This window comes from Sorex araneus, chromosome X (genome assembly GCF_027595985.1).
Source record: "Sorex araneus isolate mSorAra2 chromosome X, mSorAra2.pri, whole genome shotgun sequence".
In the NCBI taxonomy this organism is placed as follows: domain Eukaryota; kingdom Metazoa; phylum Chordata; class Mammalia; order Eulipotyphla; family Soricidae; genus Sorex; species Sorex araneus.
The window spans coordinates 5,804,947-5,949,125 of NC_073313.1; positions in this window are offsets into that span (position 1 = coordinate 5,804,947).

Consider the following 144,179-nt stretch of genomic DNA (forward strand, 5'->3'; position numbering starts at 1 on the left):
GTGATTATGTGTGTCTTTGCATATGCATACATGTGTACCTGTGTATTCACTGGGTGTCTGAGTATATTTGTGTGTCTATGTGCATATCCGTGTCTCTGTATGTCTGTGTATCTGTATACGTTTGTGTCACTATATCTGTGCATATATATATATGTTTCTACTGTGTATATATGTCTTTGTGTGCCTTTTTGTCTATCAGAGTGCGTGCATGTGTGTATGGGTGTCTATGTGTATATGTCTATTTTTATCTGTGTGTGTGCATGTTGTGAATCCATGGAAAAATCTGTTTTAATGTGTGGCATGTGTCTGTGTGAGTCTGTTTATCTGTGTGTGATTATGTGTGTTTCTTGGCATATGTCTGTTGTACCTCTGTGTGCATGTGTCGGCACATATGTGTGTGTCTGTGTTCATGTCTGTCTGTGCTCATGTTGTGGGTCTGTATATAAGACCATGTGTGATTGTGTTATATGTGGGTGTGAGTCTATGTATGTGTCTGTGTGATACTATGTGTATATATCTGTCAATGCATGATGATGTGTGTATTGGTATTATGGTTACATATCTGTGTATACAACGGGTGTGCCTGTGTGTATATATTAGTATGTCTATATATGTGTCTATGTCTGTGTATATTTTGTGTATATATCTGTGCGTATCCATGTCATTGTGTCTTTGAACCTATGTATATATGTGTGTCTGTGTCTATGTGTATGTGTCCATCTTTGACTTTGTATCGGTGTTAATGTGCACATGTGTTTCTATGCATCTGTATGTGCACATATGTCGGTATGTACATATGTCGGTGTGCATGTGTATGTGGCAGTCCATGTCTGTGTGTGACTGTGTATATATCTGTGTTTGTGAGCACGCCTGTTGTGAATCTGTGCACAAGTGCATGTTGTAACTGTGTGCCATGGGAGTGTATCTGTGTCCTTGTCTTTGTGTTTCTGTGTTGGTGTATGCTTGTATGTTTCTGTGCATGTCTGTGTGTGCATGCATGTCTGTATATATATATATATGTGTGTGTGTGTGTGCACATGTGTTGGTGTGCATATGTATGTGGCTATGTCTGTGTGTCTGTGTATATGTTTTTGTGTTTGTGTGTGTTCCTGTTGTGAGTCTGTGCATAAGTCCATGTTGTGACTGAGTGGTATTTGAGTATGTCTGTGTATATGTCTGTCTGAGTCTCCCTGTGTATCTGTGTGTGATTATGTCCCTTAGTATGCCTGTTTTTCTTTGTGTGCATTAGGTATATCTGTGTGTGTCAGTGAATATTTCTGTGCATGCCTTCCTGTGTCTATGTGTCTGTGTCAGTGTGTGTGCATGTAAATCTTTGTGCCTCTGTGTGTGCATGTGTTTCTGTGAATACACCTGTGTGCATATAAATATGTCTGCGTGCGTGTGTGTCTGTGTATATGTCTGACTGAGCATGTGTATATGTGTGTTTGTATATGTATGTACATATGTGTGTCAGTGTGTGTGTGCATGTGGATGTCTGGATATCTGTTTTTCTCTCTGTTACTGTGAGTATATATATGTATATGTATATACATACATATGCATATATACATATATATGTGTCTGAGCATGTTTGTCTATATATATGTTTGGTATGTCTGTGTATGCATGTGTATTGATCTGTAGGTGCCATCTATGTATATGTCTGTATACATGTCTGTGTGCATTTCTGTGTATCTATCCATATATCTCTGTGTCTATATGCATATTTGCGTCTGGATATTCATGTCTGTGTGTATGTATCTCTGTGTCTGTGTGTACATGTTTTGTCAGTGTATATGTCTGTGTGTGCATGTATATGTATATCTGTGTATGTCTCTATGTATCTCTGTGTCTGTGTGGGAATATGTCTGTGTGCCTATGTCTGCATGTGTGTTTATATCTGGGTATATTTCTGTGTTTTTGTGTGTATCTGTCAATGTATATCTCACAGAGACCCTGTGATGGGTCTCTGTGAGTGCATTTGTATTTGTGTCTGTGTATAGTTCTTTCTCTGTGTATTTATGTCTTTGTATCATGTATGTGTGTTTATGTCTTTGTATCATGTCTATATGTCTGTATGCATGTATGGTGTCTATGTTCGTCTGTGTATGTGTGTGTTTGTGTTTCCGTGTGTGCATTTATGTGTCTGTGTGGGCCTGTGTTTTCCTGTGCAAATGTTTGTGTATCTGTGTGTTCATGTGTCCATTTATGTGTCTCTGCGTGTGTATATGTGCTCCTATATATATCTGTGCCTGTATATGCATGTTTCATTGTGCATGTCTCTCTGTGTGCATGTGTATGGCTGTGTATGTGTTTGTGTGTTTGTGTCTGTGTGTGCATCTGTGTTTGTCCTGTGTATGAAGGTGTATGTGCCTCTGTATATATCTGTGTGTCTGTGTGTATGCTGTGCCTGTGCTTTATGTCTGTATATCTGTGCATGCATGTGTATGTTTCTGTGTACATGTCTCTGTATGTGTCTGTGTGGTTTCTGTGTTCTTTCTATGTCTTGATGTATGTCTGTGGCTGTGTGTGGGAAGAGGGTGGCAAGTCTGTACAATCTCGGCAGAAGAGTCCCCAGAGCAGGGCAGAGAGGTGGGTGTGGTGAGTATGCTCCAGTCAGAGATGCAAATGGACAGAGGATGGGGACACTGTCCCCAGCTTACCTGCAGCACAGACATGGTGCCAGGGCTGGGTTCCACCACACATGTACATGTCTCTGCAAGTGTGCGTGTGGGTTATGTCTCTGTATGCCCGGGAGTTTGTTTATGTCTGTGTCTGTGTCTGCATGTGTCTGAATTATGTCTACATACATGTGTGCATTTGTGTATGTCTGTGTCTCTGTCTATATGTCTCTATCTGAATCTGTGTGTCTGTACATATTTCTTCTTGGTCTGTATGCATGCATGTGTCTGTGTATATGTCTTTGCATGACTGTGTGTGCACCTGTGTTTGTATGTATATATATATATGTGTGTGTGTGTGTGTGTGTGTTTATCTCTAACACTGTCTGTCTGTGTGTCTACATCTGCATGTGTCTGTTGGTACATGCATATATCAGTGTGAATCTGTGTACATGTGGGTGTGTGTATATATGCCTGTGTTTGTCTTTATGCATATACCTGTATTCATTTATCTTTGTGCATGTTGTATCTATGTGAATCCCGCTTGCACAGAAGAATCTGGCAAACTACCTGTGGCATATTCAATATGCGAAAAATAGTAGCAACAAGTCTCACCATGGAAACATTACTGGTGCCCGCTCGAGCAAATCTATGAGCAACGTATGACAGTGATGACAGTGATGTCTGTGTCTGTATTAGTGTGCTTGTGTCTGTGTCTCTGTATTTCCATGTGTCCATCTCTTGAGGAAAAAAGAGACGTTTCTACCTACCTCTTGAGTCAAGGCAGGAGAAAGATTCCTTCAGGAGACCCAAAGGCCCAGGCTCCCGTGACAGAGAAACGGCTGCCTCTTTTCCCAACACTCTGGCATGAGTGAGCGTGCAGTCACAGAAGAATGCACGGAGACTCTGGCACACAGACCCCACTGCGAGGAAGGGACAAAGCACACAGCTTATAGAGCAGCTCAGAAGACACAGTCAAGTGTATAGATCGGACCAGGGCCAAGCCACAGGACAATTGGGAAGGTGTCTCTCTGCTCCACGTGCAATGGACCCAGGTTCGATCCCCGACATCCCCCCGCTCCCCCGCCTCTCCCGGAGTGACTCCTGAGCACAGCAATAACCACCACCACGTGTGCGCAAAAAAACCCTAAAATATTAATAATATTAAAATGTGCAAATTAGTTTTTAAAATCAATGTCCAAGATTGTAAAATGGAGCTTAAATTCAGACTAGTCTCTCTTGTTTATATGTCTGTGTTTGTCTATGTGTTTCTCTGTGTGTATGTCTGTTCATCTATGTGTGCTTGTGTATATGTCTGTTGTGTTTCTGTGTATATACCTTATGTGTATATATATGCATGTGTTTGTGTATATGTCTACATGTTTGTATTGTGTGTATTCATGTGTCTGCATATACCTGGGTTTCTTTGTGTATGTAAATCAATGTCTCCATGTGCATTTGTGTATGCCTGTGTGTCTATAAATCTGTGTATGTTCGTGTGAGCATGTGTGTTTGTGCATGTGCATGTCTGTGTGCATGTTGGTGTCTCTGCTTATGTCTGTGTTCACATACAAGTGTGTTTGTGTGTATGTTGAGTCTGTGTAACTTATATGTATATGTTAATATATCTATTTGTGTATATGTTTGTCTCTGTATAAGTCTGTTTGTATCTGTCTTTCTGCATATATCTGTGTCTGTGTGTATATTTTTGTGTATGTGTATATGTCTTTTTGCACATGTCTGTGTACACATGTGTCTACGTGTCTGTGTGTGCATGGGTGTCCCTATTTACAAGTGTGTGTAACTGTTATCTGTGTATATTTGTGTATTTGTATGTCTGTGTCTTTGTTAATCTATATGTCTTACGTGTGTATGTGTGTTTCTGTACACAAGTCTATATGTTTGTCTCAGTGTGTGCATGTAGGCATGTGTCCATGTATATGTCTGTGTGTGAGTAAATGAGTTTGTCTGTGAATGTCTGCTTGTGTCTTTATGTCCGTGTGTGCAAATGTGTGCTCTCTGTGTATATGTGTGTGCCTGTGTGTATACCTGTGTGGATGTTTATACGTCTGTGGATGTCTGTGTCTCAATGCCTGCTTGTGTGCATTGTGTCAGTGTATGACTGTACACATCTGTGTCTGTGTAGATGCCTGTGCATGTCTCGATGTTATATGTCTCTGAGTGCCTGTGTATGAGTGTGTGTATCTGTTTGGGTCTGTGTATATCTGTGTATGTCTCTGTGTGTGCATGTGTCTGTGTCTATGTATGTATATTTGTGTTTATTTGTGCTTGTGTGTGGACTGCATCTGTGTCTCTCTGTGTATGTCTGTGTATACCAGTGTGTATGTCTGTGTTTGTGTCAAGATGTCCATGTATGTATCTTTGTGTATGTTCATGTGTCTGTGTGTCTATGTGTGTATGTGCTTCTGTGGGTCAGTATATAACTGTCTCTGTGTGTGTGCACATCTGTTCATCTGTGCTTATGTCTCTGGGTTTGTATATCTGTGTGTCTCTGTGTGTTTTTCTTTATGTCTGTGTTCCAGTATGTTTGTGTGTGCATGTGTCTATGTAAATGGTTTATGTGTCTAAGTATATGTCTGTGTATATCTGTTTGCACATTTGTGTCTGTGTACATGTCTATCAATGTGTGCATACTTGTATCTGTGTGTATGTGTCCTCGTATGCACTGTGTCTAAATACATCTGTGTGCATGTCTGTCTGTGCATAAGTCTGTGTATGTGTACATATGTGTGCCTGTGTATATATCTCTGTGTGCATGCAGCTGTAGTGTACATATGTCTGTATCTATATGTATGTATGTCCATTTGTGTGCATGTGTTTGTGTTTTTGTATATGTCTGTATGTCAGTGTGTGCACAAAGGTATGTCTGTATATGTTTACGTCTCTGGGTATGTTTCTGCACATCTGTTTAATGCATGTGTGTGTATCTGTATTTATATCTGCATGTGAGTATATGTCTGTGTTTCTGTGTGTTCATGTGTCTATGTGCATGTGTGTGCTGTGTGTCCTAGTATATATGTGTGTCTCTGACAGTGGTTTGTACACATGTGTGTTGTGTATATGTCTGTGTATTTATTCTGTATGTATGTCTGTTACGTGTGCAGTTTTATGCATCTGCGTGTTTATATATCTGTGTGTATATATCTCTGTGTCTGTGTTTCTAAGTACATGTCTGTATAGAAACTGTGCTCTTGATGTCTCTGTGGGAGTTCATGTGGTTGACTCTGCATATGCCATGTGTGTCTGTGTGTGATAGAATTATACATGGATGCATACTTACGCACAAAAAGACATACAGACATACAGACTTATGCACAAAAAGACATACAAATATGTCTGTGTATGCCTGTGAATATGTCCTTGTTGTCTGTCTGTGTGCATGTGTGTATTTCTAAGTGTCCATGTGTCTAAGTATAGAGTGTCTCTGGTTGTCTGGCAATATGTCTGTCTGTGTCTGTGTTTCTGTACATCTCTCTGTGTGTGTCTGGGTGTCTCTGTCACTGTGTGCACATGCGTGTGTATCTGCATATATGTCTGTGTGTATCTGATTCTGTGTGTATTTTTCTGCTCTGTGTATCTGCATATGTCTCTGTATATGTGTATATATATCTGTGTGTGGCTATGTGTGTCTCTGCATACGTCTGTTGTATCTGTGTGCATGGTTGTGTATCTGTGTGTGTCTGTGTATATCTGTGTTTATCAGTATGTCTTTTTGTGCATGAATGTATGCATCTGTATATAATTCTGTGTGTCTGTGTATATGTCTATATGTGTGTATCTGTGTCTAAGTGTGTCCACATGTGTCTATACACGTCTTGCATATCTGTGTGTGGCTGTCCATATGTCTCTGTGCATGTCAATTTTGTATCTCTGTGTACATGTTTTAAGCCTGCGTATAGTTTCATGTTCTGAGTGTGCTGAATGTGGGAGTAATCTGTGTATGTCTGTGTGAGTCTGAATATCTCTTTGCACTTCTGTCTTTATTTAAGTCTCTGTCTATCTGTGCATGCACTGGGTGTGTCCAGGTATAGGTCTAGTGTGTGTCTATGTGTCTATGTTTGTATGTCTAGGTGTGTGCTTGTGTGTGAGCTGTGTCTCTGTATGTGCATGCGGGTCTCTGTGTATAGGTGTCTGTTTGTATGCCTTTGTATATGTCTCTGTGTCTGTCTCCTTTTGTATATGTCTCTGTTTGTCTCTGTCTATATGTTTGCATGTCTGTGTATATATCTGTATGTCTGTTCATCATCTATGTCTATGCAAATATCTGTGTGTCTCTGTATATGACTGTATTTGTGTCTGTGGATATGCCTGTGTATGCCTGCATATGCATTTGGGTGTGTGTCTTGTATACAGGTCTCTGTGTGCATAAATGTGTGCATAAGTGTGCATGCGTGTTTTTATCTGTTTATGTCCCTGTGTTTGTATGTCTGTGTATGTGTGCTTTTGTGTAAATGTATGTATCAGTATGTTTGTGTGTATGTGAATGTCTGTGTGGCTATGTATGTCTGTGTCTATGTGTATGCATGCATGCATATCTGTGTATATGTCTATGTGTCTATGTGTGTCAGTGCATATGTCTGTGTGTATCTGTGTGCATGTGTCTTTATATGTCTCTGTCTCTGTATGCCTATTGTCATATATGCATCTGTCAGTCAGTGTATGTCTGTGTTTGCTCTTGTGGTACATTTTCTGTAAATATGTCTGTGTCTGTATGTGTGAGCATTTGTGTGTATGTAAGTCTGTCCCTCTTCTCTGTGTTTTTGTGCACATGTGTCTGTGTCTCTGTGTGTATATGTGTGGTGTGTGTATATTTCTGTGTGCCTCTATCTGCATGTGTCTGTGAGCATGTATGTGTCTCTCTATGTGTCTGAGTGTACACAAGGGCGTGACTGTATATGTGAGTCTCTGGTTCTATGTCTGTAAATCTGTGTAGTATTTATGTATCTGTGTATATATCTGCATGTGAGTGTTTTGTGTACTATTCATGTGTCTGTGCATGTGTGTTATGTGTCTACGTATATATGTTGTCTGTCTGTGTCTATGTATATGTTTGCATGCTTTTGTGTTTGTGTGTGCCTCCCTGTGTTAGTGGGTGCACATGTGTATGTGTTGTGTATATGTTTGGGTATGTCTAATTATGCATGAATATGTCTGCTGTATATGTGCATGTTTGATTCTGTATCTGTGTATATATGTGTATCTGTGTATGTGCCTACAGGTGTGTCTCTGAATGTCTATCTGTGCCTGAGTGTTTGCCTGTGTATGTCTTTACTGTCTGTACACGTACTTATGTGTCTCTGTATGTATTTACACACAGACACACACAAACCAGTGTAGTGTGTGTCTGTGTATGTCTGTTTGTCTTTGTCAGTGTATGTGTGCATGCATGTGTGTCTAGATATGTCTGTGTGTCTGATTCTGTCTGTATCTGTCTGTTCTGTGTGACTGCATGTGTGTGTCTCTGTGTATGTCTGTGGTGTCTGTGTGCATGTTTGTGTCTGTTTATATATCTGTGTGTCTGTATGTCTTTTTCTATGTAAGCGTAACCATTTGTGTATAATTCTGTGTATTTGTGTCTGTATATAAGTCGTGTGTCTTTGTGTGTATCTGTATGTGCATTATAAGTGTGCCTCTATATATGTCTGTGTATATGTGTTTGCATGCATGTGTGTATGGCTGTCTACAGTTCTATGTATATCTCTGAATATGTCAATTTTTATGTGTGAATGTTGTGAGTGTGTGTAAGTACAAGTCGTGACAGTGCTACCTGAGGGTGCCTGTGAGTCTGTATCTATGTCTACATGTGTGTGCCATTATATATATATATATCTGTTGTATCTGTACATACTCTGGTTGTGTTTGTGTATATGTCTATCTGTTTGTGCTTGTGTGTGTGCGCATGTCTGTGTATATGTCTATATCTGAATGTGAGCATGTCGTGAGTCTGTGTATAAATTGGTTTTATGACTGCTGCTTGTGCATGTTGTCTGTGTATATGCCTGTGTGAGTCTGTGTGTTTCTTTGCATATGCCTGTGTATCTGTGTTTGCATTGGGTGTTTCAGTGTGTATATATCTTTGTATCTGTCTCTATATATCTATGTATATGGGTGTGTGCTTGTGTGTCTGTGTTTGTATATACGCTTATGTGTCTTTGTACACAGATTTGTGTCTCTGGGTTTGTGCCTGTCACTGTGTGGACGTTTGTGTGTCTCTGTATATGTTTGTGTGCCGGCGTATGCACGTGTCTATGTATATGTCTCTGCATGTTCGCACATGTGTTTGTGTTTGTATGGCTATGTATATTTTCATATGTCTGTTTCTGTTTGAATGTGCACACATTGTGAGTCTGTGTATAAGACCCTGTTGTGACTTGTTGCATGTGCGTATGACTCCATGTATATATCTGAGTCTGTGTGTATCTCTGTTTATGCATATGTTTGTCTTTGCATATACTTGTGAGATTCTGTGTGTGCACTGCGTGTGTCTGTATTAATTTAATGTGTGTCTGTGGGTTCACAAAAGAGGGAGAAAGGACAAACCAATGTTATCCTACATGTGTCTATATGTCTGTGTGTCTGTATATGGATGTGTGGGCTTGCGGCCTCATGTGTGTGCCTGTGCATGTTTGTGTCTTGTATCTGTGTCTATATAAATATATATGTGTGTGTATCTGTGTCTGTGTCTCTGTGTCAGAATGTGAATATCTGTCTATGAATTTCTGTGTATGTCTGTGTGCGCATGTGAGTAACAGTATCTATGTGGGTGTGTCTGTATATGTCTGTGTCTGTGTGTGCGCATGTTATCTGTGCATCAGACCGAGTTGTGTGTTGTATGTGTGCCCGTGTATATGAGACTTGTGTGATTATGCGTGTGGCTTCGCATAAGCCTCTCTGTATATCTGTGTGTACTGTGTATATCTGTGTATATATATATTTGTGTCAATGTCTGTGTCTGTGTGTATACTTGTGTGTCTGTGTATGGTCTGTGAATATGCCTGTGCCTCTGCATATATCATGATGTCTCTATGTATATATGTGTGTGAATTTGTGTCTCTCAGTATTTGTGCATGTATGTCTGTTTACATCTGTGTGTACAAATGTGTGGCTTGTATATTTCTTTGTACACCTATATATAAGTCTGTCTATGCATGCTGTGAGTCTGTGTATAAGTCCGTGTTGTTACTGTTGTAATGGGTGTATGTCTGTGTATGTCTTCACATATGACTGTGTGTATTTGTGTGTGCATTGGGGCTTTCTGTGTAAATATTTGCATGTCTGTGTGATACTATGTCTATGTCTGTGTCTACCTGTGTATATATCTGTGTGTGCTTGTGTGTTTGCGTATGTGTGTCTATGTATATGACTGTATATGTTAGTGTCATTGTGGTTGTGAGTGTATATGTGTAGTGTAAGTATGTCTGCGTCTTGGGAATCTATGAGACTGTCAGTGTATGTGTATGTGTCTGTATACATGTGTTTCTGTGTGTATTTAGTCACTATATGCCTGTGTCTGCACATGTGTCTGTAAACATGTATGTGACTGTATATGTCTCGTGTGCATGTTGTGATTGTGGTAAAAGTTCGTGTTGTGACAGTGTTGCATATGAATGTGTGTGTATATTATCTGTGTCAGCCTATATTTCTATGTGTGATTATGTGTATGTCTTGGTATAGGCCTGTGTAGATGTCTGTGTTTGCATTAGGTGTATTTATGGATATGTTTTATGTCTAGGTCTGTGTGTGTGTCGGTGTATGTCTGTGTCCTTGTGTGTGTACACATGTGTGTGTCTGCGTATAGCCTGTGTTTCCATATATATATCACTGTCTGTAAATGTCTCTGGGTGTCAGTGTTGTGCAGATGTGTCTGTGTACACATCTGTGTGCAAACATTTCTGTGCACATACGTGCAGCTGTTTATATGTCTGTGTGTCTATGTATATGTCTCTGTGTGTGTCCATGTTGTGATTCTGTGTATAAGTCTGTGCTGTGACTGTGTTGTAGGAGAGTGTGTCTGTGTATATGTCTGGGAGTATGTGTGAATCTTTGGGAATGAGTATATGTGTCCTGGTATATGCCTGTGTATCTGTGTGTGCACTGCATGTGTCTGTTTATATATATTTGGGTGTGTGTCTGTGTATATGTCAGTGTTTCAGTGTATATGTCTATGTGGGTCTGTGTAAATGTATCTATATATGTGTGATTTTGCATCTTTGTATATATCTGGGTGAATTTGTGTGCCGTTGTGTTGTGTGAGCATATACATATCTGTATAATGTGTATGTATATGTATATGCATTTATCTGTGAGCATGTGTACAGCTCTGTAATGTCTGTATGTGTGTACCTCTGCATGTGTCTGTGTCTGAGTGCAAGCACGTGTTTGTGTCTTTGTATATGCCTGTGTATCTGTATGTTTACAGGGTGCATCTGTGTATCTATATGTGTGTGTGCATCATTCTATATGTCTAACTCTATGTATTTCTGTGTCATTGTTTCTGTGTGTTTATGTATGCATGTGCGTGCCTTTGTTTCTATGTGTGTATCTGCATATACCTTTGTGTTTGTATGTGTTTCTGCGTGAGTCTGTACCATGTATGTGTTGTATATGTTTGTGTGTATCTGTATATGTCTGTATGTAAATATGTCTATGCACATGGGTCTGTGTCTATGAATATGTCTATAAGTGTCTGTGTGAAATTATGTATGTGTCTTGGTATATGTCTGTGTGTATATCTGTGTGCACTGGGTGTGTCTTTGTATATATGTTGTATGACTATTTGTGTTTGTCTATATGTCTTTGTATATATGTGTATATGTCATGTGTGCCATGTGTGCACATGTATCATCTCTGTGAGTCTGTGTATGTCTGTGTATGTATGTCTTATGCCTGTGTGTCTATATGTGTGTCTTTGTGTCTGTGTGTCTCTGTGTACACGTGTGTCTATGTATATGCCTGTGTGTGCATATGTCTCTGCGCATGTGTATCTGTTTATATGTATCTGAGTCTCTGTGTGTGATTATGTGCCTTCGCATATGTGTGTACCTGTGTATGCACTGGGTGTCTGAGTATATTTGTGTGTCTATGTGTGTGTCCATGTCTTTGTATGTCTCTGTATATGTATACGTCTGTGTCGCTATATCTGCACACATATTTAAATATATGTTTCTACTGTGTATATGTGTCTTTGTGTGCCGTTGTGTCTGTCAGAGTGCATGCATGTGTGTATGGATGTCTATGTCTGTGTATATGTCTATTTTTGTCTGTGTGTGTGCATGTTGTGAATCCATGCAAAAATCTGTTTTAATGTGTGGCATGTGTCTGTGTGAGTCTGTTTATCTGTGTGTGATTATGTGTGTTTCTTGGCATATGTCTGTGTGTACCTCGCTGCTTGCATGTGTCGGCGCATATGTGTCTGTGTTCATGTCTGTCTGTGTATATGTCTATTTTTGTCTGTGTGTGTGCATGTTGAGAATCCATGCAAAAATCTGTTTTAATGTGTGGCATGTGTCTGTATGAGTCTGTATATCTGTGTGTTTCTTGGCATATGTCTGTGTGTACCTCTCTGTGTGCATTTGTCGGCGCATATGTGTCTGTGTTCATGTCTGTCTGTGCTCATGTTGTGGGTCTGTATATAAGACCATGTTGTGATTGTGTTGCATGTGGGTGTGTGTCTATGTATGTGTCTGTGTGATACTATGTATATATATCTGTCAATGCGTGATGATATGTGTATTGGTATTAGGGTTACATATCTGTGTATACAATGGGTGTGCCTTGTGTATATATTAGTGTGTCTATTTATGTGTCTGTATGTCTGAGTATATTTTGTATATATATCTGTGCGTATCCGTGTCATTGTGTATTTGAACCTATGTATATGTGTGTCTGTGACTATGTATATGTGTCCATCTTTGACTTTGTATCGGTGTTAATGTGCGTATGTGTTTTTATGCATCTGTGTGTGCACATATGTTGATGTGTACATATGTTGGTGTGCATGTGTATGTGGCAGTCCATGTCTGTGTGTGACTGTGTATATATCTATTTGTGTCTGTGTGCACGCATGTTGTGAGTCTGTGCACAAGTCCGTGTTGTAACTGTGTGCCATGGGAGTGTGTGTATATATCTGTGTCTTTGTCTTTATGTCTCAGTGTTGGTATATGTGTATGCATGTGTCTGTGTATATGTCTGTGTGTGCACATGTGTTGTTGCGCATGTGTATGTGGCTATGTCTCTGTGTGCCTGTGTATATGTTTTTCTGTTTGTGTGTGTTCATGTTGTGAGTCTGTGCATAAGTCCATGTTGTGACTGTGTGGCATGAGAGTGTGTCTGTGTATATGTCTGTCTGAGTCTCCGTGTCTATCTGTATGTGATTATGTCTCTTAGTATGCCTGTTTCACTTTTTGTGCATAAGGTGTGTCTGTGAATATGTTTTGTGTGCCTATATGGACTTGTCTATGTGTGGTTCTGTGTATATGTCATTGTGTCTGGGACTCAATGTGGATATGTATGTCTTTTTGTCTGTGTATGTCCATGTGTGTCTTTATGTGTCCTGGTCTCCGTGTGTCTGTTTCTGATAGTGTGTCTGTATATGTGCCTGCATGTGCAATTCTGTTTTTCTGTATATATAACTGTGTATGCATATGTGTCTGTACATGTGTCTGTGCATATGTTTATTTGTGTCTGTACGCATGTTGAGAGTATATATCTCTACTTATGTGTATGTGGATGTGTCTGTGTGTGTCACTGAATACTTCTGTGTATGTCTTCCTGTTCTACGTGTCTGTGTCAGTGTGTGTGCACGTATGTCTTTGTGTCTGTGTGTGCATGTGTTTCTGTAAATGCACCTGTGTGCATACACATCTGTCTGTGTGCATGTGTGTCTGTGTATAAGTCTGTGTGTCTGTGTATATGTCTGTGCCTGTGTGTGCATCTGTGTCTGTGTATATGTGTATTTATATATGTATGTATGTACATGTGTGTGTCTGTGTGTGCATGTGGATGTGTGATTGTGGATATCTGTGTTTCTCTCTGTTATTGTGAGTGTATATGTGTGTGAGAGCATGTATATTTGTCTATATATATGTTTGGTGTGTCTGTGTGTGCATGTGTATTGATCTCTATGGGCCGTCTATATATATGTCTGTGTGCATTTCTGTGTATCTATCCATATTTCTGTGTTAATTTGCATATTTGCATCTGGGTATTCATGTCTGTGTGTATGTATCTGTGTCTGTGTGTACATGTTTTATCACCGTATATGTCTGTCAGTGTGTGTGTGTGCAAGTATATGTATGTCTGTGTATGTCTCAGTGTGTATCTCTGTCTGTGGGAATATGTCTGTGTGCCTATGTCTGCATGTGTGTTTATATCTGGGTATATTTCTGTGCTTTTGTGTGTATCTGTCTATGTGTATCTGTTGTGGGCATCTGAATTTGTGTCTGTGTAAAGTTTTTTCTCTGTGTGTATCTACTTGTGTGTTTATTTCTTTATATTATGTCTATATGCCTGTATGCATGTATGGTGTCTATGTATGTCTGTGTGTGTTTGCATTTCTGTGTGTGCATTTCTGTGTCTGTGTGTGCATGTGTTTTTCTGTGCAACTGTCTGTGTATATCTGTGTGTTCATGTGTCTGTTTATGTGCGTCTGTGCATTTATATGTGCTTCTAAATATATCTGTGACTGTATATGCATGTTTCATTGTGCATGTCTCTCTGTGTGCATAAGTGTCATTGTGTATGTCTGTGTGTATGCATGTGTGTGGCTGTGTATGTGTTTGTGTGTTTGTGTCTGTGTGTGCATGTGTGTACATCTGTGTGTTTGTCCCGTGTATGAAGGTGTATGTGCCTCTGTATATATCTGTGTGTCTATGTGTATGCTATGTCTGTGCTTTCTGACTGTGTATCTGTGTATGCATGTGTTTGTTTCTGTGTATATGTCTCTGTGTGTGTCTGTGTGGTTTCTGTGTTCTGTCTATGTCATGATGTATGTCTGTGGCTTTGAGTGTGGGAAGAGGGAGGCAAGTCTGTACAATCTCTGCAGAACAGTCCTCAGAGCGGGGCAGAGAGGTGGTGTGGTCAGTGTGCTCCAGTCAGAGCTGCAAATGGACGGAGGGTGGGGACACTGTCCCCCAGCTTACCAGCAGCACAGACACTCTGCCAAGGCTGGGTTCCACCACATACATGTGTTCCAGGGCCGCTGTGTTGGTCCTTTGGACGATGATGACACGACCTTCATCTCTGCTGCTCAGGAAACACCAGCGCCTGCATGCAAAGGGCAAGGCCTCAGGGGCTGCACTCCTTCCACCCTATATGGGACACAGTGAGTCTGTGTATATATCTGTACTTTGTCTTTGTGTGTGCATCTGAGTATGTGTTTGAGTATGTCTCTGTGTGTACAGTGTGTGTGTTTATGTCTCTGTGTGAGTATCTGTGTGTCTGTGTATGTGCATGTTTGTGTGTGTTCATGCAGTGTCATTGTATATCTGTGTCTATGTATATGTGTATGTCTGCGTGATCATGTCTTTGTGTCTATGTACGTATCTGCATGTCTGTGTGTCTCTGTATGTCTATGTCTCTGTGCATATGTGTGTTATTTTGTGAATATGTCTGTTAATATGTGAATGTGTCTGTTATTTTGTATGTGTCTATCTATATGTCCGTGCATGTGTGTGTTGTCTATGCGGGCAGTTTCCGTCTCTGTATGAATGTATATCTGTGTATAAATGTCTGTGTGTATGTGCATGTGTCTGTGTATCCAAGTAAATATATGTGTCTTTTGTTCATTCATGTATATCTCTACATTTTTGTGAGTGTGCCTGTGTTTCTATGGTTAGCTGTGTCAGTGAATGTCTGTGTGTGTCTGTGTATCTTTTTGTGTCAGAGTCTGTGTATATGTCTGCTGTTTTCACATATGTGTGCATGAAGGTGTGCTGTGTATGTTTGTGTGTAAATGTGTCTGTGAATATGTTTGTGTCTGTATATATCTATGTCTTGTATTTACACTATGTCTGTCTGCATATATATCTGTGTGCCTCTGTATATGTGCATGCATGTCTGAGTCTGTGTATTTGTTGTATATGAATGTCTATATCTGTAAATGTATAATTCTATGTTTACATTTGTGTGCCTGTGCATGTGGGTGTTTGTGCATGTTTTGTGTGTCATTGTATATGTGTGTATCCATGGATAAATCTGTGTGCCTGTGCGTGCATTTGTGTGCCTCTGTATAAGTTTGTGTGAATACCTGTGTCTGTATATTTCTGTGTGTACATTTATGTTTCTGTGAATTTTTCTGTGTGTGTCTCTATGTATTCCTATCTCTGTGTACATGTGTTAGTCTGTGTACATGTCACTGTGTCTATATGTGTCCGTGTGCATGTCTCTATATATCTTTGTGATTGTGTATGTGCAAGTCGGTATGTGCATGTCTGCCTCTTTGTGTGCATGTGTTTGTGTACATACGTGTCTATAAGTCTATTTCTGTATATGTGTGCTCACAAGTGTGTCTGTGAGCATGTATATATCTGTGCCATTGTCTTTGTTGTCTGTGTATCTGTATATTTCTGTGTCTCATTCTCTCATACTGTGTGTTGGGTGAGTGCACATGTACACCTGTGTATATGTCTCTGAGTTTCTGTGTACAGACCTGTGTGTAAATGTGTGTACATGTGTTTCTCTGTATACATTTGTGTGTTGTGTGTCCACGAACTTATCTGTGTGTCTCTGTGTGGGCATTTGTATGTGTCTCTGTACACGACTGCTGTCTCTGTGTGTGCATGACTTTAATTGTACAGGTCTGTGTTCTCTGTGGGTACATATGTTTGGTGTATGTCTTTGTACGTCTATGTGTGTTTTCTAAGTGTATGCACGTTTTTCTCTGTGTATGTTTGTGTGCCGTTGTATGTGCATGTATCTGTGTATATGTACATGTGACTGTGTATATATCTGTGTCTGAGTGTACATGTGTGTGCTCTTCTCTGTGTGTCTGGGTGGTGTGATTGTCTGTGTGTACATACTGTCTGTGAGTCTGCATGTCTGTGTTGCACATAGGTGTATGTGTATGTCTATTTATATGTGTGTTTGTCTCTGGGTGTATACAATATGTCTCTGTGTTCACTGTGTGTATTTGTATAAATGTCTGTATGTGCACGTGTCTGTGTTTATGAATCTGAGCATTGCGTTTGTTGATATATATATCTGTCCCTATACGATGCCCATTGTGTGTTTTAGTCTGTCCCCGTGTGTATCTTGTGTAGTAAATGTGTGTGCATGTGAATCTGTATATAAATCCATTCTGTGATTGTGTGCATGTGGGTGTGTGTCTGTTTATGTATTTGTGTGTCTACGGTGGCTATATGTTCATCTGTCTGTGCGTATGTGCCTAGGTATATATCTGTGTCTCTGTGCATATGTCTGTCTTTGTGTCTCTCTGTTAGTGTAGCACATGTATGTGTATGTCTGTGTGTGTCTTTGTGTGCAAACGAGTGTGTCTGTGTATAAACCGTGTGTGCCTAGGTGTGTGCATGGCGAAAGTTCTTGTATATATTTGTATGCGTCTGTATGTCTGTGTGTGCCCATGGGTGTGTGTCTATTTATGTCTCTGTGTATATTTCTGTGTATGTTGTATGCGTTTCTGGGTGTGTGTCTATATGTGTATGTTTGTGTGTGTATCTGTGTATATATCTGTACGTGCATATCTGTGTAGCTATGTATATGTCTGTGTATTCAAGTATCTATGCCCACAATTACCGATGCATATATCTTATGTGTCTCTGTGGGTCTGGGTATATATCTGTGCATCTTTGTGTTTCTGTGTGTCATTCTTTTTTGCTTTACTTCTGTTTCTGTATGTCTGTGTATATGTCTGTGTCTGTGTCATTGTGTCTATGTATACATGTGTTTCTGTGTGTCCATGTACATGTCTGTGTGTGCATACGTGTGAGTCTTTTCATATGTCTGTGCTATGACTGTGTGTATTTGTGAATGTGTACCTGTGTATATATGTCTGTGTGAGTCTCTGAATGGATATGTCTATGTGTATGCATCTGCATACATGTCTCTCTGAGTTTGTGTATATTACTGTGTCTGTGTTCATACGTGTGTGTTAGAGTATATATCTGTGTGTTCCTGATTCTGTGTGTATATGTCTGTTCTGTGTGATTTTGTATACGTGTGTGATTTTGTATTTGCCTCTGTCTCTGCGTCTCTATGTGTGTCTGTGTGTGCATGTGTGTCTCTGTGAATATATACGTATGTGTGTGTCTGTCTGTGTATGTCATTATGTCTGTTTGTATTTTTGGTGTGTCTATGTATATATCTGTGTTAAATCTGTGTGTTCACATGTGTGTATATCTCTATACATATGAGTGTGCCTATGTGTGCATCTGTATTTCTTTGGCTCCACAAGTGTTGCATCTATGTCTGTGTATGTATATATGTTCTCTGTATGTGCATATGTCTGTGTGTGCACGTGTATATGTGTGTGCATCTGTATGCTGGTATCTGCGTGTGTATCTACGTATATGTCTATGTTTCATGCGCCTGTGTTGTGTGTCTGTTTATGTCTGTGTGTCTGTGTATATGTCTATATATCCTGTGTGTCTGTGTATATGCTTGTGTCTCTGTGCATATATGTCTGTATCTGTGTGTGCAAATGTCTATGTGTGCCTCTGTGCATGAATGTGTGTGCGCATGTCTATGTCTGTGCGTCTGCATGTGGGTGTGGTTCTGTATATATGGCTATGTCTGCACATTTGTGAGTTTGTGTATATATCTTTCTCTGCTTATGACTGTGTTTATATATTTGCTTGTCTCTGTCTTGGTATATGTCTGTGTTGTATCTATGTGTGTGCACGTGGGTCTGTGGCTGTGTCTATGTCTGAGTTCTGTGTGTACATGCATGTCTGTGTGTGCATGTTTTTCTGTGTATATGTATGTGTTTCTCTGTATGCATCAGGTGTGTGACTGTGTGTATGTCTGATTATCCCTCTATGTATCTTGGTATATATGTGTGGGTGCATGTATGTGTCCATGTATGTCTGGGTATCTCTGTATATGTGACTAGTGTGTGGATGCTGTGTATACGTGTGTGCATCGCATATGTCTCTATATGTATCCATGTTTCTATAAATAATTGTGTCTCTGTGCACATTTCTATTCTGTCTGTACATGTGCATTTCTGTGTATATGCCTCTGTGTGTCCGTGTGTGCAGGTTTGTTTCTGTGTATATATATATATGTGTGTATGTCTGTCTCTGTATGTGCCACTGTTTCTCTGTGTCTATATCTCTGTGTGTCTGCTGGTACATGCATGTACCTGTGTATGTCAGTGTTTATCGCTTTGTCTGTATGTGAGTGTGTGTCTGTGTGTACATGTATATGTTGTTTCTATATGACTTTGTGTGTATAGTTTTATATCTGTGTTCATTTATCTTTGAGCGTGTTGTGCCCCTGTGAATGTGCACATGTATACACGTGTCTGTGGTTTTGCATCTTTGTGTATACATGTGTATATCTATGTGTGTCTGTGTGTATCTGTCTTTATATATGTCTGTGTGCACTTTTCTCTGTCTATATGTATATGTCTGTGTCTGTATCAGTCTATGCGTCTTTATGTCTGTACATGTATGTGTCTGTATATATCATTGTGTTTGTATTTCTCTGTATATATCTCTGTGCATCTGTATAAGTATGTAGGCATAAGTGTCTGTGTCTATGCTTGTTTGCATGTCTGTATATACCTAAGTGATGATGTGTATGCACATCTGTGCATCTGTAGATGTCTGTATGTCCATCTGAAAGTATCTTAGTGTACTATTTATGTCTGTGTGTCATGTGTTTGGATGCATGTGTGTGTATATGTCTGTTTTTCAATGTACATGTCTGTGTGTGCATGTGCGCATGTGTCTGTATATGTCTATTATGAGTACCGTGTGTGATTGTATGTGTCTTTGTGTTCATGTATCTGTATCTACATGTCTGAATATTTCTGTGTGCATATGTCTCTGTTGCATATGTCTGTGTGCATGTGTTTGTGTATATGTCTGTGTAAGTCTGTGCATATTGATCTGTGTCTATGTGTGGATATGCATACCTTTGTATGTTTCTGTGTTTATCTGTGTGCACGGGTGTACCTGTGTATATGTATTTGTGTGCTTTGTCGGTCTTTGTATATGTCTGTGTGTGTCAACATGTGTGTGTCTGCATCTGTATCAGCATGTATATATCTGCATGTCTGCGTATATATATGTACATCTCTGGGTATGTGTCTGTATGGCTGTGTGTCTGCATGTGCATTTGCATATGTCTTTACGCGCGTCTATCTGTGTATATAGCTGTGGCCCTGTGTCTGTGCACATGTGTTTCCTTATAGGCATATGTGTGTATCTCTGTATCTATCTGTGTGAGTCTTGGTGTGTCTGTGTGGCTCTGTTTCAGTGCCTGTGCATGTGTCTGTTTGTATCTGTGTTTCTATGTGTGTGTGGCTGTGTGTAGAAATAGTTTTGTAGGGTCTGGAGCGATAGCACAGCAGGTAGGGCATTTGCCTTGCATATGGCCGACCCTGGTTCGATTCCCAGCATCCCATATGGTACCTGAACACTGCCAGGAGTAATTCCTGAGTGCACAGCCCAGAGAAACCCCTGTGCATCGCCGGGTGTGACCCAAAAAGCTAAAAAAAAGATAGGTTTCTATGTTTCTGTGTGTCTGTCTATATGTATGCTTTATGTGCCAATTATGTCTGTGTTCATGTGTGTGTAGATGTGTGTTTACAAATATGTTTCTTTGTGCATGTATGTGTGTCTGTGTACATCTGTGTGTCTCTCTGTAAGTATGGCTGAGTGACTGTGCACATGTGTATCTACATGCCTGTGTATACATCTGTCAGTGTCTACCTGTGTACATGCCTACGTGTTTGAATGTGTATGTACCTCTGTGTGTCTGTGTATATGTCTGTGCATATATTTAATATGCAGGTGTATTTATATATTTCTGTCTGTATAATCTGTTATGTGAACACGTATGTTTGTGTATTTTTGTGAGCATATATGTGCATTTCTGTGCACGTGTTTGTTTTTATATGTCTTTGTGAACATGTGGGTGCATCTGCGTATGTCTGTGTGTGATTGTGTAAGCATATGTGAGTCAATCAATGGGTTGTTGTGTCTATAGGTCTGTGTGTGCACATGTGTATGTGCATGTGGGTGTGCATCTATTTGTGTGTATCTGTGTATGCATGTCTGTGTCTATTTACATATCTGTGTGTCTGCGTGCATACTTATGTCTGTGTATTCATCTCTATGTGCGTCTGAGTATGTGTCTGTATAAATATATATATATGTGTGTGTACATGTTTGTTTCTGTATATATCTGCCTGAGCATGCGTCTGCACGTCTGTTTGTCTCTGTGTGCATTGTTGTGTGTGCCCCTCTGTGTGTATATCTGTGTTTCTCTGTGTCTGTTTGGGCACACGTATATTGTGTGTACATGTCTGTCTGTGTGTACATTTGACGTGTGTGTCTGTATATACCTTCTGTTTATGTGTATACTGGGTGTGTCTTGGTATATCTGTGTGTCCTTGTGTGAACATGTGTGTGGTCTGTATATAAGTCTGTATGTGTGTCTGTATGTATGTCTCTGTGTATGACTATATGTCAGTGTACATGTCTGTGAATCTGTGTGTTCATGTGAATATGTCTGTATATTTGTCTGTGTTTGTGTATCTCAGTTTATATGTGTGTATATCTGTGTACATCTGTGTCTATAACTGTGTGTCTTTGTACATGTATTTGTATATTTATCTCTATGATCATGTGTGTCTAATTAGACGAGTTTTTGTGTCTGTATATGCTTATGAGTGTCTTTTTGTGCGCATGTGTGTGATGTCTGTGTATATGACTGTGTATGTGTGTCTTGCACGTGTGTCTGTATGTCTGTGTCTGATTTTTATATGATTGTGTGTCCGTGTGTGTCTGTGTATATGTTTGCATGTATCTGTGTGTGCATATGGGTATGTATCGGGGTACTTATCTGTGTCCGTCTATATGTGTTTGTCAGTCAGTGTGTTTATGTGTCTGTACGCATAAGTGTCTATGTATATTTCCGTGAGTATCTGGTCGCATGTGAAAATGTACATCTTTGTGTGTAAGTGTGTATATATGTCTTTGTGTGTGCACATGTCTTTTAACTGTATATGCATATATATGTCATTATATGTATGCATATGTCTGTTCTATGCCCTATGTTTTATCTTATGATTATGTCTCTGTATGTATATCTGTGTATCTCTATGTGTCTTTGTATATGTCTCTACGTGTGCATGTTTCAGTGTGCGCATGTCTTGTGTGCATCTGAGTATAAGTCTGCGTGTGTCACTGTATATCTCAGTCTACATGTCTCTGTCTCTGTATGTGTGCATGTGTCTGTGTGTGTCTATTTGATTGTGTCTGTGTTTTTACATATATCTATATCTCTGTATATGTCTGTTTGCATAAGTGTCTGTGTCTATGTGTATGTATAAATCTGAGTATATATGTGTACGCACATGTGTATTTGAATGTGTAGATGTGCATCTGTGTGCATCTGAATACACTGTTTATGTCTGTGTTACGTCTGGGGGCATGTGTGTATATGTGTATATGTCTGTGTGCTTCTTAGTGTGCACATGTGTGAGTCTCTATGTGCACATGTGTGAGTTGCTATGTGCATATGTGTGTAACTCTGTGTATATGTATATGTCTGTGTTGCATATGAATTGATGTCTATGTATAAATCTGTGAGTTTTTGCACATGTCTATATCTGTGTATATTAGGTGTGTTTCCTGACTACACTGGGTATATGTCATTGTGTGTATATGTTTGTCTCTCTGTCCATGTGTATGGGTCTGTATATAGGTCTCTGTGTTTATCTGGGTATATGTATGTGTGTTATGTTTCTGTGTGATTTCTGTGTGGAAACATGTCTACTTGTCTGTATAGATGTCTCTGTGTGATAGTGTATATGTCTGAATATGTGCGTGTGTACCTATGTATGTCTGGATGTCAATGTGTGTTTCTGTGTCTCTGTGTCTCTATGTACATTTCTGTGTATGTGTTCACTTGCTTGTGCACATATGTGCATGTCTGTGTGTGCAGGTGGGTGTATATATATGCACTATATACAGACTGTGTCTGTGTATATGTTTGTGTTCATGTGCTTGTGCAAATACGTGTGCATATGTCTGTTATTTGTGTGATTATATGTATATCTGTTTGAGTATATGTTTGTGTGTATGTGAGTATACATCTATGCATATATGTGTGCTGTTTGTGTATTTGTCTGCTCTGTGTGCATGTCTCTGTGTGTGCATGCTTGTATCTGTGTATATAACTATGTCTGTGTTTATGAGTTAGTGTGTGCACAAATCTGTTGTCTGTATGTGCATGCATGTCTGTGTGAGTGCACAGTTTTGTGTCTTTGTGCCTGTGTCAGTGTATGGGCATGTGTATATCTGTATATATGTTCATGTCTGCATATGCATGTGTGTACATGTTTCTGTGTGTCTGCACATATGTGTGCCTATGTGAGCCTATGAATATATGTGTGTCTGTGTATATGTCTGTGTATAGATATATATGGGCTCGTGTGTGCACATGTATATGTCTGATTACAATTCTGTGAATGTCTGTGTCTAGTGTCTGTGTCTAATAATATATATGTATGTGTCTGTGTCTGTGTCTCTGTCAGTATGTGCACATTTGTGTGTCTGCAAATGTCTGTGTATATCTGTGTGTGCACATGTGTGTGACGTATATATGTCTATGTACATGTCTGTGCCTGTGTGCGCGCATGTTGTCTGTGTGTAAAACCATGTTGTGTGTTGCATGTGGGTGTGTCTGTGTACAGGTCTATGTGACTCTTTTTTGTCCATATGTCTGTCAGCGTGTGCATGTATGTCTGTTTGCAAGTCTATGTATGCACATCTGTGGCTGTATATTTCTTTATGTGTCTATGAATATGTTTGTGTGCATGTTGTGATTCTGTATAAATCAGTGTTGTGTATTATTGCATCTGGGTGCTTGCCTTTGTATATGTCTATGTGAGTCTCTGTGTGTATCTCCGTTCTGTGTGTCTTTGTGTCTTGGTATATGCCTCTGTTTGTGTGTGTGCTCTGGATGTGTCTAAATATACTTGTCTATGTGTCTGTTTCTTTTGTCTATGTGTCAATGTATATATGTTTTTTGTATCTGTGCATATGTGTGTTTCTGTATATATGTTACTATGTATCAGTGTGTGCACATGTGTATATGTCTACGTGTGCACACGTGTCTGGTGTCTGCAAATGCACATGTGTCTGTGTGCATGTTTGTATCTATATGTGTCTCTGTATGTCTACGTGTGTTCATGTTGTGTGTCTATATATAAGTCCATGTTGTATGTGTCTCCCTGTGCACATGTGTCTGTGTGCATGTCTGTATCTATATGTGTCTCTGTATGTCTACGTGTTCATGTTGTATCTGTATATAAGTTCCTGTTACTGTGTTGCACTGGGTGTGCATCTGTGCATGTTTGAGTCTCTGTATGTCTTCTCATGACTATGCATGCATCTGTGTGCATTGGGGTTTGCTGTGTGTATATATGTGCATATCTGTGTGTCTATATATGTCTATATATCCGTGTATATGTCTGTGTTTCTAAGTATGTCAGTGTGTGCATGTGTCTATGTATATCTATATGTATATGTGTGTATATGTCTGTGTTCATATATTTGTGCGCACGTGTCTGAACATTTCTGTGTATATGTCTCTGTTACATTTCTGTGTATTTGTGTTTGTGTATGAATATATATATGTTCATCTTTGTGTCTATGCATATATCTGTGTCTTTGTATATATGTTACTGTGTATCAGTATGTGCACATGTGTATATCTGTCTACGTGTGCACATGTGTCTGGTGTCTGCATGTACATGTGTCTGTGTGCATGTCTGTATCTATATGTGTCTCTGTATGTCTGTCTGTTCATGCTGTGTGTCTGCATATAAGTCCATGTTGTTACTGTGTTGCATTGCGTGTGCATCTGTGCATATGTTTGAGTCTCTTTGTGTCTTTACATATGACTGTGCATGCATCTCTGTGCATTGGGGTCCTCTGAGTATATATATTAGCATGTCTGTGTGTGTCTATATATGTCTCTATATATCCGTGTATATGTCTGTGTGCTTCTATGTATGTCGGTGTGTGCATGTGCGTGTGTCTACGTATATCTATATGTGCATGTGTGTGTTTGTATATGTCTGTGTTCATGTATTTGTGTGCACATGTCTGAACATTTCTGTGTCTGTGTATATGTCTCTTTTGCATGTCTGTGTATTTGTTTCTGTGAGTCTGTACGTGTTTATCTGTGTCTGAGTGTGGATATGTTTCTCTGTACATCTCTGTATGTGTATCTGTGTGTCCACTGGATATGTCTGTGTATATTTGTGTGCATTGTCCGTCTGTGTATATGTCTGTATATGTGTCTGCATGTCTGTGTGTATGTATGTGTATCTCTAGGTATGTGTCTGTTTTGTTTTATGTGTATTTGTATGTCTTTATATAGCCGTGTATGTCTGTGTCTGTTTCTGTATATATCTGCGTGAGCATGCATCTGCATGTCTGTGTATATCTCTATGTATACTGTTGTATGTGTGCCTCTGTGTGTATATACCTGTGTCTGTATTTGTCTGGGGATATATCCATAGTGCATCTGAGTCTGAGTGTGCATTTATACTGTCTGTACATGTGATATGTGTGTCTGTATATGTCTTGTGTTTGTGTATGCACTGAGTGTGTATCTTTATATATATCTGTCTTTCTGTGCATATATATGTGGTGTCTGTAATTATGTCTGTGTGTTATGTGCATGTATATGTCTATGTGTATGTCACTGTGTCTATGGATGCGTGAATGTGTATGTCTATGTATATGTGTGAGTATCTGTAACCATGTGCATGTGTGTCTGTGTACTTGTCTGTGTTTGTGTATGTTGGTGTATGTGTTTATCTCTGTGAACATCTGTGTCTAGATGCCTATGTGCTTTTGCATATGTATTTGTTGTTTATATGATCATGTGTATCTATGTATACATATGTATCTTTCTGTGTGTCTGTGTACATGTCTGTGTGTCTGTGTATGTCTGTGTGTCTTTTGCATGAGTGTCTGTATATATGTCTCTCTGTGTCTATTTTTTATATGTCTCTGTGTGTCCATGTGTTTTTCTGTGCATATGTTTGCATCTCTATGTGTGTATATGGTGTGTGTCTAGGTATTTGTCAGTATTTGTGTCTGACTATATGTGTTTGTGTATATGTTAGTGTGTTCATATGTTTGTGTGCATAAGTGTTTAAGTCCGTGTCTGTGTGCATGTGTGTGTCTGTGTATCCTTGTATGTCTCTATGTGCGTATATTTCTACATGTGTGATCTGTGTGCTGCTTTTGTATCTGAGTATGCATATGTGTTTCTGTGTACATCTGTGTGTATCTGGGTGCATATGCATATCTCTGCGCCTATATATTATTATGTTTCTCTGTGTCTGTGACTGTGTGTCCATGCGTATATTTATGAGTCTGTGCCTACTGCATTCTGTGTGCACATTTGTGGCTTTTTGTGTATGTGTGTACTGTGTCTCTGTGTACATGTGGGTATTTGTTTATGTAAATGTCTGTGTGAATCTATGTGTTTCTGTGCGTGCATATAGTTGTGTCTATATAGGTCTTTGTGTGTACCTCTGTGTGCGTGTCTGTGTATATGTCTGTGTGGCTTGTGTGTTTATGTGTGTTTACAAGCTTCTATCTGTTTATATGGATCCATTTACATGTGTGTTCGTATATCCGTGTATGCATGTTTGTCTATGTGTTTGCATATGTGTTTGCATATATCTGTGCACATGTTTGTGTCTGTATATATGTATGTATCCAATGTATACTGGGTGTCTCTCTGTATGTATGTATCTGTACGTGTGTTCACGTCATTGTGTGTACATGTTTGTGTATACATCTGTGTGCATGTCTGTGTATATGTCTGTGTGGCTTATGTGTTTATGTGTGTCTACAAGCTTGTATCTGTTTATATGCATCCATTTACATGTGTGTTTGCATATCTGTGTATGCATGTTTCTCTATTTGTTTGCATATGTGTTTGCAAATATCTGTGCATATGTTTGTGTCTGTATATATGTATATATCCTATGTATACTGGGTGTCTCTCTGTGTGTATGTATCTGTACGTGTGTTCACGTCATTGTGTGTACATTTTTGTGTCTATGTGTCCATGTGTGGGTCTATGTATATGTTTGTGTCTTTTTTTAGATATATGTACTGTGTGTGCATGTGTGTGTGCATTGTATTCATGTGTTTGAGCATGTCTATGTGTCTTTATATATGTCTGAGGGATATATCTGAGCATGTGCATGTCTCTGTGTATATGTCTGTGCATGTACGTTTTTGTATCTGTTTCTGTGTCTCTGTGTTTCTGTGTGTGTTTATTTGCTGCTTGTACACATATTTGTATGTGTATATGTTTGTGTATTCATGGGTTTATGCAAATGTAGGTACGTACATATATATATGTTGTTCATGTGTGATTATGTATATCTGTGTTTGAGTATATGTTTCTGTGTGCATGTATTTGTCTATGCGTATATATGTCTTGTGTCTATATATACATATCTGTGTGTGCCCTTTATGTATCTATGTCTACGTTTTTTGTGTATGAGAATGTCGGATATCTGTATAAATCATGTGGGTATGTGTGTGTCTCTCTGTGTGTGCACGTTTGTCTGTGTATATCTATGTGTCTGTATATGCCTGTGTGGTTTTGAGTGTGAATGTGACTGCATATATGTATGTGTGAGTCTGTGTGTATGTATGTCTGTGTCTATTTTTGCATGAATCTGTCTTTCTGTACATATGTGGGTGCCTGTGCATCTGTGTATCTTTGTATATATATGTATGTCACTTTGGTATGCATGTGTTTCTATGTATGTGTGCATTTGATTGTGTGTATATCGGTGTATACGTGCATATGTCTGTGTGAGCATATAGGTGTGTGTTTATGTATATGAGTGTTGCTCTCTATATGCATTGTCTATGAATATGTCTGTTTGTATATATATTGTGTCTGTGTTAGTGTGCATGTCTGTGTGCATGTGTTTGAATATGCCTGTGCACATATCTATTTGTTTCTATATTTCTTTGTATATGTCTGTATTAGTGTATGTCTGTGTGTGCATGTGTCTACATGTATATGTGTTGTCTATGTGTGTACATGTGTATCGGTGTGTACGTATCTATGTCTGTGTATGAGTTAGTGTAAGTAAAATTAGCATGAGTATCTGTATATGTCTGTGTCTGTGTATTTGTATGATTGTGTCTATGCATATCTACGTATCTGTGTGTCTGTGCACATAAGTTTGTATATATGTACATGTTATAGTTGTGTGTGCATGTGTGCATATGTCTATGTGAGTCTGTGTATTTTTGTGTTTCTGTTTATATATTTGTGCGTGTATGCATGTATTTCTATGAATATATCTGTGTGTTTTTGTTGATATATGTCTGTCTGTCTATATGTGCTTGTGTGAGTGCACGTATGTCTGTGTCTATGTCTATGCGTATATGTGTGCCTGTATGTACATGCTAAGTGTGTCTGTATATATATATATGTGTGTGTGTCTTTGTATATATTTTTATATGTTTGTGTATATGTCTGTGTGTCTGAGTCTATGTGTGTACAAATCGGTGTATGTGTGTGCGTCTGTATCTGTATATGTCTATTTGTGTGTGTGATTTTACATATGTGTATATTTCTGTTTGGGTCCCTGTGTGCATGTGTGTCTGTGTATAAATGTATATGTCCTTGTGTTTCTATGTGTGACCATTTATATCTGTGTGTCTCTGTGTCTATGTCTATGTTTATGTGTCCATGTCTATGAATATGTCTGTGTCTCAGTGTGTGTCTGTGTATACGCCTGTGTGTCTATCATTGTGTTTACGTTTCTATATGTTAGTCTCTGTTTCTTTCTATATGTCTGATTATGTGCGTGTGAGTGTCTGTCTATAGGTGCTTGTGCATGCGTGTCAGTCTGGATTTGTGTCTATTTTTGAATTTTGTCTGTCATATGTGTGTGCAAGCTTGTCTCTGTATGAGTCCATGTGTCTCTGTATGCACGTCAGTGTGAATCTGTGTATGTGTCTGTCTTTGTGTATGTGGTTTGTGCTGGTATATATTGTATATGAGTGTATATATATGTGTGTGCATGTGTGTGATTATGTGGGTGCCTGTGAGCTCTCATGTGTGTCTGTGTACACATGTGTCTCTATATCTGCATATGTCTGTGTGTGCATGTGGTACATGTCTGTGTGTATGTCTGTGTATCTATTTTCTGTGTATGTTCATGATCTGGGTATGTGTGTCCTTGTATGTGTGTGTCGGAATATTCACCTATGTATCTGTGCATGGCTCTGTATATGTGTGTGCAACTGTGAACATGTCTGTTCATTGGTGTCTGCATGTCTGTGTTCATTTTCTGTATCCATGTTTGTGTATTTGTCTGCGTGTGCACTTGTGTGAGTCTGTGTATGTGCGTGTTTTGTCTGTGTGCATGTAGGTGTTTATGTCTGAGTCTCTGTGTTTGTGTGTGCATATGCTTGTGTTTGTGTATATTTATATTTGTGTCAGCATATAATTCTGTATCTCTATATTGTAGGAAGCCATAGTTCAATCCTGGCTCTTATCTTCAAGTAAGACAGAGCCTGGCACTTCTCAAACAGGGGCCTAATTAAAACTTCTCTAACAAGGTCGCCGTTACTGACCTTACTGACCTTACCATTCCACTAGCCGATACCCGTGCCTGACATGATAGATGAACATGTCACAATCTGTGATTGACTACTGTTTGTTCGGGATCCGGGCATGCATACCACTACCTGCCTCCCAGCAGGCAAGTATAAAATGCTGTAGCTGCCAGTGAATAGAGCCTTCTCTCTTTTTCTCCTCCTTCCTTCTGTCTCTGCGTCTGTTCATTCGGCTGCGTCCCCTCCTCAGCCCCACAAAGGGTCCTACCTGCTGGACAGGGCGGGGCCCTCACACTATATGTCTGATATATGTCTATGTATATACCCGTGTGAGTGTGTGCACTCTGTGTTTCTGTAGATATGACTATAAATGTGCCTGCACATGTGTTATATCTATGTCTGTGTATATATGTCTCTATGTGTGTATATGTCTGTGTGTGTGCATGTGTATCTGTGTGTGCATCTTATGCTGATGTATGCCTGTGTATATCTGTGCATATGTCTGTATGATTCTGTGTGCCTGTGTTATGTGTATCTATATGTCTGCGTGACTATGTATATCTGTACATTCTGTTTATGTCTGGGTATGTTTATGTCTGCGTGTATATAATGTCTGTGTGTGCACACATCCATATATATATATGTCTCAGTGTGTTTGTATGAATGTGTGTGCGCATGTGTGTGTCTGTGTCTGCATCTGGATGTAGGGTTGTATATATGTCTGTGTATGTGCATCTGTGTATGTCTGTGTCTACGGATATGACTATGTCTATATATGTGTGTATCTCTGTCTCTGTTGTTTTTAGTGTGCATGTGGGTCTGTGTCTGTGTATATGTCTGTGTGAGTCTCTGTGTGTTAAGCGCATGTCTGTGTGTTCATATGTCTTTCTGTGTATATGTATGTGTATTTCTGTATGATTTGGGTGTGCAACTGTGTGTGTTTGGGTATCCCTCTATGTGTGTCTTTCTATAAGTCTGTGTGTGCATGTGTGACTCTGTGTACAGATATGTGTGTCTCTATCATTGTGCGTTTTTGTGTGAGTCTGTATATCTCTGATATCTGTGGGTCAACATGTTGGTATGTTTCTGTGTCTGTGTAATGTGTGTCTATGTGCGCACATGTGCATTTGTGTAAGCTTATAGGTCTGTGTCTGTGTACACATCTGTGGGTATCTATGTGTGTTTCTGAATATGTCTGTGTGTATTTGTATATCTCTGGATACATACATGTGTCTGTGTATGTGTGTATGTGTGTGGAATATGTCTGTCTCTATTTGTAAATGTATATGCTTACATGTGTGTATTGTCTACAGATGTCTGTTATACATGTGATTATATTTTTATCTGTGTGTACGTCAGTGTTGACTGTGCATGTCTGTGTATTTGCATGCATGTGTGTGTCTTGCATATATCTGTGTCTCTGAGTGTCTCTGTATATGTCTGAGTGTGTCTGTGTTCACATGTGTTTCTGTGTATGTCTGTGAGATCTGTATCTATATTTCTTTTGTGTCTTTGTGAGCATGTTTGCATGTCTGTGCTTCTGTGTGTACGTGTTTGTCTATGTTGGAGTATATATGTAGCTCTGTGTATATATTTGTGTGTCCCTGTAAATTAATATGTGTATGTCTATGTGTATGCATATGTGTATGTCTGTGTGTGTACATGTGTCTATGTCTGTGAGTGTTCATATGTGTTTACCTGTGCATCCTGCATATGTCTGTGTCATAGTATACCTCTGTGACTATCTGCATATATGTGTCTGTGCATGTGTGTCTCCCAATGTATGTTAGTATATATATTTCATGTGCATATGTGTGTAACTGAGTTTATGTATATATCTATGTGTGCATTGGTATCTATATATGCAAATATCTGTGCATCTATATATGACTGCGTTTGCATGTGTGTTGGTCTGTGTATACATATACGTCTATGATGTGTATGTGTATATCTGTTTTGTGTTTCTGGATGTTGGTAAATACATCTGTAGGTCTGTGAATACATCTTTTGGGTCAATCTGTGTGCACATGTGTGTGTCTGTGAGTGACTACATATGTCTGTATGTGACTGTATATGTCTGTGTGTGTGCATGTGTGTGTTCTGTTTTTATATGTCTGAGTATGTGTCTGTCTGTGAGAGCATGTGCTTGTGTCTGTGTGCGCACACCTGTGTTTCTGTCTGTATATATCTCCATTTGTGCGAGTAGATGTGTCTTATGTCTATCTGTGTGTGTACTTATTGTGTACTTGTGTGACTTTGTGTTTGTCGTGTGTATGCATATGTGTCTATGCAAATGTGTGTATATATTTCTACGTGTTCTGTGTCTGTATATATATATGTCTATGTGTGCATGTGTTTGTACCTGTGTTTCTGTCTATATGTCTGTTTGTAGTAGTGTGCATGTGTCTGTGTCTATGTATTTCCATGTGTCCATCTCTTGAGGAAAAAAGAGACATTTCTACCTACCTCTTGAGTCAAGGCAGAAGGAGAAAGATTCCTTCAAGGGACCCAACGGACCGGGGCTCCCGTGACAGGGAAACAGCTGCCTCTTCTCTAAAGACTCTGGCACGAGTGAGCCTGCAGTCGCAGGAGAATGCACAGAGACTCTGGTGCACAGACCCCACTGCAAGGAAGGGACACAGCACAAAACTTACAGAGCAGCTCAGAAGACACAGTCAAGTGTACAGATCGGACGAGGGCTGAGCCGCAGGACAGTGGGAAGGTGTCTGTCTGCCCTACATGCAACGGACCCAGGTTCAATCCCCGACATCCCCCAGGCCCCCCGCCTCTCCCGGAGTGACTCCTGAGCAGAGCCAACAGTAAGCCCTGACCACAACCACGTGTGCGCAAAAAACCTGAAATATTAGTAATATTAAAATGTGCAAATTATTCTTTAAAATCAATGTGCAAGACTGCAAAACGGAGCCTAAACTTAGACTAGTCTCTCTTGTTTATGTGTATATATTTGTATCTGTATGGGACTATATTTGTCTGTGTGTGCGTGTGTGTTCTATGTTTGTGTATATACCTTAGTATGTGTTTGCATATGTTTGTGTTTGTATGTCTGTGTGTACGTGTGTGCCTGTGTGAGTCTCTGTGTTTATGTCTGTGTGTTCACGTATGTGTCTGTGTATATGTCTGTTTTGTCTGTGTATGTCAGTGTGTCTGTTTGCGTCAGACTGTATATATCTGGTGTCTGTATTTTTGTGTGTCTGTATGTATATGTGTACATGTGTATGTTTCTATATGTGTGTTTCTTTGTGCATGTGTCTATATGTGTTTGTGTGTTTGCAGTACTTGTCTGTGTATGTCTGCATATATGTGCACGTCTGTGTATATCTGTGTTTGTGTATGCATTTATGACTATTGTGCCGCGTGCGTAAAATTATCTATGTATATGTCCATATATTTCTGTTTATGTCTGTATGTCTGTATACATATGTATTTGTGTCTGTTTGCAATGTGCCTGTGCATGTCTGTATGTTTGTGCATGTCTGTGTGCCTGTGTGTGTGACTATGTGCAGCGCATGTGTGTATCTGTATCCATGTCTATGTCCATGTGTCTGTGTATATGTCTCTGTGTTTATTTGTAAATGTGTGTTTCTGTTCTTACATTTGTGTATCTGTGTGTTCGTGCGGGTGTTTGTGCATGTGTCTTATGTGTCTGTGTATATGTTTGTGTGTGTGTTTGCCTTTTGTGCATGGAGGTGTTTAGTATATCTGTGTGTCTGTGTGTGCATGCGCACGTGTCTGTGCTTCTGTGTGTACATCTTTGTATCGGTCTGTGTGTTGTATGTGGGTATGGGGGGTCATGTCTGTATATATTTCTGTGTATGTATCTGTGACATGTCTCTGTGTGTCTGTGTGTGTTATGTCTGAGAATCTGTGTATGTGCACGTATGCGTATCTGTGTCTAAGTGTGTGTATGTCTCTGTTTATAAGTCTTGGATGTCTATGTGTCTGTCTGCTTGTGTGCATTGTGTGTCGGTTTATGACAATATATAACTGTGTGTCTGTGTACATGCCTGTGCATGTCTCTGTGTGTTTGGATATGCCTCTGAGTGCCTGTGTATGTCTCTGTGAGTGCATGTGTCTGTGTGTCTGTGCATATATCTGTGTGTGTTTCTCTTTTGGTGTGTGACTCTGTTTGAGCACTGTGTCTGTGTATGTCTATGTGTGCCTGTGTATATATCTGTCTATAGGTCTGTGTCTGTGTATATATCTGTGTGCCTGTGTGTTCATGTGTCTGTGTTTGCATATATCTGTGTCTCTGTGTATATGATTCTATCTCTATGTAAATGTGTCTATGTGTGAGTCCGTGTATTTGTATTTGTATCTCTGTGTATGCATATGTGTGACCCTGTGTGTGTATGTCTATATATTGTGCTTATGTATGTCTTTGTATACATGTGTATCTGTATATGTCTGTGTGCATGTCTGCGTCTGTCTATATATGTGTGCATCTCTCTTTGTTTCTGTATGTGTCTGTGTATGACTGTGTGTCTGTGTGTGTCTGTATGACTGTGTGTCTGAGTGTGAGAGTGTTCATGCACCTCTGTGTATATATCTGTGTCTCTGTGACTGTGCATGTGTATATGTCTGTGTTGTGTGCATGTGTGTTTGTGTGTCAGTATGCCTGTCTATATATCTGTCTCTTTGTGTACATCTGTGTGCACATCTGTGTGTGCATGTGTCTGTGTATATGTCTGTGTGTGCATGTGTCACTGTTTACACATTTAAGTGTATAACTGTTGTCTGTGTGTTTGTGTGTCTCCGTGAATCTGTTTGTCTTATATGTGCATGTATCTGTCAGTATATATGTCTATGTGTCACAGTATGTGCAAGTAGTTGTGTGTCTATGTCTATATCTGTGTTTGCGCAAGTGTGTGTGAATGTCTGTGTGTTTCTTCATGTCTGTGCATATGTGCCATATGTCTGTGTCTGTTTCCATGTGTGCATGTGTGTTGTTGTGTGCTTGTGCATGTATCTGTGTGTTGTCTATGTATGTGTATGTGTATCTGTGTCTCTGGTTTGTGTATGCCTAATTGTGTATGCATGTGTCTGTATCAATACATATACCTGTGTGTCTGTTTGTGTATATTTCTATGTTTATTTGTGCTTATGTGTGCAGTATGTATATGTCTATGTCTCTCTGTGTAATATGCCTGTTTGTGTGTGCCTATGTATGTCTGTGTTTATGTCTATGTGTTCACATATGCATTTCTGTGTGTCTGTGAGTTCACGTGTCTGTTTATGCATAAATCTCTGTATATCTGTTTGGGTCTGTATCTGACTGTGTGTCTCTTTGTCTCTGTGCGCATGTGTGTATGCACATGTGTTCTTCTGTGTTTATGTCCGAGTGTCTGTGTTTTTGTGTATGTCTGTCAGTATGTTTGGTGTCCATGTGTGTCTATTTATATGGTGTGTGTGCATCTGTCTATAAATATGTCTGTGTGTGCATAACTAAGCCTCTATGTATCATTCTATATATGTATGTCTCTATATGTCTGTGTGTATCTCTCTTTGTATATGTCTGTGTGTACGTATTTTGTGTATCTGTGTGTGGCTATCTACATATCTGTATATATGTGTTTTTGTAAATTTTTGGCAATTTTTGTCTCTATGTGTGCATGTTGTGAGACTGTATATAATTTCATGTTGTGATTGTGCTGCATGTGGGAATATCTGTATGTCTGTGTGAGTATATACCTGTGTCTGTGTGAGTCTGTCTGTACCTGTGTCTATGTGGGCATGTGTGTGTCTGTGCAGCGCCACAAGAACAACCTTCCCTACACTGAGACCCGCTTCCCTCCCCGCACAGCGCTGCTGAGAGTGCCTTGGTGTCCGCTCCAGCCGCAAGGCGCGGGCCCGGGCAGGGCAGGTGCATCCTACATTTCTGACATCCCGAAAATCCCAAGCCTTTTCTGATCAATTGGGAGTTAGCCAAGGTCCATCCAAATATTCTGACCCAGAGCTAGGGCTCCAGGGAGGCTGAGATAATGGGAGAGACCTAGGGCAAACATCCTGACAGGGACCTGCCAAGAACACAATTTCCATCTCAAAGGGTCTGAAGGAAACCCCCCTTATCTCTAAAGTCTGCACCAGTTTCCCTATGAAAACCCCACAACATAAACTACATTCCTTCCCACCTGGGGAGTTTCTCTCCTTTTTATCTTCTACTTTTTTTTCCTTTGGTACTTAGGCTTTTACTTTGAAATTTTTTCATTGAAATTCTGTGGTTTCCCACACTAGGAGTCCTGTTTACACAGGGACATAATTCCAACACTACACAACTCATCACCAGAGTAGTTCCTCCCTCTCCCTTTGTTTTCTCTTCCTCCTTTCTAATAAAGGAGCCCATTAGCTAATAGGCTAATAAACTGAGGCTCTCTACTTTCCAACTGAGTATGAGGGTCCTCAGGACTCCCAACTTCCATTCCTGAAAATACTGGAGAGCTGGGACATGCCAACCAACAGAGACCCTCCGTCCTGCCTCATCTGCCTCACTGACCCCCAGGCACGTGAGAAATGGGGTTCCCTCCGGGTGATTCCCACCAAACCTTTAAGGACTGGCAGACGGTAAGGATCAGAACATGCTCAGAGCCAGTAGAATGAGGACCGTATCACGTTTTGCCCTGCATCCATCAGAAAATCAACCCTACTGGGTGGAATAAAGTAGATTCACACGTCCCTCCTCGTTTCCATCTCGAATAAAACAGAATCGGACGCCCCGTCTCGTTTCCATCTACGTCTTTTCACCTCGAGACTCCGAAGTGCGCTGCGTTTACGGCTCTGCTTGGTACCCGCGTGGGCTAGCTAGCACCTGGGGCTGGGATGCTGGGGTGCAGGGGTGCAGGGATGCACGGATGCGGGGATGCAAGGATGCTGCTGGGCGGCCTCCTTAGTGCATCCCGCCCCGCCCCCGCCCGCCTCCCGGGCTCCGACGTCACTGGCGCAGGGCAGTACCTGGGCCCAGGGCCAGCCAGCAGCCTGCGGGCGGGGCGCGCTCACCCTCCAGCAGGGGGCGCAGCCGCTCAGTGTGTGCTCTGGCTGCCAGGGGCAACAGGGAAACCGGCGCAGGGAACCACTTCCGGGGTCGCCGGCCAACGGAGGCAACCACTTCCGGGGCGCGGCCGAGCCAGTGGCGATGACGTCACAAACGAGACCCGGGCCCCGCTCCTACCTTCCTGGGCGGGGCCGCGCAGCGTGATGTCGTCACAAAGTCTCGTGGGGCGGCGTCTCCTGGCCACGTCCCCGCCCCCACACCTGTTCCCTCTGGACCTTCCCAGGAGGCGCGCTGCGCGGAGAGGCGGGGCCTCGCGGAGAGGCCGGGCCCCGTCTTCCGGTTCCGGGCACGGAGGCGGACCGCAAAGGGGCGGGAGGTATAGAAGCGAGCCGCGCTGCTATTGGTCGAGCGGAGTGAGAGGCGGGTCGTGCGGGGCCCGGGCGCTCCGATAGGCGGGGCGCGCTTGAGTGGCGGCCCGGCGGCCCGGAGCCCGAAGCAAGGGGTGTTCGGCTAGGAAAGGGAGTTGGGTCCCAGGTGGGCCGGGTGGGCTCCGGGCGGTAGCGGGGAGGCGGGCCCGTCACCAGGCCTCGGTGCCGCGTCTGGCCGGGGGATTAGGGCGCACGCCCCGGACCCCAGGGCTCCGCAGACGGGCCGGCGGCCCCTGCACCCCGGGGAGCTCCAGGCACCTGCTCTGGGCGCGCGGCTGCAGCGACACACTGGCACCGGGGCGTGTGTGTTTCTGTGTGTGTGTGTGTACACAATTACACAATGGAAAGAGTTCAGGATTGCTGCCAGATGTGTGTGTGTGTATATGTGTGTGTGTGTACACATATGCACAATGAAAAGAGTTCAGGTTAGTTATAGGATGGCAGTTTGCAGGGTTGCATGGTGCACCACCCCACGACAGTTGTGTGTGTGTGTTTGTGTGTGTATGTATAAACAATGGAAAGAGTTCAGGATTGGCTGTGTGCGTGTGTGTGTGTCTATGCACAATGGAAGCAATTCAGGATTGTTGCAAGATGGCGGTTTGCAGGATTGCATGGTACAGCACCCCAGGGAGGGGTGGTGTGTGTGTGTGTGTGTGTACGCACAATGGAAAGAATTCACGTTTGGGGTGTTTGTGTTTGTGTGTGTACAATACAATGGAAAGAGTTCGGGATTGTTGCAGGATGGCAGTTTGCAGTATTGCATGGTGAAGCACCTCGGAGAGGGGTGTGTGTGTGTGTGTGTGTGTGTGTGTGCACATATGCACAATGGAAAGAGTTCAGGATTGCTGCAGGATGGCAGTTTGCAGGATTGCATGGTGCAGCACCCAGGGAAGGGGGTTCTATCGATTATATAGATGCATCCTCGCTCCGGCCAGGCCTGGGGGCCAGGGGCCGCAGTTTCAAACCTGCTAAAGCATCAACATTTCTATTGGCCCCCTTCGACCCCGGTGCTCTTGGCAAACAGGGATGCGTTCCAGTGGGACTCTCAGGAATTCAGATCTCTGCAGATATTACTTTTCTCTACCCTCTCTCAACCCCCCAAAGTTCCATAAAAATCTAGGGAAAATAATAAGCTAAGAACAGTGAGGGGAGGGGCAAATACTTTGGGCGTTCTCGGTGTTTAGGTCACACAGGGGCCCACCCTGCCCGCAACCACCCTGTCCTGGAAGTACCGGGGGGCTGACATCTACTGGTGCAGCAGAGCCGGAACGGGGAGACAGAGCTGCCTCAGGGGCCACTCCTACAGCCCCCAGAGGTGAACCCTGTAAGGAGGGGCTGGGTGCGAGCCGGCCTGAGCCCCCGCCTTTCTCTCTTCAGCCTTCGCATGGCTGATCATTCGTAGAGGCGATTCAACCTCAAGGCCTGGCACCCAGCTCTGCTGAGGGTTCAGAACCCGCGCTGCTGGGCAGCAGAGATTCTCAGCCCGAGTCTCTGCATCTCTGTCTGCCCTGTCGGTGTGGGCGCCTGTGGACATTTGCCTGTGGATGGAGTCCTCTGTCTCTGTGGGTCATCAGCTTGGTCTACATCTGTCCCTGACCGAAGCTGCGACTGTCACCATCCACAGGTCTATGTCATCCGTCCATCCTGTCTCCGTGGTTAAGGCACATCTTGACGTTTTCATCCTCTGTGTCACCACCTCTATGTCCTGTCAGTCACTGTTTATCCCAAGTCACCATTTGTGTTATATCATGTATATGTCAGATCGATGTGTTTATGTGTTTGTGACCGACCATTTATATCTGTGTCCTATTGATCACTGTCTGCATTGATGTTGACACCCTGTCACCATCCATGTGTCCTATCACTGCAATTATGTCACACCTCCATGCCTGTGTTACGTTTGCCACCATCTGTATCTGCGTCATATCTGCCACCGTCTCATCGATGCTTATGCCATGTCACCATCTCTGTGTCATGCCATCTATTTCAGCTATATACTATGTCATATATGTTTATGTCATCTGTCAACATTTATGACTATCATATCAGCCTCTGCGTTCATATGGGCGTCATGCTTGTCACCACCTTTACGCCAGGCAACTGTCTGTCATCATCAGTACATCAGTCCTGTCTGTCACCATCTAGATCTAGTCCCCTCCCCATCTCCATGTTCATGTCAAAATATGTTACCGCTGAATGTTTACGTCATCTCTGTCAGCATGCGTGTCTCTGACATGCCCGTCACCATGCAGAGGTCATATCTGCCACTCTGTGGTGTCTGTCACCACCCATATGTGTATCTGTGACCTCTCACGTCACACGCTTGTGCATGTTTCTGTCACCATCTCCAGGCTAGTGTCATCTCTCTGCCGTATCTAATGTTTCTGTCATATCATATATCATGCCTGTCGCCATTTTCTCTATATCTCTATTCCATCACCGTCTACATGTATATTTAGGTTTCTGTTCATACCCATCACCGTCTCTATGTTTGTCATTTGTATATTGTATCGCTCTGTATCTGTTTTTTTATCTGCATGTTGTGTCATCCATATGTCTATCTCTGTTGATGTCATCCATATGTCATGTGTTTATAGCACCTGTATCTGCTTATCTCATCTGCATGCCATATGTCTCTGTTTATGTCATCTGTATGCCGTATCTCTATGTTTATGTCATCTGTATGTCGCATCTCTATGTTTATGTCACCTGTATATATCTGTATTTTTATGGCATCTGTATGTTGTATCTTTATGGCATCTGTATGTTGCATGTCTGTGTTTATGACACCTTATGTTGTATCCCTGTTTATGTCATCTGTATGTTGTATCTCTTTATGGTATCTGTATGTCATATCTCTATGTCATCTGTATGTATCTGTATGTTTATGGCATCTCTATGTATCTGCATGCTATGTGATCTGTATGTCACATCTACCTGTTTATGTCATCATGTTGTATCTCTCTGTTTATGTCATCTGTATGTACTGTACTGACCTGCATTGCTCACACCATTAGAGCCTTTCCTCACACCATCACACACATTACCCACAGTCATTACACTGTTTCTCAGCCAGGACATCATTACTTACACTGTCACTCACCCCAGAACTCAACCTGTTACTCACAATGGTACCCTCACATGTTACTCACACTGTTACCCTGGTACTGACGCATGAATTCATGAATTCATGAATTTATGAATACATGTCCCATGAATTCGAAAATTGACTTCACCAGTTTTACTTGTCTTTATCAAAAGGGGTTCCAATTGTTCCTGGGTCTTTACCAAAATATAAATTAGATTGTTTTTGACGCAGGGCAATTAAAGCAATAACCATCCCATAGTAAGGAGTTCAAACCTCCCATGGAGGTGCTTGTAAATGAATCCATAAAAAGGGCTTATCCTGATATAGTACTGCTGAAGGAATATGGGAAGTGAATATAATATATAAAGGCTACGGATGAGTATAATTACAATATCCAATGGATGGAGGCATAATGGCTTGTTCAAGCAATTTCAGTGCTCTCAGCCTTGAGGGCTTAATGTCCAAGAAGAACTGGGATCCTGGGATCCGAATCTCCTTTAAATATATCAAACAGTGGATTAAGCATGCTAAACACAAGGAAGGCCTAATCCAGTTAATTTCCCCAAGAAGTTTTTGGTAGTCAGAGTACATAAACTGTCTTTTCTAAGGCTTAAGTTTTGCATTTTAACCTTATCTGTAAATAACTGATAACGCAAACCAGAATAAGGCTCCTCCTTGCATTGTACTTTCTCAGACAAAATAAAAAGCCCAGCTTGAGTTAAAGCAATTGTCAAGTTTTTAAAAGTAGTTAATAATTGATCTTCATCGGTATGGACAATTAATATATCATCCATATAGTGAATAATATAACTAGCTGGATATTGCTTTCTGGTTGTATAGCCTGTGCTACAAACTTTTGGCATAAGGTGGATCTATTGGCCGTTCCCTGAGGCAAAACTCTCCATTGATATCTCTTCATAGGTTCTTTAAAATTTGTTTTAGGAACAGTAAGAGCAAAACAAGGACAATCTGCCAGAAAGGAAGGGATCGTATAGAAACGATCTTTTATTTATTTATATTTAAATATTTTTATTGGAGAATCACTGTGATGTACAGTTACTAACTTATGAAGTTTTGTGTTTGCATTTGACTCATAGAGTGATCATTTACCCATCCCTCCACTAGTGCCCATTCACCTCCACCAATGATCCCAGTATCCCTCTCATCACCCCCACCCCAACCCCCACCACCCGACCCTGCCTCTGTGACAGGGCATCCCCTTTGTTCTCTCTCCTTTGGGGTGTTGTAGTAGAAACAATCTTTTAGATCAAAAATAATTGTACAAGTATTGGCTGACATGGCAGAGCACATAGGTAAGCCAGACTGGAAAGCTTGCAGGTGTTCCCTTAGATTAATTAACTTCTTCAAAGTCTTGTAACAGCCTCCACTTCCTTGATTTTTTTCTAAATAACAAATATAGGGGAATTCCATGGTAAATCAGAAGGTTCAATATGTCCCAACTCCAGCTGATCCTGCACTAGCCGTTGGGCAGCAATACTTTTTTCTTGTGAGAGGGGCCAAGATCAACCCACAAAGATATCAGATTTCCACTTAATAGCATCAGCATGGACTGCAGGGCAGTCAAAGCCCCCTCCTAAAAAGGCCAGGCAGTTCTCTAGCTTCGGGACTATATAAGAACCAGTTCAGACTTGGCGGTACCCTGCCATCTCCAAGGCCTCCTTCGGGTGCCGCAGAGCTGGGTGGGGGAGGCACAGGGCTGAGCTGCCGCACCCTTTTCCTCCCAGCAATACCCTCCCCCTCACCAGGGCCCCAGAGCAGAGCCCGCTGAAGGTGCAGACTTGGTGCTCCCAGCCCAGTCCAGCTGCTCAGCAGTAGGAGAGGCCGGCACAGACCTCCACACCACAAGCCTGCTGGGAACCGCTCTGGCCCTGCTCACAGAGGAACATCAGCAAATCAGCCATGCCACACGGAGCCAGGTCCCCACTCCCACCCTGCCATGCCCCCCAACCTGCCCTCAGGCACACACCTGCTTAGACCTGCAATGGCTCCCGGGAGGAACTGGCTGCTCCCCACTTTCAAACGGCAGTAAAACCACCTCTGTGGCCAAGAAGATGCATGCTGGTTGGTTTGGGGGTGCCTGCAATGTCTCCTACTAAGCCAAGTGGGAGGTGGATAAAGGCATTTCCATGTGGCTGGCCACAGATGAGTCCCTGTGTCTCACACATGCATGCACAGATGAACACACAGGCACACACGCATGCACACATATGCAGACACAGGCATATACATATGCATACACATGCACACACAGGCATAGACACATGCACACACATGCACACACAGCCATACATACATGCACACACAGGCATACACACATACAAACACAGGAACACACAAACACACACCAGCACATACAGGCACATGAACACACAGGCACATACACAGGAACACACAGTCACATACATAGGAACACATAGACACACAGTCAAACACACGCACACACATGGGCACACACACAGACACACACAGGAACAACACAGCCACACACACATGCACACACATGTGCATACACATCAGCACCACCAACAGTCCTTGTAGAAGTGACCCACGATCCTCTCCCCGGTGTTTCTTGTCAGTGCAGATCCGCATCACTGAAGGCAGGCTGAGAGTCCCCTTGGTACACATCCACACAAACACGGCACACGGGATCAGGGGCGGGGAGGAAGACTGGCCTCTGCACCCCGGCCAGCCCCGGGGGAAACTGGCTGCTCCTTCTCTACCACAAGAAAGGACAAATGAACTCATCCTCTCTCCGCTGTGAAAGGGCACACTGGAGATTGGCCTCTCTTCATTGTGTTACTTCCAGACTATTCTTTGACCTCTGCTCTTTGTGACTGAAAATCTGTGATGCAGGGGCCACACCCCTGTGGCTGTGTGGGTTCTGTGTCCACCTCTGGCCGCCCCCCCTCTACTCCTTCCCTTGTTTCCCATCGGGACAAGGGTCAGCTACATTGGAAGCACCACACATCCCTTTGCCCACTCTGTGGCCACAGCTTCCTGGAGCAGGGGTCAGTGTGGCTCCTTCCAACCATGCGGGGGCAGTGACCTCACTGGCCTGGGCTCCTGCACCACGCACCGCTGTTTCCTCTCAGAGTGGCAGGAAACAGTGAACAAAACAGACGTGGCCACTGGCAGCCACAGTGCTCTTCCTTAATGATTGTACTTATCTCCCCCCCATCTTTTTTCTTTTTTTAACATACATGTCTCTGTCTGGGGGCTTTGGCACTTACAAGAACCTGGAGACAGAAAACAAGCTTGTTCTCAGATGTCTGACAAAAATAAATAAATAAATCAGAACCCTTGCTAAAGACAGCCTGGTGACCTGACATGCTGTTCTCTCTTTTATTCCTTGTGATGTTCCAGTAATGGGGACCCAGGGATCCCCTTTCAGCCATACTCCCTGGTTATGCGGTGATTTGCCCTGGCAATATAATGCTGCTTAAGGTTGCAGATACCTCCCCCCACACACACACGGGGAGCATTTATTCTTGCAGTCTTTATGGCCACTTCTAAGTCCAGGAGACCTTCGTTTCCGATACCCATAGAGTCCATAGAAGCTCTCCAACATATTTAACTCCCAAGGACAGTAGAGACAAGGGCCAGGAGGATCACATCACAGCTTGGAATCTGGCCTCACATGCTGGGGGAAAATGCAGCTGGACAGAGAAAGGACCACTAAGTAAATGATGGTTGGACAGATCACTTGGGATGGGAGATGCGTGCTGAAAGTAGACTAAGGACAAAACATAACCTCTTAGTACCTGTAGTGCAAACCATAACCCACAAAGGGAGAGAGAGAGTAGGAGGGGATGTACCTGCCACAGAGGCAGAGGGTGGGAAGAGGTAGGGGTGCCGGGAGGGATACTGGGAACATTGGTGGTGGAGAATGGGCACTGGTGGAGGGGTGGGTACTCCATCGTTGTATAACTGAAGTATAATCATGAAAGTTTGTAAGTCTGTACATATATGTCACGGTGATTTAGTTAAAAAAAGAAGAAGCTTTCCAACACAGAAGAGAATAACAACTGTAACAAAACATAGAAATGAATCAGAAAAAAAAGGCAAAACACTGTGTACAGTGCAACTGTGCACCCAGATTCGGTGAGGGGGGGAGGGAGAGAGAGAGGGAGAGAGAAAGAGAAAGAGAGAGACAGGAAGTGCCTGCCGTAGAGGCAGGCTAGGAGGTGGCAGGAGGGAAACTGGGAACACTGAAATGTGTACTGGTGGAGGGACGGGGGTTAGAACACTGTATGACTGAAACCCAATCATGAACAGCTTTGTGAGGGTCAATCCTACAGTGATTCAATTAAGAAAAAAAATTTTAAATTATGTTGTTAAGGGTTGGAATGAAATTCCAAGGGGTAAGAGCTGTCCTGGATGTGCCCTCTTCAATTCTGAATTTTGTACCCCCAACAATGCCAGGAGAGATGCCTGAGCAGTGCCAAGCAGAAGCCCTTGGTACAGCCGGCTGTGGCCCTCAACTCCTGTCATAAAAGTAGGTGACATGAACGGCCTAAATGCACCCATAAAGAGACACAGAGTGGCAAAATGGATCCAGAAATTAAACCCATCATTCTGCTGCCTGGAAGAAACACACCTGAACAAACAGAGTAAACATAGACTCAAAGTCAAAGGATGGAAAACAATCCTGCAAGCAAACAACCCCCGTACAAAAGCTGGAGTGGCCATCCTAATATCCGACAACATAGATTTCAGGTTGAAAAAGATTAAAAGGGACAGCGAAGGTCATTTTCTGTTTATCAAGGGATATGTACAACAGGAAGAAATCACACTCTTAAACGTATATGCACCTAATCAGCGACCAGCTAAATATTTAAAACAACTCCTAGCAGACTTCAAAGAGGACATCACTAACAGCACAATAGTAGTCGGAGACTTCAATATGGCCTTATCGCCTCTAGATAGATCGACAAGAACAAAACTCAACAAGGAAACACTGACTCTGAAAGAAGAAATTGAAGAGAGAGGCCTAATAGACCTATACAGGGTCTTACACCCCCAAAAGAAAGAATACACATTCTTTTCCAGTGCACACGGAACATTTTCTAAAATAGATCATGTACTGGGCCCCAGAACATACCTCAATAGAATCGGAAAAATAGAAATTGTATCAACCATCTTTTCAGACCACGATGCGCTGAAGATAGATGCTAACCACTCACTGACACGGAGAATGAAGTCAAACACTTGGAAATTAAACAATTCAGTGTTGAACAATGAGTGGGTCAGGAAGGAAATCAAGGAAGACATCAAAAAATACTTAGAAACAAATGAGAATGAAGACACGAGCTGCCAAAACCTATGGGTCGCAGCTAAAGCCGTGTTAAGGGGAAAATTTATAGCTCTCCAAGCATTCCTCAGGAAGGAAGAAAGGGCCCACATAGACAGCCTGACTTCACGACTCAAGACCTTAGAAAAGGACCAGAAAAAGGAACCCAAACCATATCGAAAGAAAGAAATAATAAAAATTAGAGCAGATATTAATGACATGGAAACCAAAAGGACAATCCGAAAGATCAATGAAACAAAGAGCTGGTTCTTCGAGAAAATAAACAAGATTGATAAACCGCTAGCAAGACTCACAAAGAAAGAAAGAGAAAGAACCCTAATAAATCGAATCAGAAATGAAAAGGGGGACATCATAACAGAAACCAGTGAGATTCAAAAGATCATTAGAGACTACTTCGAAAGTCTATATGCCACAAAACAGGAGAACCTAAAAGAAATGGATGGATTCCTCGATTCCTACAATCTCCCAAGACTGAACAAAGAAGACTTGGAATACCTGAATAGACCCATCAATGTTAAGGAAATTGAAACTGTGATCAAAATCCTCCCCAAAAACAAAAGCCCAGGCCCAGATGGTTTCACTGGCGAATTCTTCCAAACATTGAAAGAAGACCTGCTGCCTGTTTTCCTCAAACTTTTCCAGGAAATTGAAAAAACAGGAAATCTCCCAAACAGTTTCTATGAAGCACACATCTCCCTAATACCAAAATCTAACAAAGACACCACTAAGAAAGAAAATTACAAACCAATATCCCTGATGAACACCGATGCGAAGATCCTCAACAAAATACTGGCAAATAGGATCCAACAACTCATCAAAAAGATCATACATCACGACCAAGTGGGATTCATCCCGGGGATGCAAGGATGGTTTAACATTCGGAAATCAATCAACATAATCCGCCATATCAATAAAAGCAAAGATAAAAACCATATGATCATATCAATAGATGCAGAGAAAGCATTTGACAAGATCCAACATCCTTTCATGATGAAAACCCTCGCCAAAATGGGGTTTGGAGGAACTTTCCTCAAGATAGTCGAAGCCATCTATCACAAGCCTACGGCAAGCATTATCCTCAACGGGGAAAAACTAAGGGCCTTTCCTCTGAGATCAGGCACAAGACAAGGATGCCCACTCTCACCACTCCTCTTCAATATAGTACTGGAAGTACTTGCGATAGCTATTAGACAAGAAAAAGAGATTAAGGGCATCCAGATAGGAAAGGAAGAAATCAAACTCTCACTATTTGCAGACGATATGATACTATATCTAGAGAAGCCTAAAACCTCTACTAAGAAACTCTTAGAAACAATAGACTTATACAGTATAGTTGCAGGCTACAAAATCAATACCCAAAAAATCCATGGCCTTCATATATGCAAACAATGAGTCAGAGGAAAGGGACATAAAAAAAGCAACCCCATTCACAACCGTGCCCCAGAAAATCAAGTAACTCGGAATCAGCTTAACCAAGGAAGTAAAAGACCTCTACAAAGAAAACTACAAAACACTACTCCATGAAATCAAAGAGGACATGAGGAAATGGAAACATATACCCTGCTCGTGGATAGGGAGAATCAATGTTGTCAAAATGGCAATACTCCCCAAAGCATTATACAGATTCAACGCGATCCCTATAAGTATACCCATGACATTCTTCAAAGAAATGGATCAAGCAATCTTAAAATTCATATGGAACAACAAACGTCCAAGGTTAGCTAAAACAATTCATGGGAAAAAGACGATGGGAGGCATCACCCTCCCCAACCTCAATCTTTACTCAAAGCAGTAACAATTAAAACAGCATGGTACTGGAACAAAGGCAGAGCCGTAGACCAATGGAACAGGGTGGAATACCCTTACACACAACCCCAAATGTATGATCATCTAATCTTTGATAAGGGAGCAAGAGATGTGAAGTGGAGCAAGGAAAGCCTCTTTAACAAATGGTGCTGGCACAACTGGACAACCACATGCAAAAAAATGGGCATAGACCTTGACCTGACACCATGCACAAAAGTCAGATCAAAATGGATTAAAGACCTCAACATCAGACCACAAACCGTAAGGTACATTGAAGACAAGGTCGGCAAAACCCTCCACGATATTGAAGATAAAGGTATCTTCAAAGGTGACACAGAACTAAGCAATCTAGTAAAAACAGAGATCAACAAATGGGACTACATTAAACTAAAAAGTTTCTGCACCGCAAAAGATACAGTGACCAGAATCCAAAGACTATCCACAGAATGGGAAAGGATATTTACACAATACCCATCAGATAAGGGGTTGATATCAATGGTATACAAAGCACTGGTTGAAATCTACAAGAAGAAAACATCCAACCCCATCAAAAAATGGGGCGAAGAAATGAACAGAAACTTTACCAAAGAAGAAATACGAATGGCCAAAAGGCACATGTAAAAGTGCTCTACATCACTAATCATCAGAGAGATGCAGATCAAAACAACCACAAGATACCACCTCACACCACAGAGACTAGCGCACATCCAAAAGAACAAAAGCAACCGCTGTTGGAGAGGATGTGGCGAGAAAGGGACCCTTCTACACTGCTGGTGGGAATGCCGACTGGTTCAGCCCTTCTGGAAAACAATATGGACGATTCTCAAAAAATTAGAAATTGAGCTCCCATTTGACCCAGCAATACCACTGCTGAGAATATATCCCAGAGAGGCAAACAAGTATAATCGAAATGGCATATGCACATGTATGTTCATCGCAGCACTGTTTACAATAGCCAGAATCTGGAAAAAACCCGAATGCCCTAGAACGGATGACTGGTTGAGGAAACTTTGGTACATCTATACAATGGAATACTATGCAGCTGTTAGAAAAAAGGAGGTCACAAATTTTTTATTTAAGTGGATCGGCATGAAAAGTTTCATGCTAAGTGAAATGAGTCAGAAAGAGAGAGACAGACATAGAAAGATTGCACTCATCTATGACATATAGAATAACAGAGTGGGAGACTAACACCCAAGAATTGTAGAAACAACTACCAGGAGGTTGACTCCATGGCTAGGAGGCTGGCCTCACATTCTGGGGAAAGGGCAACTCAGAGAAGGGATCACCAACTATAATGTAGTCGAAGGCCATGTGGGAGAAGGGAGTTGCGGGCTGAATGAGGGCTAGAGACTGAGCACAGTGGCCACTCAACAGCTTTATTGCAAACCACAATAGCTAATTAGAGGGAGAGAACAGAAGGGAATGCCCTGCCACAGTGACAGGGTGGGGTGGGGGGAGATGGGATTGGGGAGGATGGGAGGGATGCTGGGTTTACTGGTGGTGGAGTATGGGCACTGGTGAAGGGATGGGTTCCCGAACTTTGTATGGGGGAAGCATAAGCACAGATGTGTATAAATCCGTAACTGTACCCTCATGGTGATTCATTAATTAAAAATAAATAAATTTATTTTAAAAAGTTTAAAAAAATAGGTTCTTCTGCTGCATAGATGCCAGATAAATACCAATTATAATTTTTCTTGAACCTCTTAGAAAACTGACATTATTGGTCAGTGAGATTTATGGAAAAATCTGGCACTCGGAAAAGAAATAGTTTCCGTGACCTTTCCCCCTTGGTCAGGGCACAGGAGGAAGATGAACCATGTCTGGAATAAACACTTAAATGTTAAGGATAAGCTAGCACAGTTGTGCATCCCTGGAGATCCATGATTCATCAGTACTTCTCACAGTGTTCATTTCCATGTGTTGTTTGCTATGCAGAAGGACTTAAAAGAAATATTTGAGGTTCAGTGGACATTAGCAAAATGAGCTCAGAGACAAATGCAAGAAACCTCCTTCCACTTGAAGCTAACCTCTAAGTCACTAATAAAAGAAGAGGGAAAAATGAAAAGCCCTGACTCCTGGCATAAAGCACTCAATGAATTTAAAATGGGTATAAAAGCAAAAATTGCCTGGTGGTGGTGGTGTTGGGGCAGGGGGAAGGAAACCAGCTTGAGTTCAGGACTTTGGATGAATATCACGCATACATCTTATTCTCACACAGGGAAAGCCAGTGAACTGACTCCTGCCTAAACCCATCCCATCATACAAGCTGAAATTAATTGAAGAGGCAGGCTGGCAATGCCAAGGGCACTGGTTTATATGCTCAGTAGCTGCCTGAAATTCAAGCTGCAGAAGAGAGAAGAATCTCTGTTCCGATCACAACCTTTGATCTAAGAACTATTGTGTAACACCAGGAGGGAACATGGAGATAAATCTCATAGGGACGAAATGTTGGGTCACTGAAAATTGAAGGTGGAGCAGGAACATTGTTAGGGCAAATGGGTCATGCAAGGCTTCAAGCAAGCTCAAGATAACAGCAGCTTAAAGGGGGTTGTCATTTGTAGTGTATGAGAGAAAATGACTGATGATGGGAGTCTTCAGTCACTACTGGTAGGAATGTAAACTGAGTCAACCCCTATGAAACCCAGTAGACATATCTCAAAACTCAAAACCAGACTGACCATATGATCCAGCATTTCAATTCCTCAGTCCCTATCCCCAAAACACAAAACACTAATTCCTGAAGATGTATGTGCTCCTGTGTTCATTGCAGTGCAATTTACAATGGCCAAGATCTAGAAACAATCTGAGGGAGTTGGGTAGATAAAATATTAAATATAATTTAAATGTGAAAAAAGTCCAGCATTTTTCTACAAGGGTGGAACTAGAGGGAGTTGAGCTAAAGTAAATCCAAAAGAGAAAGACAAATACCAGACCACCTCAGCCATATGTGGAATGGAAAGAAACAAAGCAATGAAATAGACCATGACTAAAGCAAACAACACTAAGGAATACAGGTGGGCAGGAAGGAATGGATGGTTCTATGGACAGTGTCAGAGGACTGTTAGCGTTTTGATGTGGTATGGTAATGTGTAGTAAAATAAGCACGTGCGTATTTGAGCTCTATGTTTAAATTGATAGAAAAATTATGTTTAAACATAGGGTGGTATGTGGTATGCTAACATTGCACTTCTAAAATATAAAATTTGCATTCACATAACCATTAATAGTTCAAACACAAAATGACAAATGAATCTTCACCTTGAGAGATTACCAAGTGGCTACTGACCAAACCTCACTCCACTTTCACAGGGAAGACTCAAAAAAGAAACATGGCCAAATATTAGTCAGAACTTCCTCTTCTGATATACACAATATTTAATATTCCTCTTTTGATATACACAATATATAATACTATATTAAAATGCATGCAGCTTACAACAAAGGACAGAAATAATCTACTATCAAAATTTAAAAAAATACAGTACGTATATCCAGACCAAAAGCAACATAGATGTTGGATTTATCAAACAGGGTATTCACCATAATTAAGACACTCTGGTTCACACCTGTGTCTTAGAGTAATGATAACATATCCTTTCACGCTCAGCAGTCCTGGTTTTGGATAAAAATGAACATCCTACTTGTAAAGACTTCAGGTATCTTATCTCCTTTAAAGTCCAAGTATTATGGTCAAGAAATTATCTTTCTTTCCCCAGATGATAAAACCAGCCTTCAGATTTGCTATTAACATATAGAACATTTGACTTAAAGTCTAAACTTTACTCATTTTCAGCATCACGGAGTCATATAATTCTTAGATCATGTATTGTTCTATCAATTTAAACATAGAACTCAACTAAACAAGTGTTTTTTTAAACATAATTTGTGTAATTTCCTGAAAATCTTCTTGGCAATGGTTTTCTTCACAAAAATACTCAGTTGGTAGAGAATAGGTTTTTCTGCCATACCTCCTATATAAATCAAGCCTTTGTTCAAGATTTTCTTATCAATCTTTCGTAATATTTTTTACTTTAGTTTCATATGTAAAAATTCTCCTTTTCACCTACTGGATGGGAATCACCATCAAAGCATAAATAATTTTGGCTTCTAAATTAAAAATAATTTCAAACTAAAGTTATAAACTTAATTAGAAAGCAACAGAAAATAAAATATCTTATTTGGAGGCATATATATATAAATATTAAGAGTTAATAAGTGAAAGCAACCAACCCAGAAGAAATAAAAGAAAATTTATTTATTTTTTTTCTTTTTAGTCACAGGAGTGAATATTTTTTTGCTTTTATTTATATCTATGCAAGTGACATGTTCAGTTTGCACTAAAAATTATTAGGATTTGTCATAATGTAATCAATACTCAGAAATTAGAAAGAAAAACGTTGTTTAAAAATCACCAGCAGATGTGTTTTTGAAGAAGCAGTCAATTTTCTGCAATTATGGCAGTGACTTTTCTGAACAGCAAGATGAAATTCATCAAATGTTTTCTGCTTTTTACCCTGTGTTAAATTCGTATAGGAGTCATTAGAGTGAGTAGGTTGAACAGGAAATAAACTCTAAGTAGCTTTCTAGAAGCATTCTAATTTCTATTGTCAGTGTAATTTTTTAACTTATAAAGTAACAGGAAATAAAATGCAAGCATATTATGTGATTTCTCCATATAGCTGATGTTAATTACTAGTGATTATAAGCAAGCAAAAATTTTCCCTTTTGTTTCTCCATACAGCCATTTTATTAAACATCATATTGAATTTAGCTATGCTTTTTTAAATAAAATTTGCTGTGTTGTTAAAAAAAAAAGTAGGTGACATGTTTTTCACAATGCCTTACTGTTCTCACAATGCTCCACCAGGAACCAGCCTACCATTTGAATGTCTGGTGTGTGTAAATGGGACCGGGACAAGCCAACCATGCAAACAGTTGGGTCATGACTAACCGTTATGTAAGACATCCATGTTTGTCCAAATGATATCCACACTATCCTCCTTTCATACTCGGGACAATAACCGGGTGGGCTGAATCTAGTCGTCAATAAATACAAATAGGGTCAACTCGTATTATTCAACAGGAGGGACCCCAACACAGGTGTAAACAAAACTCCCAGCCACGTGCGGTGAGCCCTTCAGCAGCATCTCAGGCCTGGAGTCCCTGCCTGGCCCCCAGCTCCCCAGATGCGCCCCGAGGCTTCATTGCCCCACGTTCCCGTCGGGCCTCACCCACACCCCGACCACCCCGGGGAGGCTCCGATTCTGCGGGACCCCGTGCCCGGGCGCTCCGTGGACGCGCCCAAGCCTTGGCGCCCTCCACTCCATGCGCCCGACGGTCCCATGTGTGCATGTGGTGGGGGGGGCGCGGGTGGTTCGAGCGTGCGGGATCCCGAGCCCCGTGTTCTGAGGTCACGGGCCACGTCACTAAGGGTATCCCGGAAGGAACGCTGGTTCCTAGGGACGCGCCGCACCGGCACACTCCCGCTCGCCGCTAGTCGACAGTTCAGGAGTGAATTCCTGCGACAGAGGAGGCCCGGTTTGCTGGCCAGCGCCTGGCGCTGCCCACTGGCTGTTCCGCCGCAGACCCGCACCCGCCCACACCTTGATCACCCCTTTCCGACCGCTCCAGCCCACGGTGAGTGTCCGCGAGAGGGACAGACACCCGGTGCGCGGGGATGTGGACCTCAGGATACAGAGAGGGGGGACCAGGGGTCAGGGAAACAGGGTAAGCTGGAGGGAGGGAGGCCTAAGGGGGCGTGGCAGCCCCAGGGGAGGGGACATGGTAACCCCAGGACAGAACGAGGTGGACCCAAAGCATATCAGAACCCAAAGAGATCCCAGAGAGTGTCCCATACATTTCCTTCTATGCTTTGGTTCCCTGAGTATCTCCGGGGACAGTGGCGGGTACCGCCCAAACCCGCCCCAAATCCTAAGAGGGATTCCAAGGGACCCTGCTTCAAGGACTCGTGTCTTACACAAGCGCATCCCATGGGCGCACCCCACATTGCTCGGAGGATGCCAACCGTGCACAGAGGAGGCCGCAGAGCGCGAGGGTACAAAGTTACGAGTGGGGCGGGGGCGGGGAGGCGAAGGCTCGGCACGTGCAGGACTAACTGGTCGAAGCCTGACCCGGTACCAGGCTAGTGAGGCTCCCGGGGAGGCTCTGATTCTGCGGGAACCCGCGCCAGACGCTCCATGGAGGCGCCCAAGCCTTTGCGCCTTTGGCTCCGTGCACCTGACGGTCCCATGTGCGCACATGGGGGGGTGCGCGGGGAGGTTCCAGCGTGTAGGACCCCCGAGGCCCAAGTTTTGACGTCACGTGTCATGTCGCTGAGGGTATCCCAGAAGGAACGCTGGGTCCTAGGGAGGCGCCGGTCCGGCACACTCCCGATCGGACGCTAGTCGCCAACAGGGGACCTCAATTCCTGTGACAGACGAGGGCTAGGTCGCTGCCCAGCGCCTGGCGCTGCCCGCTGCTGTTTCGCCAAGGACCTGCACCAGCCCACAGCTTGGTCATCCCTTTCCGACCCCTCCAGCCCACAGTGAGTGCACGTGGCGGGGGCACGGGGGCAGAGACCTGGGGCAGAGATGGGGGACCAAGGGTCAGGGAAACGGGGCCAGCCAGAGCTAGGACGGTCTCAGGGGAGGGGGCGTGGCAGCCCAGGACAAAAGGCGGGAGACCCTCAGGGAGGAGGGTGGGGAGCCACAATTGAGGAGGGTGGGGAGCCCCGAGGAAAATGATGGGACTCCCCAGGGAGGAGAAGGGGAACATCTAGGGAGAGTGGAGAGACTCTAGGCAGGAGGTTGGGAAACAGCTACCAAGGAGGGTGGGAGTCCAGAGGGAGGAGTCCAGGGAGCCTCTAGGGAGCAGGGTGGGAATCCCCAGATAGGAGGTGTCTTCTGGGCTGACAGCACTTGCCTTGCATGATCCAGACTCACCCCCGGGCTCCGGAGATGGGCCCCCAGACCCACCAGGAAGGACCCCTGAGGCCGACCTGGAGTCAGTCCTGGGCACCATGGTGTGGCCCCGAACCCGACCAAACAAGAAAATATTTTTGTGTGACCACGGGGACCCCAAAGGTGGAGGAAGGGACCCCACTGCATGGAGGGGCTGTGCGTCTCTGGGCTGCCAGGGTCTGAGTGTGGCCTGTGATCTACAGAGCCCTGACCTGGGATGACACGGAGACCCTCCGACGTGCGATTCCACCAGGACCTGGGGACGCTGCGACCATCCCAGGCGTCATGCACATGGGGCTACCGTGGGCCCAGCTACCCGGGGCAGCCACAGCCCCACGCCCATTATCCCTACAACCCAGGGCCGTATCTCCACGGCCTGCCAACTTACTACCAACAGCCGGGGCCCAGTGTCCAGCCCACGGGGTCCTATGGGCAGGGGGCTGGCTCCTATAGCCAGCCAGGCCCCCACTCTGCCCAGGGCTACTATGGCCAGCGGGCTCGCCCCCAAGGCCCACTGTTAGTCCCCTCTGACGATGAGGGATGGCCCATTCGCCCCCCTAACGACTGGTGCGAGGCCGTGGTCTACTGTCCACGGAAAGCCCCGTGCTTCCAGGGGGGCACGCCTCACTGGCAGGCCTTGATAGGCCAGAAAACACCTCTTGGCCAGGCGGTGGCCACCGCCCCAGCCCAACACGGGGCCGCAGAGACCCAGATGGAGGCCACAGCGCCTCAGAAGGAGGCCCCAGCACCTAAGAAGGAGGCCCCAGCACCCAAGAAGGAGGCCCCAGCACTCCAGAAGGAGGCCCCAGAGCCCCAGGAGGCCCCAGCACCTCAGAAGGAGGCCCCAGCACCCAAGAAGGAGGCCCCTCCGCCTCCGCCCCCGGCAGCAGTGCCCGCCCCAGCTGCACCTGCTGCCGCAGGGGGCCCTACAGCCCCTGACCATGGTCACGCTGTGTCCACCAAGGACACGCAGGCCCCTGATAGTGACGTAGAGTCCATGGAAACAGAGTCCTGTGGGAGTAGTGTTCAGTCTATGGACACCGAATCCCAAGGGGAACCATTGAGTGATATGGAAGTAGATCCGCCCAGTGTCCCCGTGACCCAGCCACGCGCCACGCTGTCTGCACCCCAGGGCCAGACCACCCACGTCCAGGCCCCAGGGACATCCAATCAGTCCAAAAAGAGGAAATGGAATGGCCTTACAAAGCTGCAAGGCCCTCAAGGCAAGAGGCACCAGCCGGGCGCTGGACCTGGGCCAAGTGGCACCCAGGGCACCCATGTGCCAGTGCCAGCGTTTCAGTTTGTGCTGCCGCGGCAGCTCGGGCCTCCCAACATGCGGGGGCTAAGTGGCACCCAGGGTGGGGCTCTGTCCGTGCCAGCCTTCCAGTTTGCACCCCCAAGGCAGCTTGTGCCTCCCAAAGTGCCGGGGCCACGTGGTACCCAGGGTGCACCTGTGCCTGCACCAGCCACCCAGATCCCACAGGTGCCGCACCCTGTGCCGCCCTTTGTGCCCGCACCACAGCAGGGCTTGAAAAGTGGTGCCACCCAGCGGGGGTGGCACCAGCGGCCACTTGTGGCTCCTGCAACTCTGAGGCTGCCTGTGCCAGCACCCCAGCAGGGCTCAACCAGTGGTGCCCCCCAGAAAGGGTGGTACAAACAGCCACTTGTGGCTCCTCCCAACCAGGTCCTACCTGTGTGGCACCGTAGGTTCCCCTATGTGCCCGCACCCCAGCAGGGCCTGGCCAGTGCCACGGGGCGAGTGTGGGGCCAGAGTGCACATGTCAGTCGTGCCAACCAGGTCCCAGGTGCGTGGCACCGTATGCCCTCATATGTGACCGCACCCCAGCAGGGCAGAAGAAGCAAGGCCACCCAGCGGGCAGGGCACCAGCATTCACTGGTCAATCGTGCCAACCAGGTCCCACCTGCATGGCAGCGTGTGCCCGCACATTTGCCCGCACCCCAGCAGGGCTCGAGCAGTGGTGCCACCCGGCGGGCATGGCGCCGACGGTCAGTTGTTGCCCCCTATGGACAGCAGGGTCAGGGCGCCCCAGCCCGGAAATTGAAGCGCTAGGGGGCGCTGGGCACAGGGGCTGCTGCCCCATGGGGCCCTCTGACCTGAGGCCTCAAGGTCAGACACCCCCCTCAGACACCCTGGGGACCCCCAATCTAACAGGGCTCTCAGCACTCCCATTACCATACAGAATGTTCCAGAATGGTCTCCCCATGACCATCTGGTACCCGTCCCTTCTGCCCACCATGGACATGTGCTTTGCCCGACACCATCCGGGCCCCCACCCAGCCCTCCCGACCCTTCTCACTGCTATCCCATAGTTTTCTCCCCGAATCACATGGATTTAACCTTGGTTCGACACTGTCCTCAGAAGAGTACCGGGACTATGTCATCACCATTAAGAACAATAGCTGACGACACTCAGTCACCTTTGATCAATTCCTGAGTATGTGTGATTCACACAATGAAATATGTTTGCCTATAGTTTAACTTAGAAAATATGATAGCAGATTGTTTATGATATAATAAAGTTGTTGCAACCTGCCTGGCCCTGCACTGTGCTTTTCTCTCCGAGCAGGTGAGCGGGCATCACCCCGTCGGGGTGAGGGTGGGCAGGGAGGGGCCGGGTGCTCTGCAGTGCTCCCCATGCTCCCATGCTGACGCCCTGAGATCTCAGCACGGCTCCCCTGTCTTCCATGCTGAGGGCCCTTGCCAATCTGTGAGAGCCTCAGTTCCACTCAGCCCTGTCCCAGGCCAGGCCCCTCCCAAATCTGAAGCACTGCCGGGCCCTCTACCCAAGCAGCAGAGAGGCTGCGGACCAGGGTCAGAGATGGGGCTGGGGGCTCAGCGGAGGCACCTGCATGGCAGAGACAGCCCTGGGCTCGTTCCTTGGGAGGCCAAACTCCAAACACCTCCAACACTGGGATGGAGACATAGGGGCTGGCCGCAGCCAGAGGACAGTGGGTGGGCATTGGCCTGGCACAAGGCCCTCCGGGCTCCATCCTCGGCATCCCGTACCTGCCCCAGCCCCCAGGAGTAACTCCCGAGAGCAGAGACAGAGGTGACCCTGAGCGGCACTGGGGCTGGTGCAAAGCTTGAAAGTTCATCGATCAGCTCATACGGGGGGTGGGGGGAGGGATCAGTAGCTGTTTTAAAGCCTCTAGGCTGCAGACAGCGGTCCCCAGGGCCGCCCGCCTCTCCCCGAGGATGGCACAGATGATTGCCCGAAGTCAGCAGCCCGAGAAGTGCGGCCATTCCCACCCACGCTGCAGGCGCCAGGCTGACTGGGATCCGGTGGTCGGGGGCTGGAGTCGGTGTGGAGACATCAGACCCAGGGGCTGGGAGGGACTCAAGGGTTGACTGTGAGCGCGGCACAGCCACTGCTCAACCTGACCCCGATGGAACCTGAGCGTCACCTGCAGACTGGACACTCGCCACCACCTGAGGCCGCCGGCTCCTCCGGGACAAGCGGCCAGTGGGCCTCGGTCCTGCTCTCTGGGACCCGGGAGGGACAAGGCTTTAGGTGGGCTCACACAGAAGGGACATGGGTCAGACATTGGGTCACACGAGTAGGGTCACGGGGACTCTGAGATAGGTCAACAGGCAGGAACACAGGACTTTGAGGTGGGGTCACACAGGTAGGAGCACAGGACTTTGAGGTGGGGTTACACAGGCAGGAACACAAACTCTGAGGTGGGGTCACACAGGCAGAAACATGGGCTCTGTCATGGGGACACACAATTAGAGACTTGGAGCTCTGAGTAGCAATCACACAGGTAGAGACATGGGCTCTGAGGTGGGGTCACATGGGCAGTAACACAGGACTCTGAGGTTGGGTCACACAGGCAGGGACACAGGACTATTAGATGAGGTGGCCATGTAGGAACACAGTACTTATGTGGGGTCACACTGGCAGGGACACAGGGCTCTGAGGTGGGGTCACATTGTAGGTAAACAGGACTGAGGTGGGGTCGCACAGGCAAGGACACGGAATCTGAGGTGGGGTCACATGTCCAGGGACACAGGACTCTGAGGTGTGGTCACACAGCAGGGACACAGGAATCTCAGGTGGGGTCACACGAGCAGGGACACAGCTGTGAAGTGGGATCACACATGTAGAGACATGGGACTCAGGTGCAGTCACAGAGGCAGACACAGGGCTCTGTGGTGGTGTCACACAAACAGGATCACAGAATTCTGAGTTGGGGTCAACACAGGCAGGGACACAGGACTCTGAGGTTAGGTCAAAGAAGAGGTGAGGTCACTTAAGCTGGGACATGGGATTGTGAGGTGGGGTCCTTTGGATAGGGCAGAACGGTTCACTATGTGTTGCAACGAATTGGGAAGGTCTTCTCAGGGTCACACAAGTAGAAACAAGGACACTGAGGTGGGTCACACAAGCAGGGATAGCTCTCTGAGGTGGGTCTCATGGACAGAGATAGAGTTCTCTGTGGAGTCCCACAGGCAGAGAAGGGGCTCTGTTGTGGCATCACACAGCAGCTGTGAAGAAGCTCTGAAGAGGCTGGGACAGGAATCTGTGAGCAGAGGTCACACAGGGCGGGCAGGGGCTGTCAGCTGAGGTCACACAGGGACCACAGGGGCTGTGAGCTGAGGTCACAGAGGCAGAGATGAGGCTGTAAGGTGAGGTCACATGAGTAGAGACACGGGGCTCTGTGGTGAATCAAATAGTGAGGGAGAGGGCCCCTGACTTGAGGTCATAAACAGATACAAGTTTCCTGATGTGACGTCATGATGGCCAGAAGCTGGGCTCCTTGATGTGAGTCCCACAGGTAGGGATAGGGTTGTCTGGGTGAGTCATACAAAAAGGTACAGAGCACCTGAGATGAGGTCACACGGGCAGGTATAGGGGTCCCTGAGGTGAGGTCACACAGGCAGGTATAAGGGTCCCTGAGGTGAGGTCACACAGGCAGGTATAGGGGTCCCTGAGGTGAGGTCACAAAGGCAGGTACAGTGATCCCTAAGGAGAGTCACACAGGCTGGTCTAGGGGTCCCTGAGGTGAGTCTCACAGGCACATACAGGGCTTCCTGAGGTGAATCACACTGGCAAGGATGGGTGTCCCTAAGGTGAGTCGCGCAGGCTGGTAGAGGGGTACTGGCATTTCGCACCCTCAGGCAGTGAGCTCTCTTTCCCTTTACAGCCAGGAACAGATGAACCCACGTGTATAACACAAATCAGAAACCTTCCACACTCCCATTTGGTTGTGTTTTAGAGGTTTGACCCTCATCCAACAAATTTCACAGATGTCAAATGAAGCTGGCCAGATGTTCACACGAACAAAACCCATTTTCTTCACCTCTAAATTTGGCCCTGAATACACCCAGAAAAGGAGGAAAAATTCGTAGCTGTAGCCTTCCTATTGCCCAGACCCCACTGAGATCAAAGCAGCATGCAAGACCCCAAGATAGGCCCCAAATCACCTTGTTGCTACACGCAGCCTTGAGACCAAATGGGAAACAAGCGTCCAGGGAGCGAGTTCTCACATCCAGGGTCAGAAGGGCGAGTATCCTGAGAGTGGCTGCTTCACAGAGACGTGCTGGAGAAGGAAACGGGGACCCCAGCCTCTCCGAGGGGCAGCACACAGCTCACATGTGAAAGTGCTTAGTCAGGAACCAGGGACCTGATTTCACCCACAGAACTACAGGAGGGCATCTGAGAAAAGTGTACACATATGTAAGAAAGGGAGCAGGGGAGGATTTGCAAAACCCAGATGCAAAGTGCTCTGTCCACCGCTGGCTGGTGTATGGTCATCCACGGGACACGACTCACTGCCAGTCCCGTGTACAAGTCACTGGCGTTATTTCCGTCCTGCCTTCACAGAGAAGGAAGAAGCTCAAAGACAACAACCACAGGCAGAGGCTGAAAGGAGAGGACAGAGCAGACAACGATCATGCAGAGTCTTCCTTCCTCTGCCAGACATTGTTTCATTTTGACCAGCTCGAATAATCAGATTTTTCACTTTCAGAAATGAACGGGGACTGAGATGAGATTTTTCTGACCAATGTCACCCATTCATTCACTCAGAACATCTTCCCAAGACAGTGCAGAGCACGCAGTAAAGGAGGGAAACCATCTGATTTTGAGCACATGGAAAGAGCCGTTACTGGACAGAAGAATGCACTGGAATAGTTGGGATTGAGTTTGGTTTTCAGTATATGAGTGTCACGGCATAGTTAAGAGATTCACAGAGGACCACAGAGAATCCCGCCTGGAATCTATCTTGATAGAGCTGGGAAGCTAAGAATGATTCTGACTTAAAAAAATTATTAGTGAATCACCTTGAGCTACGGTTACAAACTTATGAACTTTCTTGTTTGCATTTCAGTCATACAGTGATCTTTTGCCCATCCCTCCCCAGTACCCATTCTCTTCCACCAATGCTCCCAGTATCCCTCCCTTAACCCCACCCCTTCTCCCACTACCCCACACTGGCTCTACGGCAGGGCATTCCCTTTTGTTCTCTCTCCTTTTGGGTGTTGCAGTTTGCAATAGAGGTAATGTGTGGCCATCATGTTCGGCCTTTAAAAAGGCTACTAGTCTATTCCAACTTTTTAAGAGTTGGGGGGGTAAGTAGATTTTATGATAGGAACATGATGTAATGGTCCCATGTCAGTGGCCAATAAAAGGTTCCTTACAATGATGGAAAGGCTTATATGTTGTCTATCACTGACTCAGGGAGAGCTGGGGATCCGATGGGTGACAGGAAATTATCCATCTCAGGCCTTGGAGAGAAATTGCCAGTTGGCCCCTCATTTAGAGGGCCGTGCTAATGTAAAGTCAAACAGAAAAGGAGCCCCACTCAGAAAAGGGCTCTCTGTGGGCAACTATCCTTCATGAAAAGAACCCAGCGCTGGCTGCAAGCTCTGTAAACTGCATTTGGTGGCATAAACTGAATGTAAAATCTGATGCCATTCTGAATGTAGAATATCGAATATCGTGTGTGTGTGTGTGTGTGTGTATTTTGTTGGAAACTTGGGCAAATACATAACATAGTCCAATTTACACAGGATGCTTAGAATATGGGTGTGGTATCTGGAATATGTGCATTAGAAAAGGCATGATTTTTTTAAAAATCAAATTACTTGGCTGGAGAGAGAGTACAGCGGGCGGAACACTTGCCTTGCATGTGGCCGACCCGGGTTCTATCCCCAGCATACACAGAGTCTCCTGGGCACTGCTAGGAATAATTTCTGAGTGCAGAGTCAGGAATGACCACTGAGTATCATCAGGGGTGGCCTCAAAATCAAAGGCAACCAGAATTCCTCTGCAGATATAGCCCCTGCTCTGAAAACCTCAATTCCAGGGTAGAGTCTAGTACAGCACATGGCCATCTGCCTTCCACACACTGACCCCCGGCAACCCACAGATTCCCCAGAGCCCCACCAGGAGCGAGTCCAACGCACAGAGCCAGGAGTCGGCCCCGAGCACTGCTGAGTGTGGCCACAAAAGAGACCAACCCAGCTGCATCGAGGAGGAGGCAAGGGCATGGCACCAGGGTGGCGGCTGGGAGGCAACCAGTGGGACAAGGGGCCCTGGGACAGAAACAGTGCCAACCCTGGCTAGAGTGAGAGACTCTGCATGATCACTGCGGATGTGACCCCACATGTATGTGACAGCACAGCACCATCTCCACAGCTGACCCCAGGGATCACAATGCACATGCTCCCAGGCGGGCCAGAGCAGCAGCCAGGACTCTGTCCACCCCCTCCACCCTCCCTCTCTCTCTCTCTCACTTCCTCTCCCTCTCTTACTCTGTCTCTCCTCTCTTTCCTCTCTCTCCTTTCTCTCCCCCCTCTCTCCAGTCTGCTCCCGTCTCTCCCTTCTCTCTCTTTCCTCTCACTCTTCTCTCTCTCCCCCACAACCCATATCCCACACTTGTGGGAACTGCATGCAGTGTGAGGCCACGTACCTTAGAACAATGCTTGTGATTCTGGCACCACACCAGGGAGCTGTTGTTCTGCAAGAAAAAACAAACAGGGGCTCAGCACACCATCCACCCTGGGGAACATGGGGTCAGGCCACCCCCGCCCTGGGAACACAGGGTCAAGACACCCTCCACCCTGGTGCAGACAGAGTTCCAGCACACCGTCGGCCTCGTTGGTGACCCCACATATAATTGCAGAACTTAATCTTTTCCGTACATTAGCAGTCTGGGGCTCCTGTCTCCGGGAGCCAGGCCGGCCCCTTGCAGTAGCAGGTTAGCAGGTGGGGAGGCCGCAGGGCTCATGGGCAGCTGATAACGGCTCAAGCGTCAGCCCTGAACTGAAACACTGCCCTAGAGGTGGACTGGGTACACGGGCAGCCTGGACACACTCGAGGAGATAACTGGGTACTGTCGGGGGAAAGTAGACACTCGGGGAGGGAAGTGAACACTTGGGGAGGGAAGTGGACACTAATGGAAGGAAGTGGGCACTGGGATAGAGTAGTGGACACTAAGGGATTGAAGTGGACAGCAGAGAGGGAAGTGGACACTCAGGGAGCGAGGTGGACACTAAGGGAGGGTAGTGAAGCTCGGGGAGAGGAGTGGCCATGGGGGAGGGAAGTGGGCACTGGGAGAGGGCCGTGGACACTAAGGGATGGAAGTAGACACCAGGGAGGGAAATGGACACTGGGAGAGGGAAGTGAATTCCAGGGAGGGAAGTGGACACCTGGAAAGGGAAGTGGCCATAGGGGAGGGAAGTGGCCACTTAGAGAAGGAAGTGGGCACTGTGGGTGGGAAGTGGAAGCTGAGTAGGGAAGTGGACACCAGGCAGGGAGGTGGACACCAGGGATGGACGTGGATACTGTAGGAGAGATGTGGACAGTAGGGATCGGAAGTGGACACAAGAAAAGTAAAGTGGACGCTCGGGAAGTGAACACCAGGGAGGGAAGTGGACACGCGGGCAGTGGACACTGGGGGAGTGGACCTTGATGGCAATGCCAGAACAGTGCGTGTCTAAAGGTCAGGTAGGAGTGATCGAGTCATGGCACCCCTGGCTAGAATGTCTACACTGGCAAAAAGCAGTGAGGCTCTTTCTTTCTCTGGCTTGGGGCCACGTCCAGCAAGGCTCAGAGAACCTTCAGGTCTGGGGCCTCAACCCAGGGGGTCCTGCAAGAAAGCGTGTGCTCCAGCACTTCACTTCCTCCCCAGCTGCCATGGAAGCCTTCTTAGAATTTTTATACGAGACTTTGAGATATAATTCACAAACAGAAACTCACTCATCGGAAGCATCTGGGGAATTATTTAATTTTTTTAGCTGCACCATATTCTCTGGTTTCTGGCTTTCGGGCCGCATGTGGCAGTGCTTTCTCGTGGGCCTCTGACCCAGGATGTTTCCTGGCGGGGTTCAGGGCACCCTACAGGGTGCTGGGGATGGAAGCTGGGTTGGCTGTGCAAAGCGAGAGCCTTACCCTGGGTTATCTCTCCAGCCCCACTGATATGGTTTAAAACACCTTCACCCACTCAGGAAGGAATGATGCCCCCAAGCTCCCCTCAGAATGGTGTCCCCTGCTGCCCAGATCCCCCCAGAAATGATGCCCCCAGCTGCCCCCAGCTCCCCTCGCAGCTCCCTGCCAGGACCCGTCCTCCTGTGCAGGACCCTCTGCTCTGTGGGTAGGGGTCGGCCCGGAGGCCCATTCTTCCCTTCTTGGCCAAGTCTGTGTTCCCAGTGCCCGGAGCAGTGCTAATTCCTGTCCTTCCTACTCTGGCTGCCACCATACTTAACTTTGCAGGTTCTGGAGACATTCCGGGGCATTACAGTTGTCCTTGGGAGTCACCCATGGTCACATTCACAGAAGGCTTCTGAGATGTCCCAGACACGAGCATGGACAGGCCCAGAAGCAGAGATGCTCCCCCTGCCCGCCCCAAAAAGTGTCTCTTTCCACCTGGCCTTGGGCTTTCCTGTTTGCTGTAGAGAAAATCTCCCCCATCAAAGCTTCCCAGCCGCCCCTCAGCCCTTCGGCCTATGTCCATTGGTGTCTGACTTCTGATTTTTCGCTATAAAGGGCTTCTAAGAACCATGGCTGGTGCCATGAAAGAGTCTGGGGTGGGGAGAACGGCAGGGGCATCCTCAGCTAAAGCCCCAGCCCTTGGACTCGGCCAGATGTGCGCTGCTTCGCTGCCAGATTCTGCCGGGCCCCGTGAGCCCCGAGCACTGGAATGTCTCCGGGAAACCAGCCCGTCCGTCTCGCGTCCTGCCGGGGGAGTTCTTGGCACTTGACAACAGCCTTCACCTTAAGCCGCACGACACAAGTGAAGTCGGGTGTTTGCCGTGGAGCCTGCTGCTGGCACCCCACCAGGTGAGATAAAGCCTCCAGTCATCAGAGCAGAGACGTCCCTGCCTCTCGGATCAGGGACGTAACCCGCAGGCAGCACCAAGCATCAGGACTCTGGTAATTACGAAAGATTACATCCTGTAAAGAAAGTAAACACATCGTTCATTTATCAAGCCTCAAGTAAAGAAAACACATCATTCATGCTGAGGCAAGCCACCGGGAAGGGTAAAAATGATTGGGAATGGTTTCATAGATACTATAGCAGTTTCTAAAGTAAGAGATGGAAAAACATCGTGTATGTGTGTGAATGTGCGTGTGTGTGAGTGTGCGTGTGCACTTACCCAGGTGTAGTGAGGGATAACTACACAAAGAGGAGTCAGTTCTGTGTTTGCTCTGCATCTTCCAGAGACACTGGGGGTCGTGGAGCATCTGGAATAGCACCCAGACCCCCAAGCAGCCTGGAAAGAGCAAAGCAGCCCTTGGCGCCGTCTCGCAGCCCCTCCATGGGCGGCTGTGGAGATGCAACACCAAACACACAGAAGCTCCCTCCAAACTCACTTGAGCCCTAAACATTCTCGTCAGCCCCGGAACAAAGACAGAACAAGCTGCATCTGACACTCAAGGGAGCATGTGTCTTCCTGACCTGTTTTTATGGGTTGTTTGTTTGGGCTGTGCTCAGGACTGACTCCTGTCTCAGTGCTCAGGGGACCAAGTGCCCTGTGTGCTCTAGTATACACCCCATGATGTGCTTTATGCCCAAAGATGTGGCGATTTATTTGCATCCTATTTTCTGAGTTCTTGGGAATCCGGGAGTTCAGGTGACCTCAGTATTACCTAGAAGTGCTCTTTCCTATCATCATACACTCTTAAGTTTCCTGGGGGCCAAAGAGGTAGTGTAGTGGTCAGGGAACTCAACTTACTGCATGAGACCTGAGTTCAATTTACCAGATCCTCATAAGGTACCCAGCCCAACCAGGAATGACTCCAGAGCACTGAGCCAGGAGTAAGTTCTGAGCACCAAATGTGGTTCCAAAGCAAAACCAAAACGTAGAGATCCTACTGGACAAAATCCACACCATGTCCTGTCTGCTGAACAGAAACTGACCTCTCTGCTGAAGTTCATCCATAAGCATTACAGGGTTGGCACCTTCTCACCATGTTCTCCATGTTCTCATGGAGAAGATTGAGTTCATCTAAAGGACATTTCCAGAACAACAATGGCGGATTATGTCAGCAGGGAAAACATGATATTCTATTCACATTTTGCTATGATTTTTTTTTTGACTAGGGCTATTCCATTCTCTGAGAGGGTATGTCATGTAGTCCGAATTCCTACTTCTTCCTGTTCTTACTAAAAATATGTGATGTCCCCATAAATACCTTCTCTCGGGGCACAGGCTTCTCCCAGGCATCCCCTAGAACAGCCTTACAGCCCTCCCCTCCTCAGGAATCTAGTCGGTAACAGTTCTAGTCCAGCGTTTGTCCCTGAATCGCATTACATGACTGGCCCATTTTAATTTTGATGCCTTGGCAAACGAGACAGCATCCCAGATTTTTGACCATCGATGGAGGTCAGAACTCTGGATTCCTTCTCTCACTTGAGTGAGACATGATATTCCCAGCATAGCTCTTTCGATTCCTCTTTGGGATACCCTAATAGAATTCTCATCCTGTTTGCGAAGGGCCCAGGTCTCTGAGGCATATGTTAGTGCAGGAAGAAGGTGGAATCGTAAAGATGTGCCTGGAGTTGGAGGGTCTTCGTTCTCTTAACTACCTCTTCATCGCTCTTAAATGCATTCCACACTACTCTCTTCCTCCTGAGCAGTTCTGGCACCAAGTCATTCCCATGTTGATTTCCTGACCCAGGTACACATAGCTGCTGCATTTGGAGATGTTTATTCCATTGAGAGCAAATGGAGCTTCAGGGACTAGTTCGTTTTTCAAGAACATCGTCTTTTTAAGATTCAGCTGCAGTCCGACCTTTCCACACTCGTACTCGAAGTCGGCCCGCATTTGTGCCGCTTGGCTAATGTTTGGCATTATGAGAACGATGTCAACAGTGAAGCAGAGGTGGTGTAATTGCCGACCGTCTATCTTCACTCCCATTCCTTCCCATTCCAGGTGTCGCATGATGTTCTCAAGGGTGGCACTGAAGAGTTTCGGTGAAATGGTATCATCCTGCCACACCCCTCTCTTTACATCAATAATCACTTCCTTATAGAAAGGTGAGATCCTGGTGGTGAATCCACAATACAGCTCGAGGAGGATTTTGATATACTGAGTTTGAACGCCTAGTTTGGCCAGGGCTTCGATGACCGCCTCTGTCTCAACAGAATTGAAGGCCTTCTTTAAGTCGATGAACGTTAGACAGAGCAGCATCTTGAACTCTCTCGAAATTTCAATGAGTTTGGTCACTGTGTGGATATGGTTTATCGTTCTGTATCCTCTTCAGAACCCGGCTTGCTCGCATGGTTGTCCTTCGTCTAGTGTTCTGCCTATTCTATTCAGGATGACACGAGTGAACAACTTGTAGACGACAGACAGCAGGCAGATTGGGCGATAGTTGCCGATGTCGTGGATGTCTCCTTCCTTGTACAACAGAACGGTCCTACTGGTTTTCCACTGGGACGGAACCTTGCATTCAGACAGGTAGTATGTGAAGAGTTGGACCAGTGTATTGATGAGTACTGGAGGCAGATTCTTCAGGCGTTCGGGTCTGACATTGTCCGGACCAGGTGCTGTACGTGTCTTTACCAGCAAAATGGCCTGTCGGATTTCATAAGAGAGAACGTTGGGAATGACATATCCATCCTGCGGAATTTGGTATGTGGGCAGGTGGACATGGCTGTTAAAGAGATCCGAGTGGAAGTCATGAATAATTTTGTCTATTGCCTTTCTGGAGGATGTGATAGATCCATAGGGAAGTCGGAGAGCAGTCATCTTGGTTTAATAATTGGCGAAGGCAAGTGAGCATTGCGAATATTTTTCCCGGCTTCTGCTGCACTGGCCAACACTGCTGCTCTTCTCTCTTTGATGTCTTCCTTTATCGTATCTCTGCACAGCTTTGTGAGCTCAGACTTTAGCTTTTGGTTGCCTGAGGCTCCTGCCAAACCACGTTGACGAATGAGCTGGAGAGTTTCTGAAGACAGGCATCTGTTCGTGGCTTTCTCACTCTGGCTTTCTTCGTATAGACATGGAGGTGCTGAACCAGTCGAAAAATCTATGTAAATAATTATCATTTTCTATTGTTTTGGGAAGGGTTAGCGCGATAGCACAGCAGTAGGGCATTCGCCTTTCACGCAGCCGACCCGTTTTCGATTCCTCCGCCCCTCTCGGAGAGCCTGGCAGCTACAGAGGGTATCGCGCCTGCACGGCACAGCCTGGCAAGCTACCCTTGGTGTTTTGGATATGCCAAAAACAGTAACAATAAGTCTCACGATGAGAGATGTTACTGGTGTCCGCTCGAACAAATCGATAAGCAACGGGATGACAGTGACATTGATTGTTTTGGGGGGGTCGTTGGGACCATCTGGGGTCATAATAACCTTTACATATCATGAGGAGCCGTGCTCAGTTCTGTTTGATCTGATTTTGGCTGTGATTATGAGACTCCAAGGCCGAGAACTAAATAGGAGGGGCCCATGACACCGACTGGGCTTTGCTGCTTGCACCCTGAGTCTGTTTCCACAGAAGGGAAGGGAAGTGCTCAGCCACCAGGCCCAGGGCCAGGGTCGGAGAGCGCACCACTGCCACCTGCTGGAAGAGGGTAGAGATGCTCCCAGCCGACCCCAACACACAACATGGCCTCAGTGGCTGTGGGAGGGCAGGGGACAGAGAAGGGACCACCAGGACAAAGATGGCTGGAAATGATCACTCTGGACAAGAGCTGCATGCTGAAAGGAGATAAAGGGACAAACAGGATAACTCTCAGTACCTGTTTGCAAACCATAATGCCAAAGGGGAAGAGACACAGAGACAGAGACAGAGAAAGAGAAGGAAAGTGTCTTCCATAGAGACAGGCTGGGGGGAGGGTGGCGGAAGAGAAACTGGGGACATTGGTGGTGGGAAATGTGCACTGGTGGAGGAACTGGCCTTGCAACACTGTATGACTTAAACCCAACTTTGTAACTGAATTTCAGGGTGCTTAAACAATTAAAAAATAATAACCATGGGGCTGGAGCGATAGCACAGCGGGTAGGGCATTTGCCTTGCACGTGGCCAACCCGGGTTCTAATCCCAGCATCCCACATGGTCCCCTGAGCATCTCCAGGGGTAATTCCTGACTGAAGAGCCAGGAGTAACCCCTGTGCATCGCCGGGTGTGACCCAAAAACCAAAAAAAATTAAAAAAAAATAACCAGGGGGGTCAGAGTGATAGAACAGCTCGTAGTATGTTTCCCTTTCAGTGACAGAATCAAGTCTGATCGCAGCATCGCATCTAGTACCCCCTGCACTGCCAGCAGTAATTCCTGAGTGCAGAACCAAGAGTACACCCTGAGCACCGCCAGATGTTCACCACCCAAAAAGCAAAAAAAAAACTATCCAGAGACAAAACTAAGGAACTTTGACCTCTGGACAAATAAATTCACTTAAAAAGGGAGTTGGAGGAGAAAATTCTTCTACTTATCTCTTTAAATGCCTGGCTTAAATATCTTTCAGATAAGGGTCATCGATTTTCATGCCTGAATATGTCATTTCTGTGGTCTGGGTTAGACAGAACAACTGTCCGTGTTACCAAGCCACAGGAAGTTATTTGTTTCTGCTCCAGGGGGCCAGACCGACAATACCTGGAAGTACTCCCGGCTCAGTATTCCTCCTGCGGGGCCCCAGAGTCTCAAACTCTGAACTTTCAACATGCAAAGCAAGTGCCCAGACCTTGTGAGTGGTCTCCAGGGCCTAAAGGAACTTCCAGCTCTTCAGTTTTGAAGCTACATAGAAAGGTTTTGATTTGTCACACACACAGTCTTCCATTCTAAAGGACCCATGCACGCCTGTGTCCACTGCAGTGCTTAGTCCCGACGTGGAAAACACGCAAAAACCCAACTATGAAACAAGGGATTATGTAGCTGAGAGAGATAGACAAATAATAAGACCTGGGCTGCTCTAAGAATAAAATCATGCAGTCTGCAGACCCGTGAATGGAACGATGAACATCACGTACAGTCCAGCCAGTCTGAGGAACAGGGACTTACACAGTGATCTCTCAAAGGCAGAACTTAAATATACACAGACAGAGAGAAAGAAAGGCCAAAGGCAACACCCAGTTCTTGGGGGAGGGACGTGGGTACCCAGTGGCAGGTGTGTGTCAGGATGATGTGCACCGAAACACCATTAATGGTCCACAGAAACTCAAGTAATCAAAGAGGAATTTAATTTGTTATGCAAACACCTGGGAGTGGGGTGGTACCTCTCCTCCATCCTCCCCTTCTTTTCTTCTTCCCTCCACCGCCTTCTCCTCAGCCTGTTTTCACCTTCGTTCTCCAATTCTTTTGCTCTGTACCTCCAAATCCTCCTCTTGTTCTGACATCTTCATCTGCTATGCTCCTCCACCATCTCTGATTCAAACACTTTAGTCTTTCCTCCATTCTGTCTCCTCTTCTAATTCTGCATCACCTTTTTATCCTCCAGGGTCTCCCTCTCCCCACAACTTCCTGTGCCTCCCCCTCACAAATTCCATTCACAAATTCCAATTCCCATTCCCCCATCCACCTCTTCTTCTGATGTCCAATTCTTCTTCGTCTGACATATTTCTCCTCTCGTTGTCCTACTTTTCTTTTCTTCTTCCTTCCTCCATCTGTGCCTTCGTTCTCCATACCTCCATTTCCTCTTCTTCAGATGTAGTGCACGTTCCATTTTCGACTTTAGCTTCCAGTCTCCTGCCCTTCAGTTCTTCAATTTCTTCACATCCTCAAACACATCCTCCTCCTCTTTTCTTTTTCCCACCACCAACTCTTCCATGTTTTCCCCCTCTTCCTTTTAGCTCCATGACTCCAATTCCACCTCCTGTTCTTTCTGCCTCCTCTCTATTTCACTATTCTGCCTCCACTGACTGATTCCCTTCATTCTTCTACTTACCTTTCATCCACAAACTCATCCTCTCCTTATTTTCTTCTTCCCTCCATGACCATCTCCTACACCTGTTTTCTCCCTCCTACTGATCTAACTCCTCCTTTCGGCTCCGTACCTCAAAATCCTCCTCTTCTGACATTGCTTTTTTTCTCTTTTACACCACTCCGCCTCCATTGTCCCTTGTTCTTCAGTTCTTCTACTTACCTCTCATTCTCAAACGCCTCATCCTCTTCTCTCTTCATTTCTCCGCCACCTCCTTCACTGTTGGTTTTCTTCATCTCGGTCCTCCTCCTCTGTGTCCTTGTAACTCCGTACCTCCTCACTCTCCTCGACAGGTACTCTTACACTGCCACGCCTCCACTGTGTCGTCTTCTTTGCTTCTACTTGCCTCTTTAAGAAATCATTCTTCTTATCTTCTTCCCTCCATCACCCCGTTCTTAGTCTGTTTGCTTTGTCTACTGTGTTCCTCCACATTTCTGATTCACTTTTATGTGTCTTCCACTTCCATCTCCTCTTCGATTTTCGCATTGTCTTTATCTCCTCCAGGTTCTCCCTCTCCCGAAACCTCCCTGTCCCTTCCCCTCACAAATTCCATTCACAAACTTGAATTCCCATTCTCCCATTCCACCTCTTCTTCTGACGTCTCTTTCATCTTCTGACATATTTCTCCTTTCGTCATCCTACCCTTCTTTCCACCACCACCTCCCCCTCCACTTGTTTTCTTCTTCCCTCCTCCTCCTCCATCTCCACCTTCATTTTCCATAACTCCAATTCCTCTTGCTCTGACGTTGTCCTTGTTCCATTATTTATTCCAGCCTCCAAGTCTCCTGCCTTTAGTTCTCATTTCTTTTCATCCTCAAGCTCCTCCTCTTTTCTTCTTCTTCCCGTCACCACCTCCTCCTCCGCTGCCTGTTTTCTCCCTCCTCCTCCTCGAGTTCCTGCTTTGGCTTTGTGACTCAAATTCCATGTCCTGTTCTGATGTTGCCTCCTTTATTTTTCACCACTACGCCTCCACTGTCTGCTGCTCCTCATTCTTCTACTTACCTCTCGTCCATGCACGCATCCTTCCCAGCATTCTTCTTTCCTCCACAATCTCCTCGTACTCTTGTTTTCTCACTTCTCCATCCTGAACTCCTCCTTTCGGCTACATAAGTCCAAATCCTCCTTCTATTCTAAGGTCGTTCATTTTTATTTTATTTCAGACTACCAGCATTGTCTCCTGCTCTTCAGTTCTTCTATTTACCTCTCGTTCTCAAACGCATCCTCTGCTTCTCACTTCTTTTCTCCGCCAACTCCTGCACCGCCAGTTTTCTTCCTCTCCAACCACCCCCTCGATCTTCTTTTGGCTCTGTTCGGCCTCGACCTCCTCTTACTTGACGGGATCTTTTTCATTATCTCCCCTCCCCTGTGTCATCTTCTTTTCTACTACTTACGTCTCCACAAAATCATCCTCTTCTTGTCTTCCCTCCTTCTCCCATTCCTTCACAAGTTTAGTTCGCATATTATGCTCCTCTACCTTCTCCAACTCACACACTTTTGTGTTTCAATCTTTCCCATCTCCTCTTCTACTTACACGTCTTTTTCCCTCCAGTCTCCCTCTGCCCACATCTCCCAATCCCTCCCGCTCACAAATTCCATTCACAAATTTAAATTCCCATTTCCCCATCCACCTCTTCTCATGACATATATCTCCTCTCATTGTCCTACATTTCTTTTCTTCTTCTTGCCACCATCTCATCCTCTGCCTGTTTTCTTCCCTCCTGCTCCAACTCCGCATTCTTTCTCTGTGAGAACAATTCCTTTTGTTCTGATATCATCTTTACTCCATTTTGGACTCCAGCCTCCACAGTATCCTGCCTGTCAGTTTTCTTATTTCTCTCGACCTCGAGCACAACCTCCTCTTCTTTACTTTTTCCTCCATAACCTCCTCCTCCACCTGTTCTCTCCCACCTCCTCCTCCTCCAACTCCTCCTTGTGGCTCTGTACCTCCAATTCCGCCTCCTGTTCTCTTGTTGCCTCCCTCATTTTCACCACTCTGCTTGCAGTGTCTGCTGCTCTTCATTCTTCTACTTACCTCTTGTTCCAAGCTCATCCTCTTCTTTTCTTCTTCCCTCTACCACCTCTTCCGCCTGTTTTCTCCCTCCTCCGGCTCCAACTTCTTTCAGTAGGAAACCTTCAATCCTCCTCCTTTTCTGACATCGTCATTTTCTCTTCTACAACACTCCCCATCCATTGTATCCTGATCTTCAGTTCTTCTACTTACCGCTCATTCTCAAATGCATCCTCCACTTCTATCTTCCTTCCCAAAAAACCTCCTCCACTGCTGGTTTTCTTCGTACTCCTCTTCCGTCTTCTTCTGGCTCCATTCTGCCATGACATCCTCTTATTTTATGGGGTCTTTTTCATTGCCTGGCCTGCTCTGTGTCTTCTTTTCTTCTACTGAGCTTTCCTTGAAATCATGCTCTTCTCGCCTTCTTCCCTCAACCTCCCCGTCATCCGCCTGCTTGTTTAATCTAGTATGCTCCTGGACTTTCTCCAAACACTTCCCCCCCATACATTTCTGTCTCCTCTTCTACTTCTGCATCGTCTTTTCCCCTGCAGGGTATCCCTCCTCCACACTTCCCTGTCCCTCACCCTCAAAAATTCCATTCACAAATTCAAATTCCATTACCCCATCCACCTCTTCTTCTGATGTCCCATTCATCTTCTTCTGACATATTTCTCCACTTATCGTCCTGCCCTTCCTTGCATCTTCCCGCCAGCATCTTATCTTCCACCTGTTTTCTTCTTCTTCCCTCCTCATCAACTATCTCCATCTTTTTTCTCTGTACCTACAATTCTTCATATTCTGACATAGATCATGTTCCTTTTTCTACTCAGCCTCCACAGTCTCCTTCCCTTCACTTCCACTCATTTTGTCTCATCGTCAAAATCATCCTTTTCTTCTTTCCTTCTTCGTGCTACCATATCCCTCCTCCTCGAACTCCTCCTTTTGGCTTCGTACCTCCAATTCTGCCTCCTATTCTCTTCTTGCCTCCTTTCATTTTCATCACTTGGCCTCCACTGTGTGCTGCTTTTCATTCTTCTACTTACCTTTCATCCGTCAACTCATCCTGCCGCTTTCTTCTTCCCGCCACCTCCTCATTTTCCTCCTGTTTTCTTCTTCGTCCATCCTCAATCTCCACCATTTTTCACCGTACTCCAGTTAAGTATATTCTGACGTCATCCATATTCCATTTTAGACTCGGCCTCCACAGTCTCCTTCCCTTCAGTTCATCTCATTTCTTATTGTCCTCCTCGAAATCATCCTCTTCTTCCCTTATTCCAGCCAACAACTCCTCTTTCGCCTATTTACTCCCTCCTCTTCCTCCAACTCCTCCTTTTGGCACAATACCTCAAATTCCTGTTGTCCTCTTGTCTCCTTTCGTTTTCACCACTCTTCATTCACTGTCTACTGCTCTTCATTCTTCTACTTAGCTCTCGTCCAAGATCTCATCCTTCCCTTCTAATGTTCTTTCCTCCACCACATCACCTCTCCCCGTTTTCTCCCTAATCCTGTTCCAACGCCTTTTTTCAGTACCGTACCTCCAATCTGTTTGTATTGTTCTTTTTGGGGGGGTCAAAGCTGGCAATGCACAGGGGTTACTCCTGGTTCTGAACTCAGAAATTACTCCTGGCGGTGCTCAGAGGACCATATGGGATCCTGGGATTTGAACCCGGGTCGGTCGCGTGCAAGGCAAACGCCCGACCCGCTGTACTATCGCTCCAGCCCCCTACCATAGCTCCAATCTGACATCATCTTTTTCTCTTTTACACCACTCCACCTCCATTGTCTTCTGCTCTTCAATTCTTCTACTTACCTCTTATTCTCAAACGTATCCTACACTTCTCTCTTCTTTAGTCAATCACCTTCTCCACCACAAGATTTCTTCATCTCCATAATCCTGGTCCATCTTCTGAATCACTTCTGCCTCGATCTCCTCTTACTTGACGGGGTCTTTTTCACTGGCTGGCCTCCTTTGTGTCATCTTTTCTTCTACTTACCTTTCGAACAAACCATCCACTTCCTGTCTTCTTCCCTCCAACACACAGTATTATGTCTAATTGCTTCATCTGCTAAGGTGCTGGATATTCTCCGAATCAATCACTTTTGTGTTTCTTACATCTGTCTCCTAGTTTACTTCTGCATTTTCTTTTTATCCTTCAGGGCCACCCTCCCTGACCCTCACAAATTCATTCACAAATTCAAATTCCCATTTCAACATCAACCTCTTCTTCTGATGTCTCCTTCATCTTCCTCTGATATTTCTCTTGTCCTAAACTTCATTTCTTCTTCCCTCCACCATCTGCTCCTATACCTGTTTGTCACTCCTTCTGCAAGCCCTCCATTCAGTTCTGCACCTCCAATCCACCTCTTCGGATGTTGTCTTATTCTCTTTTCCACCATTCTACCTCATTGTCTCGTGCTCTACAGCTTTTCTAATTATTTCTTATTCTCAAAGGCCTCATCCTCTTCTCCCTTCATTCCTATAACACCTCTTCCGCTGCTGGTTTTTTTCGTCTCGGTCCTCATCTTCCTTCTTCTTCTGGCTCCATTCTGCCTTGACGTCCAATTACTTGACGAGTCTTTTCACTGCCTGGCCTCCTCTGTTGTCTTTTTTCCTTCTACTTACCTCTCCACGAAATCCTCCTTTTGTCTTCTTCATTCCATCACCCCGTCCTTCACATATTTGCTTCATCTACTGTGCTCCTCTACCTTCTCCGATTAAAACACTTTTGTGTTTCCTCAAATTCTGTCTCCTCTTCTACTTCAGCATCTTCTTTTTCTCCTCCAGGGTTTCCATCACCCCACCCTTCCCCGTCCCTCCCTCTCACAAATTCCATTCACAAATTCAAACTACCGTTCCCCATCCCCCTCTTCTTCTGATGTACCCTTCAACTTCTTCTGATGTTTTTCTCCACTTGAGATCCGGCCCTTCTTTTCTACTACCCAGTGCCATCGCTTCCACTGCCTGTTTTCTTCTTCTTCCCTCTTACTCCGTCATCTCTGCCTTTTTTCTCTGTACCTCCAGTGCCTCTTGTTCGGACGTCATCCATGTTTCAATTTTGACTCGGCCTGCACAGTGTCCTTCCTCAGTTCTTCTCATTTCCTCTTGTCCATAAAATCCTCATCTTTTCTTCTTTCTGAAACCATCTCCTCCACCACCTGTGTTCTCCCTCCGACTCCTCCAAGTCATCCTTTAGGCATCATAACTCCAATTCTCCCCTCTGTTCTCTTCCTGCTTTTCATTTTCACCACTCTCCCTCCACTGTCTGCTGCTCTTCATTCTTCTACTTACCTCTCGTCCCTGCACTCATACTCCCATTCTTTTCTTCATCTATACACCACCTGTTTTCTTCTTTTCTCCTCCTCCTCCATCTCCACCTTTGTTCGCCATAGCTCCCATTCCTTTTTCTGACGTCATCCATATTCCATTTTCTACTCCAGACTCAACTGTATCCTGCCCCTCAGTTCTTCTCATTTTCTCTCATCCTCGAAGTCATCGTCTTCTCTTCTTTCCTTCATCTCCTCCTCCTCAAACTCCTCCTTTACATTCTGTACCTCGAAATCCTCCACCTCTTCTAATGTAGTCTTGTATTTTACACCACTACAACTCCATTGTCTCCTGCTCTTTAGTACTTCTACTTACCTCTTGTTCTCAAACGCATCCTACACATCTTTCTTATTACCTCCACTACCACCTCCACCTCCAGTTTTGTCTGGCTCCTCCTCATCCTCCTCCTCCTGCTCCATCTTCTTGTGTCTCCCGTACCTCCTCGTCCTAGTCTTACTTGTCAGGTTGTTTCACTGCCTCACCTCCTGTGTTGTCTTTTTTTCCTTCTACTTAACGCTCCATTATCATCATCTTCTTGTCCTCTTCCCTCCATCACCCCATCTGCACCTGTTTGCTTCCTCTATGATGCTCCTCCAAATTCTCTCAAACACTTTTCTGTTTCCTCCATTTCCATCTGCTCTTCTACTTCCGCATCGTCTTTTTCTCCTCCAGGGTCTCCCTCTCCACACACTTCCCTGACCCTCCCCCTCACAAATTCCAATTTCCATTCCACCATCCACTTCTTCTTCTGATGTCCCCTTCATCGTCTTCTGACATACTTCTCCTCTCGTCCTCCTACTCTTTTCTCCTTCCCGACACACACCTCCAACTCTTTCCTTCTTCCCTCCTCCTCCTCCATCTCTGCCGCCAATCTTCATACCTCCAATTCCTCTTGGTCTGTCATTGTCGGTGTTCCATTTTCAACTCCAGTCTCCTGCCCTTCAGTTCCTCACAAATTCTCTCGTCCTTGAACTCATCCTCTGCATCTTTTATTCTTCTTGCTACCACCTCTTCCTTGGCCTGTTTTCTCCTTATCCTCCCATCCAACTCCTCCTTTTGGTATCTTATCTCCAATACCACCTTCTGTTCCAATGTTGCCTCCTTTCGTTTTCACCACTCTGCCTCCACTCTCTGCTGCTCTTCATTCTACTACTTACCTCTCGCCATAAACTCATCCTCCTCTTCTTTTCTTCTTCCCTCCACCTCCTCCTCCTCTGCCTGTTTTATCCCTCCTTCTTCTCCAACTCCTCCATATGATTCTGTTGTAGTCTTTTTCTCTTTTCCACCACTCCGCCGCATTGTCTCCTGCTCTACGGTTTTTCTAACTACCTCTTGTTCTCAAAGGCCGCATCCTCTTATCCATTCATTCATCCACCACCTCCTCCACTGCTGGTTTTCTTACTCTCGGTCCTCCTCTTCATCAATCTTCTTGTGTCTCTGTACCTCTTCATCCGCCTCTTATTTGACGAGTTCGTTATCACTGACTGGCCTCCTATTTGTGGTGTTTTCTTCTACTTACCTCTCCATGAAATCATCCTCTTCTTGTCTTCTTCCCTCCATCACCCCATCATCACCAGTTTGCTTCGTCTACTATGTTGCTCCATCTTCTCCGATTCAAACACTTTTGTGTAACCTCCATTTCTGTCTCCTCTTCTACATCAACATCGTCTATTTTCTACTGGTTTCCCTATCCCCACATGTCCCTTTCCCTCCCCCTCACAAATTCCATTCACAAAATATAATTCCCATTTCACTACCAACCTCTTCTTCTAATATCCCCTTCATCTTCTGACAAATTTCTCATCTCGTCTTCCTCCTCTTCTTTTCTTCCCGCCACCACCTCCTCCTCCACCTATTTTCTCCCTCCTCCTCCTTCAATTCCTCCGTTTGGCATCTTACCTCCAATTACAACTCCTGTTCTCTTGTTTGCTCCTTTCGTTTCCACCACTCTGTCTCTACTGTTCGCTGCTCGTTATTCTTCTACTGACCTCTCATAAATGAACTCATCCTCCTCTTCAAACTCCTATCGGGTTCCTTACCTCAAAATGCTCCTCCTCTTCTAAACTTGTCTTGTTGGCTTTTACACCACTACGCCTCCATTGTCTCCTGCTCTTCAGGTCTTCTACTTACCTCTGGTTCTCAAAAGCATCCTCCAAATCACTCTCTTTCCTCCAGCACAGCTGGTATTCTTCCTCTGGCCCTCCACTTATGTCTTTTGTCTCTGTACCTCCTCATCCTTTTCTTACATGATGGGTTTGTTTTCACTAACTCGCCTCATCTGTCTTCTTTTCGCTTCGACTTACCTTTCCATAAAATCATCATCTGTTTTTCTTCTTCCCTCCATCACCACATCAATCTCCAGTTTGCTTTGTAAACTATGCTCCTTCACCTTCTCTGATTCAAACACTTTTGTGTGTCCTCCATTTCCATCTCCTCTTCAACATCCGCATCGTCTTTTTCAACTCCAGTTCTCCTGCTTCACACATTTCCCTGTCCCTCCCCCTCACAAATTCCATTCACAAATTCAAGTTCCCATTCACTCATGTACCTCTACTAATATCCCCTTCATCTTCCTTTGATTTATTTCTCCTCTCGTGGACCTGCTCTTATTCTTCTTCGTGCCACCACCTCCTCCTCCGCCTGTTTTCTCCCTCCAAATCCTCAAAGTCCTCCTTTTGGTTCAGTACCACAATGCCCTCTTCTTATTCTTACCTTGTCTTGTTCTCGTTTACAGAACTATGCCTCTATTGTCTCCTGCTCTTCAGTTCTTTTTTTTTTTTTGCTTTTTGGGTCACATCCGGCGATGCACAGGGGTTACTCCTGGCTCTGCACTCAGGAATTACCCCTGGCAGTGGGCAGGGGTCCATATGGGATGCTGGGAATTGAACCCGGGTCGGCCACGTGCAAGGCAAACGCACTACCCGCTGTGCTATTGCTCTAGCCCCCTCTTCAGTTCTTCTACTACCTCTCATTGTCAAACGCATCCTCCACTTATCTCTTCTTTCTCCACCACCTCATCTACCACCGGTTTTATTCTTTTGGATCCTCCTCCTGCATCTTCTTGTGTCTGCATACCCTTCATCCTAGTCTTACTTGATGGGTTTTCACTGCTTCGCCTTCTGTGTCATCTTTTCCCCTTCTACTTACCACTCCATGAAATCACGCTATTCTTGTCTTCTTCATTCCATCACCTTGTCCTTCGCCTGTTTGATTCGTCTACTATACACTTCCTCCTTCTCTCAAACACCTTTGTTTTTCCTCCATTTCCATCTGTTCTTCTACCTATGCATCATCATCTTGTTCTCCTCCAGGGTCTCCCTCTACCCAAACGTCCCTGTACCTCCCCCTCACAAATTCCATTCACAAATTAAAATTCCCATTCCCTCATCACCTCTTCTTCAAATGTCCCCTTCAACTTCCTTGGAAATATTTCTGCTCTCGTCGTCCTTATCTTTTCTCATTTTCCCTCCACCACCTCCTCCTCTGCCTGTTTTGTCCCTTTGTCTTCTCCAACTCCTCCATTCAGTCTGTACTGCCAATTCTCCTCATCTATGGATGAAGACTTATTCTTTTTTCCACCACTCCACCTCATTGTCTCCTGCTCTACAGTTTTTCTAATTACCTCTGGTTCTCAAAGGTCTCATCATCTTCTTCCTTCAATCCCCCACCACATCCTCCACTGCTGATTTTCAACTCTTAGTCCTCCTCCTCCACGTTATTGCAGGTCCATTCTGACTCGACCTCCTCTGTCTTGTTTTTCTCTTTTACTTACCACTACACAAAATAATCCTCTTCTTATCTTCTTCCATCACCTTATCATTCACCTGTTTGCTTCGTCTACTGTGCTCCTCCACATTCTCTGATTCAAACAATTTGTGTTTCCTCTATTCTGTCTCCTCTTCTACTTCCGCATCGTCTTTTTCTCCTCCACGGTCTCCCTCTCCCCAACTCCCGTCCCTCCCCCTCAACAAATTCCATTCACAAATTCAAATTCCCACTCCACCATTCACCTCTTCTTCTGATGTCCGCTTCATCCTCTGACGTTTTTCTCCGCCTGTAGTCCTGCCTTTCTTTTTCTCTTCCCACCCATATCTCCTACACCGCCTTTTTCATCTTCTTCCCTCTTACTCCTCCATCTCCACCACTTTTCTCCGTACCTCCAATACCTCTTATAATGACGTCATCCGTGTTCCATTTTAAACTGGGTCTCCACAGTGTCCTTCACTCAATTTTTTTTTATTTCCTCTCATCCTCCTTTTCTTCTTTCTTTATCACGCCAAAATCTCCTGCTCCACCTGTTTTCTCCCTTCGACTCCTCCAACACATCCTTTTGGCATCATAACTGCAATTCCGCCCTCTCTTCTCTTCTTGCCTCCTTTCGTTTTGGTGAAACGACTCCCTCCACTGTCTGCTGCTCTTCATCTTTTACTTAACTCTCGTGCACGCACTCATTCTCTTCTTCTTTTCTTCATTCCTCCACCAAATCCTCTCCGCCCGTTTTCTTCTTCCCATCTCCTCCTCTATCTTTGCCCTTGTTTGCCATACCTCCCATTTCTCATTGTCTGATATCATCCGTGTTCCATTTTTGAATGCAGCCTCCAAAGTCCTCTGCCGTTCAGTTCCACCCATTTCTTCTCATCTTCAATCTCATTGGCCTTCTTTTCTTCTTCCTTCTACCACCAACTCCTCAGCCCGTTTTCTTTCTCCTCCTCCTCAAACTCCTCCTTTTTGTTTTGTATCTGGAAACGCCCCCTCCTCTTCTAACGTTCTATTTTACACCACTACGCATCCATTATCTCCTGCATTTCAGCTCTTCTACTTATCTCTCATAGAAATCATTTTCTTCCTTGTATTCTTCCCTACATCACCAGTCTTTTGCATCTTTGCTTCGTCTACTATGCTTCTCCACTTTCTCCAATTCAAACACATTCGTGATCCCTCCATTTTTGTCGTGTCTACTTCCGCATTGTCTTTTTCTCCACCAGAGTCTCTCTCTCCGCACACTTCCCTGTCATTCCTCCTCACAAATCCAAATACCCATTCCCCATCCACCTCTTATTCTGATGTCCCTTTCATCTCCTTCTGACATTTTTCTCCGCTCCTGGTCCTAATTTTCATTTCTTCTTCTGCACCATTATCATACACTGAGTTTTCATTTTCTACCTTCTTACTCCTCGATCTATGCCTTTTTTCTCCATAATACCAATTCCTCTTATTCTGATGTACTCCATATTCCATTTTCAAAGCAGCCTGCACACTGTACTTCACTCAGTTCTTCTCATTTCCTCTAGTCCTCGAAATCCTCCTTCTCTTGTTTTCTTCTTTCCACCACCACCACCTCCTCTTCACCTGTTTTCTTCCTCAGACTCCTCCAGATAATCCTTTCGGCATCATAACTCCAATTCTGCACTCTGCTCTCTTCTTGCCCCTTTGGTTTTCACCACTATCCTTCCACTGTCTTCTCTCTTCATTCTTCTACTTACCTCTCGTCCATGCAATCATCCTCCCCTTCTCTTCTTCGTCCCTCCACCACCTCCTTTCCGCCTATATTTTCTCCCCTCCTCCTCCATCTCAGCATTTGTTTCCTGTACCTGCAATTCCTCCTGTTCTGATGTTGTCCATGTTCCATTTTAGATTCCAGCCTCCACAGTTCCTTTTCCTTCAGTTCTTCTTATTGGCTCTCACCTTCGAATTCATCGTCTTTTCTTCTTCCAACCACGGCCTCCTCCTCCTCCTCCTCCTGATTTCTCCCTCCTCCTCCTCCTCCTCCAATTCCTCTCTTTGTCATCATACCTTAAATTCTGGCTCGTGTTCTCTTGTTGCCTTCTTTCGTTTTCACTACTCTGCCTCTAATATCTGGTGCTCTTCATTCTTTCACTTAACTCTCATCCATGAACTTATCCTTCTCTTCTTTTCTTCTCCCTCCACCACCTCCTCCACCGCCTGTTTTCTCCCTCCTCCTCAAGCTCATTTTGGTTCCTTAGCTCAAAATCCTCCTCCTTTTCTAACGATGTCTTGTTCTCTTTCACACCACTATGCTTCCATTGTCTTCTGCTCTTCAGTTCTTCTTCACCACTGCTTCTCAAAAACATTTTCCACTTCTCTCTTCTTTCCTCCTACAACCAGTCCCCCCAGTTTTATACCTCTGGGTCCTACTCTTCCATCCTCTGTCATCGTACCTCCCTGTCCTTTCCATACATGACAGATTCTTTTCACTGCCTCACCTCCCCGTGACCTCTTTTTCGCTTCTACTTACCTCTACACAAAATCGTCATCTCCTTGCCTTCTTCCCTCCATCACCACATCCATCGCCACTTTGCTTCATCAAGTATGATCCTCCACCTTCTCTGATTCAAACACTTTGTTGTTTCCTCCATTTCTGTCTCCTTCAACATCTGCATCGTCTTACTCACTCCAGGTCTCCCTCTCCCTACACTTCCCTGTCCCTCCCCCTCACAAATTCCATTCACAAATCAAATTCCCACTCACCCATCCACCTCTTTTTCTGATGTCTTCGTCTTCATTTATTTCTCTTCAGGTTGTCCTACTCTTCTTCCTGCCACCAACTCCTCCACCGCCTGTTTTCTCGCTCAAACTCCTCAAAGTCCTCCTCTTCTTCTAACATTGTCTTATTCTTGTTTACACTATACTGCCTCCATTGTCTCCTGCCTCCATTGTCTCCTGCTCTTCAGTTCTACTTACCATTCGTTCTCAAACGCATCCTCCACTTCTCTCGTTTTTCCTCCACAACCTACTCTACTACCAGTTTTTTCCTCTGGTTCCTCCTACTCCATCTTATCGTGTGTGCTTTTTCCTTCTCTTTCCTTCTACTTACCACTCTATGAAATCATCCTTTTCTTGTCTTCTTCCCACCATAACCCCATCCTTTGCCTGTTTGCTTCATCTACTGTGCAATAACACCTTCTCTCAAACATTTGGTGTTTCCTCCATTTCCATCTGCTTTTCTACTTCTGCATTGTCTTTTTCTCCTCTAGGGTCTCCCTCTCCCCACACTTCCCTGACGCTCCCCCCCACAAACTTCATTCACAAGTTCAAATTACCATCGCCCTCATCCAGCTCTTCTTCAAATGTCCCCTTTAATTACCTCTGAAATATTTCTGCTCATTGTCCTACTCTTTTCTTCTTCCTCCACCTCCTCCTCCTCTGCCTGCTTTGTCCCTCCTTCTCCACCTCCTCCATTCCGTTCTGTACCTGCAATGCTCCTCCTCTTTGGAAGTCCTCTTATTCTCATTTCAACCACTCCCCTTTATTGTCTCCTGCTCTAGGTTTTCTAATCAGCTCTTGTTCTCAAAGGCCTCATTGTCTTCCACCTTCACTCCAAGACCACTTCCTCCATTGCTGGTTTTCATCTCTCGGTCCTCCTCCTCCATGGTATACTGGGTCCATTCTGCCTCGACCTCCTCTTACTTGATGGGTTCTATTTCACTGACTCACCTCCTCTGTCACTTCTTTTGTTTTTACTTACCTCTCCACAAAATCATCCTCTTTTTCTCTTCTTCCCTCCATCACCCGGTCCTTCAGCTGTTTGCTCTTGCTACTGTGTACCTCCACCTTGTTTGATTCAAAAATTTTTGTGTTTCCTCCATTTCCTTCTGCTCTTCTATTTCTGCATCGTCTCTTTCTCCTCCAGGATCTCGTCCTACCCACTCTTCCCTGACCTTCCCCCTCTCAAATTCCATTCACAAATTCAATTTCACATCCTCCCATCAACATCTTCTTCAAATGTCCCATTCAAATACCTCTGATATTTTTCTGCTCTCGTTGTTCTACTCTTTTTTTTCTTTTTGCCTTTTGGGTCACACCCGGCAATTCTCAGGGGTTACTCCTTGTTCTCTGCTCAGGAATTACTTCTGGCGGTGCTCGGGGGAGCATATGGGATGCTGGGGATTGAACCCGGGACAGCCGTGTGCAAGGCAACCGCCCTACTTGCTGTGCTATTGTTACAGCCCCTCTACTCTTCTTTTCTTCTTCCCTCCACCACCTCCTCCTCCGCCTGCTTTATCCCTCCTTCTTCCCCAACTCTTCCATTTGGTTCTGTACCTCCAATCCTCCTCCTCTTCGGATTTTGTTTTATTCTGTAATCCAACACTCCACTTAATTTTCTCCTGCAGTACATTTTTTTAATTCAAATTTATTTATTTTTAATTAGAGAATCACCGTGAGGGTACAGTTACAGATTTATACACTTTTGTGCTTATACATCCCTCATACAAAGTTCGGGAACCCATCCCTTCACCAGTGCCCATTCTCCTCCACCCGTAAACCCAGCGTCCCTCCCACCCTTCCCAATCCCATCTCCCCCCCACCCCACCCTGCCACTGTGGCAGGGCATTCCCTTCTGTTCTCTCTCTCTAACTAGCTGTTGTGGTTTGCAATAAAGGTGTTGAGTGGCCGCTGTGCTCAGTCTCTAGCCCTAATTCAGCCCGCAACTCCCTTCCCCCACATGGCCTTCGACTACAATGTAGTTGGTGATCGCTTCTCTGAGTTGCCCTTTCCCCGGAACGTGAGACCAGCCTCGAAGCCATGGAGTCAACCTCCTGGTACTTATTTCTACTAGCACACATCCAAAAGAACAAAAGCAACCTCTGTTGGAGAGGATGTGGGGAGAAAGGGACCTTTCTTCACTGCTGGTGGGAATGCCGACTGGTTCAGCCCTTCTGGAAAACAATTTGGACGATTCTCAAAAAATTAGATATTGAATTCCCATTTGACACAGCAATACTACTGCTGGGAATATATCCCAGAGAGGCAAAAAAGTACAATCGAAACAACATCTGCACATGTATGTTCATCGCAGCACTGTTTACAATAGCCAGAATCTGGAAAAAAATTCTGCAGTACAGTTTTACAAATCAGCTCTTGTTCTCAAAGGCCTCATCATCTTCACACTTCATTCCTCTACCACCTCCTCTACTACTGGTTTTCACTTCTCAGTACTCCTCCTCCATGTTATTCTGGGTCCATTCTGCCTCGACCTCCTCTTACCTGCTGGGTTCTTTTTCACTGACTCACCTCCTCTGTGACTTGGCTTTTTTATTTACCTGTCTATGAAATCATCCTCCTGTAGTCTTCTTCCCTCCATCACCCTGTCCTTTGGCTGTTTCCTTCATCTATTATGCTGCTCCAACTTCTACGATTTCTACACTTTTGTGTTTCCTCCATTTCTGTAATCTTCTACTTTCCACAATCTTTTCTCCTCCAGAGTCCCCTCTCCCCACACTTCTCTGGCCCTCCACATCACAAATTCCATTCACAAATTCAAATTCCCATCCACCTCTTCTCTGATGTCCCATTTATCTTCTTCGGATATTTTTCTCCAAAAGTGGTACTGCCTTCTTTTCTTCTGCCCGTCCCCATCTCTTCCACCACCTGTTTTCTTCTTTTGTCTTACTGCTCTATCTCCAACTTTTTCCTCTGTATCTCCAATTCCTACTGTTGTGAAGTCATCCATGTTCAATTTTGGACTCGGCCTCCACAGTGCCCTTCATTCAGTTCATATCATTTCCTCTAGTCTTCAAAATCCTCCTCCTCTCTTTTCTTCTTCCCGCCACCAACTTCTCCTCCTCCTGTTTTCTCTTTATGACTCCTTCAACTCATCTCTTTGGAATCATAACTCCAATTCCACACTCTGTTCTCCTCTTGCCTCGTTTGTTTTCAATACTCTTCCTCCACTGTCTGCCTCTCTTCATCGTTCTACTTACCTTTCTTCATGCATTCATCCTCTCCTTCTTTTTTGTCCTTCCACCACATCCTTACAGCCTGTATTCTCCTTTTGTCCTCCTCCTCCATCTCGGCCTTTGTTCTCCTTACCTGCAATTCCTCCTGTTCTGATGTCGTCCTTCTTCCATTTTCAACTCCAGGTTCCAGTTTCCTTGACTTTAGTTGTTCTCATTACCTCTCGTCTCAGAACTCCTCCTCTTCTTTTCTTCTCCCTCCAACACCTCCTCCACCGCCAGTTTTCTCACTCCTCCTCCAACTCCTTTCGGTTCCAAACCTCAGAATACTCCTCCTCTTCCAACATTGTCTTGTCTTTTACACCACTATGCCTCCATAGTAGTTCTCTTTTACTCCACTCCACCAAGAAATGCTCTTCAGTTCTACTTACCTCTCATTTTTTTTATTAATAGTTTATTTTTAATTAGTGAGTCAACGTGAGGGTACAGTTACAGATTTATACATTTTTGTGCTCATGTTTCTCCCTTACAAAGTTTGATAACCCATCCCTTCACCAGTGCCCATTCTCCACCACCAGTAAACCCAACATCCCACCCCCCCTTCCCAGTCCCGTCTCCCCCCACCCCACCCTGCCACTATGGCAGGGAATTCCCTTTTGTTCTCTCTCTCTGGTTAGGTGTTGTGGTTTGCAATAAAGGTGTTGAGTGGCCATTGCGTTCAGTCTCTAGTCTATATTTGGCCCACATCATCTTTCCCCCACATGACCAACAACCACATTTTACTTGCTGTTCCCTTCTCTGAGTTGCCCAGAATGAGAGAACAGCCTCCAAGCCATGGTGACAACCTCCTGGTACTTATTTCTACTATTCTTGGGTGTTCGTCTTATAGTCTATTATTCTATATTCCACAGATGAGTGCAATCTTTCTATGTCTGTCTCTCTCTTTCTGACTCATTTCACTTAGCATGATACTTTCCATGTAGATCCACTTATATGCAAACGTCATGACCTCATTCTTTCTAACAGCTGCATAGTATTCCATTGTATATATGTACCAGAGTTTCTTCAACCAGTCATCTGTTCTAGGGCACTCGGGTTTTTTCCAGATTCTGCCTATTGTAAACAGTGCTGCGGTGAACATATAAGTGCATATGTCACTTCGACTATACTTTTTGGCTTTTCTGGGATATATTCCCAGCAGTGGTATTGCTGGGTCAAATGGGAGCTCAACCTCAAGTTTTTTGAGAGTCGTCCATACTGTTTTCCAAAAGGGCTGAACTAGCCGGCATTCCCACCAGCAGTGTAGAAGGGTCCCTTTCTCCCCACATCCTCTCCAACAGCGGTTGCTTTTGTTCTTTTGGATGTGTGCTAGCCTCTGTGGTGTGAGGTGGTATCTCATGGTTGTTTTGATCTGCATCTCTCTGACGATTAGTGATGTAGAGCACTTTTTCATGTGTCTTTTGGCCATTCGTATCTCTTCCTTGGTAAAGTTTCTGTTCATTTCTTCGCCCCATTTTTTGATGGGGTTGGATGTTTTCTTCTTGTAGAGTTCAACCAGTGCTTTATATACCCTTGATATCAACCCCTTATCTGATGGGTATTGTGTAAATATCCTTTCCCATTCTGTGGATAGTCTTTGTATTCTGGTCACTGTATCTCTTGCGGTGCAGAAGCTTTTTAGTTTAATGTAGTCCCATTTGTTGATCTCTGTTTTTACTAGATTGCTTAGTTCCGTGTCATCTTTGAAGATACCTTTATCTTCAATATCCTGGAGGGTTTTGCCTACCTTGTCTTCAATGTACCTTATTTACCTCTCATTTTTAAACGCATCCTCCACTTCTCTCTTCTTTCCTCCACCACCACTTACACCTCCGTTTTTTTTCCTCTGGGTCCTCATGTTCCGCCTTTGGTCTCCGTATTTCCCTGTCCTTTACTTACATGACTGACTCTTTTCACGGCCTCGCCTCCTCTCTGTCCTCTTTTTCACTTCTACTTACCTCTCCAGAAAATCATTAACACTTGTCTTCTTCTATCCATCACCAAATCCATCGCCAGTTTGTTTCGTCAAGTGCAATCCTCCACCTATTCGGATTCAAACACTTTTGTGTTTCCTCCATTTCCGTCTCTTTGTCAACATCTGCATCGTCTTTTGCAATGCAAATTCCATTCACCCAACCAACTCTTCTTCTGATGCCTTTCTCTTATTTCTCCTCTCATTGTCATACTCTTCTTCCTGCCACCACATACTCTGCCGCCTGTTTTCTCCCTCCTCCTCCTCCAACTCCTCCTTTTGGCATCATACGTCCAATTCCAGCACCTGTTCTCTTGTTGCCTCCTTCGTTTTCATCACTCTGCCACCAATGTCTGCTGCTCTTCATTCTTCTACTTACCTCTTGTCCAAGAACTCATCCTCTTTTTTCCTTCTCTCTCCACCACCTCATCCACTGCCTGTTTTCTCACTCCTCCTCAAACTCCTTTTGGTTACAAACCTCAAAATACTCTTCCTTTTCCAACATTGTCTTGCTGTCTTTTACACCACTACGCCTCCATAGCAGTACTTTTACTCCACTCTACCAAGAACTGCTCTTCAGTTTTCTACTTACCTCTCATATTCAAACGCATCCTCTTCTCTATTCTTTCCTCCACCATCCCATACACCTCTAGTTTTCTTCCTCTCGGTCCTAAAGTACTGCATTCGGTCTCCGTACCTCCCAGTCCTTTCCTGACTTGACGGACTCTTTTTATAGCCTCGCCTCCTCTGTGTCCTTTTTTTCGCCTTCTACTTACTTCTCAAAAAAAAACACATCATCTGATTGTCCTCTTTCGTGTATCACCACGCCCATCACCAGTTGTTTCATCAAGTGTTATCCTCCACCTTCTCTGATTCTAAGACTTTTCTGTTTCCTCCATTTCCATCTCCTCTTCAATATCTGCTTCGTCTTTTTCAACTCCAGGTCTCCCTCTCCCTACACTTCCCTGACCCTCCTCCTCACAAATTCCATTCACAAATTCAAATTCCCATTCACCCATCCACCTCTTCTTTTGATGTTTCATCATCTTTTATTTCTCCTCTCATCATCCAATTCTTCCCGCCACCACCTACTCCTCTGTCCGTTTTCTCCCTCAAACTCCTCAAAGTCCTCCTCTTCTTCTAATGTTTTCTTGTTCTTGTTTACATCACTCCACCTCCATTGTCTTCTGCTCTTCAGTAATTCTCCATACCTCTCATTCTCAAAGTGATCCTGCACTTCTCTCTTCTTTCCTCCACAACCTCCTCTACTACTGGTTTTCTTCATCAGGGTACTGCTTCTCCATCTTCTTGTGTCTGCGACCTCCTGTTCCTCCTTTTACTGATGGGTTCTTTGTCACTGCTTTGCCGCCTGTTTCATCTTTTTCCTTCTACTTACCACTCTATGAAATAATCCTCTTGTCTTTTTCCCTCCATCACTGACTCTTTTGCCTGTTTGCTTCATCTACTATGCACCTCCACCTTCTCTCGAACACTTGTGTGTTTCCTCTATTTCCATCTACTCTTCTACTCTTGTGTTGTCTTTTTCTCCTCTAGGGTTTCCCTCTCCCCCCACTTCCCTGACCCTCCCCCTCTCAAATTCCATAACAAATTCAAATCCCATCCCCCATCCACCTCTTCTTCAAATGTCCCCTTCAAATACCTCTGATATATTTCTGCTCTCGTCGTCCTACACTTCTTTTCTTCTTCCCACTACCACCTGCTCCTCTGCCTGCTTTGTCCCTCCTTCTTCTCCAACTCTTCCATTCGGTTCTGTACCTCCAATCCTCCTTCTTTGGATGTTGTCTTATTCTCTTATCCACCACTCCGCTTCATTGTCTCCTGCTCTACAGCTTTACTAATCTGCTCCTCTTCTTATCTCTTACCACCACCACCACTTCCTCCTCCTGTTTTCTCTCTCCGACTCCTTCAACTCATCCCTTTGGCATCATAACTCCAATTCCACCCTCTGCTCTCTTCTTGACTGCTTTTATTTTCACCACTCTCCCTCCACTGGCTGCTGCTCTTCATCCTTCAACTTACCTCTCGTCTATGCACTCATCCTTTCTTCTTTTCTTTGTCCCTCCACCACCTCCTTACAGCCTGCACTCTTCTTGCTCCTCCTCCTCCATCTAGCCTTTGTTCTTCTTACCTGCAATTCCACTTGTTCTGTAGTCGTTGTTCTTCCATTTTCAATTACAGCCTCCAGTTTCCTTTCTTTAGTTCTCATTACCTCTTGTCTTTGAGCTCATTGTCCTCTTTTCTTCTCCCTCCACCACCTCCTCCAACGCCTGTTTTCTCACTCCTCTTCCTAAATTACTTTCTGTTCCATAGTAGTTCTCTTTTACTCCACTCCACAAAGAACTGTTCTTCAGTTTTCTACTTACCTCTCATTTGCAAACGCATTCTCCACTTCTCTCTTATTTCCAAACCATCTCATCGACCACCGGTTTTCTTATTCTGGGTCCATCTCCTTCCACTTCCCACGATCTTTTTCTCCACGATATCCTTCTCCCCACACTTCCCTGTCCCTGTGCTCACAAATTCCATTCACAAATTTAATTTCCCATTCGCCCATCCACCTCTTCTCTGTCGTCACTTTCATCTTCTTCTGATGCTTTTCTCCACTTGTGGTACTACCTTCTTTACTACTGCCCATCCCTCTCTCCTCCACCGCCTGTTTTCTTCTTCTTCTCTCTTATTCCTCTATCTCTACCTTTTTTCTCCATACCTCCAATTACTCTTGTTGTGATGTCATCCATGTTCCATTTTCGACTCAGCCTCCACAGTGTCCTTCATTAAATTCATATCATTACCTCTAGTCTTCAAAATCCTCCTCCTCTCTTTTCTTCTTCCCGCCACCACCTCCTCCTCCTCCTGTTTTCTCTTTCCAACTCCTTCAACTCATCGCTTTGGCATCGTGACTCCAATTCAGTTTGTCTCATTACCTCTCATCTTTGAACTCATCGTTGTCTACTTTTATTCTTCCTACCACCGACTTCTTTTCTGTTTTCTCTCTGCTCTTCCTCTAACTCCTCCGTTTGGCATCATACCTCCAATTCCAGCTCTTGTTCTATTGTTGCCTCCTTTTTTTTCACCACTCTGCCACAACTGTCTGTTTCTCTTCATTCTTCTACTTCTCGTCCATGCACTCATCCTCTCTTTGTTTCTCCACCACCTCCTTTTAATTTTTATTATATCACCATGTGGAAAGTTACAAAATTTTCAGGTTTATGTATCAGTTATACAATATTCAAACACCATCCCTTCACCAGTGCCCATATTCCACCACCAAAATCCCCTGTATACCCCCGCCCCACCCCCACCCCCAACTGTATAACTGATGAATTTCACTTTATTTTCTCTTTACCTTGATTATGTTCCATATTGCAAAACAAAACTCACTATTGTTGTTGGAGTTTCCCCCCAAGAAAGACAGCCCTACTAAGGAAGCATTTGATAATTGATTTTCCATTAAAATATTGTAAGTTTTCAGTTTTTAGAAAAGGTCCTGCAACCCGGAGCAGTGTTAGTTGCTGCTCAGTGTCACCAGGGCTCCATCTGGAGAAGGTGTACCAGCTGTACCTCCTCCGTCTGGATCCCTGGTGTTGTTGGCCCAGATTCTGGTCCGGAGCATTTCTCCGGCTGCGTTGCTGACCAGACTGCCTAGCCTCTTCTCTGTTGAATGTGGCGAGATGGCGCTGAGGGTGGGTCGAGGGCATGACTTCCGGTGGCCGGGGCCACTTGGAGTTTGGGCTGGCGCTGCCCCACTCCAGTGCCCCCCCCCCCGAGGCTCGGATGTGTTCCAGTCCCACAACTGGGAGCGTGTTACTTGCTGCTCAGTGTCGCCAGGGCTCCATCTGGAGAAGGTGTACCAGCTGTACCTCCTCCGTCTGGATCCCTGTCCACCACCTCCTTATTGCCTGTATTCTTCTTCTTCCTTCTCCTCCATCTCTGCTTTTGTTCTCCTTACCTGCAATTCCTCCTGTTCTGATGTCGCCCTTGTTCCATTTTCAACTCAAGCCTTCAGTTTCCTTCACTTTCGTTGTTCTCATTACCTCTCGTCTTCAAACTCATCATCCTTTTCTTTTCTTCTCCCTCCACCACCTCCTCCACCGCCTGTTTTATCACTCCTCCTCCTCAAACTCCTTTCAGTTCCAAACCTCAAAATACCCCTCCTCTTCCAACATTGTCTTGCTGTCTTTTATACCACTATGCCTCCATAGCAGTTCTCTTTTACTCCACTCCACCAAGAAGTGCTCTACAGTTTCTCTACTTAACTCTCATTTTCAAACGCACCCTCCACTTCTCTATTATTTCCACCACCATCTCATGCACCTCCGGTTTTCTTTCTCTGGGTCCTCCTTCCATCTTGTGTTTCAGTACCTCCTCATCCTTTTTTTACATGCTGGATCTTTTTTACTGTTGCGCCTCCTCTATTGTCTTTTTTTGTCCTATTTACCTCTCCACAATGTCATCATTCTCAAGTCTCTCCTTCCATCACCGCGTCCATCAACAGTTTGCTACTTCAACTGTAATCCTCCACCTTCTCCCAATTCAAACACTTTTCTGTGTGCTCAAACTCCATATCCTCTTCAACATCTGCATCGTCTTTTTCAACACCAGCTCTCCCTCTCCCCACAGTTCCCTGTCCCTCCCCCTCACAAATTCCATTCACAAATTCAAATTCCCATTTACCCATCCTCCTCTTCTTCTGTTTTCATCTTCCTCCTCCAACAGTTTTCTCACTCCTCATTCTCCAAATCCTCCTTTTGGCATCGTACCTTCAATTCAGCTACTATTCTCTTGTTGCCTCCTTCTTCTTCACCACTCTGCCTCCACTGTCTGCTGCTCTTCATTCTTCTACTTACCTCTCATCCATGAACTCATCCTCCTCTTCTTTTCTTCTCCGTCCACCACCTCCTCCACTGCCTGTTTTCTCACTCCTCCTCCTCAAGCTCCTTTCGATTCCATTCCTCAAAATACTCCTCCCGTTCCAACATTTTCTTACTGACTTTTAAACCACTACGGCTCCATAGCAGTTCTCTTTTACTCTACTCCATAAAGAACTGCTCTTCAGTTCTACTTACCTCTCATTTCAAACGCATCTTCCAATTCTCTCTTCTTTTCTCCACTACCCCATCCACTCACAGTTTTCTTCCTCAGAGTCCTCAAATTCCACCTTTGATCCACTTACCTCTCATTTTGTAATGTATCCGACTCTTCTCTCTTCTTTCCACCACCATCTCATCCACCTCCGGTTTCCTTTCTCTGAGTCTTCCTTCTTCCATCTTGTTTTCAGTACCTCCTCGTCCTTTTCTTACATGACGGTTCCTTTTCACTGTCGCCCTTCCTATGTTTTGTCTATTTTCCTCCTACTTACCTCTACAAAAATCATCATATTCTTGTCATTTCCCACCACCAACGCATCCATCACCAGTTTGCTTCGTCAAATTTGCTCCTGAATCTTCTCCAATTCAAACACTTTTCTGTTTCCTCCAATTCCATTTCTTCAATTCCGCATTGTCTTTTTCAACAACAGGTCTCCCCGTCCCTACAATTCCCTGTCCCACCCCTCACAAAATCATTCACAAATACAAATTCCCATTCACCCATCCACCTCTTCTTCTGATGTCCCCATCATCTTCTTCTGTTCCATCTCTGTTCTCGTCCTTCTACTCTTCTCCTTCCCGCCACCACCTGCTCCTCCAATTGTTTTCTCTCTCATCCTTCTCAAACTCCTACATTCAATTCCGTACTTCATAATCATGCTCTTCTTCTAATGTTGTTCTTGTAACACAACTATACTTCCATTGTCTCCTGCTCTTCATTCCTTCTACTTACCTCTCGCTCTCAAACACATCCTCCACTTCTCTCCTTTCCTAAACCACCTCATTCACCTCTGGTTTTTCCTCCTCCATCTTCTGTGTCTCCATACCTCCACATCCTACTGTTATTTGACGGGTTTATTTTCAGTGCCTCACCTCTGTGTCGTCTTCTTTTATTCTACTTACCTCTCTAGAAATCATCCTCTTCATGTCTTCTTCACTCGATCACCCAGTCCTTCTGCTGTTTGCTCCTGCTACTCTGCTCCTCCAACTTCTAATTCACTTTTGTGTTTCCTCCATTTCCGTCTACTCTTCTACTTCTACATCATCTTTTTCTCCTCCAGGGTCTCCCTCTCCCCACAGTTCCCTGACCCTCCCCTCACAAATTCCACTCACAAATTCAAATTCCCATTCCCCCATCAACGTCTTCTCGATATCCCCTTCATCCTCTTCTGATGTTTTCCACCACTGTGGTACTGCCTTCTTTTCTTCGGCCCATCCCTCTCTTCTCCAACGCCTGTTTTCTTCTTCCTTCTTCTATCACTATCTCCACCTTTTTTCTCCGTAACTCAAATTCCTCTTGTTCTGACATCATCCATGTTCCATGTGCCTCCGTGTGTCCTTCATTCAGTTTGTATCATTTCCTCTAGTTTTTGAAATCCTCCTCCTCTCTTCTTCCCAGCACCACCTCCTCCTCCTCCTGTTTTCTCTTTCTGACTCTTTCAACTCATCCCTTTGTCATCATAACTCCAATTCCACACTCTGTTCTCTTCTTGCCTCCTTTGTTTTCACCATTCTTCCTCCACTGTCTGCCTCTCTTCATCCTTCGAATTACCTTTCATCATGCATTCATCCTCCCCTTTTTATTTGTCCCTCCACCATCTCCTTACAGCCTGTATTCTTCTTGCCTGTCCTCCTCCATCTCCGCCTGAGTTCTCCTTACCTGCAATTTCTCCTGTCCTCATGTCTTCCTGCTCCATTTTCAACTACAGTCTCCATGGTTTACTTCCCTACAGTTCTTCTCACTAGTTCTCATCCATTAACTCATCTTCCTCTTCTTTTCTTCTCCCTCCACCACCTCCTCCACCGCCTGTTTTCTCACTCCTCCTCCTCAAATTCCTTTTGGTTCCATACCTCAAAATACTCCTCCTCTTCCAACATTGTCTTGTTGTCTTTTACACCACTATGCCTCCATAGTAGTTCTCTTTTACTCAACTGCACCAAGAAGTGCTCTACAGTTCTTCTACTTACCTCTCATTTTCAAATATCTCCTATTCTTCTATCTTCTTTCCACCACCATCTCATCCACCTCCAGTTTTCTTACTATGGGTCCTCCTTCTTCCATCTTGTGTTTCAGTACTTCCTCATCATTTTCTTGCATGACGGTTCTTTTTCACTGTCGCACCTCTTATGTTTTGTCTTTTTTCCTACAACTTACCACTCTAAAAACAACATTTTCTTGTCATTTCCCACATCATCCATCCATCACCAGTTTGCTACTTCAACTGTGCTCCTCGACCTTCTCCAATTCAAAAACTTTTGTGTTTCCTCTAATTCTATCTCTTCAATTGTGCATCATCTTTTTCAACAACAGGTAACCATCCCTACAATTCCCTGTCCCACCCCTCACAAAATCATTCACAAATACAAATTCCCATTCACCCATCCACCTCTTCTTCTGATGTCCCCATCATCTTCTTCTGATCCATCTCTTTTCTTGTCGTTCTACTCTTCTCCTTCCTGGTACCACCTCTTCCTCGGCCTGTTTTCTCTCTCGTCCTTCTCAAACTCCTCTTTTCGATTCAATACTACATAATTCTGTTCTTCTATGTTGTCTTCTTCTTGTTTACACCACTACACTTACATTGTCTCCTGCTCCTCAGTTCTACTTACCGCTCACTCTCAAAAGTATCCTCCACTTCTCTCCTTTCCTTCACCACCTCTTTCACCTTCGGTTTTCTTTCTCTGGTTCCTCCTCCTCCATCTTCTGTGTCTCCAAACCTCCTTGTACTACTGTTATTTGATGGGTTTATTTTCATGCCTCGCCTCTGTGTCATCTTCGTTTCTTATACTTACCTCTCAAGAAATCATCCTCTTCATGTCTTCTTCCCTCCATCACCCGGTCCTTCTACTGTTTGCTCCTGCTACTCTGCTCCTCCAACTTCTCTGATTCACTTTTGTGTTTCCTCTATTTTCGTCTGTTCTTCTACTTCTTCATCCTCTTTTTCTCCTACAAAGTTTCCCTCTCCCCACTCTTCACTATCCCTCCCCCTCACAAATTCCATTCACAAATTCAAATTCCCATTCCCCCGTCCTCCTCTTCACGACGTCCCCTTCATCTTCTTCTGATGTTTTTCTCCACTTGTGGTACTGTCTTCTGTTCTTCCGCCCATCCCTCTCTCCTCCAACGCGTTTTCTTCTTCCTTCTTCTTCCACTATCTCTGCCTTTTTTCTCCGTAACTCCAATTCCTCTTGTCATGACATCATCCATGTTCCATTTTCAACTCACACTCCACAGTGTCCTTCATTCAGTTTGTATCATTTCCTCTAGTCTTCAAAATCCTCCTCCTCTCTTTTCTTCTTCACACCACCACCTCCTCCTCCTCCTTTCTCTTTCCGACTCCTTCAACTCATCCCTTTGGCATCATAACTCCAATTCCACACTCTGTTCTCTTCTTGCCTCCTTTGTTTTCACCACTCTTCCTCCACTGTCTGCATGTCTTCATCCTTCTACTTACCTTTCTTCATGAATTCATCCTCTCCTTTTCTTTGTCCAACAACTTCTTACAGCCTGTATTTGTCTTCCCTCTTCTTCCACAACTCAGCCTTTGTTCTCCTTATCTGCAACTCCTCCTGTTCTGATGTCGTTCTGTTCCATTTTCAACTCCAGCCTCCACAGTTTCCTTCCATTCACTTCTTCTCATTATCTGTCATCTTCAAACTCATCACACTCTTCTTTTCTTCTTGCCACCACAACCCCTCCTTTGCCTGTTTTATCACTCCTCCTCCTCCAACCTCTCTATTTGGCATCGTACCTCCAATTCCAGCTCCTGTTCTCTTGTTGCCTCCTTTGACTTCACCACTGTGCCTCCACTGTCTGCTTCTCTTCATTCTTGTACTTACCTATCATCCATGAACTCATCCTCCTCTTCTTTTCTTCTTCCTACACCACCTTCTCCACTGCCTGTTTTCTCACTCCTCCTCCTTAAACTCTTTTCGGTTCCATTCCTCAAAATACTCCTCCTTGTCCAAAATTGCCTTGCTGACTTTTAAACTACTACGCCTCCATAGTAGTTCTGTTTTACTCCACTGCAGCAAAAAACTGCTCTTCATTTTTTATACTGCACTCTCATTTTCAAACGCATCCTCCACTTCTCTCTTCTTTCCTCCACCACCCCGTCCACCTCTGGTTTTCTTCCTCTTGGTCCTCAAGTCTTCCTTCGGTCTCCATACCTCCCTGTCCTTTCCTTACATGAAGGACTCTTTTCACTGTCTTGCCTCCTCTGTGTCCTCTTTTTTGCTTCTACTTACCTCTCCAGAAAATCATCATCTACTTGTCGTCATACGTCCATTAACCAAGTCCATCGCCAGTTTGCTTCATCAAGTGTGATCCTCCACCTACTGGGTTAAAACACTTTTGTGTTTCTTCCATTTCCGTCTCCTCTTCAACATCTGAATCGTCTTTTTAATACGACGTTTCCCTCTCCCTCCCCCTCATCCTCCCAAATTCCATTCACAAATTCAAATTCCCATTCACCCATCCACCTATTCTTCTGATGTGTTTGTCTTCTATATTTCTACTTCCAGCATCATACTCTTCTTCCTGCCACCACCTCCTCCTCTGCCTGTTTTCTCCCTCCTCCTACTACAACTCCTCTGTTTGGCATTATACCTCCAATTCCAGCTCCAGTTCTCTTTTGCTTCTTTTGTTTTCACCACTCTGCCTCCACTGTCTGCTGCTCTTCATTCTTCTACTACCTCGTGTCCAAGAACTCACTCTATTCTTTTCTTCTCCATCCACCACAACCTCCACCACCTGTCTTGTTTCTCGTCTTATTCTTCTTCCTGCCAGCAACTCCCTTTCTGCCTGTTTTCTCCCTCGAACTCCTCAAAGTCCTCCTTTCTTTCTAACGTTGTCATGTTCTTGTTTACACCACTCTGCCTCCATTGTCTCCTGCTCTTCAGTTCTCCTTACCTCTCTTTCTCAAAGTGATCCTGCAATTCTCTCTTCTTTCCTCCACAACCTCCTCTACTACCAGTTTTCTTTCTCAGGGTCCTCCCCCACCGTCTTCTTGGGTCTGCGTACCTCCTGGTCCTCCTTTTACTTATGTGTTCTTTGTCACTACTTCTCCGCCTGTGTCGTCATTTGCCTTCTACTTACCTCTCCGTGAAATCATCCTCTTCATGTCTTCTTCCCTCCATCACCCAGTCCTTCACCAGTTTGCTTCTGCTACTGTGCTCCTCCACCTGCCCTGATTCAAACACTTTTCTGTTTCCTCCATTATCGTCTGCTCTTCTACTTCTACATCGTCTTTTTCTTTTCACCACTCTCTCCACTATATGTTGCTCTTCATTCTTCTAATTTCCTCTTGTCCATGCACTCATCCTCCCCTTCTTTTCTTTGTCCCTGCACCACCTCCTTACTGTCTGTATTCTTCCTTCCTCTTCTTCCTCCATCTCCGCCTTCGTTCTACTTACCTGCAATTTCTCTTGTTCTGATGTCATTCTTGTTCCATTTTCAACTCAAGCCTCCACAGTTTCCATCCCTTCAGTTCTTCTCATTACCTCTCGTCTTGGAACTCATCGCCCTCGTCTTTTCTTCTTCCCGCCGCCACCTCATCCTCTGCCTCTTTTCTCCCTCCTCCTCCTCCAACTCCTCCGTTTGGCATTGTACCTCCAATTTCAGCTTCTGTTCTCTTGTTGCCTCCTCCGTTTTCACCACTCTGCCTCCATGACTGATGCTCTTCAGTCTTCTACTTACCTCTTCTCACTGAAATCATCCTCCCCTTTGGATTTGTCCCTCCACCATCTCCTTATAGCCTGTATTCTTCTTCCCTGTCCTCCTCCATCTCCGCCTGAGTTCTCCTTACCTGCAATTCCTCCTGTTCTGATGTCTTCCTGTTCCATTTTCAATTACACCCTCCAGGGTTTACTTCCCTTCAGTTCTTCTCATTACCTTTCGTCCATGAACTCATCCTCCTCTTCTTTTCTTCTCCTTCCACCACCTCCTCCACCGCCTGTTTTCTCGCTCCTCCTCCTCAAACTCCTTTCGGTTCCAAACCTCAAAATACCCCTCCTCTTCCAACATTGTCTTGCTGTCTTTTATACCACTATGCCTCCATAGCAGTTCTCTTTTACTCCACTCCACCAAGAAGTGCTCTTTAGTTCTTCTACTTACCTCTCATTTTCAAATGTCTCCTACTCTTCTCTCTTCTTTCCACCACCATCTCATCCACCTCCGGTTTTCTTTCTCTGGGTCCTCCTTCTTCCATCTTGTGTTTCAGTACCTCCTCATCCTTTTCTTACATGACGGTTCCTTTTCAATGTCGCCCCTCCTCTGTGTCGTCTTTTTCCTCCTACTTACCTGTCCAAAAAATTATCATCTGGTACTGTTTTTCCCTCCATCACCACGTCCATCGCCAGTTTGCTTCGTCAACTGTGCTCCTTGACCTTCTCCAATTCAAACACTTTTGTGTTTCCTCCAATTCTATCTCTTCAACTGTGCATCGTCTTTTACAACACCAGGTCTCCCTGCCCCTATAATTCCCTGATCCACCCCCTCACAAAATCATTCGCAAATACAAATTCCCATTCACCTATCCAACTCTTCTTCTGATGTCCCCATCATCTTCTTCTGATCTGTTTTCATCGTTTTACTCTTCTTCCCACCACCACCTCTTCTTCCACCTGTTTTCTTCCTCGTCTTCTCAAACAATGCCTTTTGATTGCATACCACATAATCCTGCTCTGCTAATGTTGTCTCCTTCTTGTTTACACCACTTCACTTCCATTGTCTCCTGATATCCAGTCTTCTACATACCTCTTGTTCTCAAATGCATCCTCCAATTTTAACCTTTCCTTCACCACCTCCTTCACCTCTGGTTTTCTTTCTCTGGTTTCTCTTCCTCCATCTTCTGTGTCCGTATCTCCTCGTCCTACTCTTATTTGACAGATTTTCAGTGCCTTCCTTCAGTGTCGTCTTATTTTCTTCTACTTACCTCTCCATGGAATTATTCTTTTCATGTCTTCTTCCCTCCATCTCCCGGTCCTTCACCTGTTTGCTTCTGCTACTGTGCTCATCCACCTTCTCTGATTCAAACACTTTTGTGTTTCCTCCATTTCCATCTCCTCTTCATATTCCTGATCGTCTTTTTCTTGTACAGAGTTTCCCTCTCTCCACACTTCCCTGTCCCTCCCCCTCACAAATTCCATTTACAAATTCAAACTCCCAATCACCATCCATGTCTCCTTCTGATGTCCCCCTCATCTTCCACTGATATATTTGCCCTTTCGTCGTCCTACTCTTCTTTTCTTCACACCACCATCTCCTGCTCTGCTTTTCACTCTTTATCCAACTCCTACTTTCAGATATGTATCTCTAACCCTCCTCCTCTTCGGATGCCATCTAGTTCTCTTTAACAACACTCCATCTCATTAGAAAACACGATTTTTCTAATTACCGCTCATTCTCAAAGGCCTCAATCACTTTTCCCTTCATTCCTCTACCACCTCCTCCACTACTGGTTTTCTTCCTCTTGGTCCTTGTCCTTCATGTTCTTCTGGGTCCACTTTGCCTCGACCTCCGCTTACTTGCCGGGTGCTTTATAACTGCCTCGTCTTCTTTGCATCGTTTTTCCCCCCTTCTACTTACCGCTCCACGAAATCATCCATTTCTTGTCTTCTCTGCTTCACCCCGTCTTTCACCTGTTTGCTTTGTCTACTGTGCTCCTCTACCTTCTCCGACTCAAACACTTCGTGTTTCCTCCTTTCTGTTTCCTCTTCTACTTCCACATCATCTTTTTCCCCTCCAGGGTCTCCCTCTTCTCACACTTCCCGGTCCCTCCCTGTCACAATTTCCATTCACAGATTCAAATTCCCATTCCCCCATCCACCTCTTCTTCTGATGTACCCTTTATCTTCTGACGTATTTCTCTCTCGTCATCTTACTCTTCTTTTCTCATGTCTGCCACCACCTCCTCCTCCACAGGTTTTGTTTTTTATCACTCCTCCTCCATCTCTGCCTTTTATCTCCCTTTTTTCTCCATACCTTATTTCCTCTGGTTCTGACGTATTCCTTTTGGCAGTTTTGACTGCAGTTAACGAATGGACACTTTCTCTGATCCTTCCAGTCATGGGTCATGTCACCGAGATGAATCAGGTCACTCTCCCTACATGTTTGGGTGCAAAGGGGATTCTTATGCATGGTGCACCCCTTTTTGGCTGTTGTTCATACATGTCGCAATGGCCTAAGGACCACATTTATGTGTGCGTGTGTGCATCTGTGTCTCAAGTGCGTTTTCTATGCGATTGTGTGTGTGATTTTGATTTTGTCTTTGATTGTGTGGGGTTGTGTGTGCATCTGTGTCTGAGAGTTTGTGTGTGATAGAACGTGTGGTCTTGTGCTTGAGGTTTTGTATGAATGAGGGATCGTACATCTGAGTGTGTGATTTTGTGTGTGACTAAGTGTGAGAGATTGATAGTGTACCTGTGTTTGTGTGATTGTGTGTGATACTGTGGGCTGTATGTGTGAGTGTATGCGTATCTAGTTGTGTCGTTGTGTTTCAGTGGTGTGTGTCAAGAATTGTGTGCCTGAGTATATGATTGTGAATGTGTTGAGTGTAAATACACATCACACTGTATATGTGTGACTGTGTGTACATATGTATGATTCAGTGTGAAGGTGTATGTATGTCTGTGTGACTTTGAATGTGTCTGAGTGTGTGAGCTGGGAGTGTACATATGTGTGTGTTGTGAATGTCAGTGAGACTGTATAGGTAGAGTGCTGGCGTGTGAATGAGTCTCAGTATGAGTGTGAATGTGCATATGTTAGTGTGATTGAGTGAGTGTGGGGGACCATGTGTGTCTGAGGTGTGCTGACTGAATAAGCACGAGTATGTGTGACAGTTACAGAGTGAATGTATGTGTACATCCTTTCAATGTGTCATGTGAGAGCATGCAAAAAAACTTGTATCAGTTGGAGTGCATGCTGTTTCCTGTACATCATCGTGGTGAGTGTACAGATGTGCAAATATGTTTGAGTTTGTGTTTGAGAATATGCGTGTTTCTGTGTGCATGCGTGTGGTTGTGTTTGACTGTGCAATTGGTCTTAGTGTGCCTATGTGACTGGGCCTGGGGGCCCGTGCCTGTGTATGAGAGGGTCGAGTATATGAAATGATCTTTATTTCTCGTGAGGGTTGATCCGTCTAAGTGAAATCTGCTGCCTTCTACAGCAGAAAACTTAAGGGCAAGTCTGGGGGCTGGTGTGTGTTTGTGCGTGTGTGCGTGTGTGTGTGAGAGCCAGTGTGTGTGAGTGCATAAGTGTGTGCCTATATGTACGTGTTACTGTATGATTGTGTGTGCATGACTGTTATGACTGCTTGAGTGTGTGTGTATGTGTGGTGTGTGTGTGAGGCAACAGAGGAGACGGGGGGAGAGAGAGAGAGAGAGAGAGAGAGAGAGAGAGATGCGCCTGGGAGGAAGCACCAGTTTTGTAGCGGCAGGAAGCCAGGCTTCTGGTTGGGTCTCCCATCCATGGACACAGCACCCCTTGGCACCCCTCCGTGGCTCTCTCAAGCTGATGGTGCACTGTGGCACACAGTGCTTGGCTGGCAGGAAGAACGTTAAGTAGGGTGCATCCTTTCAGGGTGCCTAGGGAGACTACTGAATGTGTCCCCCTACCCTGTAGAAGTCCACCCTCCTCCAGGGAACCAAGGACAGCCAAGGTCACCCTGCCAGTGGCTTAAGTAAGCTAGTGGTTACTGCAAGGAGGGATGAGGAAGGTTCCACAGAGCTTTGACGGGACTCGGGTTCTTGGCGCTTCGAGGGGTGGGAGGGTGGCTATTCAGCCACACCTCGTTGGGGGACCCTTGATAGCATCCTCTGAAACAAAGGGGCAAGGTCCACCCCACCCAGCCGCCAGCCCTACAATGCACACCCTGGTTCTTTGCTCTGGGAACTGGACCCCATTTCTCAAAGCAAGTCTGGTCACGTTGGACTGTCGGGGGTGCAGCAGGACTCCCCCCGACCCCCCCAACCCAGACCAGACCTGACGCTTGTTACCTGCTCCAAGACACTGAGGCCATTGGCACTGATGTCGCTAGGCAGAGGGACCAGGGCAGGGTGAGCCAAGGTGTGTCTCTGACAGGAAGGGGCGCAGCCACAAACCCCCACTAGCTATTAGCAGGGAAGCAGGGACCAGAGCCATGGCCCTGGCCGGGGGGCAGGGGGGCTAGCACAGACAGTGTCCCCTGTGGAGAGCGGACAGGTTTGGAGAAACGTCAGCTTGGTGAGAGGGACATGCAGGTTCTCCGTGCTCATGTAGCGGGTTCACAGTGGTAGAATTAATTCACACACACACACACACACATACACACAGCAGTGGACAGCTGCAGGATGCAGAGCAGGCGGGTTCACACACACACACCTGTTGGGTTGCTGGAGCCCTCGGGCTGCCGATGAGACCCTCAGGCACACTAGCCACATCTCATTCTGATCCCTCAGGATACACACAGATATACATGTGTGTGCATGTGTATCTATGTGTGCGCATATGTCTGTGTGAATGCATATTGTGTGTGCATGTCTCTGTGTAGCTTTGTTGTGCATGTCTGTGTGTAGCTTTGTTGTGCATGTCTGTGTGTCTCTGTGGGTGTGTATGTCTGTGTGTCTCTATGGGTGCATATGTCTGTGTCTGTGTGTGTGTGTATATATATATATATATATATACGTGTGTCCGTGTGTCTGTGTGTATGTGTGTGAGAAGAGGGTGAGCTAGTCTGTACAATCTCTAGAGTCCCCAGAGCAGGGCAGAGGTGCGTGTGGTCAGTGTGCTCCAGTAAGAGCTGCAAATGGATGGAGGGCACAGACACTGTGTGTGAGTTTGTGTATGTATGTGTCTATGCTTATGATTGTGTCTATATATGTGTTCTTCACTGTCTCTGTATATATCTGTGTGTGCACGTGGGTCTGTGGCTGTGTCTATGTCTGTGAGTTCTGTGTGTATATGTATGACTATGTGTGTATGTTTTTCTGTGTATATGTATGTGTATCTCTGTATGCTTCAGGTGTGTGACTATGTGTATGTTTGGTTATCCCTCTATGTATGTCTTTATATATAAGTCTGTGGGTGCGTGTGTGTCTATGTATGTCTGGGTATCTCTCTATGTCTGAAACTAGTGTGTACATGCATGAATTGTATCTGTATATACTTGTATGCATCCACATTTATGTCTCTGTATATGTGTCCATGTTTCTAAAAATAAGTGTGCCTCTGTGTATGTCTTTTCTATCTGTGTGTTTCTGTGTATATATCTGTGTGTCTGTGTGTGCAGGTGTGTTTCTGTGTGAACATGTCACTATTTCTCTGTACATGCCACTATTTCTCTGTGTATGTCTATATCTGTGTGTCTGCTGGTACATTCATGTATTTGTGTATAAGTCAGTGTGGATCGCTTTGTGTATATGTGGGTGTGTGTCTGTGTGGATATGTCTATGTTGTATGTGTCTATATGTCTTTGTGTGTACAGCTATATATCTGTGTTCATTTATCTTTGAGCATGTTGTGCCTGTGTGAATGTGTGTGCACGTAGGCACACATGTCCCTGTGGTTGTTAAATTTATATGTGTTTATATGTGTACATCTATGTGTGCCTGTGTGTATCTGTGTCTTGTATCTGTCTGTGTGCATTTTTCTGAGTGTCTCTACGTTCTGTATGTTATCTGTTTGTTTCTCAGAGTGGGCATGTGTCTCTATATGTCTGTGTATCTGACTCTGTATATGTATGGCTGTTGAGTGTCTAATGTGTATGTCTGTGTGTACATCTGTATATGCATGTGGGTTTATATCTGTATATTCACCTGTGTATATTTGTATATTTGCCCCTCAGTGTGCATATATCTATGTGTCTCTATTGTGCATGTCTGGGTTTATGTCTGTGTCAGTTTATGTCTGTGTGTGCATGTGTGTCTGTGTATATGTCTGTGTCTATCTGTATATATGTCTGTTTTCTGGTGTGCTGCACGTGTTTATCTGGTTTTGTCTGTGTGCATGTCTGTGCATGTCTGTGTGTGCATGTGTTTGTCTATGTATATATAAGTATTATGTGTCTATTATATGGATTAGTATCTGTGTATGTCTATGTGTGTCTAGGTTTATATGTCTGTGTGTACATGTGTGTGTCTATGTATATGTTGTGTGTGAACGTGGGGGTCTATATGAGTCTGTGCTTATATTTCTGTGTTTGCATTTGTGTGTCTGTGCATGTGTGTGTACATGCGTATATGTCTGTGTTATATCTCTTTGTTGTGTCTGCATTTTGGTTTGTGTCTGTGTGTATATCTGCATAAGTCTCTGTGTGTTTATGTCTGTGCATGTGTCTATGTGTTATTGTGTCTGTGTGACTATGCAGACACCTTTGTGTCTGTGTGAATTACTGTGTCTTGTATATATATATCTGTGTCTCTGCGTCTGTCTTCATGTGTGTATGCAAGCGTATGTCTGTGTATGTTTCTGCGTGTGCACACACATGCGTATGTGTATATGCTGTGTCTATCTCTGTTGATCAATATGACTGTTTCCATATGTCTTTGTGTGCATTTGTAAGTCTGTGTGCTTGTATGTGTCTGTGAAAATATCTGTTCGCATGCACGCGTGTGCACCAATGTGTCTGTGTTTATATTTATGTGTGTCTACGTGTCTATGTATATATCTGTGTATCTATGCATGTGTCTATGTATATTGTGTATCCATGTGTGCATGTGTGTGTCCGTGTAAATGTGTATGTGTTTCTGCATATATGTGTTGTTTGGTATCTGTGTGTATACATGTTTGTGTCTCTATATCTCACTGTCACACTTTGCATTTTATATATTTATATGTGTGTCTATATTTCTGTGTATGTTTGTGCATTCATGTGTCTGTGCCAACGTGTGTGTCAGTGTATATGTTTGTGTCTGTCTGTATATTTCCCTGTGTTTGTGTTTGTGTATGATTTATGTTTCTCTGTGCCCGTGTGTTTCATGTGTGTTCTCTGTATACCTGTCTATAGGCGCAACTGTGTGTCTACAAATGACTATGTATATGTATGGCACATGTGTGTGACTGGGTGTGTTTCTGTCAGTGTGTCTTGTGATTGTGTCTATTCACATATCTGTGTATCTGTTTATGTGTATCTTGGTGTATATGTCCGTCTTTATCTGAGTTTGTTGTGCATGTGTCACTGTATGTGTCAGGGTGTGTTTCTGTGTGTGTGTGTATATTTCTATTTACGTCTGTGTGTGCCAACATGTGAGTCTGTGTATATCTCTGTGTTGTCTGTGGGTCAACATGTTAGTATGTTTCTGTGTATGTCCGTGTGACTCTCAGTTTGTGTATGTCTGTGTGCATGCTTATGTCTCGTAATATATATATATATATATATATATCCGTGGGCATGTTTGTCTGTGTGGATATGTGTACTTTTGTGTACGTGTTTATGTACATATCTATATTTCTGTGCATGTATCTGAATATCTGTGTGTGGATTTCTGTGTCTGTGTATCTCTGTGTTGATGTCTATGTGCCAGTGTCTGTGTATATATGTGCATATGGAGTGTGGTGTATGTCTATTGTCTGTGTATTTGTAAATGTGTGTGTTTACTTGTGTATATTGTATTCATATGTCTGCACTGGTGTTATGTTTGTATTTTGTATCTGTGTATATGTCTATGTTGACTGTGTAGACATCTGTGTGCATGTACCTGTGTGCCTTGTATATATCTGTATTCACATTTGTCTGTGAAAGTCTACATGTATGCATATTTCTTTTGTGTTTGTGCATGTCTGAATGCCTGTGTTTCTGTGTATATGTGTTGTCTATGTTTGTGTATGCGTCTTTCTGTATATGTTTGTGTATCTGTGTATATTGCTGTTCATATGTGTATATGTTTATGTGTATGCATTTGTGTATGTCTATGTCTCTGCATGTGTGTATCGTTTGTGTCTGTGCATGTCTGTGTGTCCGTGTATACTATGTGTGTATATGTCTGTGTAAACATTTATGATTATGTCTGTCTGTGTGTATTTGTGTATGTCTGTGTCCGAGTATATTGATGTGTGCATGTGTATACATTTGTGTATATGTCTGTGTAAATATATATGAATGAGTATCTGTGTAAATGTCTCTGTGTCTCTATATATTGCTATATAGGTATGTCTATGTGTATGAATCTATGTACATGTCTGTGTCTGTGCATCTGTATATATGTCTGTGTCCGTGTACGTTGTTGTGTGTATGTGTGTATGTATATGTGTATACATTTGAGTATGTCTATGTCAGTGCACGTGTGTATGTGTATAACTGTGTATATGTGTCTTTACCTGCGCGTGTTGTATACATGTCTTTGTCATTAGTTCTGCATGTGTGTGTACCTCTGTGTATCTGTATATGTGTGTCTGCAAGCATGTGTATCTACCAATATATGTCAGTATTTCGTTGTATACATCTGTAGAACTGTATTTGCGTATATGTCTATGTATGCATGGGTCCTAAGTGTCTGCAAATATGTCTCTGTGTGTGTATTTGTCTCGGTATATTTGCATGTGTGGAGGTCTGTGTATATGTCTATATGTGTATCTATATCTATGTGTGTATACGTGTATGTTGTGTTTCTGGATATCTGTATATACATACATCTGTGTGTCTGTGAATATATTTTGTGTCTCTGTGTGAGCATGTGTGTCTGTGAGTGAATGTGCGCATGTCTGTACGTGACTGTATATGTCTATGGGTGTGTATGTGTTCTATTTGTATATCTGGGTATCTGTATGTCTGTGTGAGCATGTGCTTATGTCTGTGTATGTGTGCATTGGCATGTATTTGTGTCTGTATATGTCCTTGTATATATGTGTGAGCATATGTGTCAGTGTACGTGTCAGTCTCTGTATGTGTATGGATGTTTGTGTGCTTGTGTGTGACTTCGTATTTTAATGTGGGTGTGCATGTGTGTGTCTATGAGATGTGCGTATATACTTCTATGTGTCTATGTCTATGTTTGTATGTCTTTCTGGTGATGTTTGTATTTGTCTTATATGTGTGTACATATGTCTATGTCTATGCATTTCTGTGTATATTTGTATGGGTGTATGCAAATGTGTCTGTACATATGTCTATATATGTGCATATATGTATCTCATACGTCTCTGTGTATGCGTGTGTTTCTGTGCATGTGTATTTGTATATATGCCTCTGTGTGTGGGGGTGTGTGTGTATGTCTGTGCCTATGTATGATTATCTGTGTGTGTCTGTGTATGTTGTGTCTGAGCATGTCTGTATGAAACTATGTCTGTGTCTATATGTATATCTGAGTGTGTCTACCTTATGTCTATTTGTGTCTGCTCATATGTTGTATGTCTGAGTATATATTTATGTGTCTCTATGTGATTGTGTCTGCACATCTATGTACATATTATGTGTCTCTTAGTGTCTATGTATATGTCTGATTGTCGCTGTGTCTCTGTATGTCAGTGTGTCTGCATATATGTCTGTGTGTATATATGTCTTTTTGTCTGTGTATATGTATATATGCCTGTTTGTGTGTCTTTGTGTTGCACTGGGTGTGTCCTCTGTATGTCTATTTATGTATCTCTATGTGTATTTGTGTCTATATGTGTTGTCTGTGTGTGCATGTGCAAGCCTGTCTATGCAACTGTATGTCTTCATGTGCACAGGTAGATCTAAGTATATATCTGTCTGTGAATATATCTGTCTATATCTGCCTGAGTTTGTGGAAATGTCTGTCCGTGTATCTTTCTGTGTACATGTCTGAGTGTCTCTGTGCATAATTTTATCTCTGTATCTATGTATATATCTGTGTATCTTTCTGTGTGTACATGTGTATATATCGTGTGTCTGTGTGATAGGGGTTTGTGCACGTTGTCTATGTATGCAGTTCGTGTCTGCACGTATGTGTGTATATGTCCTTTAGTGTCTGTGTGTGCATATGGGTGACTATGTATGTCTCTGTGTCTCTAAATGTGTATGTCTTTGTATGTTTGCTGTGTCTGTATGTTCTGTGCTCTGGCTATGTGTCTCTGTCTATATGCATGTATACTTGTCTATCATAAATGCATGTCTGAGCGTATGTTTGTATGTCTATGTATTCATATGTTTAGTATATGTGTATGTCTCTCTGTGTCTCTCTATGTTTGTGTATCTCTGTGGATGCTATGTATGTGTGTATGTCTATGTTGGGTGTGTGGATGTGTATTCGTATATTTTTCTGTATATGTCTGTCTATGTCTGCAGTGTATATTTCTGAGTGTATGCCTCTGTGTATCTTGAATATGCCTGTGTTGTGAATGTGCATGTGTATTTGTGTGTACATGCATGTTTATCAGTATATATGTCTGGGTGTCTCTGTGGTGCATGTTTGTATCTGTGCATATTTCTCTTTGTGTGTATATATGCCTGTATTGTGATGTGCAGGTGTGTATTTGAGAGTGCATGTGTTTTTCTGTGCATATTATGTGTCTGTGTATATATTTTTGTGTGTCTATGTGCACGTGAGTGTCTGTGTTTCTGTGTATTTGTGTATATATCCCATGTGAGTGCATATTGGTTTCTGTATACATGCCTATTTATATGTCTATAAATGTGTGTTTATGTCTATATGGTTCTGCCTGTGCATACGTCTGTGTGTGTCCTTATCTGTTTGTGTGTCTAAGTATAACTTAGTGTGTGTCTGTGTATGCATGTGTTTTTCCATATATATATCTGTGTGTCTCTTGTGCATGTGGATGTGTATCTGTATATATGTCTCTATGTATATATATGTGCATATATACACTATATATATATGTTTGTAAAGTGTGCAAGAGTGTGTCTGAGTATTTTTCTGTTTGCGTTTATGTGTTTTGTCTGTGTGTATCTCTATATGCATATATGCCTGTATATGTCTCTCTGTCTCTATCTATAAATATTTGTGTGAAAGTGTGTGATTCTGTATGTGCAAGTTTATTGGTTGATATATGTGTATCTGTATCTATGTCTGTGTTCTGTGTATACAAGGTATATTTGTGTATTTCTGTCTGTATTTGTTTCTTTGTGACTAGATGTGTATATGTCGGGGTGTTCGTGAGTATACATCTTCATGTCTCTGTGTACATGATGTATCTCTGTATATGTGTTGTGTCTTATGTGTGCATGTGTGTCCACATGTGTGTATATTCCTGTGTCTGTGTATATGACTAGGTTGTATGTAAAAGAATGTATGTATATATCTATGTGTATCTGTGAATTTATACGTCTATGTGCATCTGTGTGTCTGAACATAGGTCCATGTGTGTCTGTGTGATTGAGTCCTTGTGCCTATGCATATACCTGTGTCATTATATGTCTGTGAGCATGCGTGTCTCTGTATATGTGAGCTATGTCCATGTGTGCATGTGTGTGTATCTGTTGTTATGGGTGTGTCTATGTGTAGTTGTGTAATACATCTATGTGTGTCTCAGTATACGTTTGTGTGTCTGTGTATGTCTATGTATCTGTTTGTGTGTGTGCCTGTATATATGTGTCTGTGAGTGCATCTGTTGTATATCTGTGTGGCTGTATGAGCATGTGTGTATCTGTGTGAATATGTCTGTATGTCAGTGTGATTGTGTCTGTATATCTATGTATATGTCTACGTCCCTGAGTATCTGTATGTTGTGCGCATGTGTCTCTGTATTGTCTATTGTCTGTGTGTGCATGTAGCCGTGTCTATGCATGTCGGTGTGTCTCTTTATGTGCCTGTACATGTTTCTGTACGTCTTCTGTATCTGTTTGTGGATGTCTGTGTCTCTGTATAAATCTATGAGTCTGTATATGTGTCCGTGTGTGCATGTGTATGACCTTGTGTGACCTGTGTGTTCTTGTGTAACCCGAGGCTGTTACCCTATAGATGTATATATGTATATATAGTATAGATGTATGTATAGATGTATACATGTGTATATGTATACATACATACACATGCATATATCTGTGGCCTTTGTGTGCATGTCTGTGTATCTGTGTCTTCTGGGTATATGTCTGTGTGTATATCTCTATGTATATGCCTGTTTCCGTATGTATTTGTGTGTTTGTGGATATATGTGTGTCTGCACATGTGTCTGTGTGTACATCTTTGTGTATTTATCTGTGGCTTTGTAAGTGGGTCTGTTGTCTGTGTGTGCATATAGCCGTGTCTATGTATGTTGTTGTGTCTCTGTATGTGCCTATGCGTGTTTCCATGTGCCTATGTGTGTTTCCTATATGTGTCTTTTGTATCTGTTTGTGTATGACTGTGTTTCTGTATAAATCTATGAGTCTGTGAATGTGTCTGTATGTCTGTGTCTGTGTGTGCATGAGTATGACCTTGTGTGACCTGTGTGTCCTTGTATAACCCGAGGCTGTTACCCTACAGATGCATATGTGTATATATGTGTATATATGTATATTTATATGCACATATATACATCTACACATCTGTACATATGTATATATAGATGCACATATGTACATATATACCCATGTATATATCTGTTGCATGTGTGCATGTCTGTATATCTGTGTCTTCTGTGTATATGTCTGTGTGCATGTCTCTGTGTCTATGTATGTGTGCCTCTGTGTGTCTGTGTATGACTATGTGTTCCCATGTGTGTGCCTATTTGTAAATGCCTGTGTGTCTCTGTATGTGACTGTGCATGTGTTTCTGTGTATACATCCATGTGTGTGTCTCTGTATTTGTATGTGAATGTCTGTATATGAATGTCTGTATGTCTGTGTCTGAATGTGTATACACCTCTGAATGTGTTTATGTATATGTCTGTATGTCTGTGTGTACATGTGTGTGCCTGTGAATCTCTGTTTATGTTTATGTATGTGTGCATGTGTCTGTGTATATGTCTATGTAAGTGCATGTGTTTGTAACTCTGTATGTGTCTATGTATATGTCTCTGTGTGTGCATGTCAGTGTGTGTGAATATATCTGTGTGTATACGTTATCTATGTATATATTGGTGTCTGTATGCATATGTATACATGTGTGTTTCTATATTTCTTTTTCTCTGTGTGTGCATGTCAGTGTGTGAATATATCTGTGTATATATGTCATCTATGTATATATTGGTGTATCTATGCATATGTATACATGTGTGTGTTCCTATATTTCTGTGTTTCTCCGTGTGCATGTGCATGTCTATGTATGTATTCATGTCTGTTTGCAGTATTTTTCTGTGAATATGTCTGCATACACATGCATGTATCTCTGGGTCTGTGTGTCTATGTATATGATCATATGTGTCTTTATGTCTGTATGTCTATATACATATCTGTGTCTGTTTGCAGTGTCAATATGTCTGTGTGTATGTACATGTCTGTGTCTGTGTGATTGTGTGTGGCACAATGTGTGTGACTGCGTCTATGTGTGCCCATGTGTGTCTGTTTATATGTGTGTGCGCGTGGGTGTTTCTGCATGTGCCTTGTGTGTCTGTGTGCAAGTATGCATGTGTATATGTTTGTGTGTGTCCTTGTGCATAGAACTTTTTGTGTATATCTGTGGTCATGTGTGCATGCGTGTCTGTGTATGTCTGTGTGTATCTGAGTGTGTCACTGTAATGTCTGAATGTCTCTGTGGATATGCCTGTCTCTGGATGTATGTATGTGTTTGTGGATACGTTTGTGTGTCTGCGCATGTGTCTGTGTGTACATCTTTGTGTATTTATCTGTGGCTTTGTAAGTGGGTGTGTGGGTGGGTTATGTCTGTATATATCTCTGTGTGTGTCTGTGACAAGTCTGTGTGTCTTTGTGTGTCTGTGCATATGTCTCTGAGTATCTGTATATGTGCATGTGTGTGTCTCTGTGTCTGTGTAAGTTTGTGCACGTCTTTGCTTGTCTGTAAGTGCACACATCTATATGTCTACGCATATCTCTATGTGTGTCTGTTTCTATGTATTTGTTTGTGTCTCTGTGTGCTTGTGTGGGCACTGTGCCTGTGTATGTCTATGTGCTTCTCTGTGTGTATGTCTGTTCGTCTATGTGTGCTTGTGTATATGTCTGTGTGTTTTTGTGTATGTCTTATGTGTATGTGTGTGCATGTGTCTGTGTAAATGTCTATAAGTCTGTGTATCTGTGTTCATGTGTCTGCATAGACCTGAGTGTCTTTGTGTATATAAATCTGTGTCTCCGTGTGCATTTCTGTATGCCTGTGTGTCTATATGAGTGTGTTTGTGTGAGCATGTGTGTTAGTGCATGTATGTATGCTGTGTCTCTGTATATTTATGTGTACGTGTTTGTGTATCTGTGTGTACCTATATAATGCATGTGTGTTTCTGTATATGTCTGTTGTGTGTCTTTCTATGTCTCTATGTATATTTTTGTGTATGTCTGTGTGTGCATATGCCTATGTATATGTCCATGAGCCCTGTTTACAAGTGCAATTTTTGTCTGCGTACATTTGTATCTGCCTGTCTGTCTTTATTAATATATATGTCTTGTGTGTGCATGTGTGTGTCTGTCTATAAATCTATTTGTGTGTCTCAGTGTGTGCATATAGGTGTGTGTCTGTGTATATGTCTGTGTGTGCACAAGTGGGTTTGTCTGTAAATATGCCTGCGTGACTTTATGTCTGTTTGTGCATACATGCCATTCGTCTCATTCTGTATGTCTCCGTATGTGCATATGTGTGCTCTCTCTGTATATGTCTCTATGCCTGTGTCAATATCTGTGTGGATGTTTATACATCTGTGGGTGTCTGTATGTCTGCTTCTGTGCATGTGTGTGTTGGTGTAGGACTATATATATCTGTCTTTGTGTAGTTGCCTGTGTGTGTGGCTTTGTATATCTCAGTGCCTGTGTATGTGCATGTGTGTATATGTGTGTGTATGTTCATGTATTTCTGATTGTGTGTATCTGTCTGTGTCTATGCATATATATGTGTGTCTGTGTATATTTATGTTTATTTGTGCTTGTGTGTGCACTGTATCTGTGTGTCTCTGTGTATGTCTGTTTGTGTGTGCCTCTGTATAACTCTGTGTCTGTATGTCTATATATGTATCTCTGTGTGTTCATTTGTCTGTCTATGTGTGTGTGTGTCTTTGTGGGTCTGTATATGACTATCTATGTCTGTGTGTGCACATCTGTTAATCTGTGCTTATGTCTCTGGGTTTATATACGTGTTTCTGTGTATTTTTTGTATATGTCTCTGTGTTAGTATGATTGTGTGTGCATATATCTATGTATATCTGTGCACATTTATCTGTAAAAAATGTCTATGTTCATGTGTGCATGCTTGTATCTTTGTGTATGTATCCTTGTGTGGGTCTCTGTGTGCATGTGGGTGTGTGTCTATGTCCTATATGCTTCTGTATCAGTGTATATGTCTGGGTTTGCACGTGTACCATGTCTAAATACTTCTGTGTGCATCTGTGTCAGTGTGTAAACCTGTGTGTATAGTGTGTGTGCCTGTGTATGTCTGTGTGCATGTGTGTGCTGTGTGTATATGTTTATGTCTCTGTATCTCCATGTCTCTGTGAGCATGCGTGTGTCTGTGTATATGTCCATTTGTGTGCATGTGTTTTGTGTGTATATGTCTGTGTCTATATGTCTGTGTGCAAGGGTATGTATTTGTGCATATATACCTGTATGTGAGTGTCTATGTTTATGTGTCTGTTCATGTGACTGCACATGTGTGTTGTGCATCTAAGTATATATCCATGTGTCTGTCAGTAGTTGCACACATGTGTTATGTATATGTGTGTCTATTCTGTATGTATGTCTGTTGTATGTGCATGTTTATGTGTCTATGTATTTATATGTATATGTCTGTGTATGTCTCTGTGTTTCTACATATATATCTGTATGTAATCTGTGTTCTTAATATGTCTCTGTGGGAGTGCATGTGTTTGTGTATACATCGTGTGTATCTCTGTGTGCTACACAGAATTATGCACAGATGCATACACTTATGCACAAAAAGACAGACTTTTGCATAAAAAGATAACATACATGCCTATGTACATGTCCTTGTTGTCTGTGTGAATGCACGTGTGTATCTCTATGTGTGCATTTATCTAAGTATATAGTGTCTGTCTCTGTGTATTTGTTTATATGTCTGTGTCTCTCTCTGTGTGTCTGAGTGTGTCTGGGTGTTTCTGCGTGTCTGGATATATGTCTGTGTGTGTCTGATTCTGTGTCTGTGTATGAGTCTGCCCTATGTATCTACATGTGTCTCTATATATGTCTGTGTATACATTAGTGTGTGGCTATGTATGTCTCTGCATATGTCTGTTGTGTCTATGTGCATGGTTGTGTGTGTCTTTATGTACATATCTGTGTTTTTCTGTATGTCTTTTTATACATAAGTGTATGAATCTGTGTATAATGCTGTAGGTATATATGTCTGTGAATATATCTATGTGTGTATCTGTGTCTGTGTATAAGTGTGTCTGCCTGTATGTCTGTATATGTGTCTTGTGCATCTGTGTGTGGCTGTCTATATATCTCTGTGTATGTCAATTTTGTAGCTGTGTGTGCATGTTTTGAGCCCATGTATAATTTCATGTTGTGACTGTGCTGCATGTTTGAGTATGTCTGTGTGACCCTATATCTCTGTGTGTGCATACATGTCTTTATATAGTCTGTATGTGTATGTGTGCATGCATTGGGTGTGTCTGTCTATATGTCTATGTTTGTGTATGTCTAGGTGTGTGCTTGTGTGTGTGTGCATGTCTCTGTGTCTATCCATATACCTGTGTCTGTGTATATTTCTGTGTGTTTCTTTGTGCTTGTGTGTGAGCTGTGTCTCTGTATTTCTGTGTGGGCCTCTGTGAGTATATGTCTGTTTGTCTTTGTGTGCCTTTGTATATGTCTGTGTGTTTCTGTGTCTGTCTACTTTCTGTATATGTCTGTGTTTGTGTCTGCCTATATGCCTTCATATCTGTGTATATATCTGTTTGTCTATGCAAATATCTCTGTGTGTCTCTGTGTCTGTATATGACTTTGTGCTTGTGTCTGTGTATATGCCTGAGTATATATCTCTATGTGCATTTGGGTGTGTGTCTCTGTGCATAAGTGTGTGCATGCAAGTTTTCATCAATTTATGCCCCTATGTTTGTATGTCTCTGTGTGTGCTTTTGTTTAAATGTCTATATGTATCAGTATGTTTGTGCGTGCATGTGTTAATGTCTGTTTGTGGCTATGCATATGTGTCTAAGTGAATGCATCTGTCTCTGAGTTTACATATATGTTTGTGTCTCTGTATCTGTGTATATGTCTGTGTATGCACGCATGTGTGTCTGTGTATATGTCTATGTGATTGTGTATGCTTGTGTCTGTGTATATATCTTTGTGTGTATCTTTGTGCATGTGTCTTTATGTCTGTGTCTCTATGTATGTCTGTGTCATGTATGCATCAGTGTCAGTGTATGTCTGTTTGATATTGTAGTACATTGTAAATACCTCTGTGTGTATGTCTGTGTGAGCATTTGTGTGTCTATAGGTCTGTATGTTTCTGTGTCTCTATGTACATATGTGTGTCTTTTTTGCTTGTGCACATGTGTACATGTGTATATGTTAATGTGTTTAAGCGTTTATACAAATGTGTTTATATGTCTGTTGTTTGTGTGAGATTATGTGTATATTTGTGCTTGAATATATTTCTCTGCATGTATGTCTATACATATGTATCTGTGTTTTGTGTCTGTGTATACATCTGTGTGTATGCATGTTATGTACCTATGTATGTGTTTTTTGTGTGTACGTCTGTTTGGAAAAAGTGTCTGTGTATATGCCTGTGTATTTGTGTCATTCTGTGTGTGTCTGTTTGTCTCTGTGTGTGCACGTGTGTCTATGTATATCTAATGTGTCTGTATAATTGTCTGTGTGTTTTTGAATAAGAATGTGTCTGCATATATGTATGTGTGAGTCTCTGTGTGTGTCTGTATATAGGTCTTTGTCTCTTTGTGCACAAGTCTGTTTCTATACATGTCTGTGCCTGTGTATCTGTGTATCTTTGTATATATATATATGTATGTAACTTGCACACATGTGTTTCTATGTATGTATGCAATTGATTGTGTGTATGTCAGTGTGTACATATATGTCAATGTGAGCATGTAGGTGTATTTATGTATATGTGTGTTGTTCTCTGTATGCATGTGTCCATGCATATGTCTGTGTTTGTATATATGTTGTGTCTGTGCTAGTGTGCATGTCTGTGTATGCATGTATCTGAATATGCCTGTTTGCGGACCTATCTGTTTGTTTCTGTACTTCTGTACGTATATGTCTTATGTGTTAGTGTATGTGAGTTTGTGTGCATGTGTCTATGTGTATACTAGTTGTGTGTATGTGTGTATCTATGTTTGTGTACAAGTTAGTGTGTATAAATGTGAGTTAGCATGTGTACCTGTGTATGTCTATGTGTCAGTGTATTTTTTGTGTGACTGTGTCTATGTGTATGCATCTGTGTGTCTCTGTGTCTATGTTCGTGTCTGTGCACATAAGTCTGTATATATGTACATGTTGTAGCTGTGTGCATATGTGTGTATTTATATATCTGTGTGAGTCTCTTTGTATGTTTGTGTATATATTTATCTGTGTGTATGGTAGTGTGTATGTGTCTGTATGTGGTTGAGTGTGCATGCATATAATTGTGTCTGTGTATGTCAGCGTTTTTATGTGTATATGTATATACATGTTAAGCGTGTATATATATGAGTCTATGTACTTTCATGTGTTTATGTATGTCTGCGTGTCTATGTGTGCACAATTCAGTTTTCTGTGTATGTGTGTATATGTCTGTGGGTGATGATTGTATGCATGTGTATATGTCTGCGTGGGTCTGTGTGCATGAGTGTCTGTGATTATATCTATGCGTCTTTGCATTTTTATGTACATCTGTTTATGTCTATCTCTGCATCTATAGCTGTGTTTGTGTGTCCACATAGCTGTGTTTCTATGTCTATGTCTGTGTGTGTGCATGTGTATGTGTCTGTGTGATCAGCAGTGCATCTATGTGTATATTTGTGTGTCTATCATTGTGTTTCTGTGTCTATATACCTGTTAGTTTCTGTGCGTCTTTGTATGTCTGGTTGTGTGCACATGTCTGTCTATAGGTGCTTGTGTGTGTCATTGTGGGTTTGTGTGTGTGCTGTCTGTCATTTGTCGTGCAAGTGTGTTTATGTTTCTGTGTCTGTATGAGTGCATGTGTGTCTCTGTATGCATGTCAGTGTAAATCTGTTTATATGCGTGTCTTTTTGTATGTAGTCTGAGCTTTGTGTACGTGTATATATGCGTATATGTGTGTGCATGTGAGTGTGTCTCTGTATCCATGTGAGTGCCTGTGAGCTCACACGTGTGTGATTATGTACATTTGAGTCTCTGTACATCTACATATGTCTGCGTGTGCATGTGGGTATATATCTGTGTACATGTCTCTGTGTCCATTTTGTGTGCATGTTTACAATTTGGGTATGTGTGTCCTTGTCTGTGTGTTGGTATATTCATCTATGTATCTGTGATTGCCTCTATATATGTGTGTGCACCTGTGTACTTTAATGTCTTGCGTGTGTCTGTGTTCATTTTGTGTGTCCGGGTGTCTGTATATTTGTCTGTCTGTACACATGTGTGAGTCTGTGTATGTGCGTGTTTTGTCTGTGTGCATGTGAGTATGAGTTTATGTCTGAATCTCGGTATGTCTGTGTCTGTGTGTGCATGTTTGTGTTTGTGTATATGTATATTTCTGTGTCTGCATATAATTCTGTATCTCTCTATATGTCTGATATATGTCTATGTATATATCTCTGTGTGCATATGTGTGCATTCTGCATGTGTCTGTAGATATGACTGTAACTGTTCCTGTGCATGTGTTATACCTATGTTTATGTATATATGCCTCTGGTGTATATGTCTGTGTGTACATATGTATCTGTGTGTGCATCTTATGCTGGTATGTGCCTGTGTCTGTGTATATGTCTATATTTCTATGCACCTGTTTTGTGTGTCTATCTTTATGTCTGCGTGTATGCTTGTATCTTTGTGTGTATATAAATGTCTGTATCTATGTGGCATGTCTGTATATATATATGTCTATGTGTGAAAATGTGTGTACATGTATGTATCTATGTCTGCATGTGGATGTAGGTCTCTGTATGTGTCTGTCACTGCACAGGTGTGTGCATCTGTGTATGTCTGTGTTGAATTTATGTGTGTGCATGTGGGTCTGTGTCTGTGTATATGTCTGTGCGAGCCTCTGTGTTAAGTGTATGCCTGTGTATTTCTGTGTATATGTCTTTCTGTGTATATATTTGTGTATCTGTGTATGCATTGAGTGTGTGACTTTGTGTGTATATCTGGGTATCCCTGTGTGTCATTGTATATGTCTGTGTGTACATGTGTGTGACTCTGTGTGTAGGTCTGTCTCTATCATTTTGCATTTTTGTGTCTTTATATATGCCTGTGTGTCTTTATGTTCATGTGTGCGCACTGTGGCTGTGTATATCTCTGCAACTGTGCGTGTGTCTCTGTATGTCCGGGAGTTTGTTTATATGTCTGTGTCTGTGTATGCATGTGTCTGAACTATGTCTACATACATGTGTGCATTTGTGTATGTCTTTGTCTCTGTCTATATGTCTCTATCTATCTGAGTCTCTGTGTGTCTGTACATATTTCTTTTTGGTCTGTACATATGCATGTGTCTGTGTATATGTCTTTGCATGTCTGTGTGCATCTGTGTTTGTATGAATATATGTGTGTCTGTCTCTGTCACTGTTACTTTCTCTGTGTGTCTACGTCTGCGTGTCTGTTGGTACATGCATGTACCTCTATATATCAGTGTGAATCTGTGTACAAATGGGTGTGTGCATATATGCCTGTGTCTATATGTCTCTGTGTATATACCTGTATTCATTTATCTTTGTGCACGTTGCGTCTGTATGAATGTGTACAAGTGTACACATGTGTATTTGCATTTGTATATCCGTATATGCATGTGTGTGTCTATGTGTGCCTATGTATCTTTGCATATGTCTGCATTTGTGCATTTTTCTGTACTTCTATGTATGTGTGTCTCTGTGTTTCTGTGGGTCGGCACATGGGTATGTCTGAGTCTATGCGTCTTTAAGTCTGTATGTGTATTGTTGTGTGTCTGTGTGTTCTGTGTGTGTATATGTGGGTTTATGTCTGTGTATACGCCAGTGTGTATTTGTATGTTAGACCCTCGATGTGCATATATCTGTGTGTCTCTATTGAACATGTCTGGGTTTATGTCTGTGTGTGTCAGTTTATGTCTGCGTGTACATGTATGTCTGCATGTGTGTCTGTGTATATGTCTGTTTTCTGGTGTGTTGTACGTGTGTATCTTTTTTTCTGTGAAAATGTCTGTGTACATGCATGTGCATGCATGTGTTTTTATATGTATGTGTATATCTGTGTGCATCTGTGTCTATGCACATGTGTGTCTTTATGTCTATGTGTGTGTCTATTTTTGTATGCGTGTACATGTGTATCTCTGTATATGTCGCTGTGTCTGTGTGTACACGTGGGTATGTGAGTCTGTTTATATTTCCGTGTGTGCATCTGTGTCTGTGTGTATATGTGTACATGTGTATATGTCTATGTTGTATGTCTTTGTGTGTAGGATAACATAGCCTCAGGTATTTTAGGTTTATTGGGTTACTCCCGTTACAGTGCTCCTATTCCTCTTTGTTTATTTGTAGCTTCTTTCTTAGTGTTCTGTTGACTTGTAAATAATGTTTTTCTCTTTCCTTGAGTCCTTTGCATAGTTTATTCATAGCAAGTCCTTTTTGTATGGACACAGGAAGACTTAACAAGTGTTATGCATTTGTAACCTGGAAGTCATTTGACTCACATGATATTTTCCTCCAGGGCATCTGTTCTCTTGACCTAAGCCTCAGCTGCCCTTACTTCCTAGCACCCCCAAAGCAGAGTCCCTACGTGGGACGAGAAGGACCCAGGGCAAGCGGTGAGTTGTGTGCTACCCTGGCATCGAGATGGGCCTGGCCAAAATGCCTAATGCTTAACTATAAGTTAAGAGCTTGATCATGGACAAATGCTGTCATGATCCAAACAGTGATAACTAGATTTGGACCCTGCTAGGGTGAGGAATGATTAATCTGGCCTGAGTGCTGTGGTCTGAGCCTGTGGCAAGATGTTGCCAGGAGAGCTGCCTTGCAAACCTCAATGTATCTCTTGCTATGTCCATGCAAAAATAACTAGGATTAAGATGTTAATGAGTGTTTGGAATGGGGAGAGGAGAAAAAACCCTTAAGAGGTATTTTGCCTACTGGCAGTCAGGAAGGGCTTTAAAACGCCCCTAGGTTATGTTCCCTTTAAACCTGACAGCCCTCAGGAAGGGCTTTATTATATTGATTTTGCTACCTGGCTGGGTGTCACCTAGGGGCAAGGGTGAGAGAGGAAAAATGGAGGAGAGAGATGGAAAGGTTCAGCAGTTGATCCAGAGAGAGGCCGGAGCTGGGAGTGCAGGAGATGAGAAAGATGGAAGATTGAATAAGCGGTAACTAATCAGCAACCAGCTTGGTCCTCGTTCTTCCTTCGCCTGTCCTTGACCACCGGCCGTCTCGATCCAGTCCACACACTGCGGTTCCAGGGCACCGAATGCGGGTAGTGAGACAGAGCCGCCCAGAGAGCCCGCGAGTGCACTCGCCCCTCGGCGAGCTTTAGTTTTTTACAGTTGTGTCTGCATTTCAGTTTGTTTCTGTGTATATGTCTGCCTAAGTCTCTGTGTGTTTATGTCTGTGTATGTGTCTATGTGTTATTGTGTCTGTGTGACTATGCATATACTTTTGTATCTCTATATAAGTCTGTGTGTATATGTGTCTAAGTTTTCATCTGTGTGCAAGTGTGTGTCTATGTGTCTGTCTCTATTTCTGTGTGCACATGTACTATGTATGTATAAATTTCTATTTATGTCTCGATCTATGTTTCTGTATGTTTATGTGTTCATGTGTGTGTCTGTGAGTGCATTTGAGTCTGTATAAGTGTGTATCTGTATCTCTGTGCACTTGTGTGTGTAAATGTCTGTGTGCATGTGTCTGTATATATCTGTGTCTGTGCATATGTTTGTGTGTCTATGCATATGTCTATATGTATATGTTCTGTTGCCATGTATCCATGTGTGTATCTGTGTAAATACTGAATGTTTCTGCATATATGATGTGCTATTTGTGTGATATTTATGTGACTCTGTATATGTGTGCAATGTCTGAGTGTAAACATACGTGTGTCTTTGTATGTCCATGTCGCTCTATGCATTTGCCTGTGTGTCTGTTTATATATCTATATGTCTGTCTATATTTTGTGTATGTTTGTGTGTTCTTGTGTGTGAGAAAATGTGTGTCAATGTATACATTTCTGTCTATGCATTTTTCTGTGTTTGTGTATATATCTTGCCTATGTGTGGATGTGTGTCTGTATACATGTTTATGTGTATGTGCACATGCCTGTGTGTCTATAAATAACATTCTGTATGCATATATGGGGCAGATGTGTGTGACTGAGTGTGTGTCAGTGTGTCTTGTGATTGTATCTATATACATATCTATATCTCTGTTTATGTGTATGTGTGTTCATATATATGTCTGTGTGCACTATGATTGTATCTGTCTATATCTGTGTCTGTGTATGTATATTTTAGTATATATGTCTGTTTCTATGTGTTTGTGTATATTTATATGTGTGTCTAAGTATGTCCACGTGTGAGTCTGCATATCTGTTTTGTCTGTGGGTCTACATATTGGTATGTTATTGTGTATATGTCTGTGTGACTCTTAGTTTGTGCATATCTGTATCTGTGTGTGCATGTTTGTGTATATGTGTTTGCGTATGTCAGCTTTGTGTGGGTATGTGTGTCTGTGTGTACAACTGTATGTGTGTTTATGTATCTCTGTATGTGTCTCCATGTGTACGTTTGTGTATGCATGTGTCTATATTCATATCTGTGTGCCTTACTGTGTTTATATATGTGTCTCTGTGTGTGCATGTCTGTTTCTCTGGGTACATATCTCTGTGCAACTCTATATATGGCTCTGTGTATGTCTCTCTGTTTCTCTGTGTATCAACATGTATGTCTATGTGTGTTTGCATGTGGATGTGTATCTGTGTATTTGGGTGTGTCTCTGTGTATGTCTGCCTCTCTTTGTGTTCAGATTTGTGCATGTGTTGGTATATGATTATGTATCTTGGTATTTATGTGTGGGCTAGAATAATAGACCAGCAGTAGGGTGTTCGCCTTTTATGCGGCCGACCCATGTTTGATTCCTCTGCCCCTCTCAGAGAGCCCGGCAAGCTACCGAGAGTATTGCGCCCGCACGGCAGAGCCTGGCAAGCTACCTGTGGCGTATTGGATATGCCAAAAACAGTAACAATAAGTCCCACTATGAGAGATGTTACCGGTGCCCACTTGAATAAATCGATGAGCAACGGGATAACAGTGACCATGTGTATATGTGTATATCACTGTGTGTATGATTGTGTGTTTTTGTGTGTCTGGTTCTCAGTGTGTAAATATTTGCTGTCTTGTGTACACAGGTCTGTATAGGTGTGCCATATGGTGGTCTGTGTATATGGCTGTGTGTATACATGTGTCTCTGTACTCCTTTTTGTGTATGTTTGTATAAATGTGTCTGTGTACATATATGTCTGTGTGCATGTTTGTGTGTGTTCATTTGTTTCAGTGTACACATGTGTCTGAATATGTCTGTGTGTGCATTTGTGTATCTTCAAAGATATATATATATATATATCTGTGTTTCTTTGTATGTGTGTAAATGTCTGTGTTATATGTCGGTTATCTATTTGTAATGTGCATTTGAGTTTGCATCTGTATACTGTTTCCAGATGTCTGTTGTACATGTATTTGTATTTTGTATCTGTGTATATGTCTGTGTTGAGTGTGCATATATCTGTTTCTTTGTGTGCATGTGTGTCTTGTATATACCTGTGTGTCTCTGAGTGTCTGTGTATATATCTGAGTATGTCTGTGTTCACCTGTGTGTTTCTCTGCATATGTGAGAATCTATATGTATGTATATTTCTTTTGTGTCTGTGTGACCATGTTTGCATGTCTCTGCTTCTGTGTATACATGTTTAATTATGTTTGAGTATATATGTGTCTCTGTGTATGTCTGTGTGTATATTGCTGTGTGTATGTGTATGTCTATCTGTAAGCATATGTGTATGTCTCTGTCTGTGTATCTGTGTATATGTCTCTGTGTGTTCATGTGTGTCTACCTGTGCATGATGTATATGTCTGTCATTGTATGTGCATATGTGTCCATGTGTCAGTCTATATATGTGTGTCTACCCCTGTATGTCAGTATATAGTTATTTCATTACGTGTACGTATGTAACTGTGTGTGATTCCATATGTCTGTATGTGACTGTATATGTCTATGTGAGTGCATGTGTGTGTTCCATTTGTATCTGAGTATGTGTGTATGTCTATGTGAGCATGTGCGTGTGTCTGTATGTGTCTGTGTGCGTGCGCACGTTTGTATATTTCTCAGTATGCATGAGTAGATGTGTGTCTATATGTATGTGTGTACGTTTAATTGTGTATTTGTGTCTAACTTTGTGTTTGTGTATATGCATGTGTGTCGATGCATATGTGTGTATGTATTTCTATGTATTCCATATATGTCTGAGTGTGCATGTGTTTGTACCTGTGTTTCTGTGGATATGTCTGTGTTTGGCCTGGAGCAATAGCACTGCGGGTAGGGCATTTGCCTTGTATGCAGTTGACCCAGGTTCGATTCCTCTGCCCCTCTGGGAGAGCCCGGCAAGGTACCGAGAGAATCCCGCTTGCACGGCAGAGCCTGGCAAACTACCCGTGGCATATTCAATATGCTAAAAATAGTAGCAACAAGTCTCACCATGGAAACATTACTGGTGCCCGCTCGAGCAAATTGATGAGCAATGGATGACAGTGATGACAGTGATGTTTGTGTTTGCATTAGTGTGCATGTATCTGTGTCTATGTATTTCCTTGTGCCCATCTCTTGAGGAAAAAAGAGACGTTTCTACCTACCTCTAGAGTCAAGGCAGGAGAAGAAAGATTCCTTCAGGGGACCCATAGGACCGGACTCCCATGACAGGGAAACAGCTGCCTCTTTTCTCAACACTCCGGCATGAGTGAGCCTGTAGTCACGGGAGAATGCACAGAGACTCTGGCGCACAAACCCCACTGTGAGGAAAGGACACAGCACAAAGCTTATAGAGCAGCTGAGAAGACAGAGTCAAGTGTCTAGATCGAACCAGGGCCGAGCCACAGGACAGTGGGGAAGCTGTCTCTCTGCTCCACGTGCAACTGTCCCAGGTTTGATCCCCGACATCCCCCAGTCCCCCCACCTCTCCCAGAGTGACTCCTGAGCAGAGCCAACAGTAAGCCCTGACCATCACCACGTGTGCACAAAAAAAGCTGAAATATTAATAATAATATTTAAATGTGCAAATTATTCTTTAAAATCAATGTGCAAGATTGTAAAATGGAGCCGAAATTCAGACTAGTCTCTTATTTATATGTCTGTGTGTGAGTGTGTATACACCTCACTATGTGTTTTTGTATGTCTGTGTACATGTGTGCCTGTGTGTCTCTGTTCGTGTGTGCATGTGTCTGTGTATATGTCTATGTAAGTGCATGTGTTTGTATCTCTGTATGTGTTGGTGTATATGTGCGTCAAGAGCCCATGTGTATATATCTATTACCTGTATATCCATGTTGTTACTCTGTTGTAACGGGTGTATGTATGTGTGTCCGTGTGTGTATTTCTGTGTGCACTGGGGGTTTGTGTGTATATATTTGCATGTCTCTGTGTTTCTATGTCTATGTCTGTGTCTATCTGTGTATATATCTGTGTGTGCTTGTGTGTTTGTGTGTGTCTACGTATATGCCTGTATATGTTAGTGTCATTGTGGTTGTGAGTCTATGTATATGTGTAGTGTCTGTAAGTATGTCTGCGTTTTGGGAGTCTATCTATCAGTGTATGTGTCTATATACATGTGTGTCTGTGTGTATTTAGTCACTGTATATGTCTGTGTCTGCACATGTGTCAGTAAACATGTACATGACTGTGTATGTCTTGTGTGTGTGCATGTTGTGATTGTGGTAAAAGTTCGTGTTGTGACTGTGTTGCATATGAATGTGTGTATATATCTGTGTCAGCCTGTATTTTGTGTGTGATTATGTATATGTCTTGGTATAGGCCTGTGTGAAGTTCTGTGTTTGCATTAGGTGTATTTATGAATATGCTGTATGTCTAGGCCTGTGTGTGTCTGTGTATGTCTGTGTTCTTGTGTGTGTGCACATGTATGTGTGTCTGTGTATAGCCTGTGTCTCCATGTATGTATCACTGTGTCCGTCAATGTCAAGAGAGTGTGTCAGTGGTGTGCACATGTCTCTGTGTACACATCTTTGTGTGCAAACATTTCTGTGCACATACGTGCAGTATATATATATGTTTATATATCTATGAGTCTATGTATATGTCTCTGTGTGTGTCCATGTTGTGATTCTGTGTATAAGTCCGTGTTGTGACTGTGTAGTAGGAGAGTGTGTCTGTGTATATGTCTGTTAGTATGTGCGAATCTTTGGGAATGAATATATGTGTCCTGGTATATGTCTGTGTGTATCTGTGTGTGCACTGGATGTGTCTGTTTATACATATATATATATATATATATATTTGGGTGTGTGTTTGTCTATATGTCAGTGTTTCAGTGTATATGTACATGTGGGTCTGTGTATTTGTCTGTGTCAATGTATTTGTGTATATATGTGATTTTGCATCTTTGTATATATCTGTGTGAATTTGTGTGTCGTTGTGTTGTGTAAGCACATACATATCTGTATAGTGTGCATGTATATGTATATGCGTTTATCTGTGAGCATGTGTGCATCTCTGTAATGTCTGTGTGTACCTCTGCATGTGTCTGTGTGTCTGAGTGCACGCATGTGTTTGTGTCTTTGTATATGCCTGTGTATCTGTATGATCATAGGGTGCGTCTGTGTATGTATATGTATGCACAAATATATATATATGTGCATCCTTCTATATGCCTGTCTCTATGTATATCTCTGTCATTGTCTCTGTGTGTTTATGTATGTATGTGTGTGCCTTTGTTTCTATGTGTGTATCCGTATATATCTTTGTGTTTGTAGTGTTTCTGCGTGAGTTTGTACTATGTGTTGTATGTGTGTATCTGTATATGTCTCTGTGTAAATATGTCTATGCACATGGGTCTGTGTCTATGAATATGTCTATAGGTGTCTGTGTGAAATTATGTATGTGCCTTGCTATATGTCTGTGCGTATATCTGTGTGCACTGGGTGTGTCTTTGTATATATATTGTATGTCTATTTGTGTTTGTCTATATATCTGTGTCTGTGTATATATGTGCATATGTCATGTGTGCCATGTATGCACATGTGTGTCCTCTCTGTGTATATGTCTGTGTATGTCTGTCTTATGTGTGTCTATATGTGTGTATTTGTGTCTGTGTATGTCTGGTGTCTGTGTGTCTCTGTGTACGCATGTGTGTGTCTATGATATGCCTGTGTGTGCATATGTCGCTGCACATGTGTATCTGTTTATATGTATCTGAGTCTCTGTGTGTGATTATGTGTCTTTGCATATGCATATGTGTGTACCTGTGTATTCACTGGGTGTCTGAGTATATTTGTGTGTCTATGTGGATGTCCATGTCTTTGTATGTCTATGTATATGTATATGTCTGTGTCGCTATATCTGCACACATATGTAAATATATGTTTCTACTGTGTACATGTGTCTTTGTGTGCCTTTGTGTCTGTCAGAGTGTGTGCATGTGTGTGTGGATGTCTATGTCTGTGTATATGTCTATTTTTGTCTGTGTGTGTGCATGTTTTAAGTCCATGCAAAAATCTGTTTTAATGTGAGGCATATGTCTGTGTGAGTCTGTTTATCTGTGTGTGATTATGTGTTTCTTGGCATATGTCTGTGTGTACCTCTGTGTGCATGTGTCAGTGCATATGTGTGCGTCTGTGTTCATGCTTGTCTGTGATCATGTTGTGAGTCTCTGTATAAAGACCATGTTGTGATTGTGTTGCATGTGGGTGTGCGTCTATGTATGTGTCTGTGTGATACTATGTGTGTATATCTGTCAATGTGTGATGATGTGTATATTGTATTATGGTTACGTATCTGTGTATACAATGGGTGTGCCTGTGTGTATATAGTAGTGTGTCTATATATGTGTCTGTATGTCTGTATATATTTAGTGTATATATCTGTGTGTATCCGTGTCAATGTGTCTTTGAACCTATGTATATATGTGTGTCTGTGTCTATGTATGTGTCCATCTTTGTCTTTGTATCGGTGTTAATGTGCACATGTGTTTCTATGCATCTGTATATGCAACATATGTTGGTATATACATGTTGGTGTGCATGTGTATGTGGCAGTCCATGTCTGTGTGTGACTGTGTATATATCTGTGTCTGTGAGCACGCATGTTGTGAGTCTGTGCACAAGTCCGTGTTGTAACTGTGTGCCATGGGAGTGCGTGTATGTATCTGTGTACTTGTCTTTGTGTCTCTGTGTTGGTGTGTGCGAGTGTGTTTCTGTGCATGTCTGTGAGTGCATACATGTGTCTGTATATGTCTGTGTGTGCACATGTGTTAGTGCGCATGTGTATGTGGCTGTCTGTATGTGCCTGTTTTTCTTTGTGTGCGTTAGGTATGTCTGTGAATATGTTTTGTGTGCCTATATGGACTTGTCTATGTGTGGTTCTGTGTATATGTCATTGTGTCTGGGAGTCAATGTGGATATGCATGTCTTTTGTCTCTGTGTATGTCTATGTGTGTCTTTATGTGTCTCGGTTTCCGTGTGTCAGTTTGTACTCATGTGTCTGTATATGTGTCTGTATGTGCAAATCTGTTTTCCTGTGTATATAACTGTGTATGCATATGTGTCTGTACATGTGTCTGTGTTTATGTCTATTTGTGTCTGTACGCATGTTGAGAGTATATATCTCTACTTATGTGTATGCAAATGTGTCTGTGTGTGTCAGTGAATATTTCTGTGTATGTCTTCCTGTGTCTATGTGTCTGGATCAGTGTGTGTGCATGTATGTCTTTGTGTCTCTGTGTGTGCATGTGTTTCTGTGAATACACCTGTGTGCATACACATCTGTCTGTGTGTGTGTGTGTCTGTGTATAAGTCTGTGTGTCTGTGTATATGTCTGATTGTGCCTGTGTGTGCATCTGTGTCTGTGTATATGTGTTTGTATATGTATGTACGTACATGTGTGTCAGTGTGTGTGTGCATGTGGATCTGTCTGTGGATATCTGTGTTTCTCTCCGTTACTGTGAGTGTGTATATATGTGTGTGTGAGCATGTATGTTTGTCTATATATGCCTGGTGTGTCTGTGTTTGCATGTGTATTAATCTGTATGTGCCATCTATGTATATATCTGTGTATATGTGTGTGTGCATTTCTGTACATCTATCCATATATCTCTGTGTCTATGTACATATTTACATCTGTGTATTCATGTCTGTGTGTATTTATCTCTGTGTCTGTGTGTACATGCTTTGTCAGTGTATATGTATATCTGTGTGTGTGCATGTGTATGTATGTCTGTGTATGTCTCTATGTGTATCTCTGTGTCTGTGTGGCAAGATGTCTGTGTGCCTATGTCTGCATGTGTCTTTATATCTGGGTATATCTCTGTGTTTTTGTGTGTATCTGTCTATGTGTATCTGTTGTGGGTCTCTGTGAGTGCATATGTATTTGTGTCTGTGTATAGTTCTTTCTCTGTATCTCTTTGTGTGTTTATGTCTTTGTATCCTGTCTGTATGCATGCATGGTGTCTATGTATGTCAGTGTATGTGTGTGTTTGTTTCTCTGTGTGCATTTACGTGTCTGTGTGTGCATGTGTTTTTCTGTGCAAATGTGTGTGTATCTGTGTGTTCATATGTCCGTTTATGTGTGTCTCTGTGTGTGTATATGTGCTTCTATACATCTGTGTCTGTATATGCATGTTTCATAGTGCATGTCTCTCTGTATGCGTAAGTGTCACTGTGCATATGTCTGTGTGTGCATGTGTGGCTGTGTATGTGTTTGTGTATGTTTGTGTCTGTGTGCATGTGTGTGCATCTGTGTGTTTATGTCTCGTGTATGTATATATCCGTGTATGTATATATCTGTGCGTCTGTGTGTATGCTATGTCTGTGCTTTCTGTCTGTGTATCTGTGTATGCATGTGTTTGTTTCTGTGTATATGTCTCTCTGTGTGTCTGTGTGGTTTCTGTGTTCTGTCTATGTCTTGATGTATGTCTGTGGCTATGTGTGTGGGAAGAGGGTGACAACTCTGTACAATCTCAGCAGAAGAGTCCCCAGAGTGGGGCAGAGAGGTGGTGTGGTGAGTGTGCTCCAGTCAGAGCTTCAAATGTACGGAGGGTGGGGACACTGTCCCCCAGCTTACCAGCAGCCAGACACTGTGCCAAGGCTGGGTTCCACCACACACGTGTGTTCCAGAGCCGCTGTGGTGGTCCTTTGGACGATGACAGCACGACCTTTGTCACTGCTGCTCAGGAAACACCTGCACCTGCATGCAAAGGGCAAGGCCTCAGGGGCTGCACCCCTTCCACCCTGTATGGGACAAAGTGAGTCTGTGTATATATCTGTACTTTGTCTTTGTGTGTGAATCTGAGTATGTGTTTGAGTATGTCTCTGTGTGTACAGTGTGTATATTTATGTCTCTGTGAGCATCTGTGTGTCTGTGTGTACATGTGTGTATGCATGTTTGTGTGTGTTCTTGCAGTGTCTTTGTATGTCTGTGTCTATGTATATGTGTGTCTGTGTGATCATGTCTATGTGTCTATGTATATATCTGCATGTCTGTGTGTCTCTGTATGTCTATGTCTCTGTGCATATGTGTGTTAATTTGTGAATATGTCTGTTAATATGTGAATATGTCTGTTATTTTGTATGTGTCTATCTATATGTCTGTGCATGTGTGTGTTGTCTATGCGGGCAGTTTCCGCCTCTGTAGGAATGTATATCTGTGTATAAATGTCTGTGTGTATGTGCATGTATCTGTGTGTTCAGGTAAAAATCAGTGTTTTATGTTCATTCATGTATATCTCTACATCTTCGTGAGTGTGTCTGTGTTTCTATGGTTAGCTGTGTCAGTGAATGTCTGTGTGTCTGTGTATATTTGTGTGTCAGTCTGTGTGTATGTCTGATGTTTGCACATGTGTGTGCATGAAGGTATGCTGTGTATATGTTTGTGTGTAAATGTGTGTCTGTGTATATGTTTGTGTGTCTGTATATATCTATGTCTTGTATTTACACTATGTATGTCTACATATATATCTGTGTGCCTCTGTATAAGTGCATGTGTGTCTGAGTCTATTTGTTGTATATGAATGTCTATATCTGTAAATGTATGTTTCTATGTTTACATTTGTGTGCCTGTGCATGTGAGTGTTTGTGCATGTTTTGTGTGTCTGTGTATGTGTATATCTGTGGATAAGACTGTGTGTCTGTGTGTGCATTTTTGTGCCTGTGTATAAGTCTGTGTGAATATCTGTGTCTGTATATTTCTGTGTGTACATTTATGTTTCTGTGAATTTTTCTGTGTCTCTGTGTATTCCTATCTCTGTGTACATGTGTTAGTCTGTGTACATGCCAGTGTGTCTACATGTGTCTGTGTGCATGTCTCTGTACACCCTTGTATTTGTGTGTGTGCAAGTGGGAATGTGCATATGTCTGCCTCTTGTGTGCATGTGCTTGTGTACATCTGTGTCTATAAGTCTATGTATATGTGTGCTTGCAAGTGTGTCTTTGTGAGCATGTATATCTCTGTGCCAATGTCTTTGTTGTCTGTGTATCTGTATATATCTGTGTCTCATTCTCTCATATTGTGTGTGTTGTGTGAGTGCATGTGCACACCTGTGTATATGTCTCTGGGTTTCTGTATGTATAGAAACTGTGTGTACATGTGTGCGTCTCTATATACATTCATATGTCCTTGTGTGGGTGTGGATGTTTCTGTGTGTATGTCTCTAGGTGTCTCTGTGTGTATATGTGCATTTCTGCATACAGGTGTGTGCTGTGTATCTGTGTATTTCTGTGTGAGTCTGTGTCTGCATGTGGGTATATGGGAGTCTCTGCATATGTGTGTGCCTGTGTATATATCCATGTGTATATCTGTATCTGTCTATATGTCTGCGTATACCTGTGTATGCAGGTGTGTTGTGTATCCATGTGGGTTTCTGTGTATAAATAAGTCTATGTCTGTATTTGTGTGTTTGCTATATGTCTGTGTATGTGTCTGAGTCTATATCTGTATCTGTGTGCATATGTGTCTGTGTAGAAGTGTGCACCTGTATGTGTGTGGGTGGATGTTTGTGTATCTGTGAATATGTCCATGTGTCCGTGTATGTGCATTCATGTGTGTCGATTTATATGTCTGTGTATTTGTGTGGATGTGTATATATATATGTATATATATATCTGTGTGTGCATCTGCTGTTTATAAATGTCTGTGCGCATGTGTGTAACTGTGTTTAGCTGAGTATATGACTTTGTGTATCTGTGTATGCTTGTGTATATCTGTAAATGTGTCTGTGTGCATGCATGTGTTTGTTGGTGTATATTGGTGTTTCCATATACATGGCTGTGTGTCTGTGCGCATGTTCGTCTGTGTGTATGTCTCTGTGTGTCCATACATCTGTGCATGCATGTGGGTCTGACTGTGTTTGTGTTTTTTGGGTATCTCTCTGTGTCCATGCAGTTGTATGTCTGAGTACAATTCTCAGTGTGCCTGTGTGTCTGTATTCATGCTATGTGTGTCTATGTATATGTGTATGTATTATGTGCATCTGTGTATATGTACATGACTGTGATTTTCTGTGTGTACACATATGTGTATATCTGTGTTTATGTTTGTGTGTGCATGTATCTTTGTGTCTATATTTCTGGGTGTTTCTCTGTGTGTCTGTGTATATGTGTGTGTCTGTGTATATGTGTGGGCATGTGTGTATATATATGTGTGTCTATACATATATCTATGTGTGGAAGTGGTTGTACGTTTGTGTATATGTCTATGTTTATCCATGTGTGGAGGTGTGTTCCTATGTATATCTCGGTATGTATTTCTGTATGATCATGAGTCTGTGTATGTTCTGTGTTTCTTTGTGTAGCTGTGTGTCTGTGTATGTCTGTCTATATGTATGCATGTTTGCAAAACCATCTGTGTAATGTTTGCATATGTTTATGTGCATCTAGCTGTGTCTATGTATATGTGTGTATTTATCTGTGTGTACATGTATGAGACTGTATATGGCAGTGTGTATGCTTATGTGTGCATGTGCGTCTGTTGTATATTTTTCTGTCTATATATTAATGCATTTGTGTGTTTGTGTGTCTATGTGTGCGTGTTTCTATGGCTGTGTGCATAGGATGTGTCTATATATGTGTCTGATTCTGTGTGTACACGTGTGTATCTGTGTATATGTTTGTGCTAATGTTTTGTGTGCACTGGGTGCATGTCTTTGTATCCGCATATATGTGTCACTGTGTGCATCTATGTCTTTGCATGTGTCTCTGTGTGTACATGTGTATGTCTGTGTATATATCTATGCATCACTGTGTGAGTGCATCTGTCTCTATTGTCTGTGTGTATGCATGTGTGTATATCTGTGTGTGCATATCTATGAATATATGTGCATGTCTGTATCTTTGTATATGCTGTTTATATGTCTAGGTGTATATATGTGTGTATCTGCCTACAGGTGTTTCTTTCTATGTGTATCTGTGCATGTGTGTTTGTCCATAAGTTTCTGTGTCTGTGTGCATATGTGTTGGTGTATGTGTATACAAATGTGTCTTTATATATATCTATGTGTATCTGTATATGTTTAGTATGCGTGAACTTGTATGTCTGTGCTTGTTCGGGTACATATATCTCTGCATATACATGTGTCTGTGTATATACGTCTACATAAGTGTGTGCATGTATATGTCTGTTGTATGTATATGGATGCATATATCTGTGTCTTCTGTGTATGTCTGTATTTCTGTGTGTCTGTGTGACTGTATCAGTGTATCAATGTATATATGTGTGTCTTTGTGTCTTATGTGTGAGCAAACTAGCGTTTCTGTGTTTATGTATGTTGTTTACCCACATGAATGTGTGCATGTGGGTATGTACGCGTCTGTGTATGCATGTGTTTTTGTGTATACATCTGTATGTCTGTGTATGTGGCTGTTCGTGTCTTTCTGTATACATTTGAATTTGTGTCTTTGTATGTCTGTGTATATATCCCTGTGTGTCTGTGTGTCTACATCTGTGTCTTTGCATATGTATCTTGTGTTTCTAAGTATGTGTCTCTGTGTGTCTGCCTATGGGTCTGTGTTATCTATACGTCTTAATATATGTCTAGATACACATGGGTGTGTGCGCACATGGGTGTCTATGTATCTCTGTGTCTCTGTGTTCATGTGTCTGTCACTGTCACTGTCATCCCGTTGCTCATCGATTTGTTCGAGCGGGCACCAGTCACATCTCTCGTTGTGAGACTTATTGTGACTGTTTTTGGCATATCCAATACGCCACGGGTAGCTTGCCAGGCTCTGCCGTGCAGGCACAACCCTCTTGGTAGCTTGCCGGACTCTCCGCTGTATCTATCAATAAATCTGTGTCTGTCTGTGTATGTGTGAAGATGGGTATGTTTATGTCTATTTGTATTTAGTCTGTGTATAAAGGGTAATGTCTGTGTATACCTGTGTGTGTCTCTGAGTATATGTCTCTGTGTGTGCATGTGCACCTGTGTGTCTGTCTCGATATCTGTCTACATAGATGTCTCTTGTGTCTGTCAATATGTCTGTGTATGTCTTTGTATATGAATATGTGGGTGTTGGATGTGCAGGAATGTGTCTGTGTATGTCTGTGTGTTTCTCTGTGTTGTGCATGTGTATGTATGTATCTATAAATGTCTGTGTGTCTTTCTGTGAATCTGTGTACATTTGTGTGTCTGTAATATGTTGTCTCTATATATCTATGTATGTATCTGTGTGTGCCTGTGTTTGTGTCTGTACATATCTGTGTTTCTTTGTATCTTTGTGCATATATGTCTCTGTATATATTGGTGTATCTGAGTGTTTATCTGTGTGCATAAATGTATGTGTGTGTCTGTGTATATGTCTGTGTATGTTTCTGTGTGTGCATATGTGCATTTTATTTGATCTGTGTGTGTCTGCATATATCTCTGTGTGTGTGATGTGTCTGCATCTACGTATATATCTATAAGCCTCTGTGTCTCTGGGTGTGCACATGTGTCTTTGTAGGTATGTATGTCAGTGTGTTTGTGTGTGTATGGTTATGTGTGCATGTATATATACTCTATGTCTATATATATGTAAATCTGTTATGTCTATGTGTCTGTGTGTGCATGTATGTGTGTCTGTGTATGTTTCTGTGTATACATGTATTTTTATGTGTCTTTGTGCCTATCTGTGTGCATGTGTATCTGTCTGCATGTATCTATACATATCTGTGTGTCTGTGCGCATATGTGTGTCTTTTTATATGTTCGTGAGTGTATTTGTGCCTGTGTATAAGTCTGAGTCTGTCTATATATCTGTATCTGTCCTTACGTCTGTGGTGTCAGTTGTGCATGTGTGTCTCTGCTTATATATGGAGTGTGTATCTGTGTGGCATGTGTGTCTGTGTATGTGTACGTATGTCTCTCTGTGTGAGTTTGTATGTCTTGTGTGTGCATGGGTGTTGATCAATGTATATGTCTGGGTATAAATCTGTTTGTGCATGCGTGTGTCTCTATATGTCTGCTTCTGAGTGTGCATATGTCTGTGTGTGCCTGTGTATATGTTTTTTTGTGCATCTGTGTGTCTCTATATGTGTCCAAGTTTCTTGGTTTGTAGATTTCTTTTGTCTGTGTGTATATGATTGGGTGTCTGTATATTCCTGTGTTTATGCATATGTGTATGTATGTATGTGTCTCTTAATACTGCTGTGTCTGTGTAAGCCTGTGTGTGTATGAGTCTGAATATATGTCTATGTGTGTCTTTGTGAATATGTCGGTCTCTGTGTTTGCATGTTTGTCTGTGAATGTGTGTATCTGTGCTTCTATATCTTTGGGTGTGTACCTGTGTGTATCTGTGAATGCCTGTGTGTGTCTATATATACACATATATGACTGTGTGTATCTATGAATCTGTTTACATGTTTGTGTGTGCATCTGTGTGTGCATGTGTGTGTGTGTCTGTATATATGTCTGTGCTTCGTGTGTGTACATGTCTCTGTGTGTTATCTGTATATGTCTGTGTGTCTGTGCATGGGTCTATATATTGGTGTGTGCATGTATGTGCGTTGTGTATGTTGTGTTTATATATATCTGTATATATCTTATTCTGTCTGTATATGTCTACATATGTGTGCATCTGTCTGTATAAATCCATGCATATTTGTGTGTGCATGTTTGTGTCTGTATATGTATGTCTATGAGGAACCTGTGTGTGCGTCTATGTCTGTGTGTGTCTGTCTGAACGTCTATGTGTGTGCAAGTCTTTGTGTATGTGTGTACATGTGTGTGAATGAACACTTCTTTTTGTCTATATGTCTCGATGTTGTGTGTATATGCTGCTCTGTATCTGAATGTGCATGTGGGTGTATGTCTACATAGGTGTCTGTGTTGTGTGTATGTGTATATCTATGTGTCTACTTACATATCTGTGTGTCTCTATGTGTCTGTGTATAAGTCTGTGTGTGTCTCTGTACCTGTGAATGTGTCCTGTGTACATGTTTATTTGTACAATGTGTGTTTCTGTGTATGTCTTTGTGTTTGTGTGAGCATTGGGTATGTGTCTGTGTGCATGTCTGTGTTTCTGAGTGTATGCCTTCTGTGTGCATGTCCTGTCTGTATGTCTGTGGTGAATGTGTGTGCACATGAGAGTGTTTCTGTGTACACTAATGGGTGTGTATCTTTGTATGCATCTGTATATATATATATATATATATGTGCCTGTGTGTGCCTGATTCTATTTGACTATGTATATGTCTGTAATTGTGTCGAAGTTTATTTGTTTGTCTAAGTACACGTCTGTGTGTCTGTGTGTTTCTATGTGTATGGTCCTGTGTCTGGGTATATGTTTGTATGTTTCTTTCTGTATGTGGATACATGCAGGTTCGTTTGTGTACCGATGTGTGTGTTTCTATGTATATGCCAGAGTGTGTCTGTGTGTGCTAGTATGTATGTCTGGGTCTGTGTCTATGTCTGGACTCTATGCATCTATGAGATTGTGTCTGTGTGTTTATAAATATCTGTGTGCGCATATTTGTGTCATAGTGTATAAGTCTGTGTGCAGGTGTGTGCATGTATGTATCTCTGAATACGTGTCTGTCTTTGTATATATCTGTTTGTGTATCTGTATATATCTCATCTGTTTGTGAGCATGTATGTGACCAAGTATGCCTGTATGTCTGTGTTTGTGTATATATATATATGTGTGTGTCTTTATATATCAATTTGTGTATCTGTATATATTTCATATGTTTGTAAGCATGTATATAACTGAGTATGTCTGTGTGAGTCTCTGTGTTTGTATATATCTGTGTGTCTGTAGATGTCTGTGTGGACAGATTTGTTGGTGTCCGTGTATATGTCAGTATGTGTATCTTTGTGCAGAGACCTCTCTGTACAGGTTCTGTGTGTGCACATGTTTATCTTGTATATGTGAATGTCCCCGTGTGTCCATGTGAGTGTCTGTGTATATGTCTGTGAGTTTGTGTGTTTCTGCGTCTTTCTTGTGTGCATGTGTCTGTGTATGTCTCATTCTGTCTGTGTATCTATATGTGTCTTTGCATTTGTATGGTGTGTCTGTGCATATGTGTGAAACTGTGACTGTCTGTGTGTACCTGTGTGCTGTATTTGTGTCTGTGTATATTTCTCTGTGCAGATTTTGTGTGTATGTCTCTGTCTGCATATGCATGTTTATGTCTGTGAATAAATGTATCTCTATGCATTGAGTGGGTGTCTGAGTATACAAATGTGTGTCTCTCTGTGTGTGTCTTTTGTGTATGTATATGTATGTCAGGTGTGCATGTGCATCTGTATATTTCTAGTGTGTCAGTGTGAGCATGTGTGTTGGTATGTCTGTGAAAATCTGTGTTTATAACTGTGCATGTGAGCACATGTTTCTGTGTCTATGCATGTATATGTGTCTATGTATAAGTCTGTGTGCATCTGTGTCTCTGTATATATCTCCCTTGTGTCTGTTTCAGTACGTCTGTATGTGCATGTGCCTGTGTATATATCTGTTTGTCTGCATATATGTCTGTGTGTTTATGTTTCTGTATTCAAATGTATGTGCATATATGTGCCTGTGTATATATTTATGTAAGTGTGCATATGTATGTGCATATATATGTGTTCATGTATTTGTGTGCATGTGTCTGAACATTTCTGTGTATATATCTCTGTTACATGCCTGTGTATTTGTGTTTGTGTATCAATGTATATATGTTTATCTTTGTGTCTGTGCATATATCTGTGTCTTTGTATATATGTTACTGTCTATCAGTATGTGCACATGTGTATATCTGTCTACGTGTGCACATGTGTTTGGTGTATGCATGTACACGTGTCTGTGTGCATGTCTGTATCTATATGTGTCTCTGTATGTCTGTCTGTTCATGCTGTGTGTCTGCATATAAGTCCATGTTGTTACTGTGTTGCATTGTGTGTGCGTTTGTGCACATGTTTGAGTCTCTGTGTGTCTTTACATATGACTGTGCATGCATCTGTGTGCATTGGGGTCTTCTGAGTATATATATTTGCATGTCTGTGTGTGTCTATATATGTCTCTATATATCTGTGTATATGTCTGTGGGCTTCTATGTATGTCGGTGTGTGCATGTGCATGTGTGTGTGTCTACGTATATCTATATGTGCATGTTTGTGTTTGTATATGTCTGTGTTCATGTCTTTGTGTGCACATGTCTGAACATTTCTGTGTATGTGTATATGTCTCTGTTGCATGTCTGTGTATTTGTTTCTATGAGTCTGTACGTGTTTATCTGTGTCTGAGTGTGGATATGTTTCTCTGTACATCTCTGTATGTGTATCTGTGTGTCCACTGGATATGTCTGTGTATATTTGTGTGCCTTGTCCGTCTGTGTATATGTCTGTATATGTGTCTGCATGTCTGTTTGTATGTACGTGTATCTCTAGGTATGTGTCTGTTTTGTTGTATGTGCATTTGTATGTCTTTACGTGCACGTGCGTGTCTGTATATAGCCATATATGTCTGTGTTTGTTTCGGTATATATCTGCGTGAGCATGCATCTGCATGTCTGTGTATATCTCTATGTATACTGTTGTATGTGTGCCTCTGTGTGTATATACCTGTGTCTGTATTTGTCTGGGGATATATCCATAGTGTATCTGAGTCTGAGTGTGCATGTGTACTGTCTGTACATGTGATATGTGTGTCTGCATACGTTTTGAGTTTGAGTATGCACTGAGTGTGTATCTTGGTATATATCTGTCTTTCTGTGCACAAGTATGTGGTGTCTGTATATACGTCTGTGTGTTATGTGCATGTATATGTCTATGTGTATTGTGTCTGTGTATTTGTGTACTTGTGTTTGTGTATGTTGGTGTATGTGTTTATCTGTGAACATCGGTGTCTAGATGCCTGTGCTTTTGCATATGTAATTGTTGTTTATATGATCATGTGTATCTATGTATACATATGTATCTTTCTGTGTGTCTGTGTATGTCTCTGTGCCTATGTATGTCTGGGTGTCTTTTGCATGTATATATTTGTCTGTATATATGTCTCTCCGTGTCTATTTTTTATATGTCTCTGTGTTTCCATGTGTTTTTCCGTGCATATGTTTGCATATCTTTATGTGTGTATACGGTGTGTGTCTATGTATTTGTCAGTATTTGTGTCTGTCTATATGTCTTTGTGTATATGTTAGTGTGTTCATATGTTTGTGTGCATAAGTGTCTAAGTCCATGTGTGTCTGTGTGCATGTGTGTGTCTGTGTATCCTTGTATGTCTCTAAGTGCGTATATTTCTGCATGTGTGATCTGTGTGCATGCTTTTTTTGTCTGAGTATGCATATGTGTTTCTGTGTATGTCTGTGTGTATCTGGGTGCATGTGTATATCTCTGTGCCTATATATTTTTATGTTTCTCTGTGTCTGTGACTGTGTGTCTATGTGTATATTTATGAGTCTGTGCCTACTGCATTCTGTGTGCACATTTGTGGCTTTTTGTGTATGTGTGTACTGTGTCTCTGTGTGCATGTGGGTATTTGTTTATGTAAATGTGTGAATCTATGTGTGTTTCTGTGCGTGCATATATCTGTGTCTATACAGGTCTTTGTGTGTACCTCTGTGTGCCTGTCTGTGTATATGTCTGTGTGGCTTGCATGTTTATGTGTGTCTACAAGCTTGTGTCTGTTTATATGCATCCATTTACATGTGTGTTCGTATATCCGTGTGTGCATGTTTGTCTATGTGTTTGCATATGTGTTTGCATATATCTGTGCACATGTTTGTGTCTGTATATATGTATGTATCCTATGTATACTGGGTGTCTCTCTGTATGTATGTATCTGTACGTGTATTCACGTCATTGTGTGTATATGTTTGTGTCTATGTGTCCATGTGTGGGTCTATGTATATGTTTGTGTCTTTTTTAGATATATGTACTGTGTGTGCATGTGTGTGTGCATTGTATTCATGTGTTTGAGCATGTCTATGTGTCTGTATATATGTCTGTGGGATATATCTGAATATGTGCATGTCTCTGTGTATATGTCTGTGCATGTACGTTTTTGTATCTGTTTCTGTGTCTCTCTGTGTTTCTGTGTGTGTTTATTTGCTGCTTGTGCACATGTTTGTATGTGTATATGTTTGTGTATTCATGGGTTTATGCAATTGTATGTATATATGTGTGATGTTCATGTGTGATTATGTATATCTGTGTTTGAGTATATGTCTCTGTGTGCATGTATTTGTCTATGCATATATGTCTTGTGTCTATGTATACATATCTGTGTGTGCCCGTTATGTATGTATGTCTGTTTTTTGTGTATGAGAATGTCGGATATCTGTATAAATCGTGTGGGTATGTGTGTGTCTCTCTGTGTGTGCACGTTTGTCTGTGTATATCTATGTGTGTCTGTATATGCCTGTGTGGTTTTGAGTGTGAATGTGACCGCATATATGTATGTGTGGGTCTGTGTGTGTATGTCTGTGTCTATTTGTGCATGGATCTGTCTTTCTTTACATATGTGGGTGCCTGTGCATCTGTGTATTGTTGTGTGTATATATATGTATGTCACTTTGGTATGCATGTGTTTCTATGTATGTGTGCATTTGATTGTGTGTATATCTGTGTATACGTGTATATATCTGTGTGAGCATATAGATGTGTGTTTATGTATATCAGTGTTGCTCTCTATATTCATTGTCTATGAATATGTCTGTTTGTATATATATTGTGTCTGTGTTAGTGTGCATGTCTGTGTGCATGTGTCTGAATATGCCTTGTTTGTGCACATATCTGTTTGTTTCTATATTTCTTTTATATGTCTGTATTAGTGTATGTCTGTGTGTGTGCATGTGTCTACATGTATACGTATTGTCTGTGTGTATGGTGATCAGGTGTGTCTCTGATAGGAAGTGGCTCAGCCATAAACCCCCACTGCCCGTGTGCACATAGCTACTAGCAGGGAAGCAGGGACCAGAGCCATGGCCGTGGCCTGCGCCCGCCCCGCACCCTAGCACAGCAGCACCCGAGGCCCACAGCACACACACCCTGCCCCTGTGGGCACACTCGAGTCACTGTGTGCGTCGACCACCTCCCATCAGCTGCGCCCCTGCCACCCTCTGCCCCATTGATGGTCCTGGGTTTACAGTCCACAAGAAAGCAGGTGGGCAGCGGCCTCCCTGGAGAGTGGGCCTTGCTCTGGCCTCTGTGTCCCCCATGTCTGTCTGCACACTGGCTCCAGGGGCCTATGGGACAACCTTGGTTTCTGCAGAGGAGTGAGTGTGGCTCCCGCAGGGCCGGCTGGGGGGTAGGGGGGCTAGCACAAACAGGCAGTGTCCCCTGTGGAGAGCGATAGGTTTGGAGAAATACTTTGGTGAGAGGGACATGCAGGATCTCCGTGGTCTACTGTAGCGGGATCACAGACAGCGGCAAAATTAATTCACACACACAGTGGCACACACGTGGACAGCTGCAGGATGCAGAGCAGGCAGGCTCAGATACACACCTGTTGGGTTGCTGGAGCCCTCGGGCTGCCAATGAGACCCTCAGCCACACTAGCCACATCTCATTCCGATCCCTCAGTTCTCACGCACAGAATCGCTGGGAGTATCCACAGCTCCGAGTGTCCATCTCCCAGCATCTAACTCCCGGCAGCCACATGCCAGAGGATCCACATCTCGCTCTGAGTACCGACTTCTCCCAGTGCCCACATGTCAGTATAACCATCTCACGCCGAATATCCACAGAATACGTCTCAGAATCTCAGCGGTGGTCTCAGTGCTACCGTCACGCATTGTCCCGAGATGACTGTGAAGACTCTGAATGTGACACAGCACTGATTCAGGGGAGAAGTTTTTGAAAGCTGGCCCATCACGGAATCTTTTCTTTTTTAAAAAAATGAATCCCAGTGAGATGCAGTTACAAAGCTACTCTCGATCGGGTTTCAGTCATACACTGATCCAACACCCGCCCTTCACAGTTCACATTTCCACCACCAATGTCCCCACTTTCCCTCCCGCCATCCCCTCTCCCGCTCCCTCCTGTCTCTAAAGCAGGAATTTTCTCTCATTCCTCCCTCCCTCTCCCTCCATCTCTCTCTCTCTCTCTCTCTCTCTCTCTCTCTCTGTTTCTCTCCCTCCTGCCCTCCATCTCTCCCTCCCTTCCTCCCTCCTTCCCTCTCCCCTCTCCTTTGGGCACTACAGTTTGCAATCCAGGTACTGAGAGGTCACCCTATTTGTCCCTTCCCTCCTTCTACACTCAGTTCTCCTCCAGAGCGATCATTTCCGACTCTCCTTGCCACAGTGCTCCATCCTCTCCCCCAGCACCCGAGTCGGGCATCTGACCAGCCACACTACACATTGAGGGGACGATTTTGAAGGAAGAAGCTCAGCTTATCCCCACTACACACATATCTGGATTCAAGGCTCCGGAGAGCGGGCCTCCCTCTCCTCCGTCCATGAAGGGCTCGTGCTGCTGAGGAGGGGCCATCTGCCCTCCAAGAGGGAAATGCATTCTCTGTGTCGGCTACCTGTCTGGCTCGCTGTCAGACATGGCTTTCTGCCCCGTCCCTCTTCCTGACATTGCTGGGGTGTTTGCGTGTGTAAAATAACCTGAGCCTGCAGTCTCCCAGCAGGAGGGAGGCATCTCTGAGCGCAGGCCCAGCCCGGTGCAAGCCGCCCCTCTGCAGGACCTCAGGCTGAGTCACAGGCCTTGCTAAACCCACCTTCCAGGGGCCACGCACGAGGGCAGGGCCAGGGAGGGAAGGCTGGCCACGGAAATCTCACGTCCAGCTCAGGCCTGTGTAGAACATCGTGTGGTAAGCTCACGTGGCAGTCCCACATCTGTGGGGTTGGTGGAAGAGTTGAGTGTGTGTGTGTGTGTGTGTGTACATGTGTAGGGGATGGTCAGGTGCATTCATCCTACTCACCCCAGGTCCGTGGAATTTCTGGAGCTCCCATCCCGGCGAGCACAGCAGAAAGCCACCGTGTGTGGTGTGCCAAGAGGCTCACCAGTCACGGTTCCCTCAGGACAGATCGAGATGTGCAGGAGACCCGCGTCTAAGAGAGAAAGACAGACGTAGCTGAATGTGCCGTGAAAACCCGCAAAGCATAGCCACACTCAGGAAGGGCACTCACTGCTCGCATGGCGACCCAGGCGCCCAGAGCCCCACCAGGCGTGATGCCTCAATGCAGAGCTAGGAATCAGCCCGGAGCACTGCTGGGGGAGGCGCCTCGAACCCAAGCAAATACGAAAGAAGACAGGATACACACAAGAAGGAAAGTTTGGGAAATGCACCTGGGCCAGCCCCCCTGCCAGGCAGGTGGATGCCAGAAAAGGGGACACCTGCGGCTTCTGGTCTATGGGCCTCCAAGTCTCAGGGGCAGAATCTGTCCTGCCCAGGCCATTTCCCTACCTGTCCTGCAAGAAATGTGGCTCGACAGGTGAGTTCTGACCAGTGTTTGAGGGAGGGAGGGAGGGATGGAGGGAGGGAGGGAGGGAGGGAGGGAGGGAGGGAGGGAGGGAGGAAGGAAGGAAAGAAGGAAAGAAGGGAGGGAGGAAGGGAGGGAGGGAGGGAGGGAGGAAGGAAAGAAGGAAAGAAGGAAAGAAGGGAGGGAGGATGGGTGGAAGGAAGGAAGGGAGAAAGGGAGGGAGGAGGAAGGAACAGATAGAGGAAGGAAGGAAGGAAGGAAGGAAGGAAGGAAGGAAGGAAGGAAGGAAGGAAGGAAGGAAGGAAGGGAGGGAGGGAGGAAGGGAGGAAGAAGAAAGGAAGGAAGGAAGGAAGGAAGGAAGGAAGGAGGG